The 119,015-nt window shown below is 39.7% G+C and overlaps 4 protein-coding genes across 10 annotated transcripts in view; 1 reads left to right on the plus strand and 3 right to left on the minus strand.

Annotated features, from left to right (window-relative positions):
• Positions 1-839: 839 nt before the first annotated feature.
• LOC142141516 (uncharacterized) lies at positions 840-23,527 on the minus strand. 3 transcript variants are annotated; one of them, XM_075200070.1, is made up of 9 exons: positions 23,347-23,527; positions 21,515-21,625; positions 15,640-15,758; positions 12,957-13,017; positions 7,652-7,719; positions 7,452-7,554; positions 6,739-6,857; positions 1,576-1,721; positions 840-1,162 (listed from the first exon to the last, which is right to left on the minus strand). In XM_075200070.1, the coding sequence occupies exons 3-9, from the start codon at positions 15,718-15,720 to the stop codon at positions 1,069-1,071; spliced, it is 672 nt and encodes a 223-aa protein (XP_075056171.1). In that variant the 5' UTR covers positions 15,721-15,758; positions 21,515-21,625; positions 23,347-23,527; the 3' UTR covers positions 840-1,068. The 3 variants fall into 3 exon arrangements, with proteins under 3 accessions (XP_075056171.1, XP_075056170.1, XP_075056169.1); XM_075200069.1 differs by lacking the exons at positions 21,515-21,625; positions 23,347-23,527 and adding an exon at positions 16,499-16,702 and having other exon boundaries at positions 1,576-1,718; XM_075200068.1 differs by lacking the exons at positions 21,515-21,625; positions 23,347-23,527 and adding an exon at positions 16,499-16,702.
• A 14,899-nt stretch (positions 23,528-38,426) lies between these two features.
• Positions 38,427-54,134, plus strand: LOC142141517 (putative GTP-binding protein 6). Of its 2 annotated transcripts, none has more exons than XM_075200071.1 (10): positions 38,427-38,856; positions 40,082-40,219; positions 41,456-41,526; positions 42,972-43,102; positions 43,646-43,716; positions 45,046-45,204; positions 45,951-46,186; positions 48,461-48,609; positions 50,296-50,445; positions 53,729-54,134. In XM_075200071.1, exons 1-10 carry the CDS (start codon positions 38,496-38,498, stop codon positions 53,850-53,852), a joined length of 1,590 nt encoding a protein of 529 aa, XP_075056172.1. In that variant the 5' UTR covers positions 38,427-38,495; the 3' UTR covers positions 53,853-54,134. The 2 variants fall into 2 exon arrangements, with proteins under 2 accessions (XP_075056172.1, XP_075056173.1); XM_075200072.1 differs by having other exon boundaries at positions 38,428-38,856; positions 45,951-46,159.
• Positions 54,135-60,786: 6,652 nt separating this feature from the next.
• Positions 60,787-87,536, minus strand: PLCXD1 (phosphatidylinositol specific phospholipase C X domain containing 1). Of its 2 annotated transcripts, XM_075200074.1 has the most exons (8): positions 87,256-87,536; positions 82,825-82,860; positions 78,286-78,416; positions 68,986-69,122; positions 66,026-66,151; positions 65,460-65,612; positions 64,635-64,815; positions 60,787-63,220 (listed from the first exon to the last, which is right to left on the minus strand). In XM_075200074.1, the coding sequence occupies exons 3-8, from the start codon at positions 78,395-78,397 to the stop codon at positions 62,976-62,978; spliced, it is 954 nt and encodes a 317-aa protein (XP_075056175.1). In that variant the 5' UTR covers positions 78,398-78,416; positions 82,825-82,860; positions 87,256-87,536; the 3' UTR covers positions 60,787-62,975. The 2 variants fall into 2 exon arrangements, with proteins under 2 accessions (XP_075056175.1, XP_075056176.1); XM_075200075.1 differs by lacking the exon at positions 65,460-65,612.
• A 14,065-nt stretch (positions 87,537-101,601) lies between these two features.
• Positions 101,602-119,015, minus strand: part of RGN (regucalcin) — a 30,589-nt gene continuing 13,175 nt past the window's right edge. For all 3 annotated transcript variants that reach the window (XM_075200077.1, XM_075200078.1, XM_075200076.1), the window contains exons 2-7: positions 113,348-113,514; positions 108,611-108,793; positions 107,724-107,939; positions 106,684-106,815; positions 103,044-103,198; positions 101,602-102,274 (exon numbers count right to left, since the gene is read on the minus strand). In XM_075200077.1, the coding sequence (XP_075056178.1) occupies positions 102,224-102,274; positions 103,044-103,198; positions 106,684-106,815; positions 107,724-107,939; positions 108,611-108,793; positions 113,348-113,510 (900 nt within the window). In that variant the 5' untranslated portion in view covers positions 113,511-113,514 and the 3' untranslated portion in view covers positions 101,602-102,223. The remainder of the gene's footprint in view (positions 102,275-103,043; positions 103,199-106,683; positions 106,816-107,723; positions 107,940-108,610; positions 108,794-113,347; positions 113,515-119,015) is intronic.

Raw genomic sequence — 119,015 nt, forward strand, 5'->3', positions numbered from 1 at the left:
ACAGGTATTTGCTGAGAAGCGGTGAGTTGCACAGGTGTTTGCTGAGAAGCGGTGAGCTGCACAGGTAACGCTATGAAGCGGTGAGCTGCACAGGTGTTTGCTGAGAATCTGTGAGCTGCACAGGTGTTTGCTGAGAAGCGGTGAGCTGCACAGGTGTTTGCTGAGAAGCGGTGAGCTGCACAGGTGTTTGCTGAGAAGCGGTGAGCTGCACCGGTAACGCTGAGAAGCGGTGAGCTGCACAAGTGTTTGCTGATAAGCGGTGAGCTGCACCGGTAAGGCTGATAAGCGGTGAGCTGCACCATCCACGATGTCAGGAACAACGGGAGTAGCTGAACAGGAGTCAGAGGAGATGCTTCCTATCAGGTAGAGAGACCTGATGATCTGACACCCATTAAATGAAGGAGGGACCTTATAAAGGGAACTGGCTGCAGATGATCCAATCACCGCTGAGCAGAGGGTAGCGTATGTGCAGACTACTAGGCAAGATGGCGTCCGATGAGAGAGGAACGCCAGGCTGAACAGCGGATAGCAGTAACCAAGGGAAACCAATGAACCACGCAGAACTAAACTGGTGCGATGCGTGATATTGCAGTTACACACTTATACACTTAAGATATAATAATAGCGATATATGTATATATTTAATAAGTACAACAATGTATGTCTGCAATAAATACATAGAGATTAATAGAGCTGGAAAAAAAATACATTTCCTTTTCTTTGATGCTGCCATCCATTGGTATTTACCATTTCTCCATTCATAGTTGAATGGCAGCACTTATAACTGATTTGTGAAGTACCCAGGATTACCAATGTAAGCATATTTAGCCACACTGCAGTCATTTTAACATATTTTATTGTTACATTGGAGCATGAAAAAAACTAAAATGACCGCAACACTAAATTATATTAGACCAAAGTTAGGCAGCATGTGACCATCCGGCTGTTGTTGAGCTAGTAGTCCCAACATGCTCTGAGTCCAAGGGATCTTGTACTTCTCCAACATCTGGAGAGTCATAGTTTTCTGTGACTATCAAACTATTTAATAATTGCTTGTGGAAATTAAAACTACAAAGCGAAAGCAATAATGGACATTTCACCAATGAGTTCTTCGGGAAGTAAGGAGACTGTTGTAATAACTGTCTGTGTTAGACCTAACAACCTGTGAAGAAATGAGTACAAATAAATTCATGATCACACTAAATCAAACAATGTATAATTTATATTTATTGTTATCGTGTGTATTATTACTGGTGAGTGGGCCATAAAGTGGCCAATATAAGGGGAATCAGGCAGGAATGGAGTAAGCAGTAGATCAAAACTTATCTCTGGTTTCTTTATATAAGTTCCAGCATTTACCCACCAATATGCATTGTTTTGTCTGTTTTGTATTTTTTTCTAAACATATTAAAATAAATTCAGGTTAAAAAAAAAATGTTCCTGCTTAGTCAAATCTTGCCCCTCTAGGCTAAAATTTGCCAGCCCTCCCCTGAGGATTACCTATATGAAGCAGTCTGTGACTATGGAAAGCTTGCGATATGAAGTATATTATGGCATAGGTGTTTATTGTCTTACCATGATAGAAGATGTGCTGGTAAAAGAGGTTCCTGTCTTGATCCCTCACATGTAATAAGTGCAGTCTTCACAGACTTAAAATTGGCTTCAATGTCTCTCTTTAGTATGTCTAGATAAGGACTTCCACTGAAATAACTGAGAACCTTCTAAGAAAGAAGACAATACAACATGAATCATCATATACAACAGGAGATATGTTCGGCAAACTTAGAGAATACATATTTGCTATTTGTGCCGTCGGGACAATTAACCCATTCACTGCTGAGCCTATTTTGGCAACATCGATGTCAGTAATTTGTTTATGCGGCACCCACACAACTACCTTGAGAGGACTTTGAATTGTCAGAAAATACCATTAGTTTGCTTATAACTTTTGCCATTGCAAAAAAAAAATCTACCCAAAATGGCCAATTTTTTATTTCTGAAGTACTTTTAAGCCCCTTTATCAGTATTCAAAATTCAAGATGGAACCCTGCTCACATATGAACTTCTTTTTATGGATAGAAGTGTACAATAGTTGTGTGTAATACATTTAATGTGATATAATATTCATACATCTCTTTTTGTGTTTGTAATAGATAGTGGAGCTCTAGTGCTTCCTTTTTGCAAGATTTATCACTTTCAGGATTTAGGTGGAATAAAATAAGTTAAACATTAATGCAAAATATTACTTGTTTTAACCTATTTTACGGTGATCCACCCAATCTGGCATGTTCCCCAAGATCTACTGCAGTCAGAGGAGGTTGTCCCTGCTACTACCAAATTGTAGAGGGACAACATGCTGCCTGTATGATAAAAGCCCTCCTTGGCAGGAGTAAGGGAGGTCCCCTGCTGTATACTATGATCCTGGGATACTCTCCTCACTCACTCTAAGGTAGTCTTTTTTTTTTATACACGTAGTGCATTGAGCACTGACAACACACTGCTGGAAAGAGGGAGGTCAGCCCTGCCCATTACAGAAATTAGGGGACCTGTTCAGATTGGGTGAATTGCTCCAACAAGTAATATTGTGCATTTTTGTTTAACTTGTCAAACTTTCTCCACAATTACATGATAATATCCATGCACGACAGCACTTATATTTTGCTGGAAGTCTTTGTGCTTAAGCAAACCCAGGCTATCTGGATTAATCTACGATTCATTATAAAACCCAGACTTACACAAAGGTCAGAGCAGAGGGGAGGGCTTGAGCATTATTAAGAATAGCGATGCTCTTATTTGAATAGAATGGTATGAACAAGTCAATGTTATGGATGGTATGTGTATAATGATACAGAAAATGTAAAAAATATATAAATGTGATGCTTTATATTGGATGGGTCATACGCCAAGTGAAAACATACTAAGTATAACAAATATTATGTCTTATCTGGGAAATAAAGATTACCACTTCAGTAATCTTACTACATAAGGCTCACAGATAAGCAGGACAAGAAAAGAAGCTTATAGTGTAGCATTCTAAAGAAACATTTAGTAACCAAAGCCTAGGAAAACGTTTATATAAACTAGGTATGTAGTCAACCCTATGGGAAACAATTTGTTAGTCCATCCGAGATGCTCAACAGCTTAGAGAGAAAATATTCCAGGAAAAGGAGTATTGGGCAAATTTTCCACTCTCAAGAAACTGTTTCAATAATCCCTGATGAAGTTTGTAAACAGATGAAACGCATAGAATAATTGAAACACTTTCCTGGTAGTGCCCGAGGTTTGCCCTATACTCTTTAGTAATATTACACTATAAGCTTTTCTTCTTGTCCTTTTATCAGGAAGCCCTATGTAGGAAGACTACCAAGGAGGTCAACACTATTTCCCAGATAAGCTTTAACTTTTGTTACACTTGGTACATGTTCACTTGGCTTATAGTCTAAGCATAACAAATAAGTAGAAACATTTCACTATTTGGGATGCCATCCTTCTGTTTTATTCACATATTTGTTAAACCTGCAGCAAGAACCCTGAAATGCTGCCGTCTCTTTTTTAAATCTTTATTTTTATCTAACTTCCATATATCAAAGCATTGTACCGCTACAGTGACAGATAGTTAAGTAAGATGGTTTGAAAACAGCTGTCTCATAGAGATATCCAGAACATTACTATCATTAACTGGTAAGCTTATTTAATGTACCTTGGAAAATAAAGTAATTAGGGATGGAGTAGAAGGGGGGAGGAGGTAAGGGGCCATTAAGATGTCTTGGGGGGTGCGAGTGCAGTATGCAGTCGGGGCTTCTGATGGTCTGACACTTGTCTATAGTTGATGGTACCTAAATGGAATGCTATTGGTTGGAAGTTATAGGGGCAGGCCTGACAGTCCTTGGGAAGAATTGTTTTGAGAAGTGGGTCTGTTGTACCACAAGCACCACAGTAAATGTGTGAGACTTAATTTTTAAGTATCCTAAAAGAATTTGTAAACCTCCGCACAGAAATACCATTACCAATGTAGATCCTTCTTGTAAACATGATCTGCTCAGTTATTCTATCACCTATCAAGGTTGTTATATATTAATATAAATGCATGGAGCAGAGGTGCTACTCCAAGAGACATATTAAGACAGAACATTCAAAAGAAGAAAAAATTCTCATGGTGGGAGCACTCTTTAGTTCACCATTGGTCAATCTCAAATTGTATTAAAATCATATACTTTATTAATAAATCCTTTAAAACCTGTATTTTGTGAGTGAGCATGGAAGCTCTTAGTCTCACAACATTAACAAATCTCATGAAACTTAGAGCTCCTCGGCTTGCACTGCAGGATGTGTCCTGTCCAGGAACTGAGAGCAACTATCAGATTCCTCCTGATAACCAGAGCTGGATTAAGACTTGGAGGACCCTAGGCACTTGAGAGGGGGGCTCCTATGATGTAATATGGTTATTAGACACATTTTCGACAAATATACAGGCAATACTGTGAGCACTACTGGTAGGTGCACACAGTTCTGCCATCACAAGCAGTACAGTGTGAAGCAGGACATACCTCCCAACTGTCCTTGCAGTCAGAACAAATCCTGAGGGGGACAGTCACCCACCAAATTCAGGACAGTTGGCAGACTGTCCTGCTCTCTCCTACCTGTTCTTGTCACTTTCACCACTTGTGGTTGCTGGTGTCTTTAGATCAGTTGCTGCTTGTCTGGATCCCGAAATGTTGGGGGAGCTATTTGGAAAAAAAAATGGGTACATGAAATTTAGAAAACTCCAACCAGCGGTGTTAAATCAACATAGCACCCACGTTTTATAATTAGGCCTCACTGCAGTCCCATTATTAAAATAATAGTATTCACATTTAATAAATACGTCTATCTCCCTCCAACCAGCCCCAACATTAAATTAATAGTATTCCCATTTAATAAACAAACCTTTTTCTCTCCCTCCAAACAACCCCAGGAAGAAATTAAATAGCATTTACGTTTAATAAATATAACCATTTCCCACAATCATCCCAGGCATTAAATAATTCATAATCACATTTAATAAATAGACCCAGGGCCGGATTAACCTGAGGTCTAACTGGGCTACAGCCCAGGGACCTAGGGCTTCCAGGGGGCCCTTGAAAGTGTTCAGCGGCATTATTGATGGTTGCGGGGGTGGAGGCGCCCCCAGCCCGCTCAATGCTGCTGAGCCTGTCACTGTAGTCCTTCCGCGGCGCTCAGTAATATCCTTACTGAGGAGATCTCGTGAGAGTGAGACTATGAGTCTCACTCACAAGATCTCCTCAGTAAGCAGCTTACAGCACACCACGGAAGGACTACAGTGACAGGAAAACAGAAAGAGATAAGCACTTGGGGGGGGGGCGGCTCACAGGCAGGGGCCTCATGGCGGAATGGAGGCCCCCTCAGCCCAGGGGCCTCCATTCCTTTAATGCTGCCCTGAAGAGACCTCATTTTCCCCAAGCAGCCCCACATTCAATTAATAGCTCTCAAACCACCCCAGCATTAAATTAAAGTTCCAATCACCTGATCTTAAATTGATAGGTCCCAATATTAAATTAAATTGCCCCACCATCACTCACAAATAAAATAGCACCCAATAATTAACCCCTACCTGCAATTCACCATTAGATTAATAGCCTACCTCCCACATTATATAGACCCCCCCCCTTCCCTCGCACATTATAGTCATATACTGTCCAACACATACATTATAGTCATATACTGTCCCCCACACACATTATAGTCATATACTGTCCCCCACACACATGGGCCATTTTTATTTTCCCCCTCCTACAGCCATTGCTCCCCCTGCAGTCATTTTCACTTTCTTCCCCCATGCAGGCATTTTTACTCACTTGTACAACCCCCTGCAAACATTTTAAGTTCCTTCCCCATGCAGTCGTTTTTAATTAGTCGTCCTCCCCCCTAGAGTCGTTTTTACTTAATCCCTCCCCCCCCCAGAGTCGGTTTTACTTAATCTTTCCCCCTTGGAGTGGTTTTTACTTAATCTCCTCCCCCTCCCCTGCAGTAAATGTCACTGCCCCCCTCAGCACCATTTTCCCTATCCCCGAAAAGGAATGCAAATGAAAAGTATACAAATACATAACTTACCTCAGCAGCCTCCTGGAATTCACTCTGCGCCCTCCACAGCTAAACCTTGCTTTGTGAAGGCTCCTACGCGGCTGCGCATAACTTTGTGATGTTACGGCCACGCAAAACTTGAAGCGCCAGATCCTGGGAGCTGGACCAGACCACACAGCCATTGACCCTTCTGGCAAATGCCAGAAGAGCCAGATGGTAGGTCCGACCCTGCTGGCTGTTTTTTTCAAGTAGCACACAAATATTTGATAGCTTTACTTTACAATTAAATTTAAAATTAATCTAGGACATGCCCTACCCCAACTATAAATCTGTCCCCACATTTTAAATTTAGCTCCCGCTCCAATACAACATGGTTTTGCCAAGATGCAAAGTCACTAATTTTTTTGCTTTACTTTCCTTAATGAATCAGGCCCAAAGTGTTTGTAAAAATTGGATTTAGAATCCACTAAGAAACTTTATTATTTGCTTGTTAACGGTGACACACAAAATGGTCTGTTTTAAAGTCCTTTTCCATTAGTTTAGCACTCATCAAATTTTAGACTTTATCCATTATATATAAAAATGAAACTCCACGTCCAGGGTGTGAACATTCTTAGTTGATGACTTTGCAATATAAATAATGCATAAAATACTCACATAGAGTACTGACAGTTGGTGAGCTACATATTTATGACTTCCTAAGTGCTGCACATCATCCTCCAATTGCTGACTTAAAACCAGGAGCTGATTGAGTTTTCCTATATGAGCATAGTAATCTGCAGAAAAACACAATATTAGTGACAGAACAACTAATATCAATTCCACAATGCATAGTTGCTCTAGAGTCTAGACCATCATTTTGGACTCCAAGTTAATAACAAATTTCGTGGCATTTTAAGCAACTCTGACATCATACATGAGTATTCATGTATTTGAGATACAGTGAGTCTATTTAAAACAAAAAAGGTATGAAAAATCTCTATAAATAAGGATGTCTCTGAAAATTAGGTTATCTACGCATGATATAACCTCCTTGAAACAATAAGAAAGTGCACCGACTTGTGGGAATTCAAATGCTAGTGGGTATAGCATCATTGAAATCAAAGGGTTCCACTACCATACCAGTTTATAAACTTTCAGTAGTGTTAAACAATGCCTGTAAAAGCATGTATTTTAATGTATTGGAAAGTAAAAACAATATTAAAAATAGGTAGTGAAGATTGCTATGTACTACATATATTTATTTATTTTTATAGCTGTAAACTTTGGTGACAGTTTCAGTTATACATTAGTCATTTTTAGAGTCTGCACATAAAAATAATAAACAGTCATATATACAAATGCTACAATACAATCTCATTGCCTCTTACCATCCATTGGCGGTCTCTCCAAAATATCAACAGGTCTCTCGTGTATAATATATATCTCAACCCTTGGAAAAAGAACTGATAACCCTGAAGTGTCAAGATAGTCCTGTAGAAAATGGAGGGAATATTACCTATTTATGGCATTTGGATTATAAGGACTATTATATTTAACTTATTATCTGTGGTATTCATTTTGTATTTACCTCTAGGCATGGTGTTGGCTCCGGTAAGTGGAATAAACATTCTTTCATGCTTTCAACAAGCTCTGAACCTTAAATTGGAATCAAAACAATATAATGTGTTCTTTATATGGTTTTTAAAAGTGAGTTACATATAAGCTGATAACAGGGCCTGAAAATGCAGAAGAAACAAATATCATACAATATAGTATACAGATTGAAAGTAAACGAGACACCATATAACATATAAAACCCAGGTGACAAAAATGGGTAAATGGGGGGCAACTAATATATTCAAAGCAAGGGTTTTCATGCAAGTGTGGCTTAGTTGGGCCATTTATTATTCTTGTCAACCTTCCAGGTTTATGCATACATTTCTAGGGGAACTGGAGGTGGTGTAATCTGATCTAATCACGTACCTTTTTGTTTGTTCCCACCTGCACCCTCCATGGCTGCATTGACACTTGGGAGGAGAGTCAATTGTCAGCGATGTCTCGCACAGACATCACTGCAATGCCCATCTGCGCACATTGTCTACAATTTATGGTGGGAAACTATGCTCATTTTTCCTCGCACCTTGAAAAATGAGCGGAGATTCCAGCCATAACATCGTCGTGAGGTGTTTCCACGGACATTCAGGAGACAACTCGCCCCAAATTGTAGCTCCCCTTGAAGTAATGTTGGGTAATATAACATATTTGCAGACACATCATGTTTCCTCCTTTAATGAACCACACCTTAATTATCTATTTGTGTGAGCAAAGCTGCCATCACTTCCAAATCATATTTAATCCTGACCTGTCCTTTACTCCCTAATCCCTCTGTAACATCATATTGTCTCCTACTCAAAAATATCTCCAACATCCGTCCTTTCCTCACTAATGTTACCACTGAAATAATTCATCCTAATCATTTCTTGTTTTGACTATTATAAATTTTACTAATCTAGACATCCATTAACTACATTGGTGTGGCTTCAAGCCATATTGAATGGAGTAGCCATCTCTTATAGCTCTTCTCTCTTTTTATCACCCTACCCATGCTCTGTTAATGACCAATGCCTATCATCCTCCATTATCACAACCTCCCACTTCAAACTTCAGGTCTTCTCCCATGCTGCACCCATACTCTGGAAAGCACTAGTTTAGCGTATTAGACTGAAGCCCAACCTTCATATATTTAAGCATGGGGTGCTTATTAAATTTCCTAAATACCATTGTAATATGTCCTTTAGGAGAGTAGTTCCTCTATCACTTACACCTGAAGTGCCATCCTAAGTTATTGTTTGACAAGGAAACAGCACAGGGTCCCTGATTGTATGGGGCGCTAAAATGATTGATATTTGCATCTAGTTATTTAATTCAGAAGCTCCTTTCACCATTCTTCATGTCTGTATGGCTCACAATGTCATGTCAATGCATGACAAATGGATAACACTGGTGGGCTCTGTGACAAGCACATCATGACGCGATGATACGCATGTGGTGTGACAATGCACAGGCACATGGTCTGATGATACAGGCTTGATTCATCTTGGAACACAATGTGAAAGCAACTTGCGTTTAAGAAAATTGGCCATAACTTGCACTTGCATAAAAAAATAATACTATAATCATTATTAAACATATATGTAAAAAAATTGTAACAAGAAATACATAAATCAGAATGTTCTTAATGCGTACTGTACATAAACCGCATGCATGTATCATGGTCATGACACATATGCATGCCTACTTGCAAACACATGTTCTGGCATGCATACGTGTAGTGACTATCAGTTTGCACTTAAATCTGCCTTGTAGCTGGTGCAAGTGATACAGCTAAAAAATACATACCTAAGAGATGGCCATAGCTTGAACTGGACGAATGCACGCCCTTAGTGTACATTGCCTAAGTGCATCAGCCCCTTCCTGCCCCCGTTACCCCCTTAAAGAATGTGAATTGGATACATATGCGTTCCCTGGAGTAAGGTTCGTTTGTGAGCAAGTGCAGAGCGTTTCACGCAAGATACAGCACGCAAAGGGACTTATGTCCAAAGATGAATACGCCCACAATTATTTAAATTGGCTACACACATTCTGTGATGCAAGGGTGCAAGACCGGTTCAGGCCAGCCCTGTCCACCTGCCTTATACACTTATTAACCCTTCATCTACAATTGTTGAAGAATAATAATAATTACTATAGTATGTATAGCAATAGTAACATAATTTCTTCATAAAATTATATGTAAATATCACATATACAAGTACAGAAAATGAAATGTGCTGCTGTTGCTATGCATTATTTGGAAGACAATATACTGTTTTTATTGCACACATTTGCAATATATTGAAATATGCATAAAAAACTAACACCTATACACAAGCACAAGACAACATTGAATGTTGGGAGATATGTAAATATGTTTTGTACTGTTGTATGTGGTGGCAAAATGTGTGACACCAAAGATCAGCATGCTGTCATTATCAAAGCAAAAAAAATTCTATAACAATGTAAAAAATATGTAGCAAATAAGACATTTCCCGTCTACAATGCGGTTTGTACTTTTTCTGCTGTCCTGGAAAATATATACTCGTATGGAACATCTTTTATAATTATGCCTAACGGTGTGCCACAGCCCCTGGCTGTTAAAAACATCATTTAAATGATGAATATGATAGTTCACAGACCTCTCCAGTGGTTTTGCAGGCATTAAATCCAGTATATTAAATTGTACCTGTTATGCAGTTTTTAAAGAATCTATAAGGAACAGCTTTAGTAAAAACCTACATGCATTATACAGTAATTAACACACATACCATTATTGAGCCTGAAACACTGATCTCAGGAACATACAAAGCCATTGTACATAAAACTGACTCCTGATGATGTCACCGGATATTTCTCAGGAACACAGTGAATGTTTCTATGGGTAAATTGGCTATTCCTTGCTCTTATTAATATTCATGAATATTCATGGTTGCTCAGAAAATGCCTAGCTTCATACTGGCATGTAAAAAGGTGAACGTAGAAGAAACTACACAGCTGTAACACACAGTCATAGTAAGCATACATTTAGTTATGTGTTGTTGGCTTATTGTTCAGTTGTGTGTAGACAACAGAAATGCTCTATCTTTAGTGATAGAGTTCTTTGTTCGTTATACATGCAGTTCCCATCAGTAGATGCCAATGCCCATGGCACTTTACCTCTTCTGCTAACAACTATACATATGTATAGTAGGGGAGGTCCGCAGCACGATACATACACAGTTAGGATAATGACAAAATGAAAAAATAACACAAAAGTGACACAATTGTATAAATACAAAAAACTAATTTACAAAACAACTCACAAAATTTCATAATTATGTAAGGAAAACACTAGTGGAGAGGGCCCTATTCAAGAGAGCTTACATTCTCTACATCAGGGATGGGTAGACACAGAGAGGCTGAAACAGAGTAGGAGTACAGAGGTGGAACAGTTAGGAGGAAGGTTGAATTAAACATGAGTTTGAAGGCTTGGAGACTGGTGGACAGTCTAATTGGGAGTGGGAGTGCCGTCCAGAGATTGGGATCAGCACAGGAGAAATGCTGAAGCCGGGAGAGGGAAAAGGTAATCTGTGAATAGGTGAGGTGACGATCATTGGCAGAGCGGATTGGGCGGGAGGGAATGTGTGAGGAAATGAGATTGGATATGTAGGGGAAAGTGGACTGGTTGAGGACTTTGTATGTGAGGGTAAGAAGTCTCAATTGGATTCTGAAGTGAGCAAAGAGCCAGTGCAGCGACTGACAGAGAGAGGTGGCAGAGGTAGTGAAGTGAAAGTAAAATTAGTTGTTGGAGCATTAAGGACAGATTGAAGTGGGAAGAGAGGGGAGAAAGGAAGACCAGAGATGAGAAGGTTAGAGTAGTCAATGCACGAGAAACAAGTGAGTGGATGAGTGTTTTAGCTCGAGAAAGGGTCTTGGAGATATTACGAACTTTTAAAATTTATTTGTCACATCATTGTTGCACTTTCCAGACAATACTTTCCTACTCGTTATACCTCCCCTTCAGGGGATCCAGATAGGGAGGTCCAATGGGCAAGTGCAGGGAGCATGAAAACACAATTTGTGTCATCACATTCCTGCACCTATTGTGCAGTGCCATGATTCACAGCAAATTGTGTTATCATAACTCCCCCAATCCACAAGAAGATTGGGCAGGATCCGAAAGAATAGCCTGTTCTACAAGGACTCCCAAAACTCGTGAGTCTCTTGGACATTCCAGAAGAATAGACAAGTATTGTCTTGACCCTCCTGCTATAATCTTCCAGCTTTGCCCATTGTCTCAGCCTTCTGCTTTCTGTATCCAGAATCCTGTTTTGCATGCTCTCATTTAGACTTCAGACTTCAATTATTAAGTGGACTGGATACTTAGTGCAGTATTTGGTTTTGAACCAGTGCATCTACAGAGACCATTCAGTGCATATCAAGGTGCATGCCCACTCTCCACTCTCCAAAAGCTATCCCCGCAAATTAGAAGTGCATGTAGGTTTGCAGAGAGGCAGAATTTTTTTTAGAGGTGCACTGTGTAAAAGTGTAAACTTCACATCAGAAGTCCAATGTCCTACCATTTTAAAATCACCCCTTTCATTGACTAAAACGTCAGTTTTTCTTCTAAAATGCTAATTAGCTTAGTCTCATTTATGGCCTAAATTAATCATGAGTGTTAGGGAACTTTTGGATTGCCTTTAGTACATGTGTCACTCTTGCATTTATCACCATTTTGCCATACCTCCCAACTGCCCTGATTTTAGTGGAACAAAGTGGATTTTGCGCTGTGCCTAAGCCATTTTGTGCTCTGTAAATGAGGCCCTTTGAGTTCCTGAAACCTTTTGCAGCTTCATCCTTTATACACTCAACACCATATGTTTTCCTGCCTGTCCTGTATTCTGGAACCATTATACATTTTTTGTTTTTGTTTGCTTTTTCTGATTTTTATTCTGATTATGTGTTTCTCTTTATTAAGGGGCTTATCTATCTATATTTGTGTCTGTTCTTTTACTGTCATAGTGGTAGCACTGATTGCGTACACAAACCAGATGCTCTGCCATTTTCTTGAATGGAAACAGTTCACAATTAAGTACACTTTACTTGTTGTTTACTATATCCTGATAGTTCTAAAATAACAAAATAATTTTAAATAAATTATTATAATTTTCTATTATTGGGACAACAGAAAATAAACAATTCATTTGGATTTAATTGTAAAACGCTACGGAATTTGCTGGCGCTATATAAATAAATGTTGATGATGATGATTATGATTTATAATTTACACGGTAATACGTTTTGATTACACAACTCACCTAATGTTTGAAATATGTCAGACTCTCCAAGGCATAAATTATCTGCAACCTGTTCTTGTAACTGTTGAAAAAGATATAAAGGGCTAGATTTACTAAGCTGCAGGTTTGAAAAAGTGGGGATGTTGCCTATAGCAACCAATCAGATTCTAGCTTTCATTTATTTAGTACATTGTACAAAATGACAGCTAGAATCTGATTGGTTGCTATAGGCAACATCCTCACTTTTTCAAACCCGCAACTTAGTAAATCTAGCCCATAGTGTTAATTAGAATAAAGTTACAAACAGTAATTTTAGAGTTGAGTCTTATAACAGTATGAACACAATTACAAGCAGCAATTGTAGAATTGTTTTACATATCTGTGTGATCACAATTACAAGCAGCATTTGTAGAGTAGCGACCTAAACCAGTATGACTAGAACCTGAACGTAATATAGCTTCTCTCTAGTCCACTGCTAATTCTCAGTTCTAGGGAGCACTTGATATTTGAAGGGCCTCAGATGTATGGGCCAAAGACAAAACAAGTTGTGGCTCTTGAATTGATTAACATTCCGTTACAATAAACCATATGAGTATTGAAACCATAAAATGATGATTTGAGAGCAAATTTAGTCCAGTGGGTCCATTTAAAGCTAAATGTTATGCAAATACTATCTCTTCTATGCTAGTGGAGCTTTGTGTCCTCATGTACAATATTTGTCACAAGACAGGGCAGTGCAGCATGTAATATTCCATTTGAGAAGTATGCCATAGGGAACACAAGTTCTGAGCTCATGCAAGCATATGGATTGTGTAAAGTTGTAATCCCTGAATCCATTATACAGTTACAGAGTGGCCTCCACTCAGCCTCTGTATCTTCAGACACAAGCTATTTTTGAAAGTGGATTGGAGGACATATTTTCCCTCTCATAAAGTGTTTGTTTATTTGTTTGTTTAACATTTTATTTAATTATATTCAAGTTGAGCCACTTTTTCTATGCTGGTACTGTATCTGAAGTCATTTTAACATAACTGTAAGCTGCATTGGACCATCCCATCACTCACTATATTTTTTCTCTATATTCCTTAACTGAATCACTTATATATGTACTTTAAGGTTTTGTATTGATTTTTGCAGCAGAATAGATATTCCTTTAACTATTGGGCTGACACAATAGGAGTCTAAAAGAGAAAGGTCAGTTGCAACAACTATCACAGTTTACAAAATGTTCTACCCTGTAGTGGTATTTAATATAATGCTGAAAAAAATAACCCAATAGAAGCCTTGTTGTCATACAAATTATTATACGTCTAGCCAAACCATGTTTTATTAATAAAATACAATTTTGTTACCTAAAATATTATTGTAACTTTACATGTGAATGTCCTTTTTACCAACTAAAAGATAACTTTATCTGTTTCTGAAAATGGTTCAAATTAAATTTGTTACTACAAATCACTACTAAATACTGAAATAGACATTTGATGATTCGTGTAGGCTTTTTTTCCTTATTTAATGTATACCTTGGTGATGTCATCAGTGTCTAATGAAACAATGGACCCACAAAACGTCCACTGTGGGTAGGTGACAGCCACATTTTATTATTGAATATTAAACATAGTAACTGAAAGGTTTAACCATTGGTGTTGATAAAGGTAATAAAGAGATTAGATGTAAAAGCATGCACTTGTATATAGTCCGTTCTACAGCCAACAACTGTTTTTCACTACTGAATGTACACTATGGGCCTGATTCATGTTCAGATGTACGTACATTTGCGTAGGGTACCTTGTGTGAAATAGCTCTGAGCTTGCCCAGAAGCTGACATTATGCCAATGAATGCAACTGCATGCAATTCATGTCCGCACGTAACTGACACTTCTGACTGTCTACAACTTTAGACGTGGAATGGGGGAGGTGATTGGTGGACTAACGTAAGCCATGTACAGGAAGGGCGTTCCTACACAGATGCGGCTGATTCAAGTCCATTGTTGTAAGTATCCCTGTTTTCAGCGGTATCTCTAGCACCCACTAAAGGTCAGATGTAAATGCCGACTGATAGTGATGACTGACAGGACATAGTCTTTGAATTAAAAAGTACACATATGCGTACCAATAGCTATCACAGAACAATTGTATGTAACTAAGATAGGCTGTAAACATGCATTGTATATACAGTATGCATTTAAATCTTATTTATTTAATATAAAAGAATATTTCTTAAAATAGATATTTATATAACTGAATATACTGTTATTAGTTGCTATTTTAAATTTTGATAAAATAAAAGTTTTGTGCATTCTGATGTGAAATTTTATTGTACATATGCATGTGCGTATATTGAAATCTATTCTGTTTGTCTCGAAGTACTGTTTAGGCAGAACATACTTCCATTAATTCAAATCAAAACGTTTCTTGAGATAGGATTGGCTTTAAAACGACGCTCAAGTTGCATGCTCTTTTTGAACACGCAACTTACGCACAAGGTGCATTTGGACATGAATCAGGACCTGTCAGCCTGCAACACCCGGATATTTCAATGTCATTTAAAATTGTTCCTCAATTATGTCTTAACTGTGAATAAACGAAGATTCAGGACAGTATCTCTTAGCTTACAAATCATCACTGTTTTTTTTCTTCCTACATTCTAAACACTACTGTAATATTCTATACATTTCTGTATATTCGGATGCATAGTACTCACATGCTGAACCTCCCCTCTGATGAGGACATCAAGCTGTGAACATAGTGAAAACATTTCCAATGCCACCTGCTTGCAATTCATTTCAATTGGCTGTAAAGGTTTCTTCACATTGATAATCACTTTAAAATAAAGAGATGGTTATTAAAATAGCACCTTTACGAATACATGCGCACGAAAGCACATTCTGATGAAGGGACCCAATTGTGGTCACTATTGTGACAAATGACCTAACAAAGACATATAAGACTGCTGTAAACAGGCACATCTTTACATATATCCTCCTGGAGTTTTTGAAGACATGATACTGAATGTCATTGCTGTTTAGATGTTTAATTAGATATAACATATAGTTGTATATATTTTTGAAGAGTGTCTCTAAATAATGCCCCTTTAATTTCCAATAAATAAGGTAAAACAATTAAGGTAAATTTAACACATATAAAGCCACACTCACCATCAATTATTTCAAACTACATTAAGTATACATTGAGGATAGGATCATGGTAAATAAAAAAATAAACAGACTTTTAGTACTGATGACTGGACTTATTCTTAAAGATCCATACAATCTACTAAGATCCATGAACATAGCAAATAAAAAAAGCAGAAAATATGTTAGTACAAGACATGGACTGTTCCTTTAAATCAGGGATAAATTTGAAGCAAGCCTGTTTTATTTACATTATACAAAACCCCTCATCTCTTTCTACAATAGATTATTGCTATAAGTGTAATACAGCTAATAAAATAAACAATGAAAGTCTACCTAGTGTAGAACACAAACAAAAAGACATAACATCACACACCGTAACACATGCAGAGACTGCAAGATGCCTGAACCTGTCAACAAATTGTCTACCTTTACAAGGCGAGTGGTAGAGACAGGGCTGCCGCAAGGGCTGAGACTGGCTCACAGCAGCCATCCTTACACAAAGCACAGTGAGAGGAGATTTCTTCCAAGAGCTGCACAGACTGGATGAGATTTATTCAGCACACAGCAAGGAATACTGTCTATTTTGTGGCTCAATATACAGTAACAAGAGCATGATGCTACCGAGTTGGATGCTGCTCAGCCAATGGCAGCTGCTCTTTTTAAATGCTGTGCAGAAGACATGCTCTGTTCAGAAATGCATTTGTCTTGAGAATCAAGGAAAATGGGATTAGAGGCCAAATAACTAGAGATGCTTATTTGCAAATAAACACATAAAAAAACCTTAAAGAACCTGACAGTTCCTCTTTTGCAGTGTACATTTACTATTTCTACTGATAGTTTCCAGATTGTTAATTTACAATCCCAAATTCTTTAAAGATCTGCACAATATTACCTTGATTTAGCTATCTTGTCAGACATTGCAGAGCATGTCATATTAGAGGGTGGGAATAGCTATTAAACTGGATTTACCTCCTGGGCATCTGCACTTCTTAAAAGGAAAGTCCATACAAATAACAAAGTCAGTTGACTAAAATCATTTTTGAGATGTGTTATTAATAAGCATACATTTTTGTTTTTATAAATATCTACTGGTGATGTTGGAAATATCGGCTGCCATGTATTAAGTGTGTTTGGGTAGATAGTAATCTGGATTTGTTGCAACATTGTTGAAAGTTCTAGTAAAACGACATCTTTATGCTGCAAATAAACTGCATAGTTCTACGCCTATTAATCACTGGCGTTATGTTTGCATCAAAAACACGAATGCAAATCACAACTGAAAAAAGCATATAAACAATATGCATTTGCATGTGCATTTAATATTCTCTTCACATGCAGTATATGTGCAGCTGATATGTGATGAATGCATTCACATCCAGAACGCAAGCAGCACAGTGCTGTTCCTATTCATTTCAATGGTGTTTCCAGCATGTAGAATCCCAAATCAAATGAATGAAAATAGCTCTTCTAGTAATTTATTTTAAGCATGTCACCCACTCCTAAGATCCATAACCAGCACTATACAACCTGGATTCAGTGAGGAGCGGCGCAGAGAGGACCAAGAAAGAAGCATGAAGAGAGAAGACAGAAGAAAAGAGAAGAGAAGAAAGAAGCTAGTACAAAGGTAAGTAAAAGAAGGGAGTAAAGCAGAAAAGCACAGTATGAGGAAAAAGGGGGGAGTGAGAGGCACAGTATGAGGAAAAAGGGGGAGTGAGAGGCACAGTATGAGGAAAAAGGGGGGAGGAGAGAGGCACAGTATGAGGAAAAAGGGGGGAGGAGAGAGGCACAGTATGAGGAAAAAGGGGGGAGGAGAGAGGCACAGTATGAAGAAAAAGGGGGGAGGAGAGAGGCACAGTATGAGGAAAAAAAGTGGGGGAGAGAGAGGCATAGTGTCACGAACTCCCAGCTGCCGTGACTTTGGGGTGTTTGCTGTATGAGGTCACACACGATTTCAGCCCGCAGTCTCTCTCACCTATCACCCAGGTTCTAGACCTATGGAATCGCCCCCAAACACAGCGCTCTCACACCCCGTCCCCCCCAGACACCTCAAGGATCAGCCACCACCTTGGGTACGGGCAATAGGACCCCAATATACTCACACTGGCACACAGGCTTCTAGTTCCACAAACTAGCAAGACTTACACCAGCACACACAGGGTTAACTCTTCACACCTCCAGACTGTTACACAAATGTAAATACAAGCACACACAGCTTGTTAATCAAATGTAGCAACAAATCACACACAGGGTAACATGGACTAGCAATCTCTCTGCTAAACAGGCTATGGATTCTTTAGAGTATCAAAGACGCAACTTATTAAATTTTAGATTTAATATACAAAAGGTACAGGGCATTCAGATATAAAGAAAAATAATGAATAAACAAATAATAAGTTTGACATAACAAGCAAAAACAGTTTAAAATAAAAAGGATTACATTCAGATTTGCACTTACATTAATTGCATCTCTGGCCAAGGGAAATGTGGCTATGAAGATGGACAGCTTATCAAGGTGAACTTGATTTCCCAAAAAGTCTGACAATTTGTTCCCTCAGAACACAGATTTTTAAGCAACCTCAAATGGGACGGCAATCACAGGGGCAGTGTGAATGCTAATGTGGGGGCGGAAATGTCCCCTGGGTGTTACCTCAGGTTTGGTCAAACTATTCTTAAGTTTTGACCTGTTAGTAAATTTTTCACAGATATATCTCAGAGAAATAACACCCCCCTCAATAACCCGGTCATAATCTCCCGCACATTTCCATATCAAACATAATGGAATTACAACAATATCCCAACTCATCCTGAAATACATGTGTCTATGGCTGTTCCCTATGTAGTTGGTATCTATCTTTCAAGACCCCTTAGTGTTCCCTGCCCCTCAGCACAGAGTGGCATCCCGATTTCCCCAAAATATGAACGATGTAGCCATTTTCTTTTGAAACCCATATTTCCATATATCTTTATAAGCAGTCTTTAAAAGCTATCTTTGTCTACAAGGATCACACCTAGGCATATGGTTCTCCAATTTACACCCAGGTGTTAGTTTGTGTTTACACTACCTATTGAAAGGAAGTAAATTAGCTAGGGAAATACATGATCAAATACAATGGATGTCTGTGATCTGCATATCTTAAGCTGGTCTCAATTACCTGTTCCTGGGCTCATTTGGTCACACCTTTATCTGAATTTAACATCAGGTTAATTTAGGTATTCCTGCAAAGATTTATTTGGGTCCTGACATCCAATATTCTATTTCAGCATATCAGATCTATGCTTTATCCTGACACACAGTATGAGAAAAAGGGGGAGAGAGGCACAGTATGAGGAAAAGGGGAAGGGGAGAGGCACAGTATGAGGAAAAGGGAGGGAGAGAGAGGCACAGTATGAGAAAAAGGGGGGAGAGAGGCACAGTATGAGAAAAAAGGGGGGGGGGCACAGTATGATGAAAAAGGGGGGCAGAGAGGCATAATATTAGGAATAAGGGGGGAGAGAGAGGCACAGTATGAGGAAAAAAGGGGGGAGAGAGACACAGTATGAGGGAAAAAAGGGGGAGAGAGGCACAGTATGAGGAAAAAGGGGGGAGGCACAGTATGATGAAAAAAGGGGGCAGAGAGGCATAATATTAGGAATAAGGGGGGGAGAGAGAGGCACAGTATAAGGAAAAAGTGGGGGAGAGAGGCACAGTATGAGGGGAAAAAGGGGGAGAGAGGCACAGTATGAGGAAAAAGTGGGGGAGGGAGGCACAGTATGAGGAAAAAGGGGGATAGAGGCACAGTATGAGAAAAAAAGGGGGCCAGAAGGAAGGCACCAAGTGATGAAAGAGGGGGGGCAGGATAGCACAGTGATGGAGAAGGGGGCAGCATGACACAGTGATGGAGAAGGGAGGCTGCACGGCACAGTGATGAAGGAGATGGGGGCAGGATGTCACAGTGTGATGAAGTTGGGGGACAGCAGAATGGCACAGTGTGGTGAAGGAAAGGGGGGAGCAGCATGGCACAGTGTGATGACGGGGAAAGCAGCATGGAGGGCGCAGTGTGATCATAAGGGAGCACAACGTGGTGATGAAGGGGCACAGTAATGTGTGTGTGATGGCACAGGGGGCTTGTGGCAATGTAGTGTGAGGTTGGTGGTGGCTAATTAATGGGTGCAATTTTTTTTGTGGGGTGATGGTGGGGCAATTTAATAGTGGGGACTATTAATTTGAGATGGGGTGGTTTGGGGCTGCTGAATGTGGGGGTGAGTTTGGGGAGAATGAGGTCTCTTTATTAAATGTGCCTATGAATTATTTAATGGCAGTGATGGTTGCGGGAAACAGGTATATTTCTGAAATGTAAATACTAGTAATTTATTTATTCCATTTTTGTTTCCAAATAGGGCCCCCAACATTCTAGGATCCAGACAAGCCGCAACTAAAGAAACCGGCATCCACAGGTGGTGAAAGTGTCAAGAACAGGTAGGAGAGAGCAGGAGAGTCTGTGAAATGTTGTGATTCTAGTGGGACAATCCCAAGTTTTGGTGACCGTTCAATGGTGTACACAACAATGCAGGGTTTTTTTCTGTAGGAGGGTGGCCTGGCCATGCCCAATGATGCATAGCCAAGCCCCCAATTGTATGAACACAACCATCAGAAATTTTGTGGCGCAAATTTTTTTTACATTCTCAACTATAAGGTGGGCCACATAAAGTTGTTGAATCGGGGCACTGATTTCCTCTTGGCAGCCCTGACAGCAGGCCATCTTATATGTAGTGTTGTAAATGATGGAAAAAATATGTTGCTGAACAAACAGCCTGAACTTCGTGAGATGACAACTTTTGTCAGGAAATTATCACCATAAGCTGTTTAAAAATTAATATGACATAGTCAATAAAAAACACACTTTATAGCACACTCTTTCTAGTTGTAAAAGATGTTGATATCCCATTCAGATGTATGTGTTTGCATGTCTCCTAAGGCGATCACATTCTGGCATACCCTTGCTGACAACAGCCATTGACTTTTAGGGGTATATTTACTAAACTGTGGGTTTGAAAAAGTGGAGATGTTGCCTAAAGCAACCAATCAGATTCTAACTGTCATTTTGTAGAATGTACTAAATAAATGATAACTAGAATCTGATTGGTTGCTATTGGCAACGTCTCCAATTTTTCAAACCCGCAGTTTAGTAAATATACCCCTTAGTGTTAAACTAAGTTCTTTTTTCAAGATGGATCCTTACATACAGACCCAGCTACTTCCTTGACTGTGACCGACGTCCACTTGTCACCATTATCATCTATAGAGTTTGTGTGTGAATGTGACACATGTGAATGGGCTCAATAAACTACAAACCATGTGGTAAGCGCAGAATCACTCCATTTGTTTAAATTGATTCTGCTCCATCTGTAGATATGGTGATCAATGATTTATATAATTGTATACTATAATTATGCATTCCATACCTGTTCTCCCTATGGGAGACTGCTGATGCTTGAAAAGCGACAAATGAGTATTTCTCTCTTTTGTCTCTCACTATCTTCTTTTGGCAGATTGTATTTGATAAAGGAAGATGTCTGTGACAAAAATGACAAAGTATAATTTAGTTTTAAATAAATGAATTAAAAAGAATGTCTACTATTGTTGTTTTTTTTAATATAGAACCTCTCTCGCCTTGTCTAGCCTGAGGGTGCAGCTGATATTGAGATGTGAACCTGTAATTTGCCTGGAAAAATGGGGTTAATATTACTAAATTGGATCCTTGATTGGCTAATCAGTGGGAAAAAGACTATGGGCTAGATTTACTAAGCTGCGGGTTTGAAAAAGTGGGGATGTTGCCTATAGCAACCAATCAGATTCTAGCTTTCATTTATTTAGTACCTTCTATAAAATGACAGCTAGAACCTGATTGGTTGCTATAGGCAACATCCCCACATTTTCAAACCCGCAGCTTAGTAAATCTAGCCCTATGTATTCAAAATTTGGTGATGGTGGATATATGACTCTAAGGGGGGAATTCAATTCCCCACGAAGTACCGCTGCGCTAAAACTATTACCGTTATTACGGTAATAGTGTGCGTAATTACCGTTATTATGGTAATATTAACGCGGCGATACTTCGGGGGGGGATTGAATTCCCCCCTAATAGCCTTTAAGTTATTAAAGAGTATGCTATATCAATCACATTAATGCAATGTCAGCTACTCCCCAAGCAACAGCAGGTGATTCTTTAGGTGTCTATTAGCTACTGTTGCTTGGGGAGTACCTGCCTTTAAAAACAATGTGCAAACAAGACTCAATCCAGCTAAAAAGCATAGCACTGTTCATGTTAAAATTCAAACTGAATTCATGTTTATAGTTAGTGTAGGCCTCAGGCCCGGCGCTCCCATTAGGCAAGGTTAGGCACTTGCCTAGGGCGCCGGGCTCTGGAGGGTGCCTGGAGAACTGGAAATTAATTTTAAAACTGTGCGGCAACCGCTGACCATAACTGTCACGGCCGCCGCACAGCATGCAGATGCACGGGGGAGGGGGGAGAGGCTATTGCTCACCACCGCCGCCTCTCTGCTCCGTCTCCTCCCCTCCACTCACTAGTGTCAGTGAGTGGAGGGGAGGAGACGGAGCAGAGAGGCGGCGGTGGTGAGACAAGGTAAGAAAAGACGGGGGGAGGAGGGAGGAGGGCGCCGATTTTGCCTAGGGCGCCATGGTCCCTAGCACCGACCCTGGTAGGCCTGCCCAGAAGGGGTAGATTTTGGAGTGAATAGGTTACTTTAAAATGTATTGAAATATGTGGAATTAATATTCCCTTCCTTGTTTTTAATAGCGAGTACAGGTGGAAGTAGCTAGAATAGCAATAAAACTATAATCAAAAAATATTACAATAGATTTTTACCTGAGTATACAAATTGGAATGCAAAGTTATGGGCAAGTGTTAGGTTTCTCTAGGGATTAATGTGTGGTTCAAAATATCAGTTTATGACACCACAACTACTATATAAAAAATAAACATGGGGAGCTCAAAAACTAGATGTTTGGATGTTCCCATATGCAATGATTTAAAAAGTGATGCCCATCGTTCTTTATTAGGATATGATACAAAGTTATTGCATAGTTCCAGTGCACAGAGAATGTGCATTAGAGAGTTAATGAACAAAAATGCCCTACATTTATTAAAAGCAAACTGAATACTAATGACTATGATGTCATTTTAATGTCATTGGCTAACATCTAACTTTTTCTAGCAAGAGAGTTGTTCACTTAGAAGAATGAATAATATTTAATTAAAGTAAACACATTTAACCCTTTGACACACTAGACTGTTTGTTAATATGTCCTTCATCTGTACAACATTTCCTGGTGAAAGTGTGTTTGCAGGGTTTCCTCTTTTATAAGTACTATAAATTATAAAATAGAAGACAAATTGCTAGACTTGAACACATTCAAAGGGGAAAATTCAATTCCACACCATGTGCCGCAGATTGTCTCCAGAAAGATCATGAAGGCACTCCACAGAGATATAACATCACTTATTTTTAGGGGAGGGCTGGCAAATTTTATCCCGGGGGGCAAGAATCGACTCAGCATCCTATTAGGAACATTTTACAGGAAAGAAAATGCAAGTGGCCCAGAGATCCAGCCCATGGTAGCCCACTATGGGACCGGCCCGAGGGGCAGATACCCACCTGCCCCTGCTTATTTTTGTGCACAGGAAAGTCTGTGATGTTCAGTCCTGATCCGTACTGCTGACAGACTCGCAATGACTTCTACTTTATTTGCACCAGTGTCAGAACTGTATTAAGAAAGTGTATTTTTATTTCTAATGGTTTTGGAGAAGAAGTGAGGAGCGGAGGTCTATATTTTGAAGTGCCAATTTTAAAGAATCTACGGTACAATTCCCTATGATCTCTTGAAAGAATTCGAACACTATATCATCAATCAATATAAGTATTCTTTTCCGTTTTATATATTCATTAGATTTACTCTACCTATTTTGTATGGGAAACCTCAGCGCAAAAAAGTAATTTTCTAATAATATTTTTTCTATATGTGATTTATACTTTGGTGTAAAGTTTTAATTTTCTGATTTGCAGCAGTGGTATATGTAGCGCTGTAAGGGTATTATATACTTTATTAATACGTATATGTGATAATGAAACTAAATATATGGCTGATTAAGAAGTTACTGACACTTGACTGTTGTCTCTCCAAAAGGGGAACCACTGAAAATCCCGAACCTCTGAAGATCACAGAAATTACAGCTGAAACCAGACCTGACGATGAGCGTCATGAATTATTTAAACTAGCAAAGTCAAAGAACTGCACAGTTTGCAACAAGAAACTACTAAGAGTGAACGAAGAACATGCAAGGCCTGCAGAACTACTATAGAATCATTAACTACCTACTAAGAAACCATCTTTTCTAGACATGGACATTTGCCAAATTGCATCTTTTTATAAATCAAGTTAGGACAGGGAGGATCACAGGATTATTATTCGTGGGGGATGAGTTGACTGATCCCTAAGAGGAACAACTCTATACATGTGGCCTTCTACATGTGTATACACACCTACTTAATCGACAATAAGAATGTGGTTCTACAGATAGTGTAGATAGGTAGGAGGAGAAAAGGCCAACAATTGAATAAAAGATGGGAAATGTTAAATATGATTTTTTGTTAAGGCCTCATAAAGCCTTTGTTCGGCCATTAATTGTAACTTGCATAGAAATATTATTTGCTAAAAGAGATTATTAATTTTTCTGCTGATATGCAGTAGGACAAGATGTAAGCTGACATAAAGAACTCCTGAAGTTATGTATCAAGATATGAGACCAATAAGTAGCTTCATTTTCAGGTCTCTGAGAGGTCTGCTGTGGAGTTTTATGACGGTAATGTCAGGGTGCAGGGCAGTCCTCTCTAGAACCTCTGGACTGGTCTGCCCGAGGTCTCTGAGAGGACTGTCTCTGGAACTTCGAGACACAAGCCAGCTCTCTGTGGAACCTCAAGACGCAGAGAAATCCTCCCTGAAATCTCACCATGCAGGGCAGTCATTTTTGTAATGTCAGGGTGCAGGGCAGTCCTAACTAGAACCTCTGGACTGGTCGTCCTGAGGTCTCTGAGTGGACAGTCTTTGGAACTTCGTGACACAAGCCAGGTCTCTGTGGAAACTCATGATGCATTGAAATCCTCCCTGGAATCTCAGGATGCAGAGCATTCATTTCAGTAATCTCAGAGTGCAAGGCAGTCCTCTTTAGAACCTCTGGACTGGTCTGCCCAAGATCTCAAAGAAGACAGCCTCTGGAATTTCATTACTCCGGCCAGCAATTTTTGGAAACTCAAGACGCAGAGAAATCCTCCCTGGAATCTCACCATGCAGGGCAGTCATTTTTGTAATGTCAGGGTGCAGGGCAGTCCTAACTAGAACCTCTGGACTGGTCGTCCTGAGGTCTCTGAGTGGACAGTCTTTGGAACTTCGTGACACAAGCCAGGTCTCTGTGGAAACTCATGATGCATTGAAATCCTCCCTGGAATCTCAGGATGCAGAGCATTCATTTCAGTAATCTCAGAGTGCAAGGCAGTCCTCTTTAGAACCTCTGGACTGGTCTGCCCAAGATCTCAAAGAAGACAGCCTCTGGAATTTCATTACTCCGGCCAGCAATTTTTGGAAACTCAAGACGCAGAGAAATCCTCCCTGGAATCTCACCATGCAGGGCAGTCATTTTTGTAATGTCAGGGTGCAGGGCAGTCCTAACTAGAACCTCTGGACTGGTCGTCTTGAGGTCTCTGAGTGGACAGTCTTTGGAACTTCGTGACACAAGCCAGGTCTCTGTGGAAACTCATGACGCATTGAAATCCTCCCTGGAATCTCAGGATGCAGAGCATTCATTTCAGTAATCTCAGAGTGCAAGGCAGTCCTCTTTAGAACCTTTGGACTGGTCTGCCCAAGATCTCTGAGAGGACTGTCTCTGGAACACAATTACTCAGGCCAGCTCTCTGTAGAACCGCATGATGCAGCGAATTCCTCCTTTGGATCTCCGGATGCAAGGCAGTCATTTTTGTAACCTCAGACTGTAGGGCAGTCTTTTCTGGAACCTCTGGACTGGTCTGCCCGAGGTCTCTGAGAGGACTGTCTCTGAAAGTTCGTGAAGCAAGCCAGCTCTCTGTGGAAACTCATGATGCATTGAAATCCTCCCTGGAATCTCAGGATGCAGAGCATTCATTTCAGTAATCTCAGAGTGCAAGGCAGTCCTCTTTAGAATGTTATGCACGTTTTGTCGCTATCCAATAACGATTGTTGAATTTTGATTTGTGTTTCCAACGCACAAATATTTATTCTCAATAAGTAGCAGAATAATTCAAGCGAAATAATAGTAAGTACAGCCGTTACTTATCGCAGGCGCTCTGGATCCAGTGAACAGTCATTCAGTCCTGAAGTCTGTGGACAAGATATCTGATCACTGGATGAAAAGCTCCTGCTTATATGCAAACAGAAATACAGTGAAACAATGCAGATGGTATGGCTTGCTTCTATTGGTCCAGGCTTCAGGAAGGTCCAGGGGGTTGCAGATCATAGAGAATAATATATACAAAAAGTCCGGCACTGTGCTCTAAAATCTTGAGAACTATGTCCAGATGGGTCACTAAAACGCAGCTGATAAGAACCTGTGACTCCTAATTGAACAAATAATAAACAAAATCAGCGCTGGATCAGTGACCCATAGTGACAGTCTATTAAGTAATTGAATCCACGTGATATAGGTATTCACATTTATTAAAATAACAATCAATAGACAGCAAACAAATAGCGTTGAATACAAATGTATAGTGGTACACTTGATTGATATCCTCTACTTAAACTCAATGAACATCTGAGATAATTCTCGTGGCAAATAAATAGCGTGGTATCAATAGGCTCGATAATAAATAAAACTCTCCTTCCTCACAGCAGGGTGATATGTTGAGATACACCAAAGCCACAAACGTTGCCAGTCCATATGATGTTCAAAATATCATAACATGAGAGTAAAAACCATCACAAATACCATCACTGATGGCTCCTGATAACATTGCTTACAATAGAATGGTATCCTTGTATAGTGACCATCAGATTATCAGACTTGGATACATAAACAATGGTGAGATAGCAAATGATACCGTAATGTCCTTCCGTGGACGATGGAAACAGTCTCTCCAGAGTGTTCTGGATTATCCATTGTAACTTGCATAGAAATATCATTTGCTAAAAGAGATTATTAATTTTTCTGCTGATATGCAGTAGTACAAGATGTAAGCTGACATAAAGAACTCCTGAAGTTATGTATCAAGATATGAGACCAATAAGTAGCTTCATTTTCAGCTCGTAGTGTGGGAGCTGTGCCCTTGATGTTGGACATGGCACAGGAGATAAACCTCCAGCTCCCCTTGAGATAAGAATAATAGATTACAGTGATGGATGTGTGTCAACGGTTATTACCCTCTGCCTGGAAAGATGACAAGTATCACCTTGTAGGGACATAGCCTCTAGAACCATCACCCTAGTCTGTTTGCTTGATTCCTGTTAGGCAGATTTTTTTTGTAAAATAATGATTAAAATTGGGGACTGTGAGAGTTTGCAAAATAAAAATGATATATCCATATAAGTAATCATAATGTTAAAGCTTTAAAAGAAATTAGTAGATATTGTATTCAGAATGAGAAAAGAAAAAAAGATTGAACCCTTGATAAAATGTTACAATAAGATGTTCTCAGAGAACATGGATATGCCAAGGATGGACAACTGAATGTTCTACGAAAAGTAACATTAAGACTGGTGGCTGAATGCCTGAGAAGATAAAAACATAAGAAAGATTTGTTTAAAACTTACAAATTGCAGAATACGCATAATGTATCATTAGCTTGTTGTTTTCATAATTTACTGATTTCTAATTGGTTGTTACGCTTCTATACCCCTAAAACTTCTAATTGGTTGTTAAGCTTCTATACCCCTAAAAACTGTTATGTATATTTATATGAGTTATTTTTGCAGTAAAGCAGTTTCAGTTTGCAAACCAGACATTTGTGTGTTCTCTTATTCTGTGCTCCGATCGATCGTTACTATAGATATTTGATAAACTGCTGACTGACTTATTCAATTACAGGTGGTTATTCTGTCAACATAGGTAAAGAACCCCAACAAAGCCAATACCCAACTCTTTACAGAATGCTCTCCAGAACTGTGAGACAAATTAAACACAGCGGTCCGAGACAATCTCTTGTGGGCAACCATGTAAACAAAAGATCTCTTTAATAAAGACTTGGGCCAATATAGGTGCAGAGGGAAGACCCTTAAGAGGTATAAAGTGAACCATCTTAGAAAACCTATCCACCACTACCCAGATAGTATTAAAACCGTTACAGAGAGGCAGGTCGGTGATGAAGTCCATCGAGATGCAAAGCCACGGGTGTTCCGGAACCTAGTAGTGGCAACATTAAGCCAGCGGGAGAACGTCTGGTAGTCTTATTATGTGCACAGACTTCAAAAGAGGCCACATAATCACGGACATCAGCACGTATTGTGGGCCACCAGAAACGCTGGAAAAGAAATGCTAAAGTCTTCTTGGCTCCCGCATGACCAGCAACCTTGGAATCATGCCCCCAGCGTAGTGCTTTGGTATGCAAGGAAGGGTCCAGGTATGAGCAATCAATCGGAGGGGTTCTAGGCAAGGTCTTGGTCAAGGCAACAATATTAGAGGGTTCAAAGATTGGTGGCACAGAAGGGGGAAATAAATCCAAGTCATTTATGGAACGGGAGAGAGCGTCCGCCCGTAAATTCTTATAGCCGGAAAGATAGGTGAGTCTGAGGTCCAACCTAGAGAAAAAAAGATGACCATCGAGCCTGGCGAGGATTGAGGCAATGGGCATCCTTGAGATAAACAAGATTTTTGTGGTCCGTGAGGATTGATACCGGAAAGCGTGCCCCTTCCAACAGGTGACGCCATTCTTCTAATGCCAGCTTGATCGCCAACAATTCCTTGTCTCCAATCCCATAATTGCGTTCAGCAGGAACAAACTTCCTAGAATAGAATCCGCAGGGGTGAAGACCTCCAGAGTCCAAGTTTTGGAAAAGAACAGCACCCACACCAACCGAGGACGCATCAACCTCTACGAAAAAGGGTTTGCCTTGATTGGGCTGAATAAGGACCAGAGCTGAGATGAAGGCTTGCTTTAAGGACTCGAAAGCAACGACAGCCTCTGGTGGCCAACGTCTAGGGTTAGCACAGTGGTTCCCAAACTTTTGCAGTTCACGGCACCCTTAGAGTCTCCAAATTTTTCAAGGCACCCCTCCAAAATAATTACTGAGCAGTCCTGTTTTAGAAGTAGTTGGGTCAAAAAATTGTAATAAGTATCTAGGTCACGACAAAAATACTTATTTAGTTGTATGCAAAAATGCCCCTCTGCATCCAGAGACACTGCCCCCTCTGCATCCAGACACTCTGCCCCCTCTGCATCCAGGCACTGTGCCCCGTCTGCATCCAGGCACTCTGCCCCCTCTGCATCCAGGCACTCTGCCCCCTCAGTCACGCTGTCCCCTCCTCTGCTCTCTGTCACGCTGTCCCCCCTCCTCTGCCCTCTCTCATGCTGCCCCCTCTGCCACCCTCCTCTGCCCTCTGTCACGCTGTCCCCCTCCTCTGCCCTCTGTCACGCTGTCCCCTCCTCTGCCCTCTGTCCCCTCCTCTGCCCTCTGCCACGCTGTCCCCCTCCGCTGTCACACTCTCCCCCTCCGTTGTCACACTGTCCCCCTCTGCTGCCACCTGTCCCCCTCCGCTGCCAAACTGTCCCCCTCTGCTGCCACACTGTCCCCCTCCGCTGTCCACTGTCCCCCTCTGCTGCCACCTGTCCCCCTCCGCTGTCACCCTGTCCCCCTCCGCTGCCACACTGTCCCCCTCCGCTGCCACACTGTCCCCCTCTGCTTCCACACTGTCCCTTCCGCTGCCACACTGTCCCCCTCCGCTTCCACACTGTCCCCCTCCGCTGTCACACTGTCCCCCTCCGCTGTCACACTGTCCCCCTCCGTTGTCACACTGTCCCCCTCTGCTGCCCTACTGACCCCCTCTGCTGCCACCTGTCCCCCTCCGCTGCCACACTGTCCCCCTCTGCTGCCACACTGTCCCCCTCCGCTGCCACTGTCCCCCTCCGCTGTCACACTGTCCCCCTCCGCTTCCACACTGTCCCCCTCCGCTTCCACACTGTCCCCCTCCGCTGTCACACTGTCCCCCTCCGCTGTCACACTGTCCCCCTCCGCTTCCACACTGTCCCCCTCCGCTGCCACACTGTCCCCCTCCGCTGTCACACTGTCCCCCTCCGTTGTCACACTGTCCCCCTCTGCTGCCCTACTGACCCCCTCTGCTGCCACCTGTCCCCCTCCGCTGCCACACTGTCCCCCTCTGCTGCCACACTGTCCCCCTCCGCTGCCACTGTCCCCCTCCGCTGTCACCCTGTCCCCCTCCGCTGCCACACTGTCCCCCTCCGCTTCCACACTGTCCCCCTCCGCTTCCACACTGTCCCCCTCCGCTATCACACTGTCCCCCTCCGCTGTCACACTGTCCCCCTCCGCTTCCACACTGTCCCCCTCCGCTGCCACACTGTCCCCCTCCGCTTCCACACTGTCCCCCTCCGTTGTCACACTGTCCCCCTCTGCTGCCACCTGTCCCCCTCTGCTGCCACACTGTCCCCCTCCGCTGCCACACTGTCCCCCTCTGCTGCCACTGTCCCCCTGTCCCCCTCTGCTGTCACCCTGTCCCCCTCCGCTGCCACACTGTCCCCCTCCACTGCCACACTGTCCCCCTCCGCTACCACACTGTCCCCCTCCGCTGCCACACTGTCCCCCTCCGCTTCCACACTGTCCCCCTCCGCTTCCACACTGTCCCCCTCCGTTGTCACACTGTCCCCCTCTGCTGCCACCTGTCCCCCTCCGCTGCCACACTGTCCCCCTCCGCTGCCACACTGTCCCCCTCTGCTGCCACTATCCCCCTGTCCCCCTCTGCTGTCACCCTGTCCCCCTCCGCTGCCACACTGTCCCCCTCCGCTGCCACACTGTCCCCCTCCGCTTCCACACTGTCCCCCTCCGCTGCCACACTGTCCCCCTCCGCTTCCACACTGTCCCCCTCCGCTGCCACACTGTCCCCCTCCGCTTCCACACTGTCCCCCTCTGCTGCCACACTGTCCCCCTCCGCTTCCACACTGTCCCCCTCCGCTGCCACACTGTCCCCCTCCGGTGCCACACTGTCCCCCTCCGTTGTCACACTGTCCCCCTCCGCTTCCACACTGTCCCCCTCCGCTGCCACACTGTCCCCCTCCGCTTCCACACTGTCCCCCTCCGTTGTCACACTGTCCCCCTCTGCTGCCACCTGTCCCCCTCTGCTGCCACACTGTCCCCCTCCGCTGCCACACTGTCCCCCTCTGCTGCCACTGTCCCCCTGTCCCCCTCTGCTGTCACCCTGTCCCCCTCCGCTGCCACACTGTCCCCCTCCACTGCCACACTGTCCCCCTCCGCTACCACACTGTCCCCCTCCGCTGCCACACTGTCCCCCTCCGCTTCCACACTGTCCCCCTCCGCTTCCACACTGTCCCCCTCCGTTGTCACACTGTCCCCCTCTGCTGCCACCTGTCCCCCTCCGCTGCCACACTGTCCCCCTCCGCTGCCACACTGTCCCCCTCTGCTGCCACTATCCCCCTGTCCCCCTCTGCTGTCACCCTGTCCCCCTCCGCTGCCACACTGTCCCCCTCCGCTGCCACACTGTCCCCCTCCGCTTCCACACTGTCCCCCTCCGCTGCCACACTGTCCCCCTCCGCTTCCACACTGTCCCCCTCCGCTGCCACACTGTCCCCCTCCGCTTCCACACTGTCCCCCTCTGCTGCCACACTGTCCCCCTCCGCTTCCACACTGTCCCCCTCCGCTGCCACACTGTCCCCCTCCGGTGCCACCATCCTTTTCACTCTGCCCCACGCCTGACATAAAAAAAAGAGAAGACAGAAACTTACCAATCAGCGCGGCACCGGGACCCAGCAGCCTCCTCTCTCCCGCAGCTGTCACTGAATATAGACGTCAGTGACAGCTGCTGCGGGAGAGAGGAGGCTGCTGGGTCCCGGCGCCGCGCTGATTGGTAAGTTTCTGTCTTTTCTTTTTTTTATGTCTGGCTCGCGGCACCCCAGTGACAGCGCCACGGCACCCCTGGGAGATGCGGTGCACACTTTGGGAACCGCCGGGTTAGCAGATCTCCAGTAAGGGCAGTGATAGGAGCAATGAGGGTGAAAAAAATATTTATAAATTGCCTGTAAAAATTGGAGAAACCAATGAATCGCTGGACAGACTTTAACCCAAGGGGTTGAGGCCAGTTGATGATGGCAGAGAGCTTCTCAGGGTCCATTTGGAGACTGGAACCTGACAAAAGATACCCCAAAAAGGGAACCCAAAAACGCACTTCTCCAATTTGCATAAGAGTTGATTTTGTTGAAGATGATAGAGAACCTCCATATCAGACGCCGTCCCTGCGCCTCCTCATTATGCAGGGACGAGCGCCTGCTTCCGGCCGTGCGCCCCGTTGCTAAGCAACGGGGATGCTTCTTCCGGCGGCATGGTGTGCATGCGCGCCCGTCGCAACGGGACGCGCTCTGGGACTTCCTGTCAGCGGTCAGCGCGCCGGACCGCCGAATCACTGCCCACCAATGAGGAGCAGACACTTCCTATAAATACCTGGCTCTGACACCATTAGGATGCCAGAGCAACTAGTTATCTAGCCTTAAGAGTTCCTGTGATATATACATATATACCTTCATTACCTGTTTGATACCTGTTATCGACCCGGCTCTCTCTCTGACCTCGCTCCTGGATCTCCCTGTTGTCCTGCCTTGTATTCTCCAGTTTGACCTCAGCCTGCTGACTCCTCTTCGTCTCCTGAATCTGTACCTTTATTGCCCGCTTGGTTCCAGACCCTGCCTGTACGACCACAAATATCTCTGTCATCTCGCAAGTAGCTACCTGGGAGGGCCGCGACCTGCACGTCGTTCGCTGCGAAGTCCAAACCTCCTTGGGGGGGTCCCTGGTGAATACCGGCGGCGTGTTAGATGCCGCGCCTCCTTGTGTAGTTGTGCCAATACTTGCAGGTGTAAATACCTCATTCGTGACACTCCAACACATGGGACTGGTGAGAAGTGAGATCAGGAGAAAAGATTAGGATATCATCCAAGTAGATAACTACAATCTTGTAGAGCATATCCTAGAATATCTCGTTCATAAAAGACTGGAACACAGCTGGGGCGTTACAAAGTCCAAAAGGCATCACCAAATATTCAAAGTGGCCCTCACGAGTATAAAAAGCAGTGTTCCATTCATCCCCTTGTTTAATACGGATCAAATTATATGCTCCACGAAGGTCCAGTTTAGAGAAAATTTTGGAGCCACTAATCCGGTTAAAGTGTTCTAAAATAAGGGGAAGGGGGTAGTTGTTCTTGACGGTAATCCTATTCAATTGACTGAAATCGATGCAAGGGCAGATAGACCCATCTTTCTTTTTGACAAAGAATAATTCTGCGCCAGAGGATTTCCTAATAAAACCGAGCTGCAGGTTCTCCGAAATATACTGGGACATAGCTTCATTCTCAGGGAGAAAGAGCCGGTAAAACTGGCCTTTGGGAATGGGACGGTCCGGAATGAGCTCAATAGCACAGTCCTAGGGCCTATGAGGAGGTAGGACCTCCGAGACGGCTTTAGAAAACACGTCCTGAAAGGCGGCATAAAGTGTCGGGAGGGAGAATTGAGGAGAAATCACATGACACGGGAGAGCTGTAGACACCGGTTTAACAGAGGATAGGCAATTCTTGCGAAACTGAGGACCCCAGGAAGAGACCTGAGCTAAGTTCCAATCAAACTGCAGAGCATGAACTCTGAGCCAAGGAAGACCCAAGATAACGGAGTTCATGGATTCCGGTAGGACCAGGAATTCAATCATTTCGGAATGTAGGACTCCAACGGTTAGGCAGAGGGGTGACGTGACCAGCGAAATGGTTCCATTGGAGATGCAGTTACCATCCACTGTGGAGAGAAACAAAGACAGAGAGAGAGAGGCAGTGTAGAAATATGGAGTGAAATCCTCCCTGGAATCTCAGGAAGCAGGGCATTTACTTCTGTAATCTCAGGGTGCAAGGCAGTCCTCTTTAGAACCTCTGGACTGCTGTGCCCAAGGTCTATGAGAGGACTGCCTCTGGAACACCATTGTTCAGACCAGCTCTCTGTAGACACACATGATGCAGCGAATTCCACCTTTGGATGTCCGGATGCAGGGCAGTCATTTTTGGAACCTCTGGACTGGTCTGCCCAAGGTCTCTGAGAGGACTGCCTCTGGAACACCATTGCTCAGGCCAGCTCTCTGTAGAACCTCATGATGCAACAAAATCCTCCCTGGAATCTCAGGATGTGAGGCAGACTTTTCTGTAACCTCAGGGTGCAGGGCCATTCTCTCTGGAACATAAATATGCAGAGCAGGACTCTCTGAAGAGCCATGGCAATAGGCATGCCCCTGTCCCTAAGAAGAGGTTCCACCCTCCCAATGCCCTCTGTACCTCTTCTTGGGAGCAGGGGAAGCTTTCAAACATGAAAAACATAAATTTTAATATAATGTTGACTAACAACATGCAAATAATTGTATTGACACTTTCACAAATGCTTATAAAATGTTTTAAATTAACATGTAGCAAGTTTACCATGTTTACATGGTGCCGGGAAGTCCTTTCTTTAACTTCAGAATGCACATCAGTCCTCTCTGTATTCTCAGGATGCCAGAAGTTCCACTGTGGAAACTCAGGGAACAGAGCAGTTCCCTCTGGAACCTCTGGACTGGTCTGCCCAAGGTCTCGAAGAGGACAGCCACTGGAACTTCATGACTGACGCCAGCTATCTTGGGAAATTCAAGATGTGAAATCCTCCCTGGAATCTGAGGATGCAGGGCAGTCATTTCTGTAACCTCAGGGTGCAGGGCAGTCCCCTCAAGAACCTCTGGACTGGTCTGCCCGAGGACTCTGAGAGGACTGTCTCTGAAACTTCATGACACAAGCCAGCTCTCTGTGGGACCTCGTGACACAGTGAAATCCTCCCTGGAATCTCAGGATGCAGGGCATTCATTTCTGTAACCTCATGGTATCGGGCAGTCCTCTTTGAAACCTCTGGACTTGTCTGCCCAAGGTCTCTGAAAGGACTGCCTCTGGAACATCATTACTAAGACCAGAACTTCATGATGCAACGAATTCCTCATTTGGATATCAGGATGCAGGGCAGTCATTTTTGTAACCTCCGACTGTATGGCAGTCCTCTCTAGAACCTCTGGACTGGTCTGCCCAAGGTCTCAAAGAGGACAGCCTCTGGAATTTCATGACTCCGGCCAGCAATTTTTGGAAACTCAAGACGCAGTGAAATCCTCCCTGGAATCTTAGCATGCAGGGCAGTCATTTCTGTAACCTCAGGGAGCAGGGTCATTCTCTCTGGAACATCAAGATGCAGGAGAGGACTTTCTGAAGAGCCATGGTAATGTGAATGTCCATAACCCCTAGAAGAGGTTCCACCCTCCCAATGCCATCTGTACCTCTTCTTGGGGGCAGGAGAGAATTTTAATAAAAAACACATACTACTTAATATAATATTGGGAAATTAACTTCAAATAGTAGCATCAACAATTCATACATGTTCATACAATATTTTAATTTAAAATGTTGTACACCTACCTTCATGTTTGGGAATGGCACTAATGAACTCTGAAACCTCAGGGCTCAGGCCTGTTCTGTCTAGAACAAAGGAGGCAAGGCAGACCTCTCTGGAACCTCAGAATGTAGTGCGGTCCACTTTGGAACCTAAGCACTACCATGCAAGAGATCTCTGGGTGAACTGCCTCTGAAAAATCTAGATGCAGGCTAGCACTGGCAAGAATCTCATTACGCAGTCAAAGCCTCACTGGAAACTCAGGGAACAGAGCAGTCCCCTCTGGAACCTCTGGACTGGTCTGCCCAATGTTCGAGGAGGACAGCCTCTGGAACTTCATGACTCAGGCCAGCTATCTTGGGAAACTCAGGATGCAGTGAAATCCTCCCTGGAATCTGAGGATGCAGGGCAGTCATTTCTGTAATGTCAGGGTGCAAGGCAGTCCTCTCTAGAACCTCTGGACTGGTCTGTCCGAGGTCTCTGAGAGGACTGTCTCTGGAACTTCGAGACACAAGCCAGCTCTCTGTGGAACCTCATGACGCAGTGAAATCCTCCCTGGAATCTCAGGATGCAGGGCATTCATTTCTGTAATCTCAGGGTGCAAGGCAGTGCTCTTTAGAACCTCTGGACTGGTCTGCCCAAGGTTTCTGAGAGGGCTGTCTCTGGAACACGATTACTCAGGCCTGCTCTCTGTAAAACTGCATGATGCAGCGAATTCCTCCTTGGATCTCCGGATGCAAGACAGTCATTTTTGTAACCTCAGACTGTAGGGCAGTCCTTTCTGGAACCTCTGGACTGGTCGGCCCGAGGTCTCTGAGAGGACTGTCTCTGAAGGTTCTTGACACAAGCCAGCTCTCTGTGGAAACTCATGACGCATTGAAATCCTCCCTGGAATCTCAGGATGCAGAGCATTCATTTGCGTAATCTCAGAGTGCAAGGCAGTCCTCTTTAGAACCTCTGGACTGGTCTGCCCAAGGTCTGTGAGAGGATTGCCTCTGGAACACCATTACTTAGGCCAGTTTTATCAAGAACCTCTTGATGCAACGAAATCCTCCTTGGAATCTCAGGATGCAGGGCAGACTTTTCAGTAACCTCAGGGTGCAGGGCCTACCTCTATGGAACATAAAGATGCATAGCAGGACTCTCTGAAGAGCCATGGCAATAGGCATGCCCCTGACCCCAAGAAGAGGTTCCACCCTCCCAATGCCCTCTGTACCTCTTCTTGGGAGCAGGGGAAGCTTTCAAACATGAAAAATATACATTTAAATATAATGTTGGCTAACAACATCCAAAGAGTTGTATTGACATTTTAACCAATGGTTATAAAATGTTTTAAATTAACATGTATCAAGTTTACCATGTTTACTTGATGCCGGGAAGTCCTTTCTTTAACCTCAGGATGCAAATCAGTCCTCTCTGGATTCTCAGGATGCAATGCATTCATTTCTGTAATGTCAGGGTGAAAGGCAGTCCTCTTTTGAACCTCTGGGGGTAAATGTATTAGGCTCCGGGTTCTTCAACACCCGAGAGTTCGGCGTCTTCGGCGTTTAAATGTAAAGCGGCGCTGCCTTGTAAAGGGAAGTCCCTTTACAAGGCAGCGCCGCTATAAATTTAAACGTCGAAGACGCCGAACTCGCGGGTGTTGAAGAACCCGGAGCTTAATACATTTACCCCCTGGACTGGTCTATCGAAGGTCTCTGAGAGGACTGCCTCTGTAGCTCCATGACTCAGTTTAGCTCTCTCTGGAACCTCATAATGCAGTGAGACCCTCCCTGCATGCTTTATATACTACTATATGGTGCTAGATGTCCTGAAACTCAGGAGTGCTAGGACATATGTCACGCTCTGGCGAGCGGGCTCTGCACTCTTGTGGCAATGGTGTACATAACAATGCAGATTTTTTTTCTGTAGGAGGGTGGCCTAGCGCTTTTCACCTGCTAACCACGCCCCAATGATGCATATCCATGCCCCCAATTGTATGAACACATCCACTACCACTTTTGCGCAATTTTTTTTTCCCATGCTCAACTATAGGAGGGCTCTTGAAGTTGTTGTACCTGGGCCCTGAATTTCTATTGGCAGCCCTGGAGGTGATTTAGATTAATGCAGAGTGTTTTCTATTGAATTGGTACACTTTATACTATATATCAGCAGACAAAATGTATACTGGTGATTTATAATAAAAGGAGAAAAAAAATGTTTTCTTTAAATTTATAGCACATGCCCCTCAACAGATATTTGGCTACAAAACATCATTTACAAAAGTAAAATTTAATAAAATAAGCACAAATACATAATACCACTAACTCTAATGAGAGTTTGGAAGGAAAGAGGGGGAGTAGTATTTGCCTGGATCCAAAAAAGGAAAAAGTGGGACATAAAACCTCGTTATTCGAATAAAAAATAGAATGTAAGGAAAATAAAACGGTGTCAGAGTAGAGAAGCAAACTAGAAGGATACTTATTTTATTTATTAAGCCCTATTTCTTGTACCAGCGTCATGTAAGATATTAATGCGATGACAGACTGTCCTTGTACTTTTCCGTTATCAGAGGATTAATATGTGACGGCTTAATGGCATGTACATACAACAAGCCCATCATCCTATGAGCCCCTGTCACTGCTCTGTGCAGGCTCCCTGTGTGAGGGCCGCCCCTGTGTCACTACGTCTACGTTGCTGTATGGTCATGTGACCGCATGGAGCCTCAGCCTGGAACTGGGTGCAATGTGGCTCCCTTGGGTGCTGAAGGCGGCTGAGAGATGCCATGCTGGCAGGTTTACTGCCCTGCAGAGAGCTGTCACAGGGTTACACGGCCACCTCCTGTCACCCCCCAGCAGTGGCCGGTGCCATGCCCAGAGGCCGCGCACACTGTGGGGCGGCATACCGTGCTACAAGGCTAAGAAACCTGCAGGCTGGGAGGGCAGTGAGGACGGAGGCAGGACCTCCACCGAGGAGGAGAGCGACGAAGATGACGAAGACGACGATCTCCTAGTTTCTCCCACGCCTTCCCTTCACGGGGTGCAAAATATTTTTTTAGTGCACCCAGACGTAAAATGGGGACCTAAAAAACAACAAAGCACCACTGGTAATAGAGAGACACATTAACAGCCTTTACTGTGTTATACTGTTACAAGTAATGGTATACTAATTGAACTTATTGAGATATAGAAAGGGCTGCCTACATTTTCATTTGGAAATCACAGTTTATATGTAATTAATGATGGATTGCACAGCATTGCTTATTTGAAATATAAATAATTTACCTTATGATCAGTGGACTGATTTGTTGTTGCTAGGGTGGTAAAGGAGGTGGATAACATTCTTTGATGACACATTTTTATGTTGTACCAACATTTCTCAAAAGTGAAAGACATCTTAATCTATGTGTGATGTGAATCATTCAGTAATCTCTCGCCTAAGATTTGTAAGCAACAGGTTTTAGAAATAAATGGTACGCTACTTCTATATGGTGTCTGGAGCATGTCCTCAAATTTTTTAATTTTAAAAAACTTCATTCCATTTTGATGGTCAGTAAATTTATTAATGGTTACCAAGCTTGGTTCTTTATTTTTAATGGTTGTCAAGTTAGCAATAGGCTCCAGCCGTAGATTTCTATGTCCTGTACATTTGTTTGGGTACTACTAAGACACTTATGCCTTCAAGAGTGGTTTTGGAAAAGAGGCAGACTTCTCTTGTTTGTACACATTAGAGCTGATATTTGGGTTTACTTAAGTGCTGCAAGTAGTGTATTCAATATTTGGCTGTATAGTGAGTCTCATTGGCCAATACCAACAGTCACACAGCAGACTTTAGTGTCCACCATGGCTTTAGGAAACACAATTATGACTGCCACATTTGCATTTGAAGGGTGCTGTATCATGAGCCCATTACTCATGTTTGACAGCTAGCAGACCTCCCTCTCACACTCCGCCTTCCATGTTGTGGATTTCACACAGAGTTCCACAAAATAATTGTGTATAAGCGGCATGGGCAGAACTACACAGGCGACGCTGTCAGAGATGGCCGCTTGGCAGTATCTGAATTTTTGTAACAATTATATAAATTATATATCTGCAGAAATGCTTAATCGTCAATCATTCAGTCAGTGGTAACTTTATTTCAAATGGACTTTGCTAAAGTTATGCAAATACTAATCACACTGTTAATGTGAAGAAGTAGAAAAATATATATATAATTTTTTACTAATAAACTTCCTATTTTAAGATACTCATGTCACCTTGAGTAGCAAACCATTTGATTGTTTTTACTAATTGCTTTCTGTTTCTTCATAAACATTATTTTTTCTCTAGCTGATTTGCAGATTGCTGAGGCTGTCAGTCTGGTACAGAGCATTCCTGATTGGATAGTTGTGGACAAATTAATAATGTCTACAAAATCGCCTGATAGTAAATACATATTTGGAAAAGGGAATTTGCAGGTTCTCACAGGTAATATGCACAATAATTTATGTGTTAGTATTAAAGAAAATGCATCCAAGTTTTTTTTTGCTGGTGCTTGGCTCCAACCAGACACCATAATATCTTCCCTAGTTTGTCTCCCCTGTGTTAGAAAGGGTGTCAGGAACCAGGTATGATCTTTCATATTTGGTGAACTTGCTCGGTCCTGCAGAGATTCTGGATGGATGATCATGCTTTAGTTACACACTCACTGCTACCCCTCTCTCATTTTGACCACAGCATGTTCTGCTCCCGCTTCCTTTCCTAGATCTTTCAAATCATTTCAATAAGCTCGCCAGACATGTCTTTAGTGCAGCAACTTGTCTATTCTCTGGATCTTGGAAAGACCAAAACCCTCCTACTATGTAAGCTCTTAGGGTGAAGATTTGGACCATCTATGAAATGGAACATATGACTAGCATCCTGATAAGTTCTACACCTTCTTTTTTCCCCTTGGGCACAATGTAACAAAATGTCTTCCCTTTATTCTTAACATTGGTTTGCGCATTTGTGTAAACTGCCGCACTCTTTTGCTTCTATTGCAGTTTTTGTTGCTCCTGAGGAATTCTTTTCCCCTCTAGTTTTCCTACTTTTTATTTTTGTATTTGTATATAACAAACAAAACAAACTACGAGCTTGTTTGGATCTCTTTTCTGTTGGTATTTTTATTTCTGTTTCAGTGAGTTGTATGTTTACTTTTACTCATTGTCATTTGAAACTCTGATGTTATTATAGTGTTTTTTACCTTTGCCTTTGTGATCACGCATGAAATTCTCCATAAAATTTTTTTGCAAAAAAAGGTTATGTTTCATCCCTGACACAGGTCACTCCTCCTCTCTATAATCCTCATTAGTTCTTAGTCCGCTGGCAAGGATAGTTTTCATTGCTGGAATGCTCTATAATGGGAGAGTAGGATGTATCAACTGTACTCAGAGAATTTCATGTTGCATAGTGTCCCTTATATTCATTTTGTGACCCTGATTTTCATATTGACCAACTAACCAGTAGAAATGTTCTGTATCCTGCCTCTTTACAGGGTACAGTACTGATCGTGAGTTCTTGTACCCAGTAAAATGGCACACCCTTCTGTTATTCCATGGTTTTCTTGGCCTTAATTGAGTACCCTGTGTTCCATCCAGTTCCGTTGGTGATATTTTATTATTTTATGCAGGTATTATTACAAGAATTTTTTTCCACCTTTTTACCTGCACTTCCTTTCTGTTGCAGAAATTATAAGGAAACTGTCTCCGCTCACTGCAGTTTTCTTGAATGTTGAAAGATTATCTTCTTTGAGTGAGGTAATATAAAACTGTATAAGACCAATAAATTGAATAAGTAAACCAAAAGTTCATACAATAGTCACACCCATGAGAAGGTTAATATTCTATAAATTAACACGTTTATTGCAGAGGTGCTGGCAAATATACCTCTTGGAGTAGAAATCAGACCTACTATTAGTAACAGGTTTGGTGTAGAGGGTGACAGGATAGCAGGCATAAACTAACAGTACATATAGCTCCCATATGTGGATTCCACATGAGATATTCTCTTAACATCTTTTATTGTATTCTTGCATGACACATCGACAGTCTCATACAGTGATGGAAAATAACGATTATCAAGCCAAAATCAGTTACTTATTTTAAAAGATAAGTTCATCAGACTCTCAGAGGGTCAATTTAAAAGAAAAAATATATAGTAGAATATATATATATATATATATATATATATATATATATATATATATATATATATATATATATGTATGTGTGTAGAGTCTCCATACCAGGGGACTGTGTGCTAGTGGTTTCATATCACTGTTGTTAGTCAAAAAACACTAAATAAGACAGAACCAAATATGTAAACAGTAAAGACATGACAGTGACTCTTATGTTCAATGATCATGGGAGAGCTTGTGCCCCCCACACTTTGAACTTATCGGTCCAATATTTTATTAAACTCTCAGTATTGCACCATGACAAATAATTCAGTTTATAAAGGACTATAGCATCATTAATGGACTGTTTCCACTTGTGCAATAATAGAGGTTGTTTTTTATTTTTTTCTCTGGATACAACAGTAGTTGGAGCTTCCAGCAAGGTGGAATAAACTTTGAGTCTACTGAGTTGAAATACATATATTTTAAGAAAATATTTTCCATAAGTGTTTAACTGAAGAAACACTGTATTCTAAACATAGGCAGTAGTAACATATGATCTGCATTTAATCTGCAGACTCAAGAATTAGCATAATAATTTTGCATTTACCATAATAAAAAGTAGCTGAGGGCAGTTTTGTGTGTAGTATACAGGTAGTTTAAATAGTAAATTCCATACAGTCATTGTTTTATTCTCACAGGGAATCTCCACTTAAATGCATCGGTTTTTTTTTTATTAGTCTTTCCTCCTAACGAGTGGAATGAGGGTCCACTTCCTGCCCAAAACCCACATCTGATGCAAAACCATCCAAACTTTGAATCCTCCATACACCACATTTTTATACATGCACAAGTGTAAACCCCCCCCCCCCCCCCACCTATGACATGTCCTCTTTAAGTCTGACATGAATGTATTGACCGGTTCAATGACAGCTGTTAAGAAAGACATACTGCATATAGCAGATTCTTGTTTTATTGTTGTAATATGAGATTTGTAGTGGACCCCCGATAATACTTATCATATACTTTAGATAAACCTTTTTATTCTATTCTGACTATTTGCTTTTATTCTACATTCAAACACAGAAAGAGCTGGAAACAGCGTGGGGAGTGAAAGTTTTTGACAGATATACAGTGGTCCTAAATGTTTTCCGCTTTAATGCACGCACAAGAGAGGCCAAACTACAGATTGCACTAGCTGAACTTCCAGTACTGAGGTAGGGAGACACGCAGTGTAACGCTTATTGAATAATCTGACTCTCTGCGCTAATAGGTCCAGTTTACATTAACTTTCTAAGCACTGGCAACAGAGATGACCTACTGATTGTTTTTCTTTTAATTTCTGCATCTTCATGCTCATGGACACAAGCTGGTTAATGATGGGGATAAATTAATGTAGATGATGGGGTAAATTAATGTAGTTGTGTGAACAAAACATACAGTATATCATTCTAGTGCTTTATAACTTTCACTAAACTACAGTAAAGTAGGCATGTTAAGTGTTTAAATAAATGGGAGTAACAGGTGATCGTATTTTAATAAGTGCCCTTATTTTATTTCTGTGTAATTTATTCTCTCATCCTAGAAAAATAAAACGCTAATATAAACGCTACCAATTTCTCACATTCCCTCACCCCTCCTAAAGAAGTATTGCATCATTAAGGAACCAAATAAATATATGAAAACATGTTCACCATTGGGTGGCTAGCTTGTTCACTGTCCTGACAAACGTACAGGTGTTGATGGTTATTTTTCCATAGGTCTAGAATTAAAAACGAAATGGCCCACTTGGACCAGCAGGGCGGCGGATCCAGATATATCATGGGATCAGGTAATGTGCATTATACTTTAATTTAGGAATAGTATATTCATTGATACTGCTTTGTTTGACCTAAGATAAACTTGAATGGTTAGTTGAGAAATTGAATGGCATATTATACTGGTTTTAGACACATTATTAATACATCTGTCTACCTAATAAGAGAAAACATGCATTTCTATTGATCTGTGGTAGTGTTAGAGCTCATGGGGCAGCACGATGGCTAAGTGGTTAGCACTTCTGCCTCACAGCAATGGGCTCATGAGTTCAATTCCCGACCATGGCCTTATCTGTGTGGAGTTTGCATGTTCTCCCTGTGTTTGCGTGGGTTTCCTCCAGGTGCTCCGGTTTCCTCCAGGTGCTCCGGTTTCCTCCCACACTCCAAAAACATAATAATAAGTTAATTGGCTGCTATCAATTTGACACTAGTCTCTCTCTATATGTTAGGAAAAATAGAATGTAAGCTCCAATGGGGCAGGGACTGATGTGAGTGAGTTCTCTGTACAGCGCTGCGGAATTAGTGGCGCTATATAAATAAATGGTGATGATGAAAGTCACAGGAGGTTTTACAGCACGTCCACGACATCTGGTATGTTGGTTGTTTGTTGTCAGTGAGCTAAAAAAAAAATATGACTAAGGCACACTATGTTCTGATAGCCAATGGACCCTGAATGTTGCTTGCACTTTTTTTTGTTTTTTGACCATTTCAAAAAGAAAAAAGCATACCATAACAACTGATATATTGGGATGTATGTATAACTTACCACCTATAAATGCACTAGCAATTAAAACTTAAAACTGAAATTCAATTTATCGGTGATTGCAAAACATCATAATTTTCTAAGTGATCATTAGAGGCACTGTGGCTAGTGGGGCATGGGGTTTTATTTATGTTTTGAATAGATTGACTCATTTTACATTGAAAAATATGCCAAATAGTATAAGTGGGCAGTGTAATCTTCTCTTATCTACCGACCAGTAGGCAGGGCTGATGTGCAGGATAGAGGCTGGCGCTGGAGAGACTCTGCTCTGCCTGTTAAGCTTATTAATATGCAAGTCAAGCAGAGTCTCTCCAATGCCAGCCTCCCTTTCAGGGCTTCTTACTGGTCAGTAGAGGAAAAGTAACTGATGAAAAGAGTTGCCCATATAAGCTGTTCAATTACAGGGCATGCTACAAACCTGGGAGGGGTGTATTTTATTTTAGATCAGTTCTTAAAAAAACAACAATTCATATTTTCAAGAAATAAAACCCGATGCTACTTGTTACAGATCTACTGCAAATTGATTTATTTCGCCTTGAGTTCAAAAACCTCTTTATTTCTCCCCATTATAATCCTTAAGGTGAAACCTTCATGGAGGTCCAGCAGAGACTCTTAAAAGAGAGAGAAATAAAAATTAAGAAGGCTTTGGAGAAATTGAGGAAGAAGAGAAAGTTGCTTAGGACCCAGCGGATGCGTCGGGAGTTTCCAGTTATCTCTGTAATGGGTTATACTAATTGCGGTGGGTGCATAAGTCTTTTTTCAGTGTTCGTATGTGTAAGTATAGATATAAATTTTACATCTAGAGATATTGTGTGTGTGTGTATATAATAGACATTTACCTAGCATATCTTGTGTGAAATAGTTCTGCGCATGCTCAGAACCGCTAATGACCTTCCGCTACTGAATGCAAATGCATGCAATTCATGTCTGAGTGCAAATGACACTGATGTGGGTGATTAAAGTCCTGACTTTCTCGTACATAATATTATTTCAGCTGTATCATTTACACCAGCTACTGGGCAGGTGTACGTGCCGAGTGAAAGTAATGATTGGCACAGCATAATCATTGTTTAGAAAAATACATGTATGCGTGTTACTAAATAGTACAGAGCATGTGTATACAACTAAGATAGACCATACAAAACGAGACGTATGTACAGTACACATTTAGAACATATTGATTTATGTATTTAATGTAAAAAAAAAAAATATGGACAAAATTTGTCTTATAATTATACTGCACTGTGTTCTGACTGTTAACATACAGCAAGTAACATGTAGACAGAGCATACTTACACCCACATTCAAGTGGAAAGGCATCTTGAGAGGCGCTTGGACTTGAATACGGGCAGTACTACACTCAAGTTCCATGCTCTTTGTTCTGCAACTTGCGCATCCGAACATAATCGGGCCCAGAATATGTAATGATTCACATCAGTCCTTAAATATAATGTATATGTGTATAATTTAGTATTCTATCTGCAGGAAAAACAACATTGGTAAAGGCGCTTACGGACGATGCAAACCTTCAGCCACGTAACCAGCTCTTTGCCACACTTGATGTCACAGCCCATGGTGGATTGCTTCCTTGTCGAATGCCGGTCATTTTTATTGACACTATTGGGTTTCTTTCTCAGCTGCCACACAATCTGATTGAGTCTTTTTCTGCCACGCTGGAAGATGTTGTCTATTCGGTAACTATCTTGAAATGTGAAATGATGGTCAGTGCACAAATTTTTTTTTAAAGTAGGACTTTGTTCATGAATATAGTTTGGACTTAGTTAAACCAGCATACGTTGCATTCTGCTTGCACCATATTCTACAATTATAAGATAGACTATCTATCTCAATGTAATTGGAACTTGCCTTTCTTTAAAAACAGTCATCGAGGCCGGCTTAGGATATTGTGAGAGGATGGAGTGGTGTAGCCAACTTCTCAAGGGCGGTGTAGTGTGCCAATACCTAGCTGCCCATCTGGGTCTCAAGCCAGAAATGCTGATATTGGATCTTTTATTAAAGAATAAAAATAATGTTTATACCTGCACATTTTAGGATATTCACTTTAAAATATAATCATCGATTGCATAATATTTCACATGAATGGGCATAGTACAAGAGAATCCTTAAATAGCAAGGGCTCAAAGCTGAAAAAGTAAATGATCTTGTCTGCCTAACACTAATAAGCCAAATATTGTATATCCGATTTTCTCTTAAAGCAATAAATAAATCCCCACATCTCAACCTAATCCTAATATACACATCTGAACAACACTGCAAGCTTCAAAACCCAAAATTGAACACCCTTCCAGACACAGAAGCACAGTGAGGGGAGGTTAGAAGAAGAGATGTGATGTACATAAGTCCAGTAAGAATAAAGCAAAATTGTTTTGCAAATAAACCTGAGAGTTGTGTGGAGCTTCTGCTCCCACTGAACAGATATGAACATAACTGTACTTGGTTAGGGCAAGTAAGACCAATATAAAAGTTCCTGAAGTAGGACCTGGGGATGGAGAAATATAGGGAGCGTTCAATCTGCAAGGGTGACATGATCGTATGGTAGCAGCCAAGTGCCTGATGTATAGAGTGGAGCCAATGGCAATTAGCAGCCAACCCTGGTAGGAAAAATAAGATGTTTTCAGGTAAAACCGATGGTTCCACCAAATTGAAACGTCATACTCTGAAGCTGTAAATACAGTGTGTCATTGTTGAGGGGCTAAATAATAGTGACAGGAATGATGCAAAATGCTGTACTTCATCAAGCTGTCCAAATGAACTGGTAGCCAAATGAATTGGAGGCAAAATACACTTAGGCCATAGTCACACTGGCTGTCCCATGTGCTTCCAGCTAGTTGTGGGCCTACCCTGGGGTAGTGAAAATAAAAATTGGACCTATCGAGCAGTTACTCTTATCTGACAGTGTGATTGGGGTCCTTTTGACTATGAAACCTCAAAGGGAAATGTGGGAATACCAAGGCATTTTGTAGACATAAGAGAACCTTTGTATGGGTGTATGATTGTTTCCCTGTAACAGCTTGGTAATTAGTAGGAAGGGTTGACATCTGGTGAGAGTTGCTTACACCTGGGAGAGATTATCTCTTGCCAGATGCTCTTCAGCACTATTTCCATACAGACCTCCACCATTTCCGGGATTCCCCAGGTGTTGTTATAATTTGGTCATCTGGGATTGCATCTCCTGAAAGGTATTTTCATAGGGGAGACTCTGTCCTTCTTTTGGTCGATGTGGGTTTTCTGACCTCTGTCACCCACTCAATGTACAACTGGATGCTTGTTCCTTAAACTATTTTGCTTTGTTTGGAACCAGAAAAATAAGTATGTGTCCTCGTTTGTAAAACCCAATAAAAATGTTCATTAAGAAAAAAAACAAAGAAAAATAATCATGAGATGGCTTTTATGGCTTGATTAAAACTTGAGATGGGTTTTCTGGTCTTTCATTTGTTTCAAAACTATGAAGGCCTTGTCTTAGCCCATCATCATTTTATTACCTAGTGTTTGTAATATTGTAAGTTATAGTGTGAAGCTATAACTCCATCACGCTTTGAGTGTGTACCCTGTCATTTTTTAATTTTAATTTTAGAATAGTACAGTTATTCCTAAAATAATTGTACATGTGTGAACATTTTAGTTATGTAATTAAATGTAATAGACCATACGGCCTCTTTATGAATGTAGAACTGCCTTAAACCACTGGTTAGGCACACTGTCTAGCAGACTGTGTTTAACAGTACCTGAATCTGATTAAATAATGTATTGTACACAGACATGGATTCATGTCCTGGCCAACATCAGCAAGTTTGAAAATTACAACTTTTATCAGTTTTAGATACTGCTAGAGAATATAGCCTATTAAAATAGATTTTTCTCATTTGCTGTAATTTGTTATACTAGTTAATACAAGTTAGTGCAATTATTACTATTATTACCTTATCTACAGTTAATGTATGGTATATTTTACTTCTGCAAATTTAATTTACCAGGATTTATTAATTCATGTGAGAGATATTAGCCATCCGGAAACTGTCAATCAGAAGACTAGTGTGCTCTCTGCTCTCGCCAACCTGAATGTTCCACAGAAGCTTCTCGACACTATGATTGAGGTGCATAACAAAATTGATTTAGTTGAAACGTAAGTGCTCATGTTGCTGTCATATATTTCCTGTGACTTAAACTACATGTCTATAAATAGTATAATGATAAAGTTGTGCTAACAGAGTCTATAGTTATCGATGAGCAAATCTATGGGTTTATTAATAGAACAGAAATGTATTTGTAATGAAAACTTGTGTTGTCATCTTAAATTGTATTAAAGGTTCGTACATGGTTTCAGCTTTGGGATCGAGAAACCTGTAGAACGTAGGCTTGGATCAAAAGCTATTTTTGTCATTTTGCACATACATTGTTGATCCTCCATCTGCTTTGCAGACTAACATGTAACCTCACCCTACCAAATCAGTAGGAAAATTTACTTGGCACTTCCCAATGTTAAAAATTGATGTGACCGATTTATTATATGATTTAAGTTGCTATTTAATCGATACTGAACATACGACCATGTTCTTGCTACTTATGGCAAGGGAATGTGCAGTATATACTCCTACCATATTTCTCCTACCTTTGTTTTAAAAGTGGTAGGGTAATGCTATTTACAGTTCTACATGGATTTTTTTTGAACTTGAGAAAATGTTTAATTTTTCAAGGATTAAAATATTAATTAAAAATGACCTGAGCCAGAAAAAGTGTTCTCGAGATGTGTGTCCAGATATTGCCTCCTGCCCCATCACTATTTAGGCATATGTTATATCATCCCATCCATATGGATTAGGTGGAGGCCTGTATGACAAAGGAAAAGAGTACCCAGGCCTTTTTCCAGGTGTGGGAAACATTTATTGACACTCTGTCAGACCCGCTTAAACAGTGTATCCGAAGCTGTTTTCAGGACACTGGTACTAAACTAGATTATGCGTCAATGATCCGCCATTCACTCTTTATTACCTGTCCTATTTATTTCTCTAATCCAATGCTCTGCAACCTTTTCTCACCCTCTGCACACCTGAGCCCCTCCCAGAATTCTGCGGCACACCATTGTACAATATGAAACGTTCTATAGGAAGTGACTCCAGTCCCTGTTACGAAGACAGAGAGAGCCGCTGCTTGCCGACGTTGTTGAGCTGTCTGTTTACAGTTTATGTGGGAGAGAAGGGAAGAGACGGTGGAAATCAGTGGTTAAGAGAGAAAGTTATATGAACATAAATTCACCAAACAGGATAACCACAGCAAGTAACAAGAACGGAGCAGTTCTAGCTTCATACCCAGGGAAAGGGATAAGTAGGGAGGAGGGCAGGATTTCTGGGTACAGTGGAGGGGGAAGTTAGGAAAGGAACATATGTGGGAGAGAGGAGGGGGCAGATAAACCCTGCAACTTGGAAGAGGAAAAAAAAAAGCCCAATTCCGCTTGTTATTAGCGGAATTGGTAACTATTGCGCCGCGGCACACATAACATCTCATGGCACACCGGTTGCGGAGCACTGCTCTAATCCATTATTACCAGGGTGACTCCCACACACTTTATGTTCTTTCGTTACTCTTGCAATAATTATTTGTTTTATTTAACCATCGTACTTTATCTCTGTCATTCTGAATGGCTTCCAACGATGATATTGTGATGTCTGCTGACTTACATTGTATTCCTCACTGTACACTGTAATCTTTATATGCATCATTTTGTGACTTTGCTGTGTAATTAGACATGCTTGAATAAAAAATAATGTAAAAAAATGACCTGAAATTTGATTTATTGTTCTGTTTGTTCTAGACGTGAACCTGATGAGGCAGCTATACCTGTGTCTGCACTTTTGGGCGATGGCTTGGGTGATCTGAAACAACATATAGAGAAAGCTGTAATGAAAAATACAGGAAGGATTAATATGACAATTAGGGTGAATCTGGAAAGTCCCCAATTAAGGTATGTAATACAAACCTTATGACAACAAATCCAACTTTGTTAAACACTGTCACACAACACATAGAAAAAGTGGTGCCAATAATAGTGTAGTATATCTTTGCAATGATTAGGTTTCCTGAGGCAGTATTGATAGCATACCGAGATATAAAAATGAGTTTATCAGTAAATATATTTGTTGTCGCCAGATCTCCTTAGGTAGCATAGATGTCACAAAGATGTTGTCTCTTGGCTCTATAAATCCCTCAGTTCACACTGAGCAAATAGAATAAAACAGGAGTATATATAGTTCATTATTTAAAATGAATTAGATAGTTAAATTAAAAAAGCTGATCTTCTTGTCTTCTTGTCTTTAGACAATGTTATGTCCTTTGCCCTTGGGAGCAATCAGTTCTGTGTATAGTACAGGAGTTTGTGCAATTGAAGAAATGTCTGTAGAGGATAAAGAATCCAGATGAGTTATGGAGTTGTAGGGATGCAGCCGAAGCATACTTATCTTCCGTTATGGAGATTTCTCTGGGAGAATTAGTATAAGACACCTGGTGGATGATTTAAATATTCCATTTTTCTTCTCGTGTCCATGCCAGCAGTCTCGTTCAGCCGACTGCATATTTGTCAGAGAAATCAGTTCTATGTAAAAGTCTATGTCCAGTATAGATAACTTGCATGTGGCTAGTGTAAATAAACTGTGCATGCGTTATGGTGTAATTTCATATTCTTGAAAAAGGTCTATGCCAGGTAATGGAAAACATTGAGACAGTGGAGCGCATGCACTGATGGTTCTGGTAAACCGTATGTGCTGGTAACAAAACAACCTAACAATTATAAAGTCAAACATAGTGTATGAGCCAGCTTCACTCAGGTCGGTCATTGTCTGTAAATACAATATGGGCCTGATTCATTAAGAAACGTAAATTCCGTTACGTGCCGCATTTTGCGTAAAAATTGCTCTGCGCATGCTAAGAAACAGACTATACGCCAGTGAACACAAACACATGCCATTCATCTTCGAACATAAATGAGACTTCAAACTGCCAATGATATCAAAGGTGAAACAGGGGAGTGAAGTGCTGTATGCATGTAGTGCAGATACAGTAAGCATGTGCTAAGATCGAGCGCATGCATGTTTGTCCAATTTGAGCCCTGGGCATTACTCAGGTGTGTTACTTGTTTTTTTAGCCGTATCATTTGCAACAGCTACAGGCCAGGTGTAAGTGCTGACTGATAGTGATGACAGACACGTATGCATGCCAAAACAGGTGTTCAGTAGGCATTAATAATATCCTGATAAATGTATTTCATGCAATTTTTTCAATTTATTTTTATTAATGATTATATTATTAACGTGTTAATGTATTTAATATATTTATTTTTTATCTGTGCATTGAAGGGTCTTGATATTGTGCGTATCCTGTAATGTTGTATGTCTGCATCTCATGTCGTATAGGCAGAGCACACTCATACGCGTATTCAACCGGAAACGCTTGTACTGAATACAGGAGTAATTGCGTGCAACTTCCGTCCAATTTAAAAAAAAAAAAAAAAAATTGTGTTCACTTTGCGTTCCTTGATGAATCGGACCCTATATGTGCAGCTCAAGCCTCAATTCTTGAAAGACAACTTGCCTGTGAATTAGAAATATGATGTTCATATATAGAAGGAACCAGAATAAACTAAGTTTATAAAATATTCCAAAATACCAGCATGTAGGTGAATAGTTAAAATGTTGATACAAAGATATGTAACATATCAGAAATAGTAAAAATAATTAAAAAACCCCGAAAGAGGTCACTGCATCAGTCAGATCTCGCCAGGTCCATTTTTTTCTGTTACACAGAGCGTATCTCACCCCTCTTCGGCTTTCTAAGTTTAGTGGGGGTCAGAGGGTGTTGTGTCCCAAGTGTAAGAGTGAAAAAGGAGATTTTTGGCATATGCTCTGGGAATGTCCGCTGGTTTCATCCTTTTGGGGAAAGGTGGAGGATTGTATTAAAAGACTGGAGGTGGGAGTGGTGGCCTTGACTCCAAAACTCTCTATATTCGGTTTGGGTTTAAACAAAAAAACCCGTAGACTTATTAGACTGCTTATCAACACGTTACTTATGTTGGCAAAGGTGGTGATAGCTAGAAAATGGATGGCACCTGAAGGCCCGACTTTGAGTAGCTGGATCGACCTTGTTAACGATACAGTCGGCCATGAAAGGTTCATGTACACCAGCAGGAAACTAGTGGATAAGTATGAAAGAATATGGTATAGGTGGAGGATATCCCCATATGTTACAGAAGGGTTGAGGGAGGTGGAGCTCTCCTAATGAATGCTCGGGGCAGACATCCAGCCGCCTATTGTTGAGTCATTAAGGTCAACGATTATATTCTGTATTATCAAAACTGTAATATTATTTCATTGCATCTTGAAATGGTGGGAGGTGTGCATACCTTGGCTTGTATATCTGAATGTCAATGTTTTTTCTTTTGTGATACTATTGTGTATGGTTACTTGATAATACCTGTAACACTGTGTGGGTTATAATTGGGGATTAAGTCCAATGTTATGGGCTTTTTTGTTGTTTAAAATGTTAAGAAAAGGAAAATGCAATAAAATTTTACCTGATTTAAAAAAAAAAAATTAAAAAACATTACACAATTGCCCTCTTTTGTCTCATCTCCATCAGATACCTGTTTCCTTCTAATTAGCTTTTTATGCAACTTTTATTTATCTTAAGTTTGCATTACATATAGGTAGTATAGAAATACAAAATAGAACTGTACCTTTTATTTGTCAACTTGCAGTGTTCATGTAGTTGTCCCCCCTTTTTATAAGTCTGTTGTATTTTTCTAGGTGAGTTTTGTTGTAACCTTTGTGGATTAATAGTAATTTATTAAAATATAAATATTTAGAAATTGGGTATTGGACAAGATAATAAAATATCAATAATTAGATTTTTGGTACAACCGCCTGATTAAGAGCCTAAGGTTATATGCTATACTTGAATGTGCTTCTTTATATAATGATCTGACTCATTTCATTTTCTTCTCCCAACTTTCATAGCTATTTCATGCTCTGATAGTTTCCATAACCATAAATTACTATTTGAAATAAAGCATGAATTAAGAATATAAAAATTGCACTTAGATTTGGTAAATATAAATATGCATTGTGTCTTGGGCTCTTATAGGTGCATTAACTATTGTAGTGTATTCATTCATTATGCTGCTCCTGCCTTATTTTTTTATATTTATTTTTTTTAAAAACCCTCATATATTGTGTGTGTGTGTGGTTATTTGACAGCTGGTTGTACAAGGAAGCATCCGTGCAGAAAGTAGATGTGTTACCAGAAGATGGTACTGCTGATGTGCTGGTGATCATATCAAATGCTGCTTATGGAAAATACACAAAACTCTTTTGTAAATGAGCGCTCACAGTAGGTGTGTTTTAAATACCAAAATATGAGGTGAGCATAACATGTTTTTACCTACTGATTGACTATTTTGACCAAGAGTGCCCATCTAGAGGGGCTTCCTGCCCCAACACTATTTGAAGGCTATAGACAAGTGTTGTTCTAATGATTTGAGTGGGTGTAACCAGGCCTCTCCCTGCTACCACACACCTGGGAAGAAACTCTTCACTGAATCAGTGATCGACAATGATGTGCTTATTATTGTCTGAAACCAAATAAAATGTTTTCATATAATGACATGTTGTGGACATACTTTTTTTACTTCTGTATTTAAGAAGTATAAACTATAACAAAGCGTAATATGTGTTGTAGAAACATACCTGGTAATCATATTTTAGATGGACACTTTTCAAATTGATCATTAGGGCTAAATCTGCCACATTTAAGAGACTATTATATACATTATTCCTCGAGATATGTTTAGAAATGTGTTTTCTTGTGGCAGGACATAAAAAAACAGGATGCGCTACTTAAAGAATAGTTACATAATGTACATGTTACCTTGACTAAAGGTGGCCTGAAGTCGCTTAAAGACAATCTATCATTGTAAGGGTGGTGGGGTGGCCTGGGGTTATTCCTTTAGTTTTATATATAATGGGTACTATGCATGTGTCCCCATTTGTTGGGAGATTGCTTGTAAAATACTGTGAACAGCTGAATCCTGCTGCCGAGTCCAGCTGCATACTGTGCCTCACAAGACAGGCGGCTGGTGATGTATGGAGGAAACTGGCCTGTGAAAGAGAATAGCACAGTATGTAGCAGAGTCCAGCTAGCGTTGCATTCTGAGTGTTATTTTACAGGTACTCTTCTGAGCAAAGGTAGTACAGAGTGGCTCCATTTTTTTTTTTTTTATTTAAATAAAAGCATAGTGTACAAGACACTATGTAAAACAATAGTGTCAGAGAACCTTTACCTAACACAATGATGCTAATATATTAAAACAATTGTTAATGATTGAGTTCACAAACTGTTGGACAACAATATACATGGAAAAAACTGAATTATGGATGTAGTGTGGAATATATTTTGCTCAATGCTGTTTATCCTCCATCCCCCTTAAATATACTGTACTACTCCAAAACAAGTTTCCCTTTCTTCAGTTTCTATTCAAATTTCACCTTCTAACAGATTCAAGTCTATCAAGGAATGGCTTAAGAAAAGGAAAATCAGTCTTGGAATGGTCCAGTAAGAGCCAAGACTTTGATTCTCCCATCTAAAACCTGTTGAATGACCTAAAGAGGGCTGTGCACAGGAAGGGGTTCTTCTGGAAGTTGATGGATATTGAGCTTACATTATAAAAGCAAAAGGTGGTTCCACCTAATATAAGTTTAGGGTTGTCCACACTTATGCAACCAGGGTATTACAGAGGGTTTATTATATTCTCCTTTCTTTTTCCTAACAAAATAAAAAGTGTTTTTCAAATTTTTGGATTTTTTGGGGTTGTAAGGTCAAAGTAAAGGAGGAAAAAAAGGTATCACATGATTTATCTTTGTTTCAGGCTTTATCACAAACAACTGTACAGAAACAAGCTTGTCCTAGTAGTACAAACAAGCTGTTGGCCAAAAATAATTAACATATGGTACCATATGTAGAAATATATAAATACCACTAATGAGATCCGATCCGAGGACTGCTGAATATGATAGAATTGCTCCTTTGGAGCTGAATTGAAGGATAATGTGGATTACTTGTATTACTAGTCCGGAAAAGAAGCCACCATTTAGATACAAGCTTTTCTTAATATCAATCCATTTAGCAATTTATAATAATCATTTTCTTTGCGGGCTCAATTTGGAACCCAAACATTTGCCTGAAACATATAGCAATAAAAAGACTATAAACTTGATCAAGTCAGATCCTATAACCTCAAAAAAATCTAAGGCTCCTTTTAGAGGGAGGGATACTTCACATACAGGATTTCAGTATAGAACGACAGATCAGAGAAGATTCCATTCTAGAGACCAATCCTCCCCATATAGATTTGAACATCAGAGGTTCACAAAAAGGAATCCTTCTAACTCTGATTATGGTATAAATTCTAGAGCACCACCCAACAGGGGTATGTCCAATATGAATAGAAGAAATAACAAATTTGGAGAGGAGAACACAAATAGAGGGAATAATAGAACTGGAGAAAAATCTTCATTTACTCACAGTGAACATGTGACAAATGATAAAAGCCCCTTGGTAAAAAGTACCAGTTGTAATGATCAACATGGGTGTAACGAACAGGGTGCCTCTGCTGCTTCCAATTCCTCTTCTTTTTTAGGAGATGGAATGTTCGCGCCAGCTTATGCACAAAAGGTGCAAGAAAAAGGCTTCCTCTCTTTCAAAAGAACAAGAGAGGAAGAATCGGGATCCAGAGGAGGCACTGCTAAGTCACGTAAAAAACACACGCCGATATTAACAGGCAAAGGTGTTTTTAACCTTTCATCCAAGACTTTATCTCAAACAGAATTAAAATTACTTGAAAGGGATTTAAAATTTGCCCCGTCTAGTAAACCTAACCTTTTTGACTTATTTGTTGATCTAAACAGGTATGTAAGAACATTAAGCAGGAAACGTTATTTTGCTTATAAAGCATTGAGGAAAACCAAAAGTGAGGCTTCACCGATAGTGTTGGATAAAGAGGATAGGCAGGCACTTTTACATCTAGAATCCTTAAGGGAGGAAAGTCATGATTCAGGAGGTCTTTCAGAAATTGAGCTATATGATATTAATTCTTCAAATAGATTTTCAACTTTCCGAAAGAAATCGGATTTTTACCCCCTCCAGTTCAAAGGTCCTCTCATTGAGAGTTTTTACCAGAACACAATGGATGAATTTAGAACTTTATGTGCTAAGGCTGAAAAAGAACCACTAAGGGATAACTTAACCCCTAGGGAAAGGAGAGCCCTTAAGGAACTTATGAGCGATTCTGGAATTATTGTTAAATCAGCCGATAAAGGGGGGGGTTTAGTTATACAGAATGTGATGAACTATCATAATGAAGCGATGAGACAGCTAAACAATAGTCTTTTTTTACACCAAATTGGATAAAGATCCCACTATAATTTTTCAGAAAAATCTCAAATGTCTGTTGGATGATGCACTGACCAACGGTGTAATCTCTAAGGATACTTATGCTTTTCTATTTATTCAATATCCAATTATTCCCACGTATTATCATTTACCCAAGATTCATAAATCACTTATATCACCTCCTGGCCGTCCTATTATTTCTGGTGTTGGGTCTCTGTCTAGCAACTTATCGTTTTTGTAGATACACATTTGCAACCTAAAGTGACCAAGTTGAAGTCACATATTAGAGACACTATAAGTTTTTTGAATATAATAAAAAATATTGTCTGGAAACCCTCATATCAATTTTTAACATGTGATGTTGAGGCGCTATATACTAACATCCCTCATTCTGAGGGTATAGCTGCAGTTAAATATTATTTATCACAACAGGATACAATAGACCTCATACTTGACGCTATACACTATATATTGTATCAGAACTATTTTTTATTCGATCTCAATTTTATTTACAGGTTAAAGGTACGGCGATGGGGACCAGGTTCACTCCGAGTTTTGCAAACCTATATATGGGTCTGTTCGAAGAGCAGTACATATGGGGTGCGGATCTTGGGGCGAGCCTGGTCTTTTTCGGACGGTACATTGATGATCTCTTTTTTATTTGGGATGGGGATTCATCTTCTATTTCATCTTTTATATCACATTTAAACACTAACAATTTTGGTCTAAAATTCACCAGTAATCATCATCCAACAGAAATGAACTATCTAGATATCACTCTGCATATAAAAGATTTATCCATTGTTTCGGAGAATTATTCCAAACAGGTAGATTCCCATAGATATGTACACTATAGAAGTAGCCATTTGAACTCTTGGAAAAGTAGTATACCAAAAAGTCAATTCCTTCGTATGCGAAGAAATTGCTCAGATATCAAGGATTTTGTTAAGCATTCTGAGGAACTATATGAAGTGTTTTTAGAACAGGGTTATCCAGATGAGTTGGTACAAAAAGCCTATATTGAGGCTCGAGACTCAGACAGAGATTATCTCCTTACTACGGGTCCAAAAAAGACTAATATAGATAGAGCTTTGGTTTTCATTACTAAATATAATAGTTATGCAGGCGAAATTAGACGGATTATTACTAAAAACTCTGCTTTATTAGAACTGGATGACTGTGTGGGTCATTTCATTGATAAGGGTAGAAATACCATCTTTAGAAAATCCAAGAATCTTAAAAATAAATTATCTCCAAGCTTTTTCAAAAACAATTTAGAAGCTAAACCGTATATATCTAATCCATCCCTGGGAAGCTGGTTAACATCTAGACCCAATGGCTTTTATAAGTGTGGAAAAAACAAATGTATTACCTGCCTGTTTGCTGATCACAAGTGTAAGAATTTTGTTTCTTTTTCAACAAGTGAAAGCTTTACCATCGAGAAAGTCTTGGATTGCCGTTCTGTCTATGTGATTTATGTTGTAAATTGCAAATGTGGTATTCAGTACGTTGGACGTACTATTCGCACACTTAATGTGCGCTTTTTGGAACATCGACGTAACATTTTAAAAGATATCAAATCCCACAGCTTATCGTTACATATTAATGAATGCCAAAAAGGTAAATTAGAGGGTCTGAAAGTTCGAGCAATCGAACAGATTGATTCAACTATTAGAGGAGGTGATCGTTTTAATAAGCTTTGCAAACGTGAAGCCTTTTGGATCTTCAGATTAAAAACGCTGTTACCATTTGGACTTAACGATAGTATTGAACTCAACAATATATGTTAGTCTAGAGGCTGTGTTTATTCTGTTTAGCTTTCTGAGTGTTCTTGTAACCTCACGTGTGTTTTTCTATCTATATAGGTGATTTAACATGCTTCTATATATCTGTTAGTCCTATTGAAGACAGAGGGAAGTTGATTATTTCTTATGATGAGGATATTATTCATCCCATAAGGGATAAGTATATTTACAATTTGACCTCTTTGAAGTATAGTGAATGACATCAAGACCATCATATGGCTCTACAGAATATTTGTTTAGGATTCTAATTAGTTATATCTGTGGATCATGTTAGGAGTTCATATATGTATATTTTTGTTTCGGGAATAAGATTCCGATATATATGTATAAGTAGAAATTTTAAAGTTTATTGGTTATGTTTTAACATAGTGAAGATCTGTCACCCAATTTATACAATTACTATTTTTTATATATATGGATAAGCATTTTATCTTACTCTGGTCATTTCTGACTTTATTATCCGGATTCCAAGAGACTACAGCTTCTAGCGCTGAATGACAGCTTGTGGGTTGGTTCCGGAGGATCACTGACGATCATGTGACTTAAAATATATAGTCTGGACACTTCCGTAAGTGACTGCTATTTCGGGTGGACATTTCCGGATAGATGCCGATCATGTGATTAATCTCATGTGACCTTTTTGAGATATTTAAATCAGTTTGGCTGGATCTTGCCATTATACTGACCCCTGATAGATAGATGCCGATCATGTGATTAATCTCATGTGACCTTTTTGAGATATTTAAATCAGTTTGGCCGGATCATGCCATTATACTTACCTCTGATGAAGCGGCGGTTCGCCGGGAAACGAGTTAGGATAATTATATGCTGATTTTCTACCAAGTGCTGGCCAGCTATTTATAGCAAGCTATTTTGTGATACTTGCTGAGATTTTCTTTCGTTGACTGCCTCTAACATCTATTGGAGTGATTACTAACATCGGAAGTTCGGGACTTATGAATCTACAAAGGAGAGCTAAGTAAACATATGTGTTCCTTTCTGGTGCCTATAAATATTTACTATTATTCTGGCACATCTATATGAATAAGGACTATGCCAATTTCAAACCTGACAAGCTATTGTTGAAAATACAAAAGTATTAAGAACATCTGAAATAATCAATCTCTTTTCTGGTGCCAGAATTGCACCTTGCGGTGGATCCTTTTATTGCTATAAGTTACAGGCAAATGTTTGGGTTCCAAATTGAGCCCGCAAAGGAAATGATTATTATAAATTGCTAAATGGATTGATATTAAGAAAAGCTTGTATCTACATGGTGGCTTCTTTTCCGGACTAGTAATACAAGTAATCCACATTATCCTTCAATTCAGCTCCAAAGGAGCAATTCTATGATATTCAGCAGTCCTCGGATTGGATCTCATTAGTGGTATTTATATATTTCTACATATGGTACCATATGTTAATTATTTTTGGCCAACAGCTTGTTTGTACTACTAGGACAAGCTTGTTTCTGTACAGTTGTTTGATTTATCTAGCCTCCGGCTATATGCTGAATCCATTTTAACATTGTTTTTAATTGTAATAAATAATTAATTTAAGTACTTGGTGCTTTGCGCTCCTCTTTTTTGTGCCCAGTTTTCTATGTATTGACAGAGACAGAATCTGTCCTAGAAGAGCAGCAGCCTAAGTCCAAACAAAGGTGATTGCAGCGCCCTACAGTTGTTTTTTTGGTTTTTTATCACAAACACATGCAGTTTCAGTAAGGGTGTGCAGACTGTTTATATTCACTGTTTTGAGAACATTGTCAATGGTTATATTTACAAAAGTCTGTCAAAATGAGGTTGCAGGAAATCTTTGGATAAACGATATTCCTTTTACACTCCTGGTTATACGTGTGCTCACATTCCCACCTAAAGTAGACAGGTTTTGTAAATAGGACTTTAATGTGTGGTGTTCTCTCCTTTGCATCATGCAGATTACAACACAAAACATGTTTGAAATACATGTGAAGGAAATGTCCTTTAATAGTAGAGATTTGCAAAAAGTGTACAAAATCCCCACATACACAAATTTATGTATAAATAAAATGCTAAGCCCACAAATATTTTTACAACTTTTATTATTTTATTTATTTTTGAATGTTTCACTATTTTTTTAAGTAGAAACAGCAGATAATTGTAACATCACTATGAAGAAGGTTTGGGAAGGAGTACAATGAGATAATAAATTAAATACAACCAACCAGGAGCAATTGGAGAATATATGGCTGTGGGTAATAACATGTTTGCGCCAAATAAAGTTTAACATCGGACTGGCTTGGAAACTAAAGAGGAATATGTAAGATTAGTTCAAGAACATTAACTAAGAGGCACTCTTCATTTGCAGTGTTTCAAAAGGAAATCAGGATGGGACAGGAGTCACTGTATGTTTGCTTTGTGTTTTTTGGAAGCAGTGAGTCACATAATATTCAGTAGGAGTTCTACCATAATATAATTTATCCAGGGTGACCATGTTCTTTTGAAGCTGTTGGGATTGTTAGGCAGGGTCGCTGTGAAGAATTGTGGACGATAGATTATACTATTGTTTGTTATGATTAATGAAGGAGAGTCTTTTTTTCCTGAGAGGAAGCAATTTGGCCACATGTAAAATGTGTTGTATAAGTTTATGACTGTGATGTGGGTTGTGTGGATGGGCCGAGGTTAGAATGGAGTAAAGTGGGGAGTTGGGAATCTGAATATCGGTTATAGACTTGATGAGTTTGTGAATCTTGACCCAGTATTATTTTTGGACAGGTCCACCAAGTGTGCAGCAGGGTGTCACTGTGACTACTTGATCTCCAACACTAGTCTGAGGAGTTTGAAAAGATAGAGTGGAGGAGGGTTGGCACCCAATACCATCTAAAAATTAGCTTAAATTAGTCTTCTTTAATTCTCAGCAATATTAAAGTTTTAACTAGTTTAGCTTTGATTTTGGACCACACTCCAGGAGTCTAGAGTATCCCCATATCCCTTTCCCGTGCAGGTTCCTTCAGGTTTTTTTGTTGCTGGTTATGTTGAATTATTAGTTGATACAGAGTAGAGACTAGCCCTTTAGATGAAGGAATGCGATTACAGGGTGGCACAGTAGGTACTGGTTTATGTAGTGATTGATAAAAGTGCCTAATTTGTAGGTATTGAAAGAAAACAGTATGGGGTAGTGAGAATCTAGAACTGAACGCTTCAAACTCTGGAAATAATCGTAGGGGAGCAATATCAAGGGAGAATATTGTGTTGTATCTTGTCCAATGGTGGAAATCCTTGTGACTCAATCCTGATGCAAATATAGGGTTATTCCACAAACAAGGTTAGGACCTCATTTGATGTGTTCAAATACAACAATCCCAGATTGAAAGGGAGAATTTCACAATGCGGACTGAGTATGTAGTATTTTAACACGTTGAGGAAGCCCAGACACCATTCATATGGTGTTTGTACATAATTTGCATCCTTACGCTGGGTTTTCTACTTGCTCCCATAAATTTTGAAAAGGATTGCTGGAGGTCTTGAGGATTTTTTCCGGGACATGTATCAGGAGTGTCTAACATAAATATAGAAGCCTGGGTAGGGCGTTCATTTTAAAAGCCAATAACCCTAAAACAAGAGATAATAAGCTAGTTCCAGTTTAAGTGTGATTTTATTGTGTCTGGGGTAGTTGGCAGTGTACTCCCAGATATCAAGTTTTTTTACTCTGCCCCTGAAAGTTATAGATACATTTTAATGAATGGAGTGTATATTCAGATCCAAAAATCTCAATTTGTCTGCGTTTATTTTATAGTTGGATAGATAACTATATGTGGGAATTTCTTTGTGCAAGTTTGGGAGTGGGGTTTGGTTATTGATCAGAAGTGCATTGTCGGCATACAGGGCTATATTAAGTTCTAGGCAGCTAACTATTATACCGGATATCTGGGTTATTGGGACAAATATTAAGGGCGACGGGGCAGCCTTGTCTGGTGTCATTCTTAATCTGGAATGGGGTTCAGATAAAGTGAGTACAGACGTGGACGGGTTATGATAAACCACAGGCACTTCTCTGCAGAACGCTCCTCTGATCCACAAGGATTTGCTGCAACCGCTCTATCAAAGGCATTTTCTGCATAGACGGCCACAACCAGAGCCAGGAAGTCTTTGTGATTAGCTACATAGATTCAATCAATAATTGTTCTGATGGTCTGCTAGCTTTATTAGTTTAAAATGTCAATTAACTAAACTATGACCAGCAAAACTGTAACCTATGGGATTTCACAAAATAATCAGTTCTTATCCAACAGCAACTTCATATTTAGATGAATAACAGCAGAAACAAAGTTATCGGACCCTATCAGATCTTCCGCAATGATATTTAAGGCATCTCTGCTTACTCCAGGATGCTGTTTTTGCACCCAGTTGTTCAGGAATGGGAGTTTTGGTAAAGTCAATCTTTTCATGGACCCAAATGGGTGTTTAAGGATATAAGATGCATTCTCTGTCAAATTGAGACCAGCCACAAAAAAATCATCTGTAAATTAAAGAAATGTTAGTGGAGGGTTATGAAATATATATAAAATAAATATATTTTAAAAAAATATGAATGTAAGCAAGAACTCTTAACTCATTCTGAAGTTTGTATGGACCTGTCTTATTGAGAAAATGTCAAGTAGTAGTTACAGTACCATAAATGTACTTTCCAGCATGCAATATTTTATTTGTTCAATTTACTCCTGTTCCGTTTACTCCTTATTTTTTCCCCAGTTACAGTAAGTAGCTAACACTGAATGAAAGTAGTTGTCTACTTTTGCACAACCTATTTTAATATTACCAGACTCCCCCCTTCAAGGATTTCCTATTACCTAATACCATGAGTTGGTTGCATTTGCAATTAGCTCTTTTTTGCTGTAGAGGGCATTTGGGTAGAACATTCTGTTCCTACTCTTCAATAGAGCCCTTCTGAACAGTACTGCACAGAATAAAGTCCTCGAGTTGTGTGAGCAGAGGTACAATTTGATTCGCAGCTTCAGGCAAAGGGGATCTTGGTGGCTGATCTCCACGTAGCGAATTGGATATATTAATCGGGGAAGAGGTTTCAAAATTGAACAACTCCATTAAATAATGATGTAACAACATTACAACCTCCCTCCATTACACCCACCCCCAGAACTTTAAAGGAGATGTTTATCCAGGATAATTTTACATGTCTTGAACCCCTGTAGAGAGAAATCAATTTCTGGTGGCTCAGGTCTCTGGTGTACCAGCTGTTCATGGAACAATTTTAAATGTAAATAACACTCAATGCATGGATTCATTTGCATCAGACTGGAAGGGTATCCAATCAGCTGCAACTAACACCCTGCATTGAATTTTGAGAAGAGTAATTCAGCTGTTTAAATTTTGTTTTTAAAAACCTTTACATTACCTATATCTGCTGTGATCTATGTGCCTTTCTACAACTTTTATTAAATATATTGATTTTTACTTTCTTCTGTGCTTTTCAGTGAGGTCTATATGTAATCCAGATAGAATCATTTCTTTTCAGTACACTGAAGGCTAAGATAAAACAATGTATTAGTAAAAGTTGCATGATGGCACATACAAGCTACTCATTTGTATATTTGTGGATATGTCTGTTTCACATGGAATACCTATCCAAGCAACGGTTGTATTGGTTTTTTATTTTTCAGACAGAAAGGGCTTTATTGTGGTAGCTTATTGGAATAAATCTTCTATTTTCTGGGCTTTATATGTGAAGCATTGTTCATTTTAGGCAATCAGTCCAACCCTAGAAATGTACCCCTAAATTTAACCATCTAGTTCTCAAATATAACGATACCAAATGTATGCCTTTTAGTTTGAGAATCTTTTTTTTATACAAAAAGGTCCAAAAGTAATCAAAAATTCAATTTGCAATCTGAAAAGACAAACAAATAAATAGATACCTGGTCGTCCTTTATGCTTTTTACTCTCCAGAAAGTGAATCAGTGACCGCTTATTAGTAGTATTTGCCCACCAGTACGGGATAGATGACCACAGGTATTCGTATTTCATAGCGATAGGGTTATCATAGGAAACAATGACTTGATAACCTTGTTTCCACATATTTCTCAGTGTGGGCTGCTCCTGGACATATACAGTAAATAAAAGAAAGTATTTTGGACAAATCTTTTCAGCAAGCGTAAACTGAGCATTGAATTCATACTTACATTATGCAATTAACTACTATTCTGTTTACCAATATACATGATCATAGAGTGATAACAGTACAGAAAACATGCAGCAATGGAGCAACACTGCTCTTCAGTAGGGGCTATACATTACAAAGAACATTTAAATTGTGGGCCATGCCTTTAAAATAGTTTCTACCATGACAAGATGTGGGAGAGTCTACTGGCCTGCAGATTAGGAGGAATCTAATTGATGGCTATGAGCAACACCTCCACCTTTGCTTTTTATAATGTTCAAGGTGTTGATTGTGTTAGATCTCCAGAAGTCTATGGGCCTAAACTGATTCTCATGTTTGAAGAATAAAACGGTTGGGAGATGCAGAGGAATATTACTACTGCTGCATTTAATTTTAATAGGACTGTCACTTATTTTGTATATCCGATTACCACTACTGACAGTACAGCCCCTGTGAAAGCTGTGACCATACATTGTGATAGCTGACTTTTCCTTTAACATTTACAGCCCTATAGCTTTACTTGGTTCCATTGTACAGCACTGTAAAAACAAATACTAATACAAAGTACTTTTTATATTCATACATGCTTGGGGCATAATGTAGGTCCAAATATCCTGTGTATGCAGCTAATTAGATGCATATGTTGTACTGGAGACATGGACAGTAGGCTACACGACAGGATGAGCATCTCTCGTGGGTTCCTCTGTAACCAGTCAGAGATCTCTTGTAATGCTTCCTACAGAAGGGGAAAAAGTAACATAACATTCATATCAGTATACACTAAACTGGTGAAAACAACTCAAAACCTTTAATTTACTAAATACACATAGAAGTTGGGGTGTGCTAAGCATTTTCGTTATAGAACCAGCACTGAATAGGGGCTAGCTGAACAAAATAATAAAAAAAATAATAATCAAAATATAGTATGCAAAGAGCTTTAGATGGAGCTAAAGACATTCTTCTATGTAATATTGAAATGAGAGAAGTGTCATGATGCCTCTATTACTATTCTTATACATGAGTGAATATACTTTATGTCTTTAAAGAGAGGAGGATCAGCAGATGAAAGCAAACATTTGATTGACTGCTACAGGCTAAACATCTTGGTTTTGCTTCTGTTCTTGGTCCACCAAATGGCTGATATTTTACCTCTACAGTGACTGATGTGTAAAATCCATGTACAAAGTACAGGTCCGAAGGAACATTGGGTCTTTCACCTATTCGAAAATCCAGGTATCTAATTCCAGCATCCATCTGCCCCACCACACTTAAATTCTATATAAAATACAAATAAAAAGTGACAAAAGAGAAGTACTGTAAATACACATAGTAAACTAAATAAATGTTGTGTATTCTTTTTTAAAAGGTGCAATAAATTGAAAGAGAGTGCTTTATTCTTCTACTAGCAGCAGGTGATAGCGTCTCTTCTACATGTAAATGTATCAGTACATGAAAACCAGACAAGGGTTGCACTGGCAGGAGTGATTGGTGATGTCTAACTGCACTCTTGGCGGGCTGTATCATGAAAATATAGTCTACAGGCCACATCACGCTCCGGGGCAAGTAGTTGGACTGTGCAACAATGTCTCCCAAGGAAAACACTTTTAGATGGACACTAAAGAAGTTCTATCCATTTGTCATAATATTGAAACAGGAGAAATATAACAATGTCTCTATTTCTTTTCTTATTATTTTTGTAATTGTGTAAATTGTGGGAATGTAGTAATATGGGGAAAATTATGCCATACAATATCAATAGAGTTTTCATGGGTAGGACTTACAAATCAAAATTGTTAAATGTGGAAAATGAAAAATGTATTTGTTTACTGTCAAAAAAATTAATTGAGAAAAGTGATAAAAAGAAAGCACCTAATGCATATTTACCGTCTATTACATGTAATTGTATGTAATTTGTTTGTATTATGATCCCCGCAATGTAGAGTGCTATGTAATCTGTCGACACTTTATAAATAAAAGATAATAATAACAATCAATAAGTGTTTTCAAGTGTACCACTTTGAATCCAAGTGTTGATGCATGGTAGTAAGTAAACTTTAATGAAATAAATGAAGTTAGCATTTTTGCACCATGGTTTTGATCCCAGGTAGTACGTACAGTATCTATTAATGAATTTGAAAGTGGGCAAATGCGAAAATTTACCTTGGTTTTAGACCAGGACTACAATTCCAACATTTGGTCATAGATGACTACCATGTTCTTAAAGTGAGAGATATAGTGGTATTGATCAGAGCTGGCCAACAGGAAGCATGCCAGGCCATCTCTTCTGGCCCTCAGCATGATTGGTAGCACTGGCATTAGTCCCATTGTGAAACCAAGAAGTCTTACTGAGCACTCCAGCATCTCGATCGTTGAATTGGCTGAAACTACCTCAGATTTCACTGGAGAGAAACCCCACAATTCAATTTGATGGAACGGAGGTGGTTGGTTCCACTCCAATGGCTCTCCCCTCAAGTAGGGTGTGCTTATCCCAACTTCACTTAAGGAGGGCTGAAAGGTAAGAGAAATGCAGGGAACTACCAAAGGAGGCTGGCACAGACATGTATTTGCGGGCATAGAACTAACCATATATATGGTGGGTAAGATACATAAAGTTGGTAATCTTTGCGCAGGGATGTATGAGGTGAAGGTGAGAGCAATTAATATGTACATATGGGTGTATGTGGTGGGCATGAAACTTCTGTTGGGCAAAGAGCTATAATAGTTTGCATGGTACTATAGAGGTCTTGAGGCAGGTAATGTTGACACAAATATGTATGTGGTGGGAACGTGGCTGTTATGCTGACCTAAGGGCTACATGTGATGGGCAAAACACTACAATGGGTATGAGGTTGTTAATTTGTGCAGAGGGCTATATGTTGGACACAGGGCTGTAGTGATGAGTATAAAGCACAGGGTTGTGGTGGTTAGGAGGCTGTTAGGCAGAGCTGTATACTCAGGGAAATACAAGTGGTGGACATTGTGCTTACATGCTGAGCATGGTGCTAATTTGACAAACATGGGGTTGTTCTAGAGTATTTTATTTATTGCTATACCGCACACAAGTAATTTGTTTGCTATGCACAGTACAATTTGTATCCCTTTAAATGATATTGCACATCCTATTTACCTTTTTCTTTTTTGCAATATTGTTGCAACACCCTGCAGCCAACTGGTACTAAATGGCCCTTCACCATAAAGACCCCACAAAATATGGCACTTCACACCTAAGAAGTTGAATTGCAATGCCAACATTGCATGCGCGAAGTACCGCAGCTAAGAAAGCCAGCCAGACTTTACAGGTAGCACAGGCCAACCGGAGATAGACAACGGACCAGAAAATCCAGCAAGACTCAGAGATGGTAGAGTGACAGTCTGTATCGGAAAGTGATTGTCCCAATGGTGATTGAGAAACATTGTGGGGCACCTTATTTGCAGACAGCACAGACCAAAAACCAACAGGTTGTGCCAAGAGATGAAGTACCAGATTTACCCCTTCATCATCAGCTCCACCAATTGGGTAATTGCTGAGGTGGCTCCCCCACTACCCAGTATAGCATGGCAACCAGAGTAGGCATAAAAAGCAGCATCAGGGAATTTGTGAGACTGAAACAATAGGAAAGGCTAATGCTGTGGGTATGTGCTACCATACTGGCAGGACAGAAGACAAATCCCAATGTCCATTGGATTGTGGCCCAGGGATAGATTCTATTACTTATTGGTTCTATTAACTTGTATTGCTATTGTTACATGCTTGTAGTATGAAGGTTAAACTGTTCTTAACAGAGCTACAGTTTTGCTGGTGAAAACTGATGTTTAATGAACTCCAATTACTTTCATCAAATATTTGTCTGGGTATGAAGCAATTCCAACATCCATGATATTGGAATGTGTATAGGCTAGAAAGTAGTCCAATAAGTGCTGACTGAGCGGGAGTTTTTGTCAATTAAAACCAGGTACATTGTCTGCCAATCTATGCAGGTAGATATCCCCTAGGTAACCCAGTATCGTGACAATGACCACTGCTGTTTGCAAAAGTGTTAATAGTGTAAAAAACACTTGTAGTTCACAGCCATATACAAAAGAAGTAAAGGAAGAACAAACTAAAATACCTGTGTTGTAGACCATCTTAAAATAATGGAGCGTGTGATACACGGCACATATTTCTCCAATACCAGCAGCAGCTTAGGTAAGGAATCGTCAATTGTTGATGTTTTGTCTAAACAATAAGTCATGGAATCATGACTCCCTGGGGAAAAAAAGAATTTAATCTTAGGAAACTAAAAATAATACACAATATCATTACACATCACATACATTGTGTTATTACTCTTAATTTTTTCCCCTCACATTTTGATGTAATTAACTAGAGTACAGGATAGTACATAGGGGAGCGTGATGTGGTGATAAGGGCACCACAGGTGACTAGTGATGGGTAATATAACAGTATTACAGTTAATAGTGTGGTAATAAAAAATGCAGGTAAAGAGATAACACAATTTCTTATTACCACATAATTACTATATATGACTATGTACAGGCGCAACATTTATTTTTGTAAAGCATCATGGTTGTCACGTGATGTAATGACGCCACAACGCTGCTTTAGAGCACTGTCTATATCAAAAGGTATAGTAGGAATTCATTTACAGTAGAGAATCAAAACTAGGCTATGGGGTGTATTGTGACTCACCAAATTGTAAGCCACTATCTAAAAAGATTGAGGCTTAAGGATATGTAGAGTTTCTCCAACTGCAAGTACAGCCAAACCATTATCATACATTATGTGCTGTGTCATTTTATGGTGACATCAGGTGAGTATAGTGAAAGACCAAAGATGCCCTGACTCTCCCACTACTGACACAGCAACTGGAAGAGAAAACTTGTCTGTTGCACATTTACCAACATTACATTAAGATAGAAATTACTTAGCAACCAATGAGTTAAGCTGGGTACACACTACAGGTTTTTCATCCAATATTTTTGCTCAGTGTTCAATCAGAAAGAGCGGGGAAGGGGCCACACTTAAGATGAAAGTATACTCATAAAACTGAGGTAGGTACATGTACATTTACAGAGGAGAAAGTCCTAAAAGAACTCTCAAAACTGAAAGTGGATAAATCAATGGGGCCAGATGGGACATATCCAAGGATACTAAAAGAGCTTAAAGGGGGTGCTGGTAACACCATTAACAGAATTATTCAAGCAGTCACTAGCTACAGGAGAAATTCCAGAGGACTGGAAAAGAGTAAATGTAACCCCACTGCACAAAAGTGGAAGCAAGGAAGAGGCGAGCAACTACCGACCAGTGAGCCTTATATCAATCATAGGGAAATTGATTTGAAACACTCTTGAAAGAGTTGTAGAATATCTCAAATCCAGTAATTTACAGGATCCTAAACAGCATTTACTAGGGGGAGATCATGTCAAACAAATCTTATTGACTTTTTTCACCAACTAAAGTAATAGATCAAGGGAGTCCGTAGATGTAGTTTATCTAGACTTTAGTAAGGCTTCTAACACTGTCCCACATCGCAGTCTGTTAAACTCGAAAGCTTGAGATTGTATTCTAAAATGGTTAAATGGATAAGATCTTGGTTGCAGGACAGAGAGTTATAGAACATGGAGTGCACTCACAGGATGGAATGGTTACCAGTGCAGTACATCAAGATCTGTACTTGGACCAGTGCTTTTTAATATCTTTATTGATGACACTGCAAATGGTATTGAAGGGAAAGTATGTTTTTTGTTTTGCAGATGACACAAAGATATGCAACAGGGTAGACACACCAGGAGGGGTAAAACAAATGTTTGATGATCTAGGTAAACTACAGGAATGGTCAAGAGAGAGTGGCAACTACAGTTTAATGCCAAATAATGCAAAATCGTGCACTTGGATCTCAAAAACCCAAAGGCTAAATATAGCATTAATGGCACTATAATGGAAACTACTGAGGAGGAAATGGATCTAGGAGTCACTATTTCAGGTGACTTAAAGGCAGGTAAGCAATGTTACAAAGCAATGAGGAAGGCAAGTCCGATGTTTGGTTGCTAATAGAGGGGAATCAGTAGCAGAAAGAAAGAAGAAATAATGCCACTGTATATATAGGTCATTGGTACGGCCTCATCTAGAATACTGTGTTCAGTTTTGGAGGCCGTATCTCCAGAAGGATATAAATATACTAGAGACTGTACAAAGAAGGACAACTAAAATGGTGCATGGCCTACAGCACAAAACTTACCCGGAAAGACTTAAAGATCTTAATATGTATAATTTGGAGCAGAGAAGGGAAAGGGGGGACATGATAGAAACTTTCAAATATATTAAGGGTTTTAATAAGGTACAGGAGGGAACATTCTTCAAAGGAAGAGAAAAATTACAACACAAAGACATACACTGAACCTGAATGGAAGTAGGTTCAGAGGAAATTTGAGGAAAAACTACTTCACAGAACGGATAGTGGATAAGTGGAATAGTCTCCGATCATAGGTGGTAGAGGCCAATACAATAGAGCAATTTAAACATGCTTGGGATAGACATAAGGATATCATTACAAAGATTAAAGGACTTTAAAGTACCATAGGCCAATAAAAAAAAATGGGCAGACCACATTATTATGTTATCCAGGAAATTAGTTTATTCCGTGTGGACGACACATATATATTTAAGGTCAGCATACTTCTCTCTCTCTAGATAGATAGATATATATTATCTATCATACTTGCCAACTTATGGCAAGTATTATCCAGGAGTCTGCTGGGGAAGGTGGGCATGCAGGGGGCGGGGCTCCGTCATTTCGGCCCCGCCCAGTGACGTAATGGCGCGTCATTTTACAGCGGGGGGCGGAGCCAAACACCGCGATTCCCGATGAATTCTGCCCACTTCACTAGGAAGTGGGCAGATCCGGGAGATTGCCACACTCTCCTGGGATTCCGTGAGACTCGCGCAAAATGCGGGAATTTCCCGGACATTCCGGGAGAGCTGGCAAGTATGATTTTTTTATATATATATATAAAAATAACCACACACACACACACACAGTATATATATTCTTGTTATGGGTATTGTGTGTGTGTGTGGGAAGGGGAAAGTGGACCAGGAAACCTTTAATGAAAGTGTAGCTACACTTATCTTACTTACTTTATGCAAGCAGTATATCCCTAAAAATATTGTAAACCAGGAATAGTATGACAGTATAATACCAATCAAGTGAACTTTAGCCATGATCTGACTTAGCTATATGGTTTAAAAACAAATACACTTTAGTTTTAAAGTATTTTCCCCCACTAAGGTTACATTGCAAATCACACAGGTATAGAGTTTCCATAATTTTGAAACAGAAAGGTCACCAATGTGAAATTAGCTTAGTCTATAAGAGCAATGCTTTATTTTGGTGATAAGTCCAATTAAACAGATATATATACATATGGACATAAAAAGAGGCCAGTCTATATGACTCCCTCCAGTTGCCCTACAGAACAGACAGAATTATCTGGAGATGACTCATCAATGTATGAAAAACAGGGTTTCTGGCACTTGTGTCTCACTGCTCTCTTATTGTATGTCTGACTACTGCAAATTAGATTGTAGCAAATCTCTACTATAGGCAGCTTACTCTATCTCATCCACAGATACTGGATTGGACCAGGTGACATGGGAGATCACAACATTATGCTTAAGAGAGATAATAAAAATAAATCTTGGGAACCTAAAAAGTTAATCTGAAAATGTTACCATTTTCTAGTAATCATTTAAAATGTGCCAAAAAATGCACTGTGACATTTTCCTCTCCAACATTAAAATATCCTGTGTTGCATTCCCTAGTTCTGCTCAGAACTGTAATGTCAAGCAACTTGTTTAAAGGATAATTATGGCCATCCTAATTTCAATATGCAAATGTACTAAACCTATATGGTCCACTTTACAAATGAAGCTATCTTCCTCAAACAATTGGTTAGATATGGTATAGCCAGTAACTATATGCGCTATACAATTTAAACCCTATTTGGGAGATGCAATTGCCGGCGATGTGGTGCGTGTACATCACCACGATGTCCGGCTGTGCCCACTGCTGGCAATAACTGTAGGAATCTCCACTCATTTTTCAAAAAACCAGCCATAATAGCGGCGCGAGGTGTCTCAGTGGACGTTCCGGAAACACATTGCGCTAATTTGAATCACATGTACGACAGTGAGAGAATGATAATGCAGAGGGGGCGAGAATATATACTCATCCCATATTTTGCCTACCACATAAAAACACAGATTTTTCAATTTTAGTTATCTGTTTGATACATTCTACTGGAAAATGCATAACCAATGGTTTTAGATAGGTAGGTAGTTTTATTTGAAAAATAAACCTTATGGGTCAATTACATTGATATATTTAGAAGTAAAAGGGTCAATAAATCACAAAGTATTGTTTAAACAAGGGTAAAGTACAATACACAAACTACGACAGGTTATTATTACCTGTTAGACTGGTTTCCTTTACTCCTCCATGGCAGCATACACTATGGGGTTAATCCTCCTTGCACGTGAGTCAGGACATGAAAGAAGACACACCCAGAGGGTATATAGGGCCACGCCTCCCTCCTTCCTGTGTCTTCTGGTTTTTCCCAAAGCTTAATGGGTTCACCTTGCACACCTAACAAGTATATACACACATATAGACCCACATTTGTTTCTTCTTATTTTTTTATTAAAGTCATATTACTGTACTTAATACTTTTCTTCAAAACGTGGCATCTGCTGAAGCTTGGACATTAAACTGATAGTGTTAAGAGAATGTATGTTTGGAGGACCCTAGTGCGGCCTTACTTAACTCCTCTATATAGGCAGATTTCTTCTCTGCCCATGAAGTCGCCATGGCTCTTGTTGAATGTATTCTTATGCTTTGTGGCACATCCACCTTCTTTACTATGTATCTCTTTCTAATGCAAGATTTTATCCATCTTGCCACCGACGCTTTTAATGCTGGACCACTTTTTATTGCCGTTGATTAGAACAACCACTTTGTATTCCTAAACTCCTGTGTCCTCTTTAAATAAATGTTCATGGTACGGAGCATGAATCTCCTTCCTTTTGAATTTTTTTGGGGTTTTGGACATAGTGAGAGTAGAAAAATTTCTTGATTAAATTAGAATTATGATAACCCAAAATTTGTGCCAAAAGTGGTAATTCTTATCACCATCTTATCCTCAAGTATAATAAGAAAAAAATCTCTTCTACCCAGAGGGCTTGTAGGTCTGAATTCTCCACGCTGAGGCAATTGCTACTAGGAAAAAAATACCTTCATTGATAAGTATTTCATGGAAACCCTTTCTAAAGGTTCAGAAGATGCTTCTGTCAGGGTCTCCATTACCAGGTTCAAGTCCCATGGATCCAAAGTAAAACGATAGAAGGATCTTATTCTCCTTGCTGACTGAATAAACTTCTTTACAAACCTATTTACAGCCAACTTCTGTATAATCATGCTCCCAGAGCAGATATTTGGACCTTTCGTGTATTAACCACGTAGTCCTTTATCAAGCCCATCTTGCAGGAATTCAAGAATAGTACCTATGCATGGACCCTTAGGTGAACACTGTTTATCAGAGAACCATTTACAAAAAGCTTCCCAGATTCTATAATCTGTCTTGAATGTTGAACTTTTCTTTGCATTTCAAGCGTGGTGATTACACTACTAGAATACTAGAAAGTATTGGTATTTTCAATATCTCCTCTTAAATGACTGTGTGATTTGTTCATACATTTGATTAACAAGCTGTGTGTGCTTGCATTTGTGTTAACCCTTTACTTGCTGGTGTGGGTCTTGCTAGTCTGTGGATAGCTAGAAGCCTCGTGTGCCAGTGTGGGACAGTACGTTGGGGTCCTATTGCCCGTATTCAATAGGTGGTGGCAAACCTGAAGAGTGTGGGGGTGTGACCGCTGTTTGGGAGCAATTCAGTAGGTCTATAACCTGTGTGATAGGTAAAGAGAGACTGCGGGCTTGAATCGTGTGAGCTCATATACAAACACCCCAAAGTCACGGCCGCTGGGAGCGTGTTCGTGACACTACTAGTTTCCAGAACCCTGGGTTTGGCTGGTTTAACGGACCATGATGGATCAGGTCTGGTTGTAGTGTAAGGAAACACTGTTTCTGTACCGCTAGCCGTAACACCTGAGGGAACCAAGCTCTGCGGGGTCAAAGAGTAATAATGCTATTACTGTCTCATTTTTCTTTAGTAGCACTTGAGGGATCATGGGCGTTGGTAAAAACACATAGCCCAGATTACAGTTTAGTTATCACCTTACACAGAATGATACAGCCATATATCTTTCACAGTCATTCAGCTTCATTTACTGCAAAACTTCAGCACCAGAATCCTGTTTACTGAGAAGACATCCATAGCCTGTGCTCTTTTGCCAATATGCTTGGCAAAAAACCTCCTTATCTTGGAATTTTGTGAGGTCGCCATGAGGTCCACTTGTGGGTGGTCCCACCTTTTTACAAGCTTGTGAAAATATCTGTTTGCTCAATGCTCATTATCCTGGGTGCAAGATGTTTCGGCTTAAAAAATTCTGCACTGGTGTTGATAGCACCAGCTATGTGCACTGCCTTCAGGCTTGCCAAGTTGTTCTCTACCCACAGCAGTAGAGGCTGTACCTCCATCATAAAACAGCTTTTTGTGTCCCCGTGATGATTTATATACACGACATTACTGTCTGGTTGTCTGAGTGTATTATGACATGCTAACCTGTAATAAGTGAATGCATGCTTCGACCACAGCCATCATTTCCCATACCTTTGAGGGTAGAGTGGCCATCTCTTCTTGCCACTGGCCTTGTGCTATCTGTACGCGTGTCTGTTTTAATTACTATATGTTTGTGATCTGTAAAGGAACTTTCTCTCCTCAAAGTGCTGTTTGTGGACCACCACTGCAGATAATGTTCCACCTCCTTCGTTAGTGAAATCAGCGGACTTTGATCCGGTGTATTTCTATTCCACCTGGATAGAACAATTTATTTGAAGACATCTCATATGTAATCTGGTCCCTGGCACAACCACTATGGCCGACGCCATAAAACCTAACACTCTGAGGCAGTCCACTGCCATGGGTCAAGGTGCTCTTCTTGAGACACAACAGCCCCTGTTTAAATCTTTGTTTTCTTTTTGATGTTAGAAAAGACCTTCGTTATGCTTTATCTTTACACATTCCAAAGTATTCTATTCTTTTTGTTGAAGATAAAGGACTTCTTTCATTTTCATTATCCAGCCCTGGTCTTTCATGGCCTGCAGCACGAGACTGGTGGTTTTCTCTACATTCTCTGCTGAAGATGCTGCTATTAGGATGTCATTTATACAAGGCCATACTGCCAAACCCTCCATTCTCTGCTTCACCACAATTTTTTTTAAATGTACTTGGTAGATTAGAACATGGAGATATACTACCTTTAGATCTACTGACTGGTGTAAGAAATGTTCCAACCTCCATAGCACTGACTATCTTAAATCTCCTGGCACTGATATGTTAATTGAGGCCTCCTAAATCTAGAATAGGGTCATCCCACATCACATCAGCACAGCGTTTCAAATTGGTTGTCTCAGATTGTAATGAAATCTAGTATAATAAATGCTACCATGAGTTTAAGAAAAACTCCCAAATATTAGGCTGATATGTACACTGGTTTTGAAGTTATATGCCTTTAAGTTGTAAAATATATATATATATATATATATATATATATTTATTTAAAAAAAAAAACATCTCAGAATTGTTCATACTGTCATTAATAAATGCTCAAGTTTTGTTTTGGAATCATGCTGGGATTATTTGCTACAAGAGCTTTCACTTGTGAGTGATTTATAAAAATTGTATTTATTGAAGCAATATAAATACATATGAGAAATCAACAAATTTCTTTAGAGAAATGCAAATTCCTCTTCTGGGGAAGACAGCCTGACCTTCCCCCAGACCATATGAAATAATGTCATCTGATTTTTGGTTAAACCGATAATCCCCTAGAAAGGATAGGCTATCAGTTTATTTTACAGGGGTAGTCATAATGTTCTATTAGACCTGAGGGAGCCCTCTTTCTTTTTTTTTTTTATAATGGTCTAGCGCCTTGTTTTATTGCATCCAGAAATGTTTCACACATAATTCAATACCAACTGCATATGTACTTATTTTTTTAGACACTGTTTAGGAGTTCACTCCCCTTTATCCCATTCTGAATACATTTTTCCAGTTATTCCCCAGATACGTAATGTTCTGGCTATCACAGCTGTACCTACAGCAGGCCTTAATGCTGCCCTAGAAAACACGAATAACACCAAATCCTTCAATCCATAGCATCCCTGAAGGAGTTAACATCCTCAAGTGGAATTGTAGTTCTTTTGGTCAGTCCGACTACTGTTGCGTCTACCCTTGGGGGTGTATCCCAAACCATAGTCTCCTCAGGAGAAAAAGGGTACATTCAAAAGAAATGTATTCATGTTAAAACATCTAAAAACTTCTGACATAATACTGCTTAATAGAATAACTTTAATAACTTTACTTAATGGAACAAGGTGACCCTTCTTTTTAGGCCCATGAAACAATGCTTCCTGTAAAGGCTGTACTTCTGAAACTGTCAATTTCCATCACCTTGTGAATGGCTCTTACCAGACATGCCTGATTCCACCTGCTGCTCATAATCTTCTGAGGTAACACGAATTACTGAGCTTTGCTCTTTAGACCTCAGCTGCTGTAAATCATCCTTCCAAATGAGATGAAAGTTTCAGCTAATGCAGCCTTCATCCACTTTCACATTTTAACCTTTGGGGGGGGGCAGTTGCTGTTCACTAGAATTACATTCAGTACACATCCTTCTAGAAAAACCTTCGGGTCATTTTTTCGTCATAAATTCCACCACAAAGATTTTCTGGTTTTTGTGTGTTTTTTTGCAGCGTTCTCCACAAGCTTCTCACTTCCAGTCTGGTTTTCTAACCAGGAGACAATATTGTATACTGAATCAGCTAAAAACATTAGCCACTATAATATAATAAAGGAGGAGCAAACTCCTATCCTGCTCCTACTGGCCATAGAAGTAGGTAAGAGAGAAAACCAATAAACCTAAACTGTCTGATTCTACTACAAGGACAGGAAAGAAGGCATAGGAAGGCGGAAGGTGTGGCCCTATATACCCTCCAGGTGTGTCTTCATTCCTGTCCTGACTCACGTATTAACTCCATAGTGTATGCTGCCATGGAGGAGGAAGAGGAAATATTCTCAACTGTCCCGATTTAGGTGGGTTGGTCCCTGTGGTAACCAGCATGCCCCCATGCGCTGTGACCACACCCGTGCATGGCATGTACCTTTTTTATGCTCCAGTGACAATGTTTTGAGGTTTATTTATTGATAGTAAAACTTAATACACAAAACAGTACCTGGAAGTGATAAATTATACAGTGGAATGTCCCACAATTTTTCACTCAGCTGCGACATCCACTCTTGGTTCCCTCCCATCTGGTTATCACATTCCTGTAAAAGTTTTTTCATCTTTTGACTTCGCTGACAACTTTAATAATAAAACAAAAATAACATGAATATTACTTCCTAAATATTTTGTTGTTTCATTCAGGTATGATGTCTTTTATGACAGTTATTTGCTAAAAATAGAAATATACATTATATGTTATGCAAAGTTCACAATGAAAGCAGTCTATAGAATGTTAGTTTTAGAGAGAATAGTTAAGGTGGCTCAGTATTGAACATTAGTTTATTCACACTTTGAGTAGGCTGTATGAGAAACAGCTAATCAATGGCAAAGTACAAACCATCGCAAGTGCCTCAACTGAAAACAGTTTGCAAAAATACTAACATTTAATTTAAAAAAAAAAATATTATATTTATATATATATTTATTTACACATACATATATACACACATACATACACACACAAAATGGACAAAAGTATTTGGATGCTTGATCATTACACTAACAAGGACTGTAGTTACTTTGGATTCAAATACATATACTTTAATATGGAGTTGGTCCCCCTTTTGCGATAACAGCTTCCACTTTATTTGGAAGGCTTTCCACAAGATGTTGGAGCGTTTCTGTGGGAAATTGTGCCCATTCATTCTGTACAGCATTTATGAGGTCAGGCACTGATATTTGACGAGAAGGTCTGGCACACGATCTCCGTTCCAGTTCATCCCAAATGTGTTTGATGGAGTTGAGGTCAGAGCTATGTGCAGGAAAGTCAAGTTCTTCCACACTGAACTCATCAAACCATGTCTTTGTAGTCCTTGCTTTGTGCACAGTTATGTTGGAATAGAAAAGGGTCTTCTCCAAACTGTTTCCACAAAGTTGGAAGCATAGCATTGCCCAAAATGACTCAGCATGATGAAGCATTAAGATTGGCCTTCAGTGGAGATAAGGGGCCTAGCCCAAACCCTGAAAAACAGCTCCATGCCATTATCCCTCCTTCACCAAACGTCACAGTTTCATAATGGTCAGTCAGGCAGGTAATGTTCTCCCAACATCTGCCAAACCCAGACTCGCCCACCTGACTGCCAAACAGAGAAATGTGATTCATCACTCCACAGAACACGTTTCCACTGCTCCACAGTCCAGTGTCGGTGTGCTTTACACACTCCATCCAACGCTTGGCATTGGTCTTGGTGATGTGAGGCTTGCATGCAGCAGCAGCAGCAGCAGCTCAGCCATGGAAACCCATTCCATTAAGCTCTAGCAGCACAGTTTTTGTGCTTACATTAATGCCAGTGGAAGTTCAGAACTCTTCAGCTATGGAATCAGTAGAGCGTTGGTGACTTTTATCCACCATATGCCTGAGCAGTCGTTGACCCCGTTCTGTAATTTTACACGGTCTTCCACTTTGTGGCTGAGGTGCTGTTGTTCTTAAACGCTTCCACTTTCTAATAATATTGCTTACAGTTGACTGGAATATCCAGCAGGGGTGGAATTTCACAAACCATCTTATTGCAAAGGTGGCATCCTATCACATTACCACGCTTGAAGTCACTGAGCTCAAACGACCCATTTTGTATCACAAATGTTTGCAAATAGAGATTGCATAGCTAGGTGCTTGATTTTATACACCTCTGGCAACGAGTCTGATTGAAACACTTCAATTCAATAATTAACAGGTGTGGCCAAATACTTTGTGCATATAATATATTATTTATTAACAGTTAATAAATAATATATATATACATGTAGAACAGGACATAAGCCTGTTTAATCCTTGTTGTTGTGCAGGATAAGTTTTGTTGGTCAGCATGTAAAGTGTTAGAGACAAATTGTGACAACCTCATTTAAACAGAGAAAAAAGTTAAGATTAATTTTTCCTTGGGAACAATATATTGGAACAATTCCTTGAGGAGTTTAAACAGGGATGAAACTGACTGTTACATAGCAGGATTGTGCATGACAACATGTGAGGTTGCCAAGCCTACTTTTTCAAATCATTGTGCGTTATTATGGATAAATGTTGCAGTAATTTAAATTTATAACACAATATTTCTACAAATACTATGATGTCATAGTTACTTACTAATGCAACATTTGTTTTATGCTAGTAGAATTTGTAATACCTAGGGTGCAAAAATGTTTTTGTCTCAAAAATGTGTCAATACAGTTGTGCGCCAATGTTGTAGGTTAATAAACACATGAATGAGTGCAAAATTAAATTCTTTCAGTTCAAAAGTTCTTACAGAACCTGGAAAGTGGTGCGAAAAATAAGCCATTGGTTATCAGAGAGGACAAAAACAAAGTGTTATGATAATGGAGAGGATCCTACGTTATATTCACACTTTTAAGCAACTTGTATACATGGTAAATTCACACATTATATTTCCAATTCCCATCATTAAAATAGAGACCAATCAAAAAATGAGACAAGAAAAATCAATAAAACATGTAGAGCATTAATTCCCAAAAATTTCAAGATAAAAGTCTGCAATGGTCTATATGTAAAATTATTGATGTAGTTCCTATGTCAAAATTGAATAGTGCAGATCCGTCTTGTCCATATTTGATGGAGTATATGCAGAGAGGGAGCATGTATTAGAGGTGTACCGTGTAAATAAATTGTGGCTGTAGTAGTTACTTACTCTTAGGGGCAGATTCAATTGGCCGCATTACTGTAAAAAGTAATGCGGCCTGCGCACTATTACTGATGTTACAGTAATAGTATGCGTCATTACCATTAATACAGTAATTTTAATGCCGGCTCAGGGAGCAGCGACTAAAAAGCAGTTTGTAAAATTACTGTACCAACGGTATTAGCTTTAACGCCGCGTTAGTCGCGGCTGAATTGAATCTGCCTCTTAGAGCGCTAGCTGGAGCACTTACAATATCACTTTTCTAGTTTTCAGTCCCTAGTGACCATAAGTCTGTTGGGCTTGATTTTTCTGCAGTCCCGCTGTTGTGTGCGATGCTTTTGTGAATCAGCTGGTGCGCTCTCTGTCACTTGGGCTTGGATGGAGGTACAGAAGCCTGCAGCTTCCAAGAACGTGCATATGAGGTTAGAGGGTTTTCCATCCACACATGTGCAAACTGTGTCAGAAAGAATAGTATGTTGATATATCGAGAAGGTAGGCTTTAAATACCTCTGATCCTCATTGAGTCTTTTAATTAGCAAGCCAATTAGTGAAGGCCTTGTTTTGATGCATATTACCATCACAGAAATCAATAATAATAAATGTACATTTAACATGACAACAAATGAAGACAGGTTGCTGTTTGATATACTGCATTTGGGACTATTCTATACATATACTTTCTAATGAATTGGTACATGGAAATAACTGGTGTAATAAACATTTAGTAAATTAATGTGATTGGATGAGGCAGTGATTCTTGGATGAATGCAAACAGAGGTATATTGGTTGCACAAATTTGTGGTAAAGTTTCTGCTAATAGTCAGATAGAATGAAGTAGGTGGAGCATCTGTAGGAGGTAAAGAAGGGTTGGGTCATAAATGCACTTTTCTATGAAATGCTCCAAAACAATATGTTTGTTGTCTGGTTCTATTTGTTTCTTAGGTGTTATAAAATTCTTATTTTTAAAACTCCTATTGGTCTGGCTGACATACTGCAGATCACAAGGGAACTGCAGCAAGTAGACTGCAGTTTGTCTTGTAGATGATTTGTCTTTAGTCTAAAATGCTCAGTCAAAAGGGGGTGGGGGGGTTTGTTGTGCTTTTACACTTGCTGTTGACCCAGGCATGTGTTTGGTTGAACCCTTCTTATTGGGATGAAGCTTGAGACTAACATATTTTTAAGATTTTGTGGCTTTTTTTTTCTACCTTGTTTTTGTTTGGGAGTATTTTTATGTTGTTGTTTTTTGTTATGTGCTTATTGTGTGATAAATATAATCTGGTTCTCTTTTTGGTCGTTTATCTTTTGTGTGTAAATACTTGTTTTATGTCTACTTGCCGACTTTCTACATTCACTAGTCGAGGACCATAATATCACTTTAAGATTGGGTGCCTGCTCATAGTAGTTTTTTTTATGGTGGAGTAGTTTCGGCATATTTGCTTGCCTTGAACTGTCCTGGAGTGTTACAGAAAAAATAGTTGCTATGGTTGCTTCTGGTTTGTATTTAGTTATTGCTATCAATGAGTTTTATGTAAGTTGTGGAATGTATTTAATTATCCTCCACATATATTTCTAAGTCTAAGAATTCTAACTTGTTGGCTCATGTGAGCTGTGAATTTGAGATTAAGATTGTAATGATGACTGTGGTAACGGAGATGAACCAGTCATTGGTGTTTTTCCAAATGCCAAATGTATCATCATATATCTCTGTCATGTTGTGTGTCCTTTTTGGCATGTGAAGTTGCATGGTAATTTTCCCATAATCAGGTTCAGTAACTTGGTGCAAGATTCGTCCCCATCGCGGTCTGTCTGTAGCACTTCCCAACAGAAATAATGATGGTTTAGTATGGAATACATACCTTTCTCAATGAAGTCTGTTGATGGTCGTGCTCTTCCTAGGGTTAGACCAAGTAGAAGCAGTGAAAATAATTATATCAAACTTGTAATATTTTATAAAAGAATGCAGTGACATAGGATCTGGCCAATTTTACAGTCTCCATAATAAAACTCAGGTGATAATTGGTACTGTACTGTCAGTGCAGATTTTATACTTGTCTTGCACCAAACTTTTCTCATTTACTAATAATAGTACTGTACAATTATAATACAGTATAGCCTTACAGGAATTACAAACATATACAAGGTAGATATTGCAGTAGAGCTGGCCTGGACAACCTGTAGCTCTTCAAGCCCCAGCATGCTTTGCCAGCTGACAGGATATGCTGGGACTTGTAGTTTCACAATACCACAGGTTGTCTTGGCCTGCAGTAGAGCATTCATGTGCTCATAATTATACAGGACTTAATTGTTGTGTTTATTATGAAAGCAATGTACAATGAAATGTGATACAACTGGATTGTAGAATGTAAAATGATCTCAAAGTGCAATCTTATATTGGTGCAATGATAGTAAGACAACAGTACACATTAAAATGAAGGAAAGATTTAGGATATTTTCAAGTAAGCATTACAATGAAAAATGCATATCTGTCATGATTAATGCCTTGAAAGTTTATTTTTGGTGTTAAAACAAAAACAAGGAAACCCCATAAATGTGTGAGAGATACAGGACAATGGAATATTATTCTGTATAATTTGTATAATCTGGCTATCGAATTACACTATTCCACTCTTGTCTATAAAGATATTATTGTATTTATACACAGTTTTAAATTTCCGCATGTTGCCACCTTGATTAACATTACTGCCACACAGTGTTGTGGTCATGGGTCCATCTGTGTGAATCTTGTACACTCCAGAAATATTCCAGTAGCTAAAGGACTTCTGATGAATATTACCCTAATGTTTACTTGTGGGATACAGAATGTAAACTAAGCTCCAGTTGGGCAGGGATGGATGTGAATAAATGTTTGTGAAGAGCTTCATAAATTGTTGGTGCTATATAAAGGATTTGAAATTTTCTATTTATACAGTGAAATAAAAAATAATTTCATCCACTATGAAATAAACCATTTGTTTGTCTATCTTAATTTCTACTGTTGCTGTGACCCAGTAATTGCTTATAAGTGCCTGCATCAGGAAACCACCACTTGCTCTCCATCAACTTTTCTCTAAAACACCGTGAACCATACCTGTCCCAAGTATTGCTAAGCACAGGACCACATTGTAATTCCATGTCCACAGGAGAGGTCTGTCAACAAGTCACAGTAGTACAATCCGTTTGGTTAGCACCAATGTGGCTGACTTGAACTAATCTGGACGAGGAGTGAGCTGAGAAGGAGATTCAGAGTAGAATGCTACAATGGATTCTTAGGGGCATATTCAATTAGAATTTGTGGCTGCACGGGTCCCGTAATGACACTTTACACTTAAAGGATGCACACTTTGTTTTCCTCAACTGTATTTTCCCTGCATGCAGTGTCTGCTTTTACATGCAGCACACAAATACCGGGCAGCTTTATTTCAACGCTGCGATTTAGAGTTAAGCTAGGACACGCCTTCTTTCAACTCTAAATCTGTCTGAATATTTTAGTCACTCCAAGCAACGCAACATGGTTTTGCAGTTTGTCCAACTTCTAATTGGGTTTACTCCTCACTCTAAATGAGACCCAATGTCACTAATATTTTCGTGCTCAATACAGTTAGCAATCATGAAAGAATACAATATCATTTTAAAAAGACAGTATATTTTTTGTAATTCACTTATGTATACCACATATATTAGTATATATAGTACAGCAGAGTTTTTGGTTTGTTGCTGATGACAGGTAATGATTATTGGGTAGCTGGTTCTCAACAACAGTGGTGGTGGCTCCTTTGCTAAAGTTCTAGCCAGAGAGAAAAGGAAACTACTAGAAAGCTACATAATCATTCCAAATTTTACATCCACTTTTAATCCTCCCAAATATGTGTCCAAATGCTATATGATGGTGTTCAAGATACAGTCTTCTCTCGGCTTGCGTAGTGGCCAACATAATCATGGCTTACACCAAGACTATCCACCCTACTGGTGAAAGCGTTAGTTAAGACAACACCACAACCCTATCACCAAGTTGCGTTCTGCTGGCTTCACCAGGATTCAAAGTCTCTGTGCAAATAGATGTAGCTAAACTTCGGCAACAAGGGTAAGCTATGAGGATTACATCAGTTAATACTAGGGCCAAACAGAGTATGTATTTTACAATCTAAAGCCACTAGGCAGCAGCTTAGATTAGGTAGCGTGACCCTTACAAGTTCATGTAATATAAATTTATGTAAAAAGGAGTATATTCATAAATGGCACAATAACATAAAAGTGCTGTGGAAAAATAAATATATATTCTCAATAATAAGGTGAAACGTTTACCTGGGCTTTGTTTACATAGCAAATGAAATTAAGTCAAATACTGAAATACAATGGAAACATTTTAGAACAGTGTTATGTGGGCTTTCCTGGACAGGTCTGCCTTTATTTTAGGTGAGAACCATTTGCTATCAATTGGATAGACATTGGGCTATCCACGGTTTAGTCCTCTGGACTAAACCGTGTTACAATGCAAGGGGTGCATACTAGATTATTATTTTGCACATAAGTTAAATATTGGCTGTTTTTTTCATGTAGCACACAAATACTTGATAGCTTTATTTTTACACTGAAATTTAAAGTTGATCTAGGACATGCCCTTTCCCCCAACTATAAATCTGTCCCCACACTTTAAATTTAGCTCCCCCTTCAATGCAACATGGTTTTGCCAAGGTGCAAAGTCACTCATTTTTTTTTGCTTTCCTTTCCTTAATGAATCAAGCCCATTGTGTTTAGTCAGTATGTTCAATTAAAAAAAACACTTTAATATCTGTAAACTCATAACACCAGATTGAATATTGATTTGTGAGCTCAATCAATCTGGGTTGAATTATAATCCTTATTGTCACATATGTGTGATCAGCTTTCAAACAGGAAAGTTCAGTGCCTGCTTTGCCATTTGGATGTTCAATGAGATTAGCTTAGTTTGGTCATGTTATGGCAAACAACCAAAATTTAACATGTAGGAAGCAGTACTCAAAAGTGAAAGGAAATTGTGGGAGCCCATGTTTCCTTTTATATAAATAAAATATAATGCTGAAGTCAGGGAGCATTTATATCTGTATATAAAAATAAAAAATACAAGGATGAAGTTAGCTTGTTATTCATTGAGCTTCCGATTCCTTTGCTATTTTGTTTCTTATTGACGCACCTGCTTCTTATTCAAAATATTTTATTTTTCAGGATTGATCATAGATATCACAGTGAAGATCCACAGAAGGGGGCTATATAAAACCTGGTATGGACCTACAAAGTTTTGGTCATCAAATCAAATGGCAACGAGAGCACACAATAAGAATACATGTTTGTATTTTTCAATGATTAAATTAATTTGGGGCAGCATTTCAACTACAAAGCGAGGAAGAGGGCGCTTTAAATACTACCCACTTGTATTTAGCTTGGTATTAAAAAGGTGAAGTGGGCAAATGAGCTATTTTTTTTAACAATGTCTCAAATTACTTGCCAAAATGTTTAAAACCTGTGGAAGACAATACGTACTTATTTAAATTGGGCTACATATGAGTGGGTTTTATGTAAGGGATACTAAATTGCTGGGCAAAATGGTTTCATATTTGAAAAAAAAGTCACCTGAATTAATCAGGTCTGTTACTAGGGCTGTGCAATAGGTGCGACCAACCAGGGCACAACGCTGATGGGGGGGGGGGGGGGGGGTGCAGTTTATGAATATTTTAGATTTATTTGGTTAAGATTGAAGGAAGGCTGGGTGGGTGCCATTTTTGTTTTCTAAAATCTGATACCCAAAACCTTGTTGGCCACTCTAAGTACATGTGAGTTTTATATAAGGATCCTATTTGTATCCCTGCTGTTTAAATCAGTGATCTATCTTGATCTATACATTGAAAAATAGCTTCTTTTTAATATAAGAAGCTGGAGCGTGCATACAGAGAATAAGAAACCAACCTCAGCTACATAAAAATACTAACTGACTTCCTCTTCAAAAGGCATTTATTGTGTATGTTTACAAGCATTAAAGAAAGGTATCGCATGCATAGCAATAATTCTCATTATTCTAAGGTTACTAGCAAGCAATAGCAAGTGGTGCATTAAAGTGAACAGATTTCAGAGAGAGAGTCCCTTTAACAAAAAACTGAAAGCAAAAGCACAACAGCCTGAATCTCATATGATAACACGTATCACTAGGAGCACCAGAGGATGCCTCCACTACACTAGCTACAGGATAATGCTTTTAAAATACTTTAACTACACACCGGTTGCTGCTGGAGTAATGCAGCTGGTTATCAGCTCACCTAGTAAGTCCAGCAATCGCCGAGACATCTAGAATAAGACCCAAGCTCTGCTCTGACTTGTAGATTACATGCCGGAACCTCTGCTTGCCTAACACTCCTGTCGCTGGGGGCATCTGTTTGTCAATATATACGGGTGCTACAGGGCCAGCCTACGGCCGCTGTGATTGGTCTACTGTAAGCCCCTCTCACCCCGGTTGGGTTGTTAGACTGCACGTGACATGATGCTAGTCTCTCCTCAGGATAACAAGAACTGATCACCCCGTGCAGTAAGAGAGGGAGGGCTCCTGTGCGGCATCTAGATGGGAGGAGACAATGCAGGCTGCACACACTAGGAGATCATGTGACATTTAGGGGACTAGCTACTATTACTATTTATGTCTCTTGGTGGATCATGACTACTATTAAGTGAAAAGCATTTGCATTGAGTCAGTAGCTTACATGATAAATTCTTGTGTCCAGGTAGACCTGTATGGGCTTGATTTTGCCCAGAGTATGAATACAGAAATATGGGGATTGTGTGTATATATATATATATATATATATATATATATATATATATATATATATATATATATATATATATATATATATATATATATATATATATATATATATATATTACACACAAAGAAAAAAACAATAGCTATAATCGTGGCACTCAATTCAAGATTGCATAGGTAATAGTCCGATTTTTAATCTTAAATCACACCTGAACACCGATAGTTGCAGAGACAGAGTGGGGACTTTGTGCGCATGTGCAGTGCACATGTGCAATTGAAGGAAGAAGAGGAGATCCCGAGACAGCGCGAAGAGGGAGGTAAGTGTGATTTTTTCTATCACAGAAACAGCAGTTTTTCGGAACTGCTGTTTCTGTGTTCCCTTTTTAATAAATGTGAGAAATAGTTCAATCCTTATCCTTGCGATAAGGATTGATAACTATTTCTCACTTAATAGTCCCTTAAGCCAAAGTAGGAATAGCGCAGTGCGCATGCGCAAAATGACGGCACCCATCGCTATAAGTAACCACACATACAGACAGGCTACACATCCTCCTGATGAAGTCTCTTTAAAGACGAAACGCGTTGAGGTGAGAGAGTACAACTGGTACCCTCTCTTCAGCATCTGTCTCCAGTATACCATCAGTTGAATCCTATGACAACTGGATCTATTGAAATTGGAGATAAGGATTACTTGGGATACAGATAACCTTGATTTTATATTATATTGTGAGTGTGATTCCTATATTGTCAATAAATTTTACTTTTATGAACATACTACACTATATGGGACCTATTTCATTTCTGTTTGCCTGTCCTGAACCTGTGGATTGAGTGAATTGAACAAGGGAGAGCTCCAGCTACATAAAGCAACCTTAGAGATGAGCGCTCTGCACAATCCAAGGTGGCTGGGTATATGTTGGCTCTACTTATTTGATATTATTGCACTTTTGTTTTTTTCTTCTCTCTGTATGAGTATACAAGACTGGAGTGGATCCATTTGATATAGTGAAATGCCCAGACTTCGTGTACTGATGAGCAAGTTTTCTATATATTTTCGGTATGCATATGCACACACTTTGGCTTTTGTCACTATATCTCCTAAAATACTACACCATAGGCACCTTTTCCCCTCTGTTTTGTTTATATATATATATATATATATATATATATATATATATATATATATACATACACCCTGTCTGTTTGCTGTGAGGAAGAACATTTCAAACCATCTTAGTGGAAGAGAGAAATCGTGAGAACAGTGCGGTTCATGAATAATTGAGAAGCAGATATACAGATTTACTGCTCATACCAATGGCGACAGTGGGGCTGTTCGTGAGTGTTTGAGATGCAGATACACAGATAAGCAGTTCATTTCCTATTTTCTGGTACGCATATATCACTAGAAATTGGGTGAAGGATATCATTTGTGTATTACACCATATGCTGTATATACCCCGCACATTGGTGCAAGCCATGACCTGTGCTGCTAAGAGGAATATCACCTATAGCTCTCTGCACTACATAGGCGTATGTGACTGGATCACTGATAAAGAACTTTTGGGTTAAATTTATTTAAAGGAAATAGCACATGGGGCTTTTTTTATATAAATTGCCAATGCACTTATTTTTAATATTGTGTATATTTTCAGATGGGAAATCGTTATTTCTGAGACCAGGGTAGAAAATGTGTTTTTTCTGTTTAGCCTTCTTAGAGAAAATGCATTATGTATGGTGTATATATATATGATACATTGAGCCTTTGATTATAAAGTCTGCTGGTTATTGTGATGTGGGGAAATGACTTGTTAGAAGTTTATACCTTTCTTTGGGAATGTGTATTCTGCAACTGTTGGAAAAAAAGGTCTAATGCTAATCAGGCCTTTTGATGTGTGAGGTTTCACTTGGAGACAGGAAGGTTTAATTTAAAATGTGCTGCTACATTTCCTGTGTCTAAAACAAAGATGCAGGACATCACAGCGTTTCTAGAATTTCACAGATAAGTGTAAATATTGTTAGCTTTGCGATGCATGTAAATTTATGTTTTGGTAAACAGGGTTACATCCTGATTCTAAAAATAGCCTGTGTCCAAATCTGTATAAAATGCACTGACTTGTACACTGAAATGTATTTTTCTGATTCCATCTGACCTGAACGCTGGTGCCTTCAACCAGTGTTTGAGCAAATAAATATCACTTGCTTCAAAGACCCGTTTGAAAATATCTTCCATGCTGAAAATCATATATATATATAATTGAGTGGAAACCCCAATCTCCCTCTGGGTTACAAAGACGTAGAAATCTGGATGGATCTTATGGGACCTGCTAGTAATACAGCAGGCACTATTGGTCAAAAGAGGTTACTTGCAACTGGGAGGGTCCCTACACCCCTCCCCAACAGAAACCGTTTCTATGCCTTTAATGCAGGAACATGTACAAGAGAAACAATGTGCAAATTCCGCCATGTATGTTCCATTTGTAGGGGTCACCATCCCGCCACAGAGTGCACCACAAGGATTTACATATGGTTTTAAAATCCCTGTTCAAGTTGAGTTACATTTACCAATTCTTAAGAATTTAAAATCTGCATTTGTCTTTCAGGACATATTAGCAGAAAAAGTAAGAAAAGAAGTCAGTCTTGGTCGCATGTTGGGCCCCTTTTCGTTACCCTCCTTTTCAGATCTAGTTGTGTCGCCAGTAGGCGTTGTTCTGAAAAAGTCAGCCGGTAAATACCGTCTGATTCAACATTTGTCATACCCGGAAGGAAGTTCAGTTAACAACGCCATTGATCTCTATTATAGCTCCGTTAAGTATATGCTGTTTGAATCGGTTCTCGCCTTAGTTCAGGAATTTGGGCAGGGTGCTTTGTTAGCCAAATTGGACATTGAGTCCGCATTTCGTTTGCTCCCACTGCATCCTGATTCATTTCAGCTCATTGGTTTTAAAATGCAAGACAGATTTTATATTGCCCGTTGTTTGCCCATGGGTTGTTCGATATCCTGCGCATTCTTTGAGAGGTTCACTACTTTCCTTCATTGGTGCATTCAAGCAGGAACTGGACATTGCGGGTTAGCTCACTATTTAGACGATTTTTTGATAGTGGAATCATCAGGTTCTTCCCAATGTGAAAACATTTTAAAGGCGGCTCAAGCTTTATTTCGGTTTTAGAGGTTCCTATCGCACAAGGCAAAACTGAAGGTCCTACATCATGCTTGTCTTTTCTGGGGATCGAAATATACACACATGCAGACTGCTGTCGTCTTTCCCTTGATAAAGTGCGTAGAATGGAAGAAGTCATTCTTTCCATTCAAGGTGCCCCTTCTGTTTCTTTACGCAAAGTTCAATCTTTATTAGGTTTGTTTAATTTTGCTTGTCTGATCATTCCCATGGGCAAAATTTTCTGCAGAAAATGACAAAGGACTACTACAGGCCTCACTAGACTGCATTCGGTGGTCAGGTTGTCTGAAGAGATCAGATCTGATCTTAAAGTTTAGTCCCGTTTCCTGAGAGAATTCAATGGGACTCGTATTTGGCCCAGCCCGCCCATTTCGAACATGCAACTTGATCTACACACAGATGCCTCAGGATCACTAGGCTTCAGGGCATATTTGAATGACGATTGGTGTGCCACTAATTGCTCTCTAGCTTGGCGTCAATCGTATTGTGTCCAACCTTTTAGAATTTCCAAATTAGTTGCAGAATCAAATAAAAGTACAAACTACGGTTTATTGCTGCGAAATGTGCTGGTTTGAGTCACATTTGTCTTGCAAGATAGCCAGATCAAAAACAGATCAATTGGGTAAAGGCTGCTGGTTTAATATTTATCCCCCCATGAAGATAAGTTAATTTGTCAAGTGACAGTAATCGGACAATTCGTAAAAGCTAGACCCTCTACAAATAAATTATTCCTAATACATCAGGATGGTAATCCACTTACAAAATTTCAATTTAAAAAAATCATTAGATTATCTTGGATTAGATCCGGATCTTTATGGTACGCATTCATTTAGAATTGGAGCAGCTACATCTGCAGCCTTGGCAAGTTCTTCCATCGAAACGATTAAATCTCTTGGTAGATGGAAGTCAGATGCCTATAAAAAATACATTAGACCTAATAAATGACTGGCTATTTCATTCCCTCGGTAACCCAGGGCTTTGCTGCTTGTTGCTTTGCAAGGGCATGAAGGATTTTTACCGTCTATCGATGGAAAAAAGGCCTGATTAGCCTCCTGGGTTTTCATTTTTTTTGTCCTTCATATGTGTTATTGTTCCCCTATCCCTAATTTTCATCTTATTTATGCAGTGACAGCACAACCTTTCTTGTGGTTACATTTATGCTAATTTAGTAACTAATGATAAATTTAATAATTGGTTTAACAGGTATATCTAATCGTAAGATTCAAGTTTCGGTTATCGTTCATTCATATGTGTACTGGGTGTCCAGACACAAAATGGCTCGAAATTGGTCATCTTTTCAATGTCCAGTGGAAGTATACTGGTTTGGTATCAGAGGTCTTTGTTGGCCTTCTTTTATTCCTCTCTTGATTCAGAAAATTGACAAATGGGGCCCTCCAAATATTATTGTAATTCATTTGAGTAAGGGAAAGTCATTAGATTTGATTATTAAAATCAGAGAAGACTTGAGGACGGTAAAGCCCTGTTGGCCAGATATCTAGTTATTTTGGTCAAATATAGTTCCACGTCTCAGTTGGCGAGGCGTTATTCCTCAAAATATAATGCTGAATCTTCTTAAAAAGCTTAACTGTGCAATCGGAAAAGTCCATTGGTTGATTCGTTATTGATCACCCATACATCACGGTTGATCAAATTCAATTGTTTAGGAATGATGGAGTCCATCTTAATAATAAAAGTTTAGGTTTTTTTCATCAAGCAAATTTTCTCGCAACTTGGTGGTTGGCTTAGGTCATATGGTGGCAGGCTGCCGGTCCATTAAAGGACGTCGGCTGTGGTGGGAAAGCACTGCGAACAGCGACTGATACACAAGGGGCTATAGGTTATTGGCCACAAGTAACTGCCCTCTTCGAGGTAATGGTGACTCTTGGTCCTTTGTGTGAAGGACCCCTTGAATGAGTCACTTTTACCTTTGCAGTCTGGCTTGGCAAAATGTAGACTTAACCTCATGTATCAGACTCCCATTGTCTCATAGATTGTAAGCTTGCGAGCAGGGCCTTCTCACCTCTTTGTCTGTTTTACCCAGTTTGTTTATTAGTTTACTGTGTTTGTCCCCAATTGTAAAGCGCTACGGAATATGTTGGCGCTATATAAATAAATGATGATGATGACTGTTTATGTGAACCTTGTCATTGTGAGTCTAGAGTCGGTGTTAGTTACTAGAACTCCAGGTTTAGTATCGGCCATACACTAAAGGAGTTTATCCTTGGTTATGTGGATTTAGGGCCTATTTGGCCATCCACTCGTTTGGTTCAGGTCATCAGTTGGAGCAGTTCTGCAGTTGCTTTCTCCGCCACCAAAATATTTCAATCATTAAATTAACTGTGACCTATTTTGCCAAAATTTAATGTTTCAGAGTCTTTATTTCTTATATAGTTATATTATTTAGAATAAGTTATAATTTGAAGGTTTTTGGAAAAGCAGATGAGCATCAATGTTATGTAGTTTATGACAAGAGAGGTATTTTAAGCCAAACGCACTTAAACGAATACATTTGGGTTCATGGTCTTTAACACTTACGTGAAAGAGTTAACTTTTAGAGTCAGTTTTGAATTAGCCAATGAGAGTTGGTGGGGGAGTGGTTAAGGTTTATATAACCATCATTTGCCAGTTATTCAGCCTAAGTTTTTCTTCACAAAACCCCCTCCCATCCTAGTTGGAGTAGTTATTAATATATGTGTTTGTTTGTCACTAACCTTGTTTTCTCCTTGATACAGAACAGGCACTGCGAACAGCGACTGATACACACGGGGCTATAGGTGATTGGCCACACGTAACTGCCCTCTTCGAGATAATGGTCCTTTGTGTGAACGACCCCTTAACTGTTTATATGAACATTGTCATTGTGAGTCTAGAGTCGGTGTTAGTTACTAGAACTCCAGGTTTAGTATCGGCCATACAGTAAAGGAGTTTATCCTTGGTTATGTGGATTTAGGGCCTATTTGGCCATCCACTCATTTGGTTTCAGGTCATCAGTTGGAGCAGTTCAGCGGTTGCTTTTTCCACCACCAAAATATTTCAATCATTAAATAAACTGTGACCTATTTTGCTAAAATGTAATATTTGTCCCAGTCTTTATTTCTTATATAGTTATATTATTTAGAATATGTTATAATTTGAAGGTTTTTGGAAAAGCAGATGAGCATCAATGTTATGTAGTTTAAGGGTTCGAGAGAGGACGCAAAGATGATGGGGTCAGTGCTGTTGATGGGACGCAGTGTGCGAGCGGTGGAGCAAGGGTAAAGGAAAGGCGATTGTGATCAGAGAGGGGGAAGACAGAATTGGAGTTGGAGATGTCACAGAGATAGGAGAACACTAGGTCCAGGGAGTGACCACACCTCTATCAGTGGCTCTGATCTTGTCATTCATGCCCATGATCATGGCACAAGTTTCATCTTGCGCTGAATATAGTCCTTGCACTCCAGTGGTCATCTAAGCTATTATTAGCTATGTTGAGAGTTGGAGTGTTATTTGTTAATTGTATTGTCCTGTATTGTTTTGTTGTTTGCTCTCTGTATGAAGCTGTAGCCCAATTGTGTCGCTCTATAAATAAAGAATAACAATAATGATATTTTTGCCCCTTAAATCAATACAAAATGATTGCTTTCATAATTAATAAATGCATGTGCCTCCTCATGGTCTGAATGGACAAATAACTCAAACAAGATGCGGTTGAGTTATCTCACCTTTTACAACCACCTCTTTATTCCAGTGGTCTTGCCTAAACTACATGCGGTTTGAGTTTTCACACTCCAAACTGCTGAACAGTAACTCCTGTGGTTTGAAGGTGAAAACCGCAGTCAATGTGTTGCGGTTTGAAAACTGACCAAAAAAGTTGCTGATTAGTAGTTATCGCCCATGTCACAACCGGTAGGGTCAGAGGAGTGCCCGTACAGTCTGCTCACATTGGTTCTACCTCCTAGAAGGTGTAGAGTCTAATGGAGAGGGAGGTTTTCGCCAGAGGCTCCCACAAGGAGTTTGGACTTCACGGGTCACGGTTCTCCTAGTTGATGAGCGAAACTGTAGTGAGAACCAAGACTATGACCAAAACTGAGGATACCACAAATGAGAAGAATCAGGATAACTGAGGGCCTAGGAGAGTTTCCTTGGGAAACAATGGAGCCAATATACTGGGAGCACAAGTCAGTAGAACAGTATGCTGGCTACACCGGAGACTGGTAGCGATGGTCTACAGAGCGATTACCACAAGGGTAGTGGAGTAGACAGAGGCTGTGATCATCTGCAGATCAATGTGCTGGAGACTCAAAGAACAGGTAGAAATAATCATTACCTCATGCTAAAAGAAGAGTGAAATGGTGACAGTGTAGAGCACATTTATGAAAAGTGCTGCAACATAGGTTTACCGTCTACTTTACTGTTACCATATTGATATCATTATTTTAGTGTGCTTGATAAACCCCCTCTGAAGGCAATTTATATAAATGTATCAGTGGCCAGGTCCCGCTCCTTCTATTGTGCATGTCAGTGGCAGATCCAGGGGGGGAAGGGGGAGCGATCGGGGCAATCACATCCTCCCTAGAAGGGACATGCAGCCTGCAGTCGCACACTGTGTGCAGATCTGAGTCGGCAGTGACAGGCAGACAGAGAATCCTGATCGGCTCCTCTGATTGCGATTGTTGTTTAATTTACCAAACAGCCGGAATCCAAGAGGTTAAACTGCTCTCCCGGGAGGACTCCCAGAAATTTGGGAGTCTCCCGGACATTCCTAGAGAGTAGACAATGATGCATAAACACAGTAATAAGAGACTGAAAACGCTTGACTTGCAGGGAGGGAGAGAGAGAGAGGGGGAGAGAGAGAGAGGGGGAGACTAGGGTCAATTTGATAGCGCCAATTAACCTACCTGTATGTTTTTGGAGTATGGGAGGAAACTGAAGCACCCCAAGGAAACCCATGCAAACATGGGGAGAACATGCAAACTGCACATAGATAAGGTCATGGTTGGAAATTGAACTCATGACCCCAGTGCTGTGAGGCAGAAGTGCTAACCACTAAGCAACTGTGCTGTTTTGTTTTTTTTTATGCGACATTACAGTAATGAAGAAATTGTTCTATTTTGTTCTTCCTTTCTTGCAAAATAAACCCAGCAAATGCTGAATTTTCTTAAATAATAGAGGAAGTGACTGCAAGAGGATGGTTTCATCGTTTATATGATTGCATGGATGAGCAAACATTTATTAATAAAAAAAGAAACCACCCTTCCATTTAATGTTATTTTTGTTATTGATTTCTATATGTTAATTAATGCTAGGGTGGGTTTGGATCACTTACAAATAATTTATTCTATACATATAAATTGTCACAGTGCGCTATTAATTGAAATCATTCCAAATGTACCGATTTTTGTATTGGGTATATTTAGTACTGCGAGTGACCAACAGGTCTTTTTTCCTGAAAGCACAGCAGGAGGCCATCACCTGTTATGTCTTGCTAAAGAGATAGGAAATCTCTGAGTAGACAGCAAAGTTTAGGAAATCATAGAATAATGTGAATTTTGTTAAAGTTTAAAATGTTTTCGCTCCAAGGTTAAGGGATGGACCGCCTATGCCACCCTGTCTGTTGTTGCTGGGAACCGGCTGAGCTTACTTTGCCACCATCCCCTTTCTTTCTCCCCAAATTGTGCCCTCTAACCACAGTAGTAAGGCTTACAATGCTGCCATCACTAGGCTCCTACACAGACACCGAGAACCGCTTCCTTCTGGGTAACTGTTGCTGCTGGTGTACCGCCTTTACTGGGCACCTGTGCCGGTACCCCTGACCTCTTCCGGTAGATCAGGATGCTGTGGATGGTTCCTCCCTGGTCTATCATAGTGGCCAGAGCTGCTGGGTAACGGGCAAAGCGTTGATGCTAGACACTGGTTTCCAACCTCAGAACAGCCAGAGAACGGATTAGATTTGGGTCTAATCTGTAGGTCACAGGAATTACAGCAGAGAAGCAGTCGCAGGATCTGGAAACAAAATTATGTTTATTAATTCAAGCGTCCTAACAAGGACAGTTCACACCGGTTTAAAGTACCAGTGATCAGAAGGTCAGATAGAACAATAATGATACATTTCAGTACAAACCAGTGCTCTTTTTATACACATTGTGACACGCATGGCAGCATGGTGGTATCGCCGCCTCCTGATCCTCCCTGGACCCATGATTCCTGATAAAATATTTTCAATAATTACCATCAGGATGTGATGTATCCTGTAGATGTGGAATTAACAAAATTTACATCACTTTCCTAAAGGAAACTGGTTGCACTATTCATGTAGTTTGCATTGAACACAATTGAACTTACAAAAGTCAATCTGTGACTTCCTCAGATTTGCTGTCTACATCGCCCAGACAGGTTCTAACACAGAGGACAAAAAAAAGGCCGCAGGAAAGAAAGGTGACGTTTTAAGGTTAAATCAGTGTTGGCCACGTCACGTGAAAAACTTACTTAGCATTTCCTGCTATCAGCAAAACAAAAAAAAAAAAAAAAGGGGACGGTGGCAATGCAAGTCCAGCTGGTCCTCAACACACACACGGCAGGGTGGCATAGGACATCCATTCTGTCACATAGGGTTTATAATTTGCATCAATTGAGAAACTTGCGAATACAACGTAATCAATAAATTATATATATATATATATATATATATATATATATATATATATATATATATATATATATACACACACACACACACATACATTTTAACACTAGAAAAACAAATACTGACATTTATTTCCTTTTCAAAAGTACATATGACATTATCTAAGTTGATACCTGTGTAAATGAAGGGGAGATAGAAAGCAGATGTAAGAGATGCGGAAACATAGAAAACGAGAGTGACAGAGTACTCACATAAGTTCCATGTTACTTTGCTCATAAAGAACTAAAGTTGAGACAACTGAAATAAAAGCGATCAGAAGACTAACAGAACACATCTGCATTCTTAAGGCATTATATCTTGCTTTCTACATGGGATCTAGCCTCCACTCTGAATGAGCAAGTTTTTTTGGCTTCCAGAGGGCTACATAAACCAATAATAAATTGCAGAGATGCAGTGAATGTTTTGCAAATGCAGCTATTTGTATGACAATTTTTTTTTTTTTTTTTTTTTTTTAAGCTAAACCAGTGCACATAAGACGACTACAGATGTGCATAAAAAAATAGTACCCTCGTATTCAGCTGCTAGCCAAAAATTATATTAAACACTGTCAGGAATAGCCACTGCCTGATTTAATATCTTATCATATTTTCAGAGTCAATCAATATATCACCTCTATTTTGTCAGGAAATCTCTCCTGACTACCTTTACTGCCCTCTGCGCAGGGCCATCTTAACAACATTATGGGCCCCCGGGCAAAGCAGTGCACAGGGGCCCCTACATATAATATATATATATATATATATATATATATATATATATATATATATATATATATATATATATAGATGTATAGAGATATAGATATATAGATATATAGAGATAGAGATAGATAGATGTACTTGCTAAGTGACCCTTGAAGGTTTTTTTTGTAGGTTTTTTCTTTTGCAGGATTATTTATTCTAATTAAGAGCCCTGCCTATGGGGCCCCCTTGCCCATGGGGCCCCCGGGCACCTGCCCATCGTGCCCAATGTAAAAGATGGCCCTGCCTCTGCGCACTCGTGACTTGGAAGCTTACTGCAAAGGAACACACAGGATTCCATTCTTGATCTCGCACTCTGAGGCTACAGATTTAGCTAGTCCCTTTCCCAAAAGAGACACACGCTTCCACACTCCTCCGCAACTGCTACCAGCTACGTATAAGGCCCGTAGCGAACCTATGACTTAATTACCCAATTGCACACCCTCTGGGCTCTGGTAGCTAAAATAGTTAACACTTCACACACTGGTATCTAAAGTGTTAACCCAGCCAAGCAATCTCTCCCTCTTCTAAACAGGCAGTGAATTTGTTTAGAGTAATAAGGAAATTACTAATTACATTTTATATTTAATATACAAAAAGGACAATGCTTACAGGTTATAAAAAAAAACAATTAACAATTGACATGACATACATAAGCAAAAAAGATTTAAAATAAAGGGATTAAATTCAGAGTTTAACAGACAAGTGGTATATTCTGCACAAAGGGAAAATTGGCTTGAAGATTGACAGCTTATCAATTATGATTGATTTCCCAAAGACTGACAATTTCTTGTAACTGTTCCCCCCTTTTTTAAGACAATTCCACACCTGTCTCCACCTTCAGGGGTTGTAGTCAGTGACACTGTTTACAATCAGCATTTGCATGCTGCCTGATTTATTACCCAATTCTACTATGTGACCTAACTTTGCTGTGGAGTGTCACGCAGCCCAATTTTATTATTAATAGATCCACTATGAATTTACCAATTTATTTATACCAAACAGGCCTAGGTCCAGTGTATTAGTTGAGCTTATACTCATTCTCACAACTTCATTGTGTCAGCATGCTTTGACATATGGGCTGCCCTTCATCATGCTATTGATGAATATGTGGTTGATCACCACTTTAATTGATTTTAAGTGGTATTATAGAAATTGAAATATAATTGCCTATACAAAATATAGCCATTCATCAAGTGGTCTCCTTGTGTAAGACCACAATCTGTGAACAGCTTCCTCCTGTCTGTCTAATGTCTCTTTAGGCATCAAAAAATTCTCCTATGTCAGGATGTAGCTCTCCCCAATGGCCGTTGAAGCTGCTCAGCTTTCCCTGGAAGGGGTGCAGTTATCTTTTAACATAGAGGTGGGAAGGGTCCCCAGACCCTCTGATTTCACATTTTACACCTTAGTAGCTCAATCAATGGATTCATTTGGTATACCATATTTACACTGCAGTTATGATTAGGCCTTATTCCCAACAATATTATGGGTTAATCCCTATAACTGTAATTCCCCTATGTTCACTACAAACACCATTTGCCACTTTATCTTTAGTAGTTGGGTCTTCGCACCACTACAGAACTTCTTCTGAATAGAAACATTGAAACTCTGCACCCCTGTCATATCAGATACTTTTAAGATCTGAAACCTCATGCTCATCCTAAAACAAACTACTCCCAGCTGCTCCCACCAACAACTCCACTTCTTTAATGTGTCTCAAGTGTGCTCTGTACCTATAAAACCTATAAAGCCACACAAGCGTCTATCCTGGTGTTCATTGCAAGCTCTAAATTACAAGGTCAATGTCCATTTTGGCCACACACACGGATAAGATTGAGATATTTGCCCCCTTAGGCAAAATGGCCTCATACTGCATTATTAGGGCATGTTAATGCAATCACAAGATGACTGCACACAAGCTGATGGTAAATGCAGTCGGAAAATGATCACTAACATGTTCAATAACTATCAAATCAATTTCAATTAGAATATTGCGGTGGTTTTTGAGTCACTCATGCAGTCATATTGGGTCAATTGTCCAATATCAACTACAATATTGCATTAGATTATTAAAAAAAATTGACAGACATTTTAGGCTTCTGTTAATATGTGTTTGCATACAATCTGTAACATGATCCCCTTATTGTATGGCATTGTGTAATATTGGTAGAATAATTTGTATGCCTTTTGTGATAATCACTGTACTGTGGTTTGTTAACGGTTTTGTATTTTTTGATCAGCACGGTGGCTAAGTGGTTAGCACTTCTGCCTTACAGCACTGGGGTCATGAGTTCAATTCCCGACCATGGCCTTATCTGTGTGGAGTTTGTATGTTCTCCCCGTGTTTGCGTGAGTTTCCTCCCACACTCCAAAAACATACTGGTAGGTTAATTGGCTGCTTTCAAATGGACGTGTGTGTGTGTGTGTGTGTGTGTGTGTGTGTGTGTGTTAGGGAATTTAGAATGTAAGCCCCAATGGGGCAGGGACTGATGTGAGTGAGTTCTCTGTACAGCGATGCGGAATTAGTGGCGCTATATAAATAAATGGTAGTAATAAAAAATAATAATAATAGACAGGAAAATAGAAATTGACAGTTGGCCCCGAGATATGTTGCTGCAGTGTAAGAAGTAGCTAGTAATTTTTTACTCAATGATAAAAGCATCATCTTTAACTTCAACACACCTGGACAATGTACTGAATTATCTGCTGCTAACCTTTGTTAGTTTATAAATAAAAGCTAATAAACTGCTGAATGTACATCTACGTGCTGGCATTTGGCGGGTGGCACTCAGCTTGGTTCCAGTGCGTTGGCTGGAAGAAGCAATCATGATAGCGGTCACAATTTTTAGTGCATTGGCCGACAATCATTATGTTCTGTTAGCACATCATTCAATCTGTTAATAGTTACTATTTCTGCAGCTACTTGCACATCTGTTGAAACCTCACTGATGCTACACCAGGGTCCCCGAGCAGGAAAAGAGGCCCATAGGTCTACATTCCATAATAGGCTCTTCGTTAGCTCTCTCATGACATGCCACTGACAACCTCAGCTTATCATTGGCAGGCTGGCAAGAGGGGAGAGAGTTCATTTGATGGTGCAATATTGCCTTATACTGGCATGTGCAATAAGATGAACCACTTGTACTTTCCCCCCTGGCCAATAGTTGGCAGCACTCCACAGAAGCTTATATAAGGTCTGTTCATATTAATGAAAGCAAAAAATATAGGAAGAAAAATAACCAGACATGTATAGTGTACAAACTTTATTATGGCCCACATAGACCACACCTACACAGTATTCATATTTCTTATTCATATAAACTTTGTTTTCATGTATATAGTGCCCATGAGAAAGCTCTCTCGAAAAATATATAAAATTAACTTTTGTAGTGACACTGGCAAAAACGTGAACATTCTGTTGATAATCTTTTTACTACACAATTTGCATTGAATCACAACAGCCAAACTTTTACCAGTCTAGTGTATCTAATCAATGAAAGTCTTGCCATGGTCCAGTGAAAGTTTTGTACCCAAATGTAATTATAGTAAATGTCCTGTGCTGTAATGCTCATTGGTGAGCTTTCCATCTGCCTACCAGGCATTGTAGATGCATTACCACCAGATGAACCTATTACTTTACACATGCAATGAACAGGCTACTTTTGCACAGAGACATATTTAATTTCTTATTGCTATGTGGAGAAAAAGCAATACATTACAGATTCAATCATATTGTACTAATAGAGAAACGTTTATAAAATTCTGAGCAATATAGTATTATTATTAGACAACCTTGGTTAGCTTTACTTCACTGTTTACACATTAGGTTATTCGTTAAAACAGAAACATTGGCAAAGTTAAGACTCTTATTTAACCGGCAAATTCATTGGGTGGTAATCCTTTTACACCAAGTCCAGTAATCTGCCAAAAGGAGAAAAATATATTCAATAGGAGTAATGCTTTTATTATTTTCTAATGAAAAAGATAAAATGTTAACATTAAATGGTAACTAAACTGAGCGGTCTTTTAAAACAGAACACAGCAATTTAGTGGTTTGATAATCTATTTTGTTATGTACAGAATATGTAATATCGCGACAATGCCTCATCTGAAGTCTGGGGTGTCAAAATTAGACATGACGATACGTTACCTGGTATTCCTTCTCCATATGACAACTGAAGAATTTGAGTTTAATGTTAAGTTTCATATTTTCAAGGTGCATTTGACTCCATCGCCATTGACCCCACCTGACAGTTTGGCCACACCTACCAGGAGGCCACATTAAAGTCCCAATCCCCCTTGTGTGAATTCCATACATTTCAATACAAGTTAAGCTGGCTGACTTGTGCCAGAGTCTGGCACACATGGGGAAGACCTTGGAGCGAGTTTTTAACATGTACTGCAATATATGGAACTAATGTTCTCTGGTTTTAATATGGAGTGCTTTTCAACGTAGATACCCTGGTTTTGTTGTTATTATTAGGAAAGTATACTACATTTTTTTTTTTTTAAAGATGGAGCCATTCAGATAAAAATGCACTACCCTGCCCATAATCTTTACTCATACTGTGGATATCCGCACACAATACATATCAATGAGAAAGACAAAACATTTTTTTTAAAAATCTGGGTTTTCTAAAAACAAAAACTGTGCACATCCAGTGGACAGATCAAAAGAAAAAAAAATGACCTTGTATATTCCCCCAGACTGGGGCTGACGGGCCTTCAACTCCTCATCCATCCCATCACATGCCGTTGTGACATACATTTCTGAATAATCTTTTCCTCCAAAGCAACAAGATGTCGTCTTATCCACTGGTAGTTTTACAGTCTGAATCACCTTCCCTGCAGTATAGACAATCAGTTTCATATCCAATTTAATAGCACAAAGTACAGTAATGTATTTGTAGATAACTCATACAGAAAACACAATCATGATGTGTGTGATAAATAACATGCTAGTATATTAACCCTTTCATGGTTGACGTTTTACATCAAGATCATCAATCTCACTCATGAGCCCAGGGGGTAAACGTATCAAACTGCGAGTTTCCGGTAGGTTTGAAAAGTGGAGATGTTTCCTATAGCATCCAATCATATTCTAGTTATTTATTTAGTACATTCTACAAAATTATATCTAGAATCTGATTGGTTGCTATAGGCGACTAAGCCGCTTTTCAAACCTGCAGAAAACTTGCAGCTTGATACATTTACCCCCAGACAAGTTAACAGGTCATACTTGAATTCCCAGAGTGTGAACAAAGTTCACACAAATAAGTAAAAGAAAAAAACAGAAATTGATATATAGCGCTCAAAATTATAATCTACCCATTTAAAAAAGTTTTAAATGGATTTTATTTTTAATAGCACTAAAGATGGCATTCATTTTGTTCCTACATGCATATGATCGTATGTATGTGAATTTTAGATGAAAATTTTTATGATGTTTCTGCAATTATATATTTATTTCCTTTACGGGTGTCCTTTGTATTGTGAATGGGTTGTACAAATAAGTGGCAATGTATCATATCCTTTCCTATAAATTTAGGATTGTCCTGTGTACTGATGGATCTTTCCAGCTATGGATGTGTTTGCCAGTTAATTGATTAGTCACCCCTATTTATAATCAACTAATCACTCGGTTCACGAACCCTGATGAAGCTCAGAGACACGAGAGAAATGTGTAGGATGTGAAATCTGTGGTTGACATCAGTGTCTATCGGGCGTAAATCCTCATGTGAAGTTGTAGAACGTGCGACTGCTCTGCAGGTGGCCAACTAGACCACTTGTTCTTCGGAATCCTCATCAGGGACTGGTATATTTACCATATGGATAACCAGTTTATATCACCAGTTATGGAGGAACAAATTGGATCTAACATCTACCAACCGTGCCTTGGATTCACCCAATTCTACATTGCAGATTCTATATAGATTAAAGAAGGTGGTATTTTTAATATCAGCAACTATGAGTTACACATACATACACTCATTTAAGAGGGTGGTGGAACATTCATTTTATAGTGACTTTGCATATTTTATTTAACGAATTACTGAACTTTATTACTCTTTTTGATGTCTCAATTAATTATACATTAGATTATTTAATCTGCATTATATTATCAGGAATTTTGCAAGATTTTTAATTTAGCTGTCCATATGTATATCATGATTGTAATTTTCACTAGCGCTTTACAACTGGGAACAAACACAGTAATAAAACAATACTGGGAAATCCAGACAGAGATGTAAGAAGGCCCTGCCTGCAAGCTTACAGTGTATGGGCACATGATAACATTGTCTTTTTAACTATATCTTTATGAGGTCATCTGTGCGTAATATTTAAGAACTTTGGAATGATTTAACTATATCATGTAATTAGAACTTTGATATATAGCACTCAAAATTCTAATCCAGCAATTTAGAGGTGAGCGAAATTTTTAAGGTGTTCTGCAGAATATTTACCTTATTCAGTATTTGGCAGGCAGAATCTGATCATAAATGTTCCCAGACCTACCCAACCACAGCATTTGTTATATCATATTCTTATTTGGTTTGATTTGATGTATTTTACTTGATTTAGTTTCACTCAAATTCTCTTTTTTTCTAATTCATCTATTGTCCTCTATCTGCTCTTACCTACACACCCTTTATTTTCACCCACTCCCACAGACCGCTGCACCCCCCACTTTATATCCCCCTCTCCTGATTTTTACCCTGCCCATCTCCCACCTGACACATATGAACATTTAAATTGGAATACATAGATCCCATCTTACTTTTGAATCTCTTTTCAATAGTGTCCCAACTTCTGTCCCCTCATTTATTTTAATTTTTATAACCCAAATTTTACACTATAACCCAATATTCCCCCTCTCCACAATAATCCCCCCAAACTACACTTACACACTCACCCTTCTCTACTACCCTATACCCTGCTATACTCCAGTTCCAGAATATTTAACTCCTTTACCTGTACTTTCATCCACACTTCTACCTTCTATATATACTATATATACCAATACTCCTATTTCTACTCGTATTTTCACACTCATATCACTGCCGTATTATATCTACTTCTTTTTCTGCCATCAACCTCTAATTATACATCTAGCCCTTTTCAAACTGTCTATCCATACACCACCCAACCTCTCTGCCTTTACAATCCTCACCACTATATAGGAATATATTTCTTATCCTTACCCCCCCCCTCCATCTGTACCTACACGTCCTCCCTACTCCATACACCACCAGCTGCGTAACCCACCCCCTTACCCACCTACACCCAATCTCCTACCCCTCACCCCGACCCATACAGACCCAACTCACACTCTCTGCCTTGTTACAAACAATAACAAACTGCACAATTTTTATCTGAGCTCAACGCATTGGGAACAGCTGACAAGGACCATTCCACCACAACTAGACCCCACGGACAACAGCCAAGAAAACTACAGCCTGCACTCTATGGCTGCGAACAGATACGTTTTACTTTTTTCTAGTTTTCTATAGCGCATCTACACATATACCCACACCAGCCAAGCGCAATTAGTAGAACTTTACACAATCTCCTACCCAACCACACCATACAGCAGAATGAATTAATTATCGGTCCCAGCTCTATTCATACACTATCAATTTCAGAAAATGGTGAAGCAAAAGCCAAACTCATTTCCCAGAATTATACACCTCTGCGAAACAGCCTGTTTAGGCGAACTACTTGATTTCTGCAAAATTTCTCTCTAATCCATTTAGTCTATTTGCTTATTTATTTGTATGTCTTTATCTGGATTAACTCCCCATTTATTTGTGGTCTAGAATCCTCCTTATAATTATATATAATTTCTGGAATGAGCAGCCTTTTTCATTTTATATATTAATTATATTGTTACTGGAGGTGAACCAACAGCATTGACTGGGCCATGGAGTGATTGGCTGACCAAAGAGTTGTCTCATCACTCCCGCTTGGGCAACCTGGAGGTCAAATCAGCTCATGATTTCAGACAAAGTCCTTAATACAGACATAACAGTGGTACAAACTTACAGCTTCACAGAGTGCAGATCGCTCCAGCAATGCGATGCTGGCTGCCTCCCGCATGATTGTGGTACTGACTACAATCATTACAGAACAGGAATAAATGGATGACATAATTTATGTACATGGCTACCCGATTGCAGTTGTGGCCAGAAGTAACTTAAGTTCATGGCAGTGCTAAAGCTAAAAGATTTCATTATACTAAAAATGCAATATTAAATAGAAATGATAACCTATAGCATGAAATGTAAACGGAAAATGTAAAAACTAAATTAAAAAATGTCTATACAGCTTACCAGCCTGAGGGTCTATACGGATCACCCTTCCTCCATTATAACAAGCGACCCAAAGTTTCCCCTCTGCATCTATGCACATGCCGTCAGGGATCCCTTCATCTGACTGCAGTTGGTAGACATGGCGGCGGTTCGCTGTGGGGATAACCAGTAATTGTAATCTATATCATCCAAAAATGAAGATGCATAGCTTTATACAAATGTGCTAAATCAAATGAACTACCTCACTGGGCTTGATCCAAAAACAAACAAAAAAAACTTCAATTCTCTTCAAGATTGATTTCAACCAAAGCTACTAAAAGTACAATTGCCATTCCATAGTCTAACCATGAATAAAGACACATTTTCACATTATGTTTAGGTAGGCTTTGCAGTAGCTGTAGGTAGACACTTGCAGCAGTGGAGTGATGGGAGCTTTTGACTAGTGAGGTAACTAAGTGTCTCATATCACTGAACACCATTCCACATTACTTAGACCAATAATGAATAATATGCCCTAAAGTAATAATTCCCATTAATATAAAATATGCCCAGCAACAGTGAATAGCATAAACATTAGTAATATTGCACAAGCAAAATGCAATATCCCAGCAATATGTAAAATGCTTCTGATAAACCCCAGCAAGATAGAATATGCTGATAAAAATGCCAACATAAAATAAAATATTCCAGTACTAGTACAAAAGCAATTATACTATTGAGATGTAAAATACACCATATTATTGCCCAATGTAAAGGAATACCTTGAGATGGCTGTAGTTTATTTTATTAAGCATGTACAGAACAACATTTTCTGTGTAACATTTGGCTCACAGCGGCTGTCCATGGCTCATTGAACACACCGCTTCTCTAGGTGAGCAGCAGTAACTAGTAGTGGCAGGCGGGTCCACTACATTTCTCTGTGACATTCTGGTTACAATGAACCGAAACTATAAGAATTTTAAAAAAAATGTTTTATATTATACAAAATATGGTACACTTCTAAATTACAAATAATAAACTCCACAATGTATAACACACAAATTCAAATAAGAAAGACTTACAAGTTTTTCCTGTTTTCACGTCATAGTCTAATGCATCAACTGCATAGGAAAGGCTATCTATGTAGTAGAGGGTTTTGTGATCCAAAGACCAATCTAAACCATTAGAGATATCCACCATGTCGAAGTGTTTCACCACAGAGTGATCTGGATACAGGGTAAATAATGAACCTTGGTTTCTCTCCACAACTGCAGGGCGGATTTCCTGAGACATGGTACCTATGAAGAATCAATACAAATCATCATTCAGTCTAAAACTACAAAGAGGTGTCTGAGTATACAAATGTGTAAGCATAATATTACAAACAACAGGATAATGTTGACATTAGTTTTAGATAAAATGCAGTAATTTAAAGATGTGAACTGAATTTCATTCCAGATTTTAAGGATGTATCTAGAGCATGGTGCATTTTATTTTTACTAAAATCAGTGATTTTGTTAGGGACACACTGAATTCATGACTTGGTTCTGAGTCCATAAGAACCAATCATTGAGATCTGAACCCTGCGTGCATAGGAAATAGAATTATCACTTTCAGGTGCTGAATTTCCAGATACATTTTTTTTGCCTGTTAATATGTAAAATAGTGTTTTGAACTAGCAAAATATTTTGTTAAAGTATATGTTATTATTGAGTTTTGTCTTTCATATAACAAAATAAAAAAAATGTTATTAAGGACACAAATAAGAATTCAGCAGTGCCTTATAAAGTGATCTGTATATTTCTAATGATATATATCATGTGTTTATGTACTGCATATATATATATATATATATATATATATATATATATATATATATATATATATATATATATATATATATATATATATTTATAGCATTTTGTTTGATAGTATTGAATTGTCTAGGGAATTCGAAGGGATGCTTCACCTGCAAAAAATCTCCCTTCTGGGTCAACTTTGCCATCATTAAAACGATTGTTGGGTTTGTCTTCATCAACTTGAGCGAGGGAGGTTATTGACTGGTCTTCCCAATTCAGAGCTGCAAATGTGGTACCTGTGGCAACAACATAGCCACCTGACTTCCGAAGTCCAACAGAGCCAACTGGTTTTTCTATAGATAGGATTCAAAAATAGGGTATCATCTTTCAAGAGAATCACTTCAAAAATTATACTCTGATGCCTTTGTTTTATTGTCATGATCAGAATTCTAAACAAATCAGTTCCCGAGGGCTCGTTCACATTTATCTTCTTTTTTCACCCTGTTCACATGTAAATAAAATGCATAAATAGTGTGCATTAACGTAGGGAAATTTTGGAATGCAACGTTGAATACGCTACCAGCATAATATATTATAGGCCTCAGATTAAGCTAAAGGGTACACATGTTGTAATGCAAAGGATACAAATGTAATTTTTTCGTTGCAGGGAACATACAGCTTGGTTTTATATGTAGCACACAAATACCGTGGCAGCTATATTGTAACAGTGCCAACACTGCCACTCTCCACAATATGTGTTTCCCTCCTGCAATGCAACTTTGTTTTGCCAAGGTGCAACACTGCACCTTCTTGTTGAATCAATGCCTAATTCTAAATCAGACCTTATATTGGTAGAAGTGCTTTATATGGAAAATGCAATATAAACCAAATTTAAAACCTTGCATTAGCTTTCATGCGTTATTACCCATTTCCCCAGCATACATGTGCTGACAAGCCCTCAGTTTTCTGGAGAAGGTAAAAAGAAAAAAAAGCAGAAAAAAGGTAATGGTATGAAAATTGGAAAATATTTTAGAAAACACAACCAGATATCTGTTTTCATTTTCTTAACTGTAAGGGAAACATTACAGCTAGAATGGAATTGTTTACTATCTGTTGGAAGGACACGAGTTACAGACCCCCCCCCCCCCTCCCCCTCAGGCCATTTTCTATGTCCCATCCTCACATAAGCTCTCAATAGCCTACATTGTTACTGCACCCCATAGGTATTAAATAAACAAAATGGATACAATTCGGTCCTAACTGACCCCCTTATTGCATATCTATACTATATAAATAGACACAACATTAGTCATTTTAAAATGACTTGCAAAGGGAGCAGGGTGCCACACTTACACATTTGCCACCCTTGGCCTAGACTGGTGTGGCGTTTCCACAAAGCCAAAAGCACCTTTTTCTTTTGCACAACCTGTTTCCAGAGAGGACTCCACCATATTAAACAGTGGACATTCAGCAAGTACACACTAGGGTGTGGTCACATATGCATCAATTCATTGGTTTCTGGACGAGTGGTTTGTTTGCTGTGCAATCATACCAGTGACCAATTTTAAACACACGCAAAACACATTTGTAAAAATTCCAGCTCTTCAGTTACCTGATTACTCATAAGTTAAGATGATTATCATTTAAAGCATCCAGTTCCAAAACAAAGATCCCACTATTTAATGGCATTGACCAAATAATATTTTCCAACCTAGCTAATTTTTGGAATGAGTTGTTCACAAAAAATATAGATTTCACTTATTTGTAACCTAAAAGTTGATTTGTGTTCAAGATCTGCAACATTTCTGGGTCTATGACCTCCTATTCTCATATTCTCAAGCAAACAGCACTAAACACACATGCGTATATAGAATCAAAACAGCAATAAGCCACAAAATTCTACAGCACAATCCACCACAGAAAGAAAACTGCAGGGCTAAGTCACATGATAAATAAAGCCCAGTGTGCCACTGAAACAGGCTAAAAAGGGCAAATCTGTAAGTGGACCTAAAAGAAAACTAGCATATCAGGTCACATGATAAACAACAACCAAAACCATAAGTTTATACATTTTTCTGTACGTCAATCCTTTAAATAATAAAGAAAACATGAAATGGGGGTGTTTTAGCTACATTCCCTGCTCTTGATTGCTGGGAATGGTAGAAAGTGCTGTGTAGGATTCACTTGGGGACCAGCGGGTATTCAGGTTGCTGCAACCAGATTAACATATAATAGGACAATGCAGACAGTATTCCAATATATAAGTATGTTGTCTTCTTAGTGTCCCAGACAACAAATTATTGTTCCAAAACCAGACTGTTGGGTCAGGCCGATTCAGAATCTGAAATCTTTAAACACAGGTAGATCCAGATTCTGAAGTCCCACAGTTGGATAGTCAACTTCAAGAAGTCCAAATTAACTCTGACCTAATGGATGATCAATTTTAGGACTTCTATTTGACACCCAACAAAGGCAGGTGTTCTTGCCTCTGGTCAAAATTCAGGCTTTACAGAAAATGACAAGATCTCTGTTGGCTGTCAAACAGACCTCTCTGTACACTTCTGCATGAAGGTTCTGGGAAAGATGGTATCAACGGTCGAGGCGGTCCAGTTTACATGCACGCAACTTCCAGCTGGAACTCCCTTCCAAGTGGAACATATCCCTTCTGAATCTGTTGGGTCAGATGTTCCATCTTTCTCATAGTGTGTGTCAGTCACTACTTTGGTGGCTGCAGATAAACAATTTCTGCAGGGGTCGACTATTCTAGATCTAGGGTTGGACCTTGTTTACAAAGGATGCCAGCCTTCGGGGTTGGGGTGCCATCTGTCTTATTGCCTGGTTTCAGGGTTTTTGGACTCTGGCGAAATCCAAACTTCTAATCAATGCATTGAAACTGTGAACAGTGTTCTTCGCTCTAATCAGCATGCAATATGTGCTGCAGGGAAGGGCAGTGAAGATTCAGTCGGACAATGGCAGTGGCATATTTCAATCGCCAGGGCAGCACCAAGAGTCCTTTAGCCATGAGAGAGCTGCACTGGATCTTTTTGTGGGCTGAAGCTCAGTTTTAGGCCATCATTGCAATTTTCATCCCAGGGGTGGAAAATTAGGAAGCGTATTTTCTCAGCAGGCAGACTCTGCATTCCAGCAAATGGTCCCTCCGCCCAGAGGTGTTTAGTAGTCTTGTTTGGTAGTCGTGTGGGGTCAACTGGACATGACGGCATCTCGTTTGTCTGGGTACAGAAGAGCTGGACTTTGCGGTTCAAAGGATCCTCTAGCTGTCTCAGTAGATCCCCTTGCCCGTTCCTTGGCAGTTCTATTTAGTTTACATATTCCCACCAGTAGCCATTATCATGGTAGATTTGTAAGGCGCCACAGTGCCCTGCAGCTCCGTTCAGTAGGCAAAACAGTACATACAAGATAGACAAAATAAATGCAGACATGAAAACAAAGGGTATGAATTACCCTGATCATTAGAGAGCTTAAATTCTAAGTGGAAGAGAGTACGACTGAAACAAGAGAAGCAAATGTGGTTCAGATGGGAGACTGGGACAGTTGTGAGGGTGTATTAGTATGAATAGTGTTATTGGGGATAAGGTCACCTCTAAAAAAAAAAGATGATGGGTTTTCAAAAAGTTGGAGGCTGTGGGAGTCCGATTGAGCATGGTAGGGAATTCCATAAGTGGGGAGCAGCATGGGAGAAGTCTTGTAGGCAGGAATGAGAGATGGTTACCAGAGACGAGACAAGGCACAGGTCAAAGGTAGATTTAAGGGTAGAGCCAGTATAGGGATTTGCAAAGCAGAGTAGTAGATGTGGAGCGGTTAGAGAGGAAGATCAGTCTTGCAACAGCATTTAGGATGGATTGAAGAGTGGATATATGGGTGTCAGGAATGCCAGATAGCAGAAGGTTGCAATAGTCAAGACAGGAGATGATGAGAGAATGGGTAAGAGTTTTGGTAGCATGTTGGGTAAGAAAAGGACGTATTCTGGCAATGTTTTTAAGGTGGAGTTGACAGGACTGGAAGGGAGTCTGGATGTGAGGAATAAAACAGAAGGCAGAGTTAAGTGCGACACCAATGCAGCAGGCTTGGAAGACTGAGGAGATTGTGGTGTTATTGACAGTGTGGGAGTTTTGAGGGCAGGTGGTGACTCTGGCAGGAGGGAAGATAATGAGCTCTGTTTTGGAAATGTTGAGCTTTAGGTAGCGTTCGGACATCCACGTGGATACAGCAGAAAGACAGTTGATTACACAAGATAGTACAGAAGGAGAGGTGTCAGGGGAAAAGATATAGATTTGGGTGTTGTCAGCGTAGAGGAGGTATTGGAGGCCAAATGAGCGAATTAGTGCTCCAAGAGAAGTTATTTATAAAAAGTATTATAGTGGCTATGATCCTTCGAGCTAAGGGTTTGTCTGAGCGCATGGTGCAAATCATGCTTCGGGCTCACAAACTGGGCTTAGTTAAAATATATCATCGTATCTGGAGTACATATATTGCCTGGTGTAAGAGAAGGGATTTCCTACCTCTTCTTTTCAGTTGTCCAGGTTTCTTATATTGTTGCAGGATGGGCTGGATGCTAGTTTGTATCATGATGCTCCGGTTTCTCATTTGTTTGACATGTTGTCTTTGTTGTCCCAGAGATTATTATTATTTTTCTTTCTCTGTTGTATATCTTTCTATTGTCTGCTTTACTGCAGGGCTTAAACACAAACTGAAGCCTAAACAGGACGGGGGTTATAGAGGCAGAGGAGCTAGGGATAACCAACAACTTTTGTGCCACACCTATCTCATATACACTATATGCCAATGGACTAGGAGAAATAGATTTTTATGTATAAAAATTATTTTTTTTTTATTTTGGTAACCCTTTAGGAATATTTCCTAGACCATGCCACTAGTATTCAACTTACCTAAAGACACACTCTCTACTTTGTTAGTACTGGGGTTCCACCGGCAGACCTTCTGTCCTGTAATATCAACATATACCAATACTCCTGCTTTTTCCTCCCACACCGGAGACTCTCCAATCCTGTACGTCTCAGTGACCACACATTCAATCTTGATGGAAGACATTGTTCTGTGATAATGGAAGCAGTAACACATTGATCATAAAAATTACAAACTAACTTTTATGTTATTATAAGCACATGGCAATATGACTTTAAAGGAGTACTCAAGGCAAATGTTGCCTTATAAAAGAGATCTGATAACACATATACACACATAATTGATAGATATAAGAATATATATATATATATATATATATATATATATATATATATATATATATACACACACATACATATACACACACCTTTATCCATGATGAAAACCTACATGTCAAGTAATATAAAAAAAAAAAAATACTGAATATATTAAAAATACCAAAGTTGGAAATTAAACAGGCAGCACCCAATTAAATACATTTTACTCTTCTCTCTTATACCATTTCCTTCAGCTTTTACATTTTTTTGGTTTTAAAATTGACATCTTGTAGAAATAAATCAAACTTTGCATTTAAGAGTGATTTTAATTAAAAAATCCGTGCATTATATTGGTTATCTAGGAATGAACTAAATTATTATAAACACTATTTTTCTCTTGTTCTCTGTGTTGATTAATGACCGTCTATAGAGTAGCACCACATATATTCACATTGAACATTTGTTATAATATACAGATTTAGATAATTCAGTCATAATTTAGAATCTTCCAGAAGGGATGGTATATTTTGTGTAGAGCAGCAGACGAAGCGTGGCTGTATACGGTGGTATGCCATACCGCCACAACTCGTTTGGCTTTAATTTTAAAACTATTAAATTCCATTCACTTACATTTTCATTCCATTTTTCATACTGCCACTTTGACCACTGGTCTAGAGAGAATGTAGAGAGTACAGTCACCTTCTGGCTGACTGTAGACGTTTATGTACTCACCAAGTTAGGATTATTAGTGATAAATCATGAAAAGTAGTCACAAATTGTGTTTCTTTGGGTAGACCCATAACTCCCAAGTCAGTCCATAAGTGACAATTTTTATGGCACCACAAGATCACAGGTAAGCATCATACTTGGACAGACTTGTAGGGGACCATTATGCATACGGTGTTCCACAGCCAGGTCAAGTGGTTACATAGTCTACATGCACTTAGGCATCGCACAACAATAATATTGCTGGGGATAACAGATGGACAGCCTCATTGAACTCAGAACATATTGTATGAAAGCCTGCTGCACACACATGGAGGTGCCATAGAAACACTTATTTGCATATATAAGTGTGTGAACATCAATATTGTTTGTTTTCCCAAGCGACATTGAATATATAACAGCAATGGAAAAGTGCCACTCAGTCATCAAATAATTATGAATATTGGTAAAAATAGCTGCCTGATACTCCATCAGTTTTGTCTTGTAAAACATGTCAAACACAAAGAACAGCATGTTAGCTTGCTTGAATCTATGTTATTCAGATTGTAAACAGACAGAATAGCACTTTTCCTCCCTCAGCATTTGTCAAAACGGTGAACTTGCGCAGAGGCACAGCACCTGTAGGTTAGGTCGCAAATCTTTGTTGGGTTTCCGATTGCCAGATATGTAGTACATTCTATTGGCAATTGCCTTTTTTGTGGTCCCAGAGCATTGACACACTGACACTTCACAAATCATGAAAAAGAAGAAGTTGAGTACACATATCTATCACTATGACAAAAGCGTAACTGTACTCATTGTTGACGATTACTACAGATCAATTTTTTTCTTTTATTTTTCAAAAGACATGAAGTATAAAAGGAACATGACAGCTTGGAGTCTATGTATTAAACTGAGATCAGCCATTAAAAACGGAGAAAACAGCAGTTTTCTCTGTAAAATGGTAAATCTCAAGATGTATAACAAAATATATGAAGGGTTTTTGGCAGGAGATAGAAAAGATTTCTCCTGCCATAACCCACTTAACATGTTTTAACACAGTCCCCATAGATTAAATATGAGGACTGCAAAGTTCTGCAATGCAACAAGCTTTGAAATGCTTTGCATTCCGCAGAAAGGCAACGTCATCTCAGGATGGCATTACGTTTCCTTGGCATCCAGCTGCAGTCTTTCTGGCTTCGTTGGATCTCTCAATGTGGAGGCACTTCCTCCATTCAGGCTGCCGATAAACAGGAAAAAGTATTTGTGATTGCAGTGATGCATACTTACTGGCACCACATGTTATTACTACATAGACCCCTTTGATAAAAATATTCCTTATTTTCTAATATATATATATATATATATATATATATATATATATATATATATATATATATATATATTAATAAGCAGGTGAACAATTACAGGGGACTATGCAAAACAAAAATAAATGTTAATGAAAAGATAAATTATTTATAACTTGGATGTAGGAAGAGTTAGGGGAGGAAGAGAGATCTGATAAAGCTCACTAAGAATGCTATTGTTAGGCAAGATGAAAAGATCACTATTCTGATAAGCTATACTGCTGTGCAGCACAGGCAAAAGCATGGTCTGTGAGTGTGGACGATACAAGGCACTGATGGGTAATGGGCAGCCCATCAACCAGTCACCTGCAGCACCTTACAGGATTATGCTCACACTCTGACTGCTATTGAAAATGTCAAGGATGGGCCACGGATGACGTTTATCTGAGCAGGAGGTAGCAGCTACTTCGGCATCACGTGAAAAATAAGCAGTGCAGTACATTCAGCACCATGCGAACTGCCTCCTTCCACTGCGGGAAAGACCGTATTTACTGAATACAAAAGTAACTAAACCTTTTGGGCAGGGTGGTATTAACTAGTGGTAGCTAATTGTTAAAGATTGTGATTAATGTACTTATTTCTCATTAGTGGTGGGTGGTCACTGGTACTCTCAGTGAGGTTGTGGGATGTGAGGAATTTTAGAGTACACGTGCGATCTGAGTGTGTGTGGGACATACTGTGGCAGACGTGGGCCGGAGGACATGTGGCAGAATTTTGCAGCAAATGGGGGTCTAAGTGGAAGGGCATATGGAGATCTGGAGACATTTTGGGTTGAGTGATTGAGGATGGGTGGGACATTTTGAGGCTGTTTTAATATTACACAGATTAAAAAGAGGATTTATGTACTTACGTTAAATCCGTTTCTCGGATTCCGTCTGGGGGACACTGCTTACCATGGGTTGTGGAGGGAGCTTGGGGAGTTGGCACCTAACTAGTTAACTTTAGCACTGCCGACAGACCCCTCCCCTCTACAATCCCCCTGCTCCCTCTTGTTCAGTTAATTAAAAAGCCTAAGGAGGAAAGGCCAGTCAAACAAGAGCATACAGAAGAAAAGCAGAAGGGAGGGATCGCAGTGTCCCCCAGACGGAATCAGAGAAACGGATTTAACGTAAGTACATAAATCCTCTTTTCTCTTTCATCCAGTCTGGGGGACACTGCTTACCATGGGGACGTTCTAAAGCAGCCCCCTAAGATTGGGACTTCTCTGAAAATCCCGCTCGCAAAGCACTACGAGCGAAATTTGCATCAGCTGATGCAAATACATTAAACTGGTAAAATTTTGTAAATGTATGGACAGAAGACCAGGTGGCTGCCCTGCAAAGCTGGTCTGCAGAAGCCCCATTTCTTGCTGCCCACGACGCCCCTACCGATCTGGTGGAATGAGCGGTAAGTCTCTCCGCCACAGGACGGCTAGCCTTTATGTAAGCCTGTTTAATGGTTGCCGTAATCCATCTTGCAATGGACTGTTTTGAGGCTGGCCAGCCTCTCTTATTGGCATCATAAAGAACAAATAGAGAATCGGTACGTCTAATCTGAGAAGTTCTTTTGACATAAATGCGGAGAGCCCTAACCACATCTAACTTTTCCATAGACTGCTGATCCGAATGGGAAGTAGATGAAAAGACCGGAACTACAATTTTTTGGTTCAGATGAAAAGCCAAAACTACCTTTGGAACGAAGGAAGGAAGGGTTCTTAACACCGCTCTGTCCTCGTGGAAAACCAGATATGGTTCTCGGTAAGACAGAGCTCCTAATTCCGAAACCCAACGCGCAGATGCGATAGCCAAAAGAAAGAGGACCTTCCAGGTCAACCACTTTAAATCTGCACCAAGTAATGGCTCAAAGGGAGGCCCTTTAAGCATATCCAGCACCAGGTTGAGATCCCATGGTGCTGTAGGCGGAACATAGGGAGGTTGAATATGCAAGACTCCCTGAAGGAAAGTCCTAATATCTGGTACCTCCGCTAGTTTCAGATAAAAAAACACTGAAAGAGCCGATACTTGAACTTTTAGGGAACCTAACCGAAGCCCTGCCTCCAGGCCATCCTGAAGGAAAGCCAACAAGCGAGGGAGACGAAAGGAGGACGAGGGACATGTCCTATTTTCGCACCACCTGATGTAGGCTCTCCAAATCCGGTGATAGATCTGAGCTGAAACTGGCTTTCTGGCTCGCATTAAAGGGTCTACTACTCTGGGGGAAAAACCTCTAGCCCTCCAGAGACTGGCTTCAACAGCCATGCCGTTAAACTGAGCTGAGGTAAATTCTGGTGACGGAAGGGACCTTGCAGAAGCAGGTCGTCTCGTGACGGAAGAGGAATTCCCTGTCCTTCCGCCATAGAGATTATGTCCGCGTACCACACTCGGCGTGGCCATGAGGGAGCAATCAGAATTACTGGAAGACTCCCCTGCCTTACTCGTCTGAGCACGCGAGGAAGCATGGGAATCGGAGGAAATAGGTATCCCAACCTGAACTCCCATGACATCGTCCTAACGTCCACTGCCACCGCTAAGGGGTCTCTTGCCATTGCGCAGAACCTGTGAGCCCTTCTGTTGTGTCTGGAGGCCATGAGATCTGTGTCCGGAAGACCCCACCTCTGAACCAGAGACTGGAAAACTTCCGGATGGAGTGACCACTCTTCCAGCATCATTTGGTTTCGACTTAAGTAGTCGGCCTCCCAATTTCTTATTCTTGGAATGTAAACTGCGGATATTGCAGGGACATATTGTTCTGCCCAAACCAAAATTTGAGCAGCAATGTTCATTGCAGCTACACTCCTGGTTCATCCCTGCCTATTGTATTGTCGGACTGGACTCTGACAGGGTGGCTCTGGAGGAGGGATTGGGCCCCCCGGAGGGCTAAAAGAATAGCCTTCAACTCCAACACATTTATAGATAAGGCTGCTTCCTGAACCCACCAAAGTCCTTGGAGTCAGAAGTGCAGGATTACCGCCCCCCAACCTTTCAGGCTGGCGTCCGTCGTGGCTATGATCCATGAGCATGGAGCGAAGGACCTGCCCACCCTCAAGTGATCCAGAACTAGCCACCACTGGAGCGATTCTATCGTCCTCGGAGATAGAGATATTTTCTGGAGATGCAAGCGTAGGTGGGATCCTGACCATTTCGTCAATAGATCCCACTGAAAACATCGGGAATGAGCTCGACCGAATGGAATGGTCTCGAAGGAGGCCACCATCTTTCCCAGCAGCCGCATGCACAAGTGCATTGAGGGGTTGGGAGAAGACAAGACCCGAGTTGTTACACTCTGAATCGAACTGATCTTCTCGACGGGCAGGAATACCTTTT

The sequence above is a fragment of the Mixophyes fleayi genome, chromosome 2 (genome assembly GCF_038048845.1).
Source record: "Mixophyes fleayi isolate aMixFle1 chromosome 2, aMixFle1.hap1, whole genome shotgun sequence".
NCBI classification, from domain to species: domain Eukaryota; kingdom Metazoa; phylum Chordata; class Amphibia; order Anura; family Limnodynastidae; genus Mixophyes; species Mixophyes fleayi.

Excerpts from the sequence above, each read along its gene's own strand:
- LOC142141517 (XM_075200071.1), top strand. The coding sequence starts at position 38,496 with ATGTGGCTCCCTTGGGTGCTGAAGGCGGCTGAGAGATGCCATGCTGGC. Across the intron at positions 38,857-40,081 it reads AAAACAACAAAGCACCACTG|CTGATTTGCAGATTGCTGAG; the intron begins GTAATAGAGAGA and ends TTTTTTCTCTAG. Across the intron at positions 46,187-48,460 it reads TCTTGAAATGTGAAATGATG|GATTTATTAATTCATGTGAG; the intron begins GTCAGTGCACAA and ends TTAATTTACCAG.
- PLCXD1 (XM_075200074.1), bottom strand. The coding sequence starts at position 78,397 with ATGAAAAAACTTTTACAGGAATGTGATAACCAGATGGGAGGGAACCAA. Across the intron at positions 66,152-68,985 it reads TAAGATGGTCTACAACACAG|AATTTAAGTGTGGTGGGGCA; the intron begins GTATTTTAGTTT and ends TATTTTATATAG. Across the intron at positions 64,816-65,459 it reads CTACATTATGCCCCAAGCAT|GAGCAGCCCACACTGAGAAA; the intron begins GTATGAATATAA and ends GTATATGTCCAG.
- LOC142141516 (XM_075200068.1), bottom strand. The coding sequence starts at position 16,562 with ATGGCTGCTGTGAGCCAGTCTCAGCCCTTGCGGCAGCCCTGTCTCTAC. Across the intron at positions 7,555-7,651 it reads AGCCAACACCATGCCTAGAG|GACTATCTTGACACTTCAGG; the intron begins GTAAATACAAAA and ends CATTTTCTACAG. Across the intron at positions 1,163-1,575 it reads CCAGCACATCTTCTATCATG|GTTGTTAGGTCTAACACAGA; the intron begins GTAAGACAATAA and ends ATTTCTTCACAG.